Genomic DNA, 125,585 nt, shown 5'->3' on the forward strand with positions numbered 1-125,585 from the left:
GTGATTTTTTTTTAATCTCTCCCCACTAGACTACATATTCTATGAGGAGAAACTTGGTTATAATCACTGCTGTGTCTGTGACATCTTTAAAAAAAAAAGTCTGTCTATAAATATTTCCTGAAAGTGTGGAATACATGAGGAAATAGGGATATTTTTGAACATTCATTAATAAGGGAAGAACAGCCTTGCTCCTTCACCCGCTGAAAGCTCACCATCTCTCCCCTTCCTAGCAAAACCACAGATGTTTCCCCACAGTGAAGCACAGGAAATGCACCGGAGAGAGCGCAGTAAAGCCGGAGTTGCACTGGTGTGGGGATGGTCAGATGATTTGGGAAAGTGCAGAGCCCAGACTCTGTAGGAGGGTAGGCATGTTTCATTTTTATATCTCATTATGTATTGCCTTGTATTTCAGTGCCTCTCACCCTCAGAGACCTGTTCATATAGCTCAGGCTAGAGAGTCCTATCCTCTGGGAAAGAGTGGCTCATCTCTCATTCCAATCCCATGAGGCGTGCTTTGGATCTGTGGCACCATGGCAGGTAGGTCTCAGAGCTTCTAAGAGCACTGGGGCTCATTTCCATGGCAGGCTTGCTGAGCGTGTCCACAGAGACATTGAATCATGAGTCTGTGCTAGACGTTTTGATGCCAGATCATTAACCCTTTATTTGGATCATTGTAAACGGTTTAACCCCTCACCACCACCACCACCCCCCCAAAGATAAGTCTGCAATGACTCTGGGACACATGAACATGAAATAGCACAAATACTGGTTCCTTAGGCTAAGCACCTCTCAGATTTCTTAAATGTAGACTACTTAGTCTCAGTGTCCAATGGATAAATAAGATTGCTGATATCATATAATCTTGGGTTACTTATATTAAATAAATTGTTTAAGATGAGAACACAATTAAAAGAAGAATTGAACTGGGAGCCACTAACTCACACCTGTAATCCTAGCTATTCAGGAGACTCAGACTAAGATCTGAGGATCGTGGTTCAAAGCCAGCCTGAGCAAGAAAGTCTGAGACTCTTATCTCCACTAAACTACCAAAAAAAAAGCCAGAAGTGGAACTGTGGCTCAAGTGGTAGAGTGGTAGCCTTGAGCACAAAAGCCCAGAAACAGTGCCCAGTGCCCAGACCCAGACACAGGATCAATTTTTAAAAAAAGAATTGACAGGTTTGGATCAAGTCGGAGGTGGGGGAGGGGGGAAGAAATGGGGGAAATCCAACAAAGAGAATGAATGAGGATCAATATTGTCAAGGCTATTATTACCATGTATGAATATTGTTGAGGCCATTTATTAGCATATATGAATAGTGTCAAAAATCAAGCAATGAAAGGAGGGATGAGGGATCAAGGAGATGAGGTTGATTGGGTTATATTGTATCACCCATCCATGATTTTCTAATAGAAAAATTAAGATCAAAATTAAAAGGTAAGAAGAGGCAAGATAAGGAGATAGGTAATTCAAGCCAATTGTGTGATTAATTTAAAATACAGTTTCAGTATTTCACATCAAGTACATAGAAATTGCTGCCTAAGAGGTCAAATTAAGAGCATTCAAGCCAGAATATCCAACTTCTCCTCATCAAACCATTTCTCTTCCATGGAACCCAGGGAAAAACCCAAGCAGATGCACAAAAATGAATTTGGCAGGCTTGGGTATTAGTTGCCTGGAGCTGCTATAACAGATGGACTTGGTGGCTTAAAAGAACAGAAATTGGTTCTCTCACAGTTCTAGAGGTCAAAAGCCTGAAATCAAGTCTTTTAAATCAGCAAAGTTGGCTCCTTGTGCAGGGCCCAGAGACGAATCCATTGAACACCAATCCTTGTTGCTCCTTTGCTATGGGAAGATCACTCCTAAATCCCCACCCCCACCCTCTCATCTTTGCGTGACTTCCTCCGTTGTATCTCTCTCTGTCTTCTCTTTTCCTGTCTCTTACAATGGTACCATCATTAGGCTTCAGGACCTACTCAAATGGCTAGCAATCTGCCACTTGAGTCACAGCACCACTTCTGGCCATTTTCTATATATGTGGTGCTGGGGAATTGAACCCAGGGCCTCATGTATACGGGGCAAGCACTCTTGCCACTAGGCCATATCCCCAGCCCCATCTGCAAAGATTTTAATCCAAATATGATCATATTCTGAGGTTTGAGGGTTAGGACATGGATCTATTTTCCTAGAGGATGCTATTCACTCAGGACACTTCCCGCCCCCCCCCCCCCCCCGGCCCCCGAGGCGGCCCAGCCGCAGCTCACTCAGGACACTTTTAACCCAAGCTCTCAGCACATGGTTTGATTTTAAAGCACCAATGGGATGGGTGAGATTGAGTCCTTTCTAATCTTCAATGAGCCTTCTCTCAAAAGTCCAATTTTATTCGTTCTCCAAAACTCTTCTCAACTTACATCTTTCCAAACATAATCAAATAATCTCTATAGATTGCAGCCATTCCTTCCCTAGACACACTTGTTCAGACATCTCCATTTCCACAAATTCATAGCTAGTTGAGATGAACATGGGCTTTGGATTGTGGCCTTGTCATTTATAGCCATGTCACAGGCACTCACTCTCTCTGAGGTTCAGTCTCCTAATCTGTAAAGCAAGTTATATAAAATTAATGTCACTGTAAATAGAGTACCCAACTCCTCCTCATGCTTATACCCAGCAAGAGCTCTGTCAACGCTAACGAGTGCTATCTGTCTTCCTGGGTACATACTTTATCTTTGTGTGATGTAGGGTCTAATCCTGGTATAGCAGAGTGATGGGCATTATGGGAGTTTTCCTGAGGCCAGAAAAGAAACTGAACTGCCCTTCAACAAGCCACAAATGGATTTTTCACATGCTTTGAAATTCTTAGAGTAAGAAAGTGTAGGAATGTCTTTGAATCTGAATGCACCAATGAGGTTTCTCTGTTTAGGAAGGCATGCACATTCACTATTACTGATGATGGGCATTAATTCTAATTTAACACCTTCTCCGAAAAGAAATTACCTTTCAACAACAGCCTTTTCTTATACCCCTGTCTCTGTATTAGCTTCCTGACTATTCTTTAAAACGAAATAGGCCCATCTCCTTATTTTCCTTGTGACTGCTGAATTTCAACAACACGTTGCTTCTTAAAGACACTAGTACTGTTTTAAGTTGCAACATTTTGATTTGGCCAACAACAGGTGTACCCTAACCATAGCAAGCTCATACTGTCAAATTAAAAATTATCCTCTTTGAATTTCTCTGGCACATTCTGAATGCTGGTCAAAAGGATAGCTAGAAGCATAGCAGAATACCTCTAGAGTCTTCAGAGCCAGAACAATTGATGGTGATCAGTCTTGTTTGAATGATAAATATATTTCCTTTCCTCCTAATTTCATGGGAATGACAAATCTGCATATTGTTTGTAAGATAAAGTAACTTGTCACCATGAATCATAAATCATGTTGATAAGCCAATTACTCTGTTCCTTGATCTCTCTAGATAACAGAATACCACTATTTCTGGAAGTATTCTGCTACTTAACTCTTTTATTCACTCCCAAGGCCAAGATCAGGCTTAAACATTGTCAGTCCATGCAACTAATCTAGGCCACAAATAAACTTTGTTTGGAAAATATAGTATATTGGAGTTTGTTTTGTTATTTTTAGGAGTGTTTTCTGATTCAAAAGTGTCCCCACTGTTCTTGATTGTATTTTTCCCATTTATGTTATTGATTAATTCCTGAACTCACTTGTGTTTAGAGTTACTAATAACTCCTGGTGGGCACACCCATTCAGGCCCGGCTTTGTCATCCTGACTCAGAGATTCATATTTTCAGCTTACTCAGAGAGTAAATTGTCAAATTGTTTGATTCCAAAAACCACATGCTAAATTTCATTAAGTTATAGCATTTTGGTATTTCCTAAATGGTGACATTTTGGTTTTACGATGTAATAAAAACAACAGAAACAATATGCCAGGAATTTTCCTTTAGTAAAATGCTTGATTTTTCTTAATTTAGTATTTTAAATAAAAGCAAAGCCAGTCCAATAAACCCAGAACAAAGTTTAAGATGTACCTATGTGCTTGTCTATATGATACAGAAAACATCAGGAGCTATTCTAAGTCTTTCCTGCTTAGATGTAGCCAAGAAATTCCACAGGACTCACCCAACCATAGCAAACAAGCCTATTAATATTTATATTGTCCAATGCCTTGAGTTTCTCTGGTACATTTGGACTGCTAGTCACAATGATGTCCCCCAAACCTTGCAGGTTTCTATAATGTCTTCTGAGCCTTCTCAGTAAGCCTTACCAAGAAAGCCTTCCTTGGTCAAAAATGTGGAGCAAATTGGTAAATATAGATAAATAATATCTTTTTTTTTGACTGTAGGCCATCTAGGTCTTTAAAAAACTATATAATACCTCTTATTTTCCAAACTCATTTGTTTAGCAAACTGTTTTTGCATATGACATTTATTTACTAGCATTGCAAGGCACGTATTTTGAAAAATGCCAATGCAAGCTGACAGGCAAATTCTGTGATAAATACTGAAACTGGAACATCATCCCGGAGACTTGACTCAGCCACCCTAAACAATTACCAGACTTTCATGAGATCTTGATCATATCTCAGAACTGCTGAGGTCATTTTCTTCCTCTGTCAAGGAGAGAGCTTAAGACTTCTTTAAGCTCAAATGGTTTCTGATTTGTCCTCAAGATTTACAATGTTGTATTTAGGTGTGTTCACTAAATGACTAAAAGTTTCAGAAAGGGAGTTTTTATAAGACAGAATTCCACGCCTTCGGCGATCAACCTGCCTTTGCAAACATCATTAAGATTCCAAAGTAGAACAGTTATGATCTTCCCGGAGATTCACTGTTGTTTCCTTAAGTGGCGTTTCAAGTCTTTTAAGTGTTAAGATCAAGATTGGCAGACAGCCGTTTCATCTATCCGAGGGTTTTCATGGAATTATCAGCAGAAACCGTGGGCAGTTTCATCTGGCTAAGGAAACAGAAGATCTAAAGGGTTTTTCCAGTTCCTTAACCTTGACAGAAGTAGATCTGAAGTTAGGAGCCCCAGGGTTTCCAATTTGTTCATGTGGTGGGCTTTTCCTGTACTGCAGCGAAGGAGGGTAGGAAAGGAGGTCACAGACCCATCTCCTCTGCTTGCAAGTCTTTGCTTCCTAGGGTTTAATTCCAGTGAGTCATCTTCAGGATTAGTTTAAGTGGCCTAGAAACACCCCCACTGTTTTAAATGATGAATTATCTTTTGATGTTCAGGGAGAAAGTGGGAACTGTTTTTTAAAGTCACAAATACAGGCTACCAAACTCCCCAGTGGAGGATTCTGATTTTGAAATGCAAACAATAGAAAGAATATGCGTGTCTGCTTATTTTTCAACCTAGAAAATGATTGGCTTGTTTTGTTTGGGGTTTTTGTTTGCTATGAATGAGAAGAGAGTTATCTGAAAATAATACTTCCAACAAATGAAAGAAGTTGTAATAAAGTACACTCAAAATGAAAATTAATTCCCATTAAGCAACTCATTCTTAGAACAGTTCGTACATGGTAGGTTTGGCTTTTCTTCTGGATGATAATCAATACTGAAGAAATGAAAATATTCTATTATGTATTTGAAGTGTCACCGAGGAATACTACCCAAATGCCCTTCAGTAAAATGAGCAATGTTTAGTGACATTTGAAAAGCCTACTGCCAGATGAATTTAGATCTAATTTTTCTAGCAAGGTTTGATAGAAATGAAGAAAAAATCTTTTGAAAGCTGTATTAATCCAGTTCTATGAGATACAAAACATGAAAATCTGACTCAAAATTGCACTTATGCAGAAAAGGTAATGTGTTGGCTGGGAAATCTGAGATTTGCATCTGGTGTGCTATGGTGAGATTTGAGATCCAGTGCCCCTCTCCCTCTCCTCCCTCTCCCTCTCCCCCTCCCCCACGCCCCCTCTTTGGTTTCTACTGTCTCCCTGGCCTCTCTCTCCCTCCCTCTCCCTCTCCCTCCCCCTCCCCCTCCTCTCCTTTCCTCTCCTCTCCTCTCTCTCCGCGCCCCCTCCCCCACCTCTCTATCTCCTGGGTTTAACTCAGGGTCTCTGTCCATCAGTCAGCAACAAAATATCTCCTGAGTCTCATATCCCAAAGCCCACTTGGTCCTTACAGCTCCAAGAAGAGGTGTTCATGAAAGAGCTTAGGTGGGCTCTTTGTGGTGTGCCCATGGCTGAACCAATCATGATGGTGATAATAATGAGCTATGCTGTTTGGTCTATCTGGGATCATGAGCTATCCCAGGGAAATCAAGGTGCATGTCCTAAGGACATGAGGGGGCTGGGCAGTTTTCTGAAGGACAATAAGCTGGCAGGCACTCCCAACAGACAGCAGATATAGCCATTAGCTTCTCCACAAGCACATTGCTAGAGAACTGACAGCAAAGTCCAAGCTCGGAGCTTTCTTCCCTATACAATGATCTGCCGAGGACTCATAATATTTGTGGTGACCCAGACACACTTTGAAATCTCCTTGCTCCCAAACTACACCATGCTCTGAGATGTCTAATAAAAGACCTTCTAATAAAAGACTGAAATGCAGACACTCAAAAATTGATTACAGACGGGTGCCAGTGGCTCACACCTGTAATCCTAGCTAATCAAGAAGCTCAGATCTGAAGACTATGGTTCAAAGCCAGCATGGGCAGCAAAGTCTGTGAAACTCCTGGCTCCAATTAAGCAGCAAAAAGCTGGACGTGAAACCTGCTCAAGTGGTACAGTGCTAGCCTTGAGCAAAAAAAAACCCAAGAAAAAAGAAAACACCTCAGGGTCAGTACCCAAGCCCTGAGTCCAAGCCCAGTATACACACACACACAAACTAATATAAATACAAAAGACCAATGGCATGAATAAAACACCGTCTTATTACCAAAATACCCGAAAAACTTTTGCCTTTTTTTCTTCTTGTGATGGAATCTGGGGCTTTGGACATCACAGGCAAGCACTCCACCACTGGGCCACACATTCACTCCCCAAATTTACTTTTGATTATCTTTCTTCCAGACTGGAGTAGCATAAGATGTATTCAAAGAAAACTTGTCAACATACCATCCCACTCTATCAACTGGTGGAAGTATGAGGTCTCTTAGAAATGAGCGATGATGATGTAAAATCAACAACATAGTGTTTTTCTTTACATTTTGACTTGGCCTCTGTGTCATGGTTTTCACAACTTGCAGTTCCTCTGTCGAGAACATCTGTCTCCCTGAGCACACAGGTCTGGTACTTTGTCTTTTCCACTCCCTCTTCACAAGGATATCCTTGCCCTGTCTCTTGCTATACGTAGATAAATAGATCTCATATATAAGATATATATCATATCTCATGATGTATGATATCTCATATATATGTGTTATATACTGTATATATAACATATATCACACATATATGGTACCATATATATCATGTATATATCACATTTAATATTATATATCACATACTTCATATATATCATGTATTGCATGTGTATCACATTTCCTTGATCCATACATCCATTGAACAGTATCTAGGCTGTTTCCATGTTTTAGCTCTGATGAATAGTATAGTGATGAATACAGGTGTGCAAATGTTTTTACTGTATCCTGACTTACATTTTTCTGGTTAGATGCCCAAGATTCTTCAATTAACTAAACATAGCTCTACCCTGTGATCCAGTAAAACTACTCTTCTGCCAATTTGGGGGAATCTGGGTTTCTAAAGAATTCTCCACCTTCTAGGATTCAATGTGTAGTCTACGGCTTTCTTTCACTCTTACAACACCAGGCACATTGAATCTCCCACTGGACATGGATTCAAACAGCGGATGAAGACTCTGTCATTGTGTTTGGTGGAGAAAGGAGTGGTGTGTCCGTGGCATGACTGCAGGCTTGACAGAGTAGCCTCACCTCTTCGTGAGGCTTTCCTTTCCCTACCTACACCTCTCAGATAATTGGAAATGTCCTTGCACAAAAATTCCTTTCCATCTCTCTTTACCTCTCTACTCTGGCATTTTTGTGCTGTGAATAGGGTCAATGCCACTCTGTCAACTCAGCGTTTTAATCTAACTTACTTAGGCAGATGTAAACAATGCCACTAACAAATATAGGTACTGGAATGTAAACACATTCATTTAGTTCTTCTTGTTGTGTTTTTCTTCTTCTAGAAGTCACTACAGGAGGATAAATGGTGATGAAATGAATAGGAGAGTACCACCAAACAATTTACAACCAGAAAGTATTTGCTGATGCCACTGGGCCTTAGACATGACTTGTTTCTACTTGTTTGCTGAAAGTGGCATTGCCCTGTACAAGGGGATCTGCGCTCTGTGCCCCACAGGGAACTCTTGTCTGGATCATGAGCCACATTTTCTGTGGTCTCCTTCAGGGTCTCAGCTTAAAGAAACAAATATAATGGAAGTTTGGTTTTTTCTGTCCTCACCAATGACAGTGGCAAGGGAATTTCTCAGCTTATCAATACCTCTGTTCTTAGCAAAAAAAAAAAAAAAAAAAGAAAAGTTGATACAACAGTAAATTCTGTCATTTCTTCAAGGATTTCAAATGTTTTTAAGGGAGTCCAAAAGCTTTGGACATCCTGTATCATTTGCAGCAATTTTTAAAATTTTTCCTCTTTTTTATTATTAGCATTGAGTTGTTGTTTGATGTAAACTAACTGAACAACTCATGGGGGGAGAGGGAAAGGGGGAGGGGGAGGGGGGAATGAGGGAGGAGGTAACAAACAGTACAAGAAATGTATCCAATGCCTAACATATGAAACTGGAACCTCTCTGTACATCACTTTGACAATAAATAAGAAAAAAAATAAAATGTACTTCCTAGACACAAAAACAAAACAAAACAAATTTCTTTTTTGTTATTAGCAAGCATTGAGTTGTTGTAGAAGAGAGCTGACATTTAACAAATCAGTTTATGTATACAATTTACCTTGATCAATGTCACCCCATTCAACATACTCATTCATCCCTCTTTGACCCAAATCTTCCTTCACTCTTCTTTATTTTTCTGAATAATTATTTGTCAAAGTGATGTACAGAGGGGTTACAGTTTCATATGTAAGGTCGCGGGTACATTTCTTGCACTATTTGTTACCTCCTCCCTGATTCCCCCTCCCCCTTCTCCTCTCCCCCATGAGTTGTTCAGTTGGTTTACACCAAATGGTTTTGTAAGCATTGCTTTTGGAGTTGTTTGTCCTTTTATCCTTTGTCTCTTGATTTTTATATTCCCTTTCCCTTCCCTAGTTCTAATACCAGTATATACAGTATCCCCAGTACTCAGATGAGATACAGTGATAGCACGGGGACAACCACAGGAAGGGGATACAAGAGGATCATTTAAAAAAAAAAGCTACAGTTACACATAGCACGTTGAAAGTAATTACAACAGTGATATAACAGTCATTTCCATAACATGGAGTTCATTTCACTTATCACATCTTATGTGTTCATAAGGGCATAGCTATTGGGCTCTTGGGATCCTCTGCTGTGACTAGCCTAAACCTGTACTAATTATTCTCTATGAGGGAAACCATAGAGCTCATGTTTTTTTGGGTCTGGCTCACTTCACTTAGTATAATATTTTCTAAGTCCTTCCATTTCCTTACGAATGGGGAAATGTCATTCTTTCTGATAGAGGCATAAAATTCCATTGTGTATATGTACCACATTTTCCTGATCCTTTCATCTACTGAGGGGCATCTGGGTTGGTTTCATATTTTAGCAATGACAAATTGCTGCAGCCATTTTGAATAAACCATGATGCTTAATTTAATTTGTATCAGGGATTTCTCCACTGACTGACTATGTTTTCTCTGGAAAGTGGCTTTCAAAATCATGACTGCTAGAATTTAATTACATAGACACATTTTTTTTTCCAATAAGACCTTGCTCAATTTTGGCCATAGATATGCCTCAGGTCAAAACAAGCTGCTCTATAAAAAACAAAGTATAAAACCAGCTAGGAAGAGAAATTGCCAGTATGAAGCTACAGTATGGACAAACCCATTGACAAAACTTCACAATATGTTCAGTCAGTTCTAGTCACACACATGATACTCAGAAAGACTGGAACACTTGTCCAATCACAGAAAAGATTAAAGGCTCTCTGCCTTGACTTTATGGTGAAATGTTTTGTTCATTTTAGGGACCTTCTAAAGTCAAATCTATTTGGCTATTCAATCACTGTAATTAGTGGATAATTACCAGGTGCCAGGCATCGAGAGTTGACTGTGAAATCATGTTATCCCTGTTCTCATGGAGCTTGCATTCAAATGGAAAGAACAGATTGGCAAATAAATCACTGCAACTAAGGATATGTATTATGTATTAAGAGACATCCATGCATTTATGGTTAGGCTTCTCTAGAGGAACAGAACCAATAGAATATACATTTATGTTGTCAAAATGGATTTATTCAATTGGCTTACAGAATTGGATAGCCCAACAATGCCCATCTTCTTCCCAGAAAACAGCACCTGCTACTTGCCTTGCTCAAAGAATTTAGTCTCCTTCTTGAATTAAGGAGATAGATCATCCTAGCAGAAAATAATAATAAGATATATAAGAATTGGGAAAATATTCTAATAGTTTAGAATTCAATGAGAATTCCACCTGCCCTCTCTCACTATATTTATAGCTCGGAATTCAGTTCTTCATATTTTACACACTTAACAGAGGTATAACTGAAAAAATGCTTTAAAAATACAGTTGCTACTAGTCTAGCGATTTGATTACATGGAAGGTCCTGACCGCATCTTACCCTTTGGCTTTCTTCAAATCTGTCCCATTAAAACATCCTAGATTCCTTGATGTTCATCTATTTAATATTTATTGTATCTTTTGGACATAAACGGAAATTATTTCTCAAAATCTCTTGCATCTCTTCCTTAAGAGTCCCCAGTGTCAGGTTTTGCACACTAGAATATAATGTTTTATAGATGGCCCTTTCTGCCTGATTTAGTAAATAACTTGACCTTTACAGTGATCTAGAATTTGACTGCTAATACTTGTCCAAAGTCTGGTTGGCTCTTTAGCCAGCTGGTTCAACTGGAATGGTACTAATGAAGCTAGAACTATAGATTCAGTTTCCCTGGGGACTAATTAGCTTCACACAGAGAAAAAAATTCTTCTAGATTTCCCTCATAACCCCAGCCACTTATTTTGAAAGTGCACTCACTGGGGTATTCTACATCATCCTCCCTCTTTGTTCTACATAGTCTATCTTCTTCCAAGTAAAGCTATTTGAAAGAGGGGCTTAGATTAAGTTGCCAGTTCAGCTTCCTTATTTCTGGATCACATCTTATCTGTTTGAGCTCCTTAGTCCTCTCATTACCATAAAAATAAGTTTTTACTAAAACCACCAGAATCTGTTAACATCCCCAAATGAGGACCAGGACATACATACAGACATGTAAACGTATAGATTTCAAAGCATATTCTTTCATCTTTCCTTCTCATGGGGCCTCATTCAGTAATATTGTCTGGAGGCTCACTGACAAATCAATCTCACTTATCACATTAAATAATCACTTTATAACTTAAAAAAGTGTGACGCTGCCTACAAAATCATGAAATCCTGAAATGTATTGGTCCCAATGCTTACTGCATCATCCAGAAACTACTTCAAGTACAACGGAATAGGACTTTAAGGTGCGATTAAGGTTTCAACTTGGGGATGTTACCCTGCAGAGGTGTCCAAACCCCAAGATTTAATATCTCTTCTTAGTCAATTACTATTGTATGGTGCTGGGTCTCCAGTGTATATAATACACATATCCAGAAGCCAGGAGTGAAATAGTGGGGAGGGGAAAGAATGTTTGCACCTCAGGGTGACCAGCTGGTACTTCCTTGCTCAATTTTGATGGAAATGGATAAATATAGAAGCCTCCACCCAAGAAGGACTTATTAACCAGTGTCCAGAAGCCTTAGGAGTTATTACAGGTCTGAATTTATACTATTAGGTTTTCTGGGGAGGTGATCCCAAGAAGTACCTATAGGGGAAAGAGGAAATAAGCTGAAGAAAAGGAAGTCAGGACAAAGTAGTTAATGAGAAAGTTACAAGTGTGGCCAACTAGGGCCCAATACCACTAGAGACCTCCGAAAGACTGTAAAACTTGCTTTTGGACTTCCAGACTACGAAGCTGGAGGTATTTATCCCCAATATCTACCCATCCTGTTGACATTTTCACCTTGAACATGAACATCTTGGTATTTTTATTCTGCCTCACCTGCTCTTGGGGCAAGTACAATTCTCCAGCCTGAGAAGCCCATGGTCTGCAAGAGAGAGGTACAGACAAGTGAATCCACTGATGGGGTTCAGAACGCTAAGTTCCAAGGGACCACAGAATGATGGCATTTCTTTGTGTTTGTATATATTACACATATTGCTGGGGTTGCATAACACCAGAAATCTCAAAATTTTTAGCTTTACTCATGAACTTTCCTCTCCTCTGGGTATCCCTCACCATTTCATGTTTTGCAGGCATATGAGTTTGCATCATATCTCCCCAAAATACAAGTGTGTCCCCCAACCCCAGGTACGTGTACATGGAAACTTCCTTGAAGAAATGGAAGGGCCTTGCTAAGGTGGGTCCTACGTCCAATGACAAGTGTCCTTATAAGAGTAAAGCATTGAGAGACTTGAGACAGAAGCACAATCTGGCCATTAAGGCAGGGTTTGGAATGATGTAGCCCAAAGCCCAGGATCTTCTGTTTCCCTAGAGTAAATATACTTAGCACATTCTTTCACCAAGATCCAGCAAGGGATGCCAAATTCTTCAAATAAGAAGGAAGTAAACAGTTCAAGTTGAGGCTTAAGTAAACTGATGATTTTCTAAGTCTAAGTATGTTCCATGAGATATTTAGTGTGTACTTGCATGTAAAATTATTTTCATGTGAAATTTGAATGGCACAAGATGTCCTGTATTTTACCTGGCAACCCTAAATGGTGGTCCCTCTTCGCAGAACACTCTTTGATCAGGGGTCCACATGGCTCAGTCTCTCATTTCCCTGCCATTTGCTCCAGGTGTATGAGAACATACTACCACCATCAATTTCATTCCCACCCCACCACCGTTGCCAGAGTTCTTGCACTTTGACAATTGACATAGTGGATTTTTTTAAACAAGTTTGTTTTAAACTGTTGATTCCTATAGAGAATTTAAACTCTGTAGTTAACTTTCCTTTAGCATAACTCTCCTTCAAGGGTCATAGAATCACTTTATTCTTGGCTTTGATTTCCACAGTTTCAGTTACTCATGGTCAACTGCAATCCTCAAATATTAATATTTGCAGTGTTTTGCAGTGCTGGAGTTCCAAATCCAGGATCTTCCTCCAGCTTGTTGCCTTTGAGAAAAAAATATATATTTCATAGCTTTTATTAAATGATATTGTCATAATTGTTCTGTTAATGTTAGCTATTGTTAATTTCTTACTGTTTCTAACTTATAAATTGTTTGATGGAAATATATATATATAGGAAAAATGTACTTTGTGTATACATATTTATATGGTGGTGGTGGTGGTGATTGTGATGATGGTGATTGTAGTAGTTTGGTCCTATCCATTGTTTCAAGCCCACTGGAGATATAAGCATGCCTCTCTCAGTGTTAAGGGAAGGCTGTTGGACTCCTAATCCTCCTTTCCACCCATCACAATGTCTTCAACATGAAGACATCTCAAATGAAAAGAGAATTTACCTCAACACTTAGATTTCATCAGTTCAGTCTTTCTCTTCTTTTCTTCAAGCTGAGTGTCTACATAAGAGACATGATATCCCTCATTTAGAAGTCAATGCAAAAACATGCAAAGTTCTCATCCTGTTGTTGGCAGAAAAGCATTGCATTGCAAGCCCACTGCTGCTTGAAGTAGACTTGTTTGACCTTGAGTTTTTCCCTGTGTTGCTGTGTAGGCCAGTTAATCCATAATTGACAGTCTGGGGAAGGCAAAAATGAACATGAGTGATGGAGGGGATGATCTTCACGATTCCAGCTCACATGCCACTTTTCTATTTGGGCCTTGTCCAAGGATGAGGAAAGAAACTTTCCTCTGCTTTATGAGAGAGTTCACCTATCAAGGAAACTGTAGCTACTGTATAGCTTTCAGAGGAGGAACAGTGTCCCCATTTCTATTCCCTAGACACCTGCAGGATGAGGCCTTGCTTGTTAATGTCTGATAGATAGGACCCTAGTTTCTAAGAAGATGATTTCTGCTCACCTAGCCAGTTTGAGTCAGGATAGAACTGGATCAGTCTGGACATTATGAGGCTCCAGGTGTATGGCTCTCCAGTGGCCTAATAGTGAAGATTTTTGCCCCCTGCACCACCACCACGCACATCATTGTGTCCAAGCGCCCATCACTCTATGTCTAATTCCATGCTAACCAACACCTGAGTCCAAGCCCAGTATCAGGACTCTGAAGAGCATGAAAGGCATTCGTCTTCATGATTTCTCTTCCTTGCTCAGAGGTTGTTGGTTATACTGGAGAGTTCTACCCTCTTATTAGTCTCTATTTGGCTTTCAAAGCCCTTGTCCTCTCTTCTTTCTACTTGATCAGCCCCAGACCCCATCCTATAATTCTTCTTTTCGAGTCTATATTCACCTCCTGACAACATGTCTGCCCTCAAGGTCCACATTAACCTTGTAGTGACTCTATTTCACCTGGCCCTAGGACCCCACATATATTGAGAATATGCTTCCTGCATTTTAATGCTTTCTCTTGTCTGTTCTCCTCAACTAAATTGTAAGTGCCTTAAGTTCTGGAACAAGGATATTGGAAAAAACTATATCTGATGGTGACTTCTTTTTGAAGGGTTCAATGGCACAGTCAGTATTATACCTATGTGGATGGTGTGTGTTCATTTCTCTCCTATAAACAGTATGAAAAGGAGAAGTTTCTCTCTGTATAATAGTTTTCTGATAGTGTACTTATTTGGAAAAATTTGAAGATTCTGCAGTATCTTCACATCAACTCAATAAAGGTGAGTGTGTGTGTGTGTGTGTGTGTGTGTGTGTGTGTGTGTGTGTGTGTGTTCTGGAGTTTGAACTCAGGGCCTGGATGCATTCCTGGGCTTTTATGCTCAGAGCTAGCACTCTACAACTTGAGTTACAACCCCACTTCCAGCATTTTTAACTGAAGAACATAAGAATCTCATGGAGGACTTTCCTGCTCTGGGTGACTTCAAACTGTGATCCTCAGACCTCAGCCTCCTGAGTAGCTAGGATTACAGGCATAAGTCACCAGTACCAGTCTATTGCTTCTTCTGAGAACTCTAAAACAAATATGCATTTGGTGCTAATGATACATTATCTTGAATCCTTACAGAAATCTTAAGGCTAAGGAATTAAAAATAACTTAGGTCAGGACTGGCGGTATGGTTTAGACTGCCAACCAAGCATGTGCTTATCAATAAATAAGTTCAGGGCTGGAGGCTCACACCTATACTCCTACTAATCAGCAGGATGAGATCTGATGAATAAGATTCAAAGCCAGCTCAGGCAGAAAAATTCAATATATTATCATCTCCAATTGATCATCAAGAGGCTGGTAGTGTAGGTATAGCTCAAATGGTAGAGAACCAGCCTTGAGCAAAAAGCCACACAAAAGTCCCATGCCCTGAGTTCAAGCCCCAGAACTAACACACAGACAGATAGACAGGCAGAGAGACAGACAGACACACACACACACACACACACACACACACACACTTAATAATAATAATAATAATAATAATACATCTAGCCGGGTAATAAAATTGGCCCAAGTTCACATACTTAGTCAAGAATTCTATCAGGGTTTTGATATTGACTGGGTTGATTTGAACCTCCCAACTCTATCTTCCAGGAACATTCCATTCATTCTGTAGATATTCTAGATTCTAGGCACTAACACATTGAAATAGAAATGAGTGAACTAGTGTGTGGACCTAGAGAAGTTATGTATCAAATGTTCAAAAAGCTGCCAGCATTATACAAGACGTAGCTAGCCAACACACTATTTCTTTATAGTTCCATAGATAGTTGAAAATTCACTGAGTCTTCCAAAGCACCACACGTGCTCAGAATTTTGACACAATGGACTTGACGGTGCTCAGGAAGTATTAAAACATCTAAATATGATTGATTGTTCTCCTGAGGGAGAATAAAAAAATCAATGTTACACTTTTCTTCTAGTTTAGTAGAGCTTTAAAAAAAATGGTCTTCCTTGAAAAATCTAAATGTTTAATCCAAATAAGTTCTGGGACCTCACAGAGCTCCATCTTGCAGAACTGTGTTTTAAAAATGCATGTTCCAAAAGCTAAAAAGTGACTTAAAGGAAATCTCATTCTTTGCTTGCCTTTCTCCCAGAATATCAAAAGGGATAAAATTCCTGCACCCAAAGCACACATCTACAAACCCTCTCTCCTCACAAACCCTATTTCTTCTCACCCCCATTTCTTTTCTATATTCAAGTTGTAGTGAAGTGCCTTGTTTTCCCAATCGCCAGAATTCTTTCTGGCATCCAAAGCCCAGGAACACTTTCTCTCTTCTACTTACCTGTGTTTCAGCATCCTTTTCACTTCATCTTCTCCCTTGACATTACACACACATCTCAAAATAAAATTAGCAGAGTGCAATATTCCTAAGTGTGGGCTATTAATAATGGCTTCCATGTTTTTTATGCTTGTTTATATTTATATTTTTGCAACTTGACTCCATAGTTCTTAGTTAAAGGCTGAAAGTGCCAGTTCTGAGCTCCATTCTCAAGAAGCACCACCTGCTTCCTCATTCTCTTTCTCAGAATCTTGACATGGCAAAGTGAACAAGCTCATACCACCTACAGGAAGATGAGTAGAGGAAGCCTACTTGTCCCAGCTAAGAAACTGTATACTAGCCTTCAACCAACCAAGCCAACAACATGAGAGCACAAGAGAGAACAGATCAGCTCAGTCAACAGGCGGGCACTCAAATCATTTCCGACACATGAAAAACCTAGCCAAAGACAACAGAAGCACCCCATCAACCAGTCTCAGAAGCTCATTGATTTGTTACACAGGACAAGCTAACTAATACACAGATGAAAGAGGAGAGAAAATCAGAACTGGACCCAGAGAGGAATGCTCACTTAGGAATAAATTTTGTTTCCTTTGATAGAGCCTGACATTTGTCAGTGAACATTTCTGTTAGCATTACCATAATTTATTGTGTTATCATTCCCTTTTTATTTTGGACTTTTCTACCAAAATAGCTAGTCAAAATACAAAAACTGTCCAAGGACTTCTTATGACAAATACAGGAACATTTTAACTTCTACTGGACCGTAATAGTTGAACCTGTAATCTTTCTTACAATCCAAAGCTGATGTTTTTTTCTCACCACCTACATGGTTGCTGGTTAGAGTCCACTGCTTAAGAAGTTTTTCTGACAGCCTTTCCCACTGCATCAAAAAAGCATCTATCATAATCCACGAAAGGTTTATGGATAAGCAACAGCAGTGTATACATCATTGGTTCCTGACAGAGCTGTAATAAAAATTTACATATTGGCTTCAGCCTCTTAGGAAATACTCACCATCTGAGAATATTTGTTTGACATGAGACATTTTGTACATAGATTGTTTTGAAGTTAGGGTATACCAATGAGTCATTTCAAATGAAACTACTTTCATCACATCCAAATATTCTAGAGCTTGGTTTTTCAAAAAGCTAGTCTAGAACACAATGCTGAAGATAAAGCATATGTTCAAGCATTAACAAACATACACACCTTAAGATAAATTGGAATAGAAAATGATATTGTAATGTCACCATCTGGTGACTCCTCCAAATGTTACAACTACCTCCGTGCCAACAACCACCATTTTATTCATGTCTTAAGCAAGAAGAGATCATTTTTTTAAAGACAGGTAGAAATTGTGTAGTAGTCTTTGACAAGCTCATAAAGGACACAGTGTCTCAGTACCTTTGAGGACTCTTTGCTTATAACTTAGAAATCAACTGCCACAAATTGATCAAAAAAGGAACTTATTTGAAAGATAGGGGATGAATTTCATAATTCAAATAAAAGCTAAAGAACAGGAATAAAGCAACATAGAAAAAATTGATTGTTTCTCCAGGAAGCAGAATGCTAGCCAGGCTCAGAATAGGTGCTTACTTATATTAGCATTACGTGTCCTTTCTGCCTAAATAAGCTTTCAGTCATACCTAGAAATATCCCAATTTTTGTATCTTCCAAACTAGTTCCAGTTGTATGATCTGTACACTCCTTTGTTGGCACCTACACTGATGCTTTTCTCTTATAATTTATTTGATCTGGTCCTGTTAATAATAAAGGATAATAACATGCTACTACCCTTCATAGAATTGTCTTTCATATGCTTCCAGTTCTTAAACCTGTTCTCAGTTCTTCTGTGAATCTAGGAGAATGATTAAAACAACCTTTCCTACCAGTCCTCCATACTATCTTTTAACAAGCTTTTCTTTCAGAAAAGTCACCTCTCTGTTTCCAGAAGAGTCAATGGTCTGTTTGTTCTCCATTCTTGGTGGACAGTTAAAAAGAAATGATCATGCTGAACTGAATTCAGGAACTGATCTCCTTCTCTTTCATAAAGATATAGGCATGTGGATGTCCTTATACACAAAGCCCAATGGCTGAGTTTCCCTGGAGTACCTTAAGGCAGTTTAGCCTGGAGGACTGTTCATCTCTCTGCACCCCAGATTGATGGGGAAGAGACCAAAATTATAATGAGGAGGCAGGCAACGTCTGTGCAATAGCCTCAACTATAAGACCAGCCCTCAACTACAACCAATAATCATATGTACTATACCTTACATCAAAGGCTTTACATGCATGATCTCATTTAATTTTCTTGTCTTCACTTTAGAGCTATTTTTCTTAGTTATAGATGAAGAAATTAGATGGTAAAGAAATGTATTCAGGGGCTGGGAATGTGGCTTAGGGGTAGGTAGAGTGCTTGCCTAGCCTGCATGAAGCCCTGGGTTCGATTCCTCAGCACCACATAAACCGAAAAAGCTAGAAATGGTGCTGTGGCTCAAGTGGAACAGTGCTAGGGACAGTGTCCAGGGACAGTGCTCAGACCCTGAGTTCAAGCCCCAGGACTGGCAAAAAAAAAAAGGGGGGGGGAAGAAATGTATTCAGGAATGCACTTACAGAAAGCTTCAGAGCAGAAGTCAGTCCAAGTGGTCTGGCTCCAGGGCTCAGAATAAATCACTGTATTTACATGGGCTGTGATGTCCACCGCTGGCAGTGCAGGAAGTGCACTCCCGAGTGTGCTGGGGAATGGGGGGGGGGGGCAGTGTCCCAGAGAGGATCCCTGGGGAATCCAGTCAAGCTTGCAGGAACCTGGCTCTGATCTCAAATCTCAGCAGGAACCCCTATGCCCATCATAAAACCAGAGACCTGCTGTTGCCTGATGAGTCCGGGGTTTTGTGCCAATGACAGGCAAGCCAGGCAATCTGGCAGCAGCCTCCAACCCTAAGGCCATGTTTTCTATCCAGCCATGAGTCTAGATTAAAAAACAAACAAAAAACAAAAAACAAAAACGCCACAGAGGTCCTTAGCTCTCTATGTGTTCCATACGGGAGCCACAGCTCCATTCACCATCAACAGTCTTGTGTCTGATCACTGTCTACTCCAATTCCTGATGAGTTCTCCATTCCCTGATGGGCCAGAACCCAAAAGCCTCCTAAGAGTACTTCTACCCCTCTCTCCAGTGAGCTGAATCGGTCAGTAACACTGCTTCATTCCAAGTGAACCTTCCCTGGATTAAAAACGTTACTATCCAGCTGGACATGATGGTTGTGCCTGTAATCCTAGCTATTCAGGAGGCTGAGATCTGAGCATGGTGGTTGAAAGTCAGCTGAGGCAGCAGAATCCATGAGACTCTTATCCACAATTAACCACCAAAAAGCAAGAAGTGGAGCTATGGCTAGTAAAGTAGTAAAGGGCTAGCCTTGAGCAAAAAAGCTCAGGGACAGTGCCCAGGCCCTGAGTGCAAGCCCCAGGACTAGCACCAAACAAACAAACAAAAAGAAAACCCCACATTACCATTTATTGATGCTTGCTACCATGACTACTCAAGAGATTTTTACTTAAGCACCTCAGATTAAACTCTACCTCACGTAGTAATTAAGACTTCTGGCTTCTCCTTACGGCAGGCTCTCCGAAAACGGTCCCTCCCAATTCTGTCAGTTTCTGTGGTCCCAGTTCTATCTGATTCTATCTTCTTCTTCTTCTTCTTCTTTAGCGGTATGTGGGTTTGGACATTTCCTGAATACCTGAGGGCCAAGCTTGAACATATCATCACAGCACAGGAAGCATAGCAAGGAATTTTACCAACCATCCCCATGGTGAGGGGTGGGCTGGAGTGGGTGCTCAGATGGATGGGCAGCACTCCCTGCAGCAAGGTTCACTGGGATACTGAAGCCTGCCTGGCTTCACTCACGGAAGGCTGGGAGCACTAACACTCTTGGACTCTCCCTTACCCACTTCCCCCACTTCTTGGCATCTGCGATGGGTCTCCCATTACTGAGGATCCTTCTTCCTCATTTCCCCAGATATCTACTGGATTCCTGTTGGGCATCGGCTTGGCATTGAGAGGCGGTCCTGAGAGGCCGCCTCTCCTCCCGCCCTGGGGCTGCTTGGCTGGCTGTTATCCACTCCTACCCCGTCCCGGGTCTGGAACCGGAAAGGGTAGCTCTAACCAGCCCACCTCCCATCTCGCAAGCACGCGTAGGCCAAGAATGGCTCGGGGCGGAACCCGGGGGGCGGTCCTGTAGGATGTGACGTTAGCCCGTGGAGGCGGTCCTATGACGCGGCCCTTGGATGGACAGCTCAGGTCAGCCTGTCACTAGCGTCTAGCTAGCCACTCCAGATCCCGCCCCTTCCTGCCGCCATTACTGTGATAGAAACCCGTCCCCTGATTCAATCCTCGGAATCCGGAGAAGCTTTCCCGAGATCGCCTGTGTGTCCTGAGTCCTTATTGAACGTAAGAGGGCAGGGCGGGGTGGGCGTCATCGCGACTACACACATCCGAGGCTTTCACAGTAGGCCGCGCCCCAGCTTCTCCACCCGCGGGACGGGAGAGACACGCGAGGGCCAAAGGGCCCTACAGCTTTCACCACTTCAACAGAGCATCTTCCTCTCTGTTCATTGTGGTTGGAAAATACAGGTAAATGGCTACCCTGGCTTTAGTTCCTTTTTTTTTTTAATTTCTTTTAGCACAGAAACTTATTTTGTTGCTTTATATAATTTAGAACTAAAAGCAGCCTTTGATTATTATTACAGTTGATTTAATTCTTCATCTCTAATGTGGTCCCTGGGGGGATTGTCAGCTAGTTCATAAATTCTAGCACACTGGTACAGTTGGTAAAGACATCGTTTCTCATATTCTTCCTCTTCTTCTTTTTCCCCCCCTCACAATGTACCTTTCACTATTCACAATAGCTTTGAAGCTTATCAACAGATGAATCGATAAAGAAAATATGGTAATAATCATAATGAGGTTTTATTCAGCCATAATGAAAAACTAAGTCGTGTCATTTGCAATAAAATGGGTGAGAAAAGTAGAAGCCATTGTGCTTAGTAAATTAAATTGGACACAGAAAGTCCAATACGGTGTGCTTTCTGTCATATGTTGGATGGTTTTGGAGGTGTTTCAGTCCACCATGGAGGGGAAGGTTAGAATAGCTCTGATCCCAGCAGTCGGGAAGTAGATGGGAGAACTTCTATGCTTTGTATAAAAGTCTATTTTTGGTGGCTGCCTCCATTAGACCATGTCCACGTAGCAGCAACTCCCCTTCCAGGCACTTGACTGTTAGGCTGAATGCTTCACTTATTTGGAGCAATGCTATCTCCCTCCAAGCAATTCTTGCAAAGAGCAGTCTCAACCTGGCTGCTGTCCTAGTGGGGTAGCAGGACACCCCCAGCCCTAGGATGATTCCTCTAGAACCTTAAGGCTGAGGATGGGCTGGGGGGGCGGGGGTGTGAAATGGTGAATCACCCATACTTACATGGGAATATTTAAATATGCATTTTCCAAAACATCAAGCTTATGATAGCTTTGGTCAGACTCTCTCCCTCACCCACTCCTCCTCGGTGCAATTGTGAGCGTTGTCCCCTGGATTTTGTGGCCACCATCATTCCACTTAGTCATGCTAGTCCATGCTCTCGACACCACACCAGGCTAAACTCCCAGTTTAGCTCCAGCCTGTGCCCTTGACTCCCTACCGTCAGACTCACCTTACAGCCAGAATGAAAGGAAAATGCAAATTTAATTGGCATAGTCTCTCAACAGGAGTGTTCTGATCTCCTTCTACTTACCCAGTTGGCTTCTGCTGCTTCATTCCCTCCCTCTCTCTGCCCTCCGAGGATGTTATGGCAGGATATTGGGACTTTTGAAAGTTAGTTGATGAGTACCCAAGCAAGGCTAGACAGAAGTTCTAGTGCTCTACGGAACACAGGTGTGACTATAGTTTACAATAACTTCTTATATATATTATGACCACTACAAGAGAGACACTCAAATGCTCCAATTATGAAGTACTACTATGGAGTTGCAAATGCTAATAGACCTGATTTGATCAATACCAATTGTATATATGCATTGAAATATCACAAATAAGTGCAATGATTACACTTTTCTGTTACCAAAAATTTCCAAAAAAAAGTATTACAGGAGATGGAAATGCTAACTGCCCTAACTTGATCATTATAGAGTATGTACATGAATCAAATTATCACAGAGTATACAATAAATCTGAGTCATTTAAGACAATAAATTGGAAAATATAAAAGACATATAATAACAATTTTGAGCTGAGCACTAGTGGCTCACACCTATTTATCTTAGCTACTCAGGAAACTATTATCTAAGGAACAAAGAAATTCATAAGCAGATTGAAAAAACTATGATATCCTTATTTCCAATTAACCAGAAAAACCCTGGAAGTAGAGACATGGCTCTAGCGGTAAGAGGAAGATCCTGAGGCTCAAAGGTCAAGCCCCATTAAACACACACACACACGCATGCACGCACGCACACATTTTTTAAGTAGAATATACATACAGAGCTGGGGTTAAGGTAGCAAAGTAGCTTGATGATTCATGGATATTCTTTTTTACAGTGTATCATTTAATCTCCCCAAAATAAAAATAATTTCAAGGAAAGATCTAGAGGCCTTGGTATTTTCTTGACCATTGTTTGGAGCACTTTGGGCTTTTTGTCCCCTTGCTGCCATTTTTCCAGCTCTGAGACCCTAACACCTACTTACACATACACAATACTAGATCAAGCACACCAAATATAACATCTACTCAAGAGAAGTCCAAGGTAAGACTTACATCTCTGTTTCTAAAACATCCCATACATGAAGATCTCAGTGGAGTCATCTATTTGATGTTTCTCTACAGATTAAACATTTCTGTCATTGCTTTGTCATAGGGAAGGAGAGCTGTGTGAGTTAGCAGGCTAATTTCACTGGATGTTGTACCTCAGAAAAGTATATTGAAGCTTTTTTCAAATAGCGCTGGTGAACTAGGCTTTATTTTCCTAAGGCTGCTTACATTTCCATTGGTAACAGAATGAATAGAAAGGAAAATCATGTCTCATTTGTTGAATGATGTTTTTTGTTTGGAAAAGGCGCTTGGTTGTTCATTTCAGCTGCTTATTTCTTACTGTGACCTAAATTCACTAATTTCACTGGATTTCATGTTTTGGAAAAATGACATTGCAAATAACCATTACTAGGTTAATATTTTAGGTTTGGATCCTTAATTGGAAATAAAACTACAGTTTAAAAAAAATCAAGTGGATATTATTTTCAACTCATCCAAAATCCAGTGACAAGCTATCTCATTATCTTATAGCTATGACACTATGAAAGTCATCAAAGGTTATCTAAGGTCAAAGAATCATACAGAAACAGAACATTAAGAAGCAGATGGAAAGTTATCTACCTCAGAATCATCAAAACCCTATCCCATATCCTCAAACAAATGCCACGGAAAGCTGGAAGATAGAATTTGATAAAATTTGAGTGAATTCTAATAGTCTTAGCCAATAATTTTCTCCCCAAGCTTGTGTGGTAATAGGAACCATCTTGAATTTCAATGCTTGGATGGTGTTTTGCATCTGAATGCAATACTACAATGGAAGACTAAGGCTGAAAAATACCCAGAATTAACGAGGCAGGGTGTATTTGCTTGTCATTTTCTGGATGCAGCCATTTATTGTATATCTTTTTTTTTCTTTTAGGATAGAGGGGAAAAAATCCTTATTGTGGTCTCCAGGATCTATCCAATGTCATCTGAACCCTAACAGCCTCTTTAGTATTACTTCCTCCCTTGATTGCTTTTCTCTGATTGTGAGTTTGGAGCCAGTATAAGCGACATGGAGAGAATGTATCAAAAAAATTTTTAAAAACAACAAGCATAAAATATCACCTCTGTAACAGAATACACAAAAACTTTTCCCCATAAGTTAATCAAATTACGTCTTTAGGAGAGACCAGGGATAAAGGGAGACCACGTGCATCATTTCACATGTTGCCACAATGAATGCATCAAAACTTTAATGTTCCATGCCTCAGTAGAAACAAGTATACACAGGGCCCACATTGTGGTTTTGAGATACTTTCTCCAGTAGAAGGAGCCAGGGTTTCATGGTTGAGGGTGAAGTAGAGCTAACATAAGATAGTAATACACGATAATATAAGATGTTCTGGTACATCTCACAGTTCCAGAAAACAAGAAAGTCACCAAAGGCAAGAGGATGAGAGCACATCAAAGGGACGTGGGAAGAGCTTCTGGAAATTTCTAAGCAACAAAATGAACAGCATTTCATTGATATGAAATAAATGCACAAGATTGTGTATTGCTATAAATGCACAACTGAATTAAACAGAGAAGAGACAAGAAGTCCATTTAATGTAAGTAGATAGTCCCACCTCAAGACGGTGAAGCCCATCCTTCTTACCTGTGAGGTGTTAGAAATGTGTAGCCAAAATCTTGACAATAAGCCTGGAACCGGTGGCTCACACTTGTAATCCTACCTACTCAGGAGGCTGAGATCTGAGGAACACAGTTCAAAGTGAGCCCAGGCAGGAAAGTCCTTGAAACTCTTATTTCCAATAAACTACAAAGAAAAAGCCAAAAGTAGTGCTGTGGCTCAAATGGTAGAACACCAGCCTAAGAGATAGCATCCAGGCCCCAGAGTTGGCCAAAAATAATAATAATGCTAGAAATGGGGGAAATAGCAACTTCACAATGAAGAAACGTAACCACTGCCTTTATCGATGATCAAGGCCAACTTCACTGGTGATGAGTCACATTGACCTTGAGTTGCCTCCCAATGAGGTGATAAGAAAAGATAGAGACCTCAGTGGCTCACTTCCCCAAGTCCCATAAACTCAATCAAATTGTGACAAAACATTAGGACAACACACATTGAGAGGTAGTCTTCCAAACAATTGACTCCCTCCCACTGTGAAGATCATGAAGAACTGACCACAGAAGACAAAAGACATAATGACTACCTGCAATGGATAGCTTTGATGGGACTCTAAAATTGAAAGAAGACACAAAAGGGAAAACTAGAAACGTCCAAATAAAGTCTGGAGTTTAGTGAATGATAGGCTACCAAAGGTCATTTTTGACTTATGATAGATATATGATGGACTGTCCATAGTATCCTTGAAACTTTTTTGGTTAACCTAAAATTATTCCAAAATAGAAAGTTTATCTTTTTCAAATCTAGCTTAAAAGAAAGAAAGAAAGAAAAGAAAACTGTTGGGAAGCAGTGCTCTAATATTTCTTCAGGAGCAGGCAACAATACTGAAAAGCAGATTTGGCTGGCACCTGCAATCAATGGACTTGCTGCTTACCTTCACTCTGTTACAGCACTGGGTTTTGGTATAATACCATCAGCTCTTCATGAAGCACCTCAGAACATTATAACGTAAAATGAATCTGCTATGAGTTGGCATGTAACAGTGCCATCTACCTGAAAATCAACAAGAGATACTTATTATATTTAGTGCCAAGGATGATCATGTATCTCCTAAACCAGTTATCTTACACCCCTGTGGCTAGAAAGCTTACAGTTGAATATGCCACCCACCTCCATGTGTTTAAGACTTCAGGTATGTACCTGTGTACCATGCTAATTCCTTATTTCCTGTTTGCATCTCACTCAAATCTCCATGTATTGGAATGGGATGTCAGCCCACAGCACTCAGTGTGGTGCCTGGCTCACAGTGACAAGAACTCACACGTGGCTTATCCTTCTCCAGACGTTGAATGAATGTCAATCTATGCCAACTTCACAATCACTTGACAGAATAGCTAGGTTTCACAACCCATGTTATAGGTCAGGTAAGTTGGACAGAGTAGAGTTCAACAACCTGGCATTGTTACAGATAAAGACAGCAAGTCTGATTCCAACCTAGTCTGGATTCTTAACCTTCTAAGGCTAAATGTTTATAAAGTGATAGAGTAGGAGAGAGAGAATGAAGAAGGGTCCAGAAATTGTTTAATGGAAGATGGCTCTGGTTATTTGCTCCAAGTGGCAGGGTTTGAAAAATGCTAAAAGGATCCCATTGTCACTCCACTCAAAATCATCTGCAGCTGGGTGCTAGTGGCTCACTCCTGTAGTCCCAGCTACTCAGGAGGCTGAGATCTGTGAATTGGGTTTTAAAGTTTGCTTGGGCAGACAGATCCTTAAGGCTTTTATCTCCAAAAAGTCAGCAATGGGGATATAGCTCAATTGGCAGAGAGCCAGCTATGAGCAAAAAGCCAAGTGAAAGTGCAAGGCCCTGAGTTCAAACCCCAGGACCTACACCCCCTAACAACCCCCCCCCAAAAAAAATCATATGCACGCTGAATGATGCTCTTTCTTTAAAGTTCAAAACAAGAAAAAATATGCCATTAATATACACACTTTTTTTTTAAGTAAGCGAAACCAGTTTTAAGAGTAGTTTCTCACCTGAGCTGGTCAGTCTTCTAGAATAAGGCAGGCTCAGGACAGGGGACCATGGATAGGTAGAATAATGGCCCAGCAACGATGCATAGGGCTTTGCAGGAGGCTGTTTTGGAGGGTACAGGAGCCTTGCTGAGAATACTGAGGGTCGCAGAAGGGAACGCATGAAAAGGGAGCAGAGGCACTGGAAGGCTGAGGAATCTTCAGGAGTCAGAAGCCTCACCCACCTGGACACTCGCTGGGTCACTGATGGGTTCTGCCATTTATCTCAGACCAATCAAGCAAGGATGGGGAAGGTAGGAATGGGAAATCTCACTGCTGCAGCACAGTCTGTTTACTTCTCCTGCAGGTCCCCTCCTTTGTCCTCATTCTTTCAAACCATACAATCGAAATTAGATATAATAGCCTCCAAAAGACCAGCTTTATCTAAAGCACTAGTTCCCATTTCTTGCATGCAGCGTGAAGCACTTAGGAGGCAGCAGAGAGTCAGGAAATCTAAGTTAGAATAATGGTCAGAACAGCTGCTGATTGAGAGCTTTCTGGATGCTTTTTACATACTTTCGTTTCAACTTCTCAATGAGCCTGGGAGGTAATATTACAGCTCTTTCAGCAACAATAATGTAAACTTAGAGATAGTCTGGAGAATGACCTAAGATTTCCAGCAGGCAAAAGGCAGAGTTTTGATTGAGCACCAGTCTGGCTTTAAACATAGACACTTACCTAGTTAATTATTCACATTTCCTTCTGGTTGACCTAGGTGTTTGGGAACAAGTTGGCTGGTTCCTGGACCCCAGCTACTGTGTATAGTAAGAAAGTCAGATCAGTCTTCTGACCCCTCAGTGTTCATATGAGTCACAAGGCATCTTGTTAAACAGTAGTTTCTGATGTAGAAGATCTGATAGAGCCTAAGATTCTGCATCACCAACAAGCTTCTGAGTGATGTCCACATATGTGACCCAAGGACTCCATCTTTAGACGCAGGGGAAGTGTTTAAATTAGTATTCTTGAGTATCATTGGGCAGCCTTGTTAAAAAAAAAATCTAATCAGGGGCTGGGAATATGGCCTAATGGCAAGAGTGCTTGTCTCCTACACATGAAGCTCTCGGTTCGATTCCCCAGCACCACATATATGGAAAACGGCCAGAAGGGGCGCTGTGGCTCAGGTGGCAGAGTGCTAGCCTTGAGCAGGAAGAAGCCAGGGATGGTGCTCAGGCCCTGAGTCCAAGCCCCAGGACTGGCCAAAAAAAAAAAAAAAAAAAAATCAGATTCAGATGGAGGCTAAATGAGCAAGCCTGGGAATGGTTTCCCAGGTCTGCTCTTAACAAAGAATTTTAAGATGACTGTGCAAGCCATCTTTGGATTTCACTTTAAGAAACACTGGGCTGGATGATCTGTAAGAGGCCTTTTTTATTCTAGAACTTGTTGACTATATATCCAATGATAAGATGACATGGGTGCCAATTATGTTCATAATAAGCTGGGCAATAGGCCTCTTTGCCATCTAGTTGTGTATTTATAGACCCTTTAGAGTTGAAATCTTCGAAGTGTAGGCTGGAGAGGTTAAACAGGGCCTCTAGTAGCCCTTTATGGAATAATTGTCTTCCAAGTGACCATGGCTCTCGATGTTTGGTATAACTTAATAACTGGCTTCTTTTCTTTAATGAAAGCAAATGGTTCTTGGGGCATCGAAAACATGAGGGCTTTGTTATCCTTATTAAATTCAAAATGGTGTGCAAGCAGAGGTGATAAGTGGAAGCAGACAACAGAAGGTGAGACCCAGGGTCCTTTGTCATAACACAGACACGAGTAGCCAGGAAAAGTGAGAAACAGTGTTCCCCAGTGATACAGCTGCCATGAGCTCCTGCCCAGGAACCACTGGAGCTGTGAGTCATCTGTGATGTGTACAAGTTAACTTAAGATGGAGAGTATTTTTGTTCACTCAGAGGCTACCTTGGGAGTTACATTGCCTTACAGTACAATCTAAGCAAGCTTTGGTGATGCAGGGGTCTGCCCGAGTTCTTTGGAGACCAACTTACACCGCAGAAAGCTCTCTTATGCTGTCGTGATGTTAAGAACCCAGGAGAAAAAGAATCCTTTCCTTCTATGAAGAACTAGAAATTCCAGCTCATGTTATTTTTACTTTCCATTCTCAGTACTTGTCAAGAAGGCAACTATAATAAATACTATCATTCTACTACACCAGAGGATGCATTTCCGTTGCTATAACAAAATATCTTAAACTGGGTGGTTTACTATGACTAGAAATTTATTTCCAAGTCCAGGGTTCAGTGTCTGGCAGCAGCCCCTTTCCCCATTCTTAGATGATCAATTTCTCTGTATCTTCATGAGGTGAAAGATTGAGGATCTAGCTCAGCCTTCGTTTGCACAGGATCTTGCTGAGTGGCCCAGGTTGGCCTAGAACTTGAGTATTTCCTGGCCTCTTTTATAAGAGCACTATTCCATTTATGAGGTGCCCTCATGACCTAATCTACTCCCGACGCTTCCTCTCCTCATCCTATATATTGAGGATTAGGCTTCAGCACGTTAATTTTAAGAGGTGACAAGCATTCAAACCACAGTAGTGAGAATAGGGCAGCACCAGCAAGGAATCAATCTGGATCCAGGATGATCAACTGTGTGTTTCACTATGAACAACAGTAACAATTCTCTGGAGATCACAATGCCCTTCACGAAACTCTATATTTCTTTCAAAGGTATTCTATTTGTCCTTTTTTTTTTTTTTTTTTTTTTTTGCCAGTACTGGGGCTTGAACTCTGGGGCCTGAGCACTGTCCCTGGCTTCTTTTTGCTCAAGGCTAGCACTCTGCCAACTTGGTGCCACAGCGCCACTTCTGGCCTTTTCTATATATGTAGTGCTGAGGAATCGAACCTAGGCTTCATGTATACGAGGCAAACACTCTTGCCACTGGGCCATATTCCCAGCCTCTATTCATCTTCTTTTATGCATAAGGAAACTATAGCCCAGAGCAGTCCAATGGCTTCCCCAAGATCACAATGAAGTGATAGAAATAGAACAAGAGTCCAAGTCTTCTGACTCTCTGGGTGTTCTGGCTCCCCGTGTTGGGTCTTCTGGGTTTTTTCCATGACTCAGTGTTTTACGGAGCTGGAAGACCGTAATACATGAAAGAAGAAGCAATCATGCAAACTACTCAGGGGCAAACTCAGAGTGGTCTTAGTGGCTGTCCTCTTTTGGAACAGTAAATCAGTTGCATTTTTCATTCACCCAGAAAACACTTATGGCCCTTCTCTGTGCATGACACTTTGCAAAATCAAAAAAGATCGACAGAGCACATTGCCTGGAGGTTAACACCTACACAAAATGTTTATATCCAAGGCAGATATGACAGAAATAAGTAAACTGTAGTTGATAACACAGACAGATTGTCACAAGCTAAGAGGGGGGAAAGTTGTAAAGGATGAAGATGGAGGTAGACACTTAAAAAAAAGAAAAAAAAAGCATAGCATAGTACTCTCTCCCCCTCCAGTTATACCTGTGAAATGTGATCTTACCACTTTTATTATGAACTGAATCATGTCCTCCCCAAATCCCTGTGTTGGGGCCCCTGCCTTCTAATGTGAGTTGACTTTCTCTCTCAGTCCATATCAATCTCTCTGGATTATAAACTATTCTGATCTTTCTGTACTGTAAAGCCACATCTTGCCTTGGGTGAAAACCTTTAGTGCAGGCTTTGGCCTTGAGGCAATGTGCTTAGCTGGAGGAAGTAACGACACCCTGACCTCAGCTCCCAGGAGATAGGACGTAGAATGGGAGACGTGGTTCTGGTAGAGAAAGAAGAGAGAATAGATGCCGGCTGGGCATCAACTGATCTATTCTACTGTGAGAAAGTGCAGGAAAGAAGATTTGAAGAGGAAAAGATAAAGCACACGAAGAATAAGATTTGCAGAAGAGTTTAAAACATGGGCAGAGCTGGGCAGAAGTGACTCAAGCCTGTTGTCCTTGTTACAGAGGAGACAGAGACTGGAGGATAATGGTTCAAGACCAGCCTAGGCAGTTCATAACAGCTGGGCATGGTGGCATGGGCCTGTTATCCCAGCTACATGGAGAGGGCAATAGTGATGTGTGCCTGCCATCCCCAGCTGCATGGGGAAGCAGAAGTAGGAGAGTCAAAGCCCAGGTTGGCTGGGCACCAAGTGAGAATCAATGCAAACAAAGTAATGGGAGGTGTGGCTCAAGTGGGAAAGTGCTTGCTTAGCACTCATGAGACCTTGAGTTCAATCCTCAGGGGGAGAAATGCAGAAATCAAGGGTTCAATACTGTCAAAGGGTTAAAGGTGGTGTTTAAACCGTGATGAAATAAGCCTGGGGGCCATTGGCTCATGCCTATAATTCTAACCACTCAGAACACTGGAGGAATATTCTTCAATGGCAGCCCAGGAAAGAAAAATGTGTGAGATTCTTCTCTGCAATTAAACATTGACAAGTCAGAAGTAGAACTGTAGCTCAAGTGGTTGAACATAAGCATTGAGCAGAAAAAGCTGAGAGAAAATAGTCCAGGCCCTGAGTTCAAGCCTCAGTACTGGCACATCAAAAGGAATGATGAAATACTACTTGGGTATTGGAAGTTGAAAGAAAAGGATGTGGGGAGAGCATGGGAGAGAGGAAAGAGAACTGAACAGTGAGGCCAAGAAGACAGGCTAAAGAGACTCATGGAAGCAGACAGGCAGTATCCATTATGTGGTGGTAAAGTTCTAGACTGGAGGATTCAGTACCACAATGGTTCTCAGAAGCTGGGCATTTCGCCCTATTTGGTCAATTACAAAGAGAATAATAAGCATCCTAGCACTTAGTAACGTCTTTCTCTGAAGCTGTGAGTGAAAAGTCAAAAATAGGAAGCAACAAATAGATGCTCTGGTTTAATACGTTTCAGAAATTGCAGAAAGAGGAAATGCATTTATTTGAAAGCCAACTTTAAAGGGGAATTTAGAAAAGCAAAGTCTTCTATAAGCTAAACAAAAATAAACAAACAAAATAACAAGAATAAAACAACGGCACAGCAATGCCAGAAAGTTAATTATACAAGTGAACTATCGTCACCATTCTCCATTTCGTAGGCTGAAGCAATCCTACCTACAAAACAGAATTCACATCTCTAAGGTTGTGTTGTAAATCATTTAGGGGCAATATCTTTTAAATGATGATAAGGTAGGAATGAAGCTACTGTCCTCTGTTATCATAATATCTGTCCCTCTCCCAGACAAAACATCATCACCCCATTGGGAGCGAAGGGCACTTTTTATATAAACACAAGGTCACTCTGGGTGTATTGGGGAGCAGGGTTGCTGCGGTGCAAGGGGGGTTCCATTTATTCCAAGACATTCAACACTGGATATGTTCCAAGAGAGGAAATGAGACTAAATAGATCACTTGTTTTATTCTGTTTGGGTATTTCTTGCATTTCTCTCAACTGCAGCTTATGAACACAAAGCCAAACTCAGAGTCTGGCTAGAACTGGCTGGTGGCCAGGTCACTTTAACTTTTTTTTAAAGGAATAAACCATTTAAACTTGCATCTACCTACAGATTAAGGCAAGACCCAGAATTGAAGTCTAAAATTAAACACCCGAAGAGCTGGGTCAGGAGTGACTTAGACTTTTCAAACAAAACCAAAGTCGAAACAGTAAAGCAATGCCATGGTGGAAACACCTAGAAGACATTGCAAAAACAAAAAAGGGCCAAATATGTGAGAAAGACACTTCTTGCTAATGGCCAACAGCTAAGATAAAGTGCTCCTGTTCCATGGGTCAAAGTGCCTCCTGGTGTTCACACGAAGGAATGTGTAGTGTGGGTTTCTGGTCCTGTCTTCTCTGTGGGCAGCAGGAAGGCCACCAGTACCAGATACACACTCAGGAAGAAGAAGCAAGCATCGTTGGTATTCCCAGCATGTCTCCACTGCAGAAGGAGTCTTTGTGTTTCCAGTCCTTTCCTTTGGGAGATCCTCACCCAATGGCCAAGAAGAGAGAAAGGAACATTTGTGTCTGGGCTTAGTTTAGTGTATTCGTTAACCCAGCATCCTGCCTGATTTCAGAACTGACAAGTCACGTACAGTATTGCTTAAACTGTTCCTTTGGCGGTGCTGAGAACAGGGAAGTGGCCACCGGTCAGGACAACATAAACAAGTGGCAACTCCTACATGTTTCTGCACATTCTTTTATAAAGAGTCTGGGTCTTGTTTATTTCTAAATCACAAAACAAGCTTTTGTGTTTAGATGGGAGAGGCTGTTTATCTTATTGTTGTTTGTGGTTTTGATTTGGGGTTTCTTGTTGTTCTTTTTGCTTTTCTTTTCTTCCCTGGGAAACACTGGCTTCCAGCCAAGAGACTGAAATCCTTTAAAATAATGTTTGTACATTCTTCTTAAAAATCTTTTTTACTTTAGAGTAACTTTCCCAAAAAATTAGAATTGCCAGGTGCCAGTGGCTCATACTTGTAATTCTAGCTGCTCAGGACGCTGAGATTTGAGGATCACGGTTTGAAACTAGTCTAAGAAAGTTGGTAAGATTCTTACCTCTGATTAACTACCAAGATCCAGAAGTAGAACTGTGGCTCAAGTGGTAGAGAGCCTTGAGCCAAGTAGCTCAGGGACAGTACCCAGACCCTGAGTTGAAGTCCCAAGACAGGCAAACATGCCTGTGCACACACACACACACACACACACACACACACACACACTAGAATAGCAAATTAATCAAAGTGAGATATGAATCACTATCAATGTTAACATCCTGAGTGTGATTTTACATTACAACTTTGCAAAAAGTCAGCATTGACAAAACCTGAGCTGAGTACACAAGCAATCTCTTCAGCTTATTATTTCTCCTTACTGTTTCTCCCAGAAATCCAACAGCTATCTCAATTAAATATTTCAAGTTTTGTGAAGTGATTGAGATAGAAATGGATGTAGTAAATCCAACAAGCTTCCTCCCCGACCCCCACCCCTCAACGCAACCCCCCCTAAATTTTCCTGGGCTCCAGCCCCACCCTCAATGACAGACTGAGGCATAATTATCATCGGTCCATGTCTGTAGTCACTTGGCATTTGTTTGCTCCTGCTGACATACATTTATTGAGCAATTTCTGTAGGTGACGCTCAGCACAGGGAAAGCAATGAGCTTCCCAGTGCATTTCCTGTTGAATTGGCCTCTTTTCTCTGCTCTCTGAGAGCATATTCTAATGAGGGAGAGTGGAAGCAAACTAGCAACACATAGTGAAAAGAAAAACAGTCGAATTACACAGAGCATCAGCGGCTCAAGCCTGTAATCCTAGCTACTTGGTAGGCAGAGATTAGGAAGATTGGAATTGACTCAGCCCAGATGAAAAGTTCATGAACATCCGGTCTTCACCAACAACTGGGCATGCCTACTGCCCCCAGTTAGACAAGAAGCTGAGATTGTGAGGATCTCAGTTTCAGGCCAAAGGGGAGCAGGGGGCTAAAGTTTGTGAGCCCCCATTTCACTAGAAAAATTTGTGTGTGGTAGTTAGTTGATGCCTGTCATCCCAGCTACAGTGGGAATGGTAAACAGGCACACCATCTAGACTAGTCAGGGCAAAAGGCAAAACACTATCTCACAAATAACCAAACCAAAAAGAGCTGGAGGGATGGCTCAAGTGGCGGAGCCTGAACCCCTGAGTTCAAACCCCAGTACCCAAAAAAAAAAAAGTCAAAGCATGTGCGTTTTGAAAAAAGGGATGGATTAGAGATGGTCTTCAAGGAAAGCTGGCCCGCAGCTAACATTTGATTAGCAACCCAAAGCATAGGCAGGGAGGCAGCCAGTCACCCGAAGATTCTGGGAGAAAGCATTTTAGGAGACAAAGGGATACACTGCCCCGCAGATACATAGGAAAAGTAGGCAGACTTCAGAGCAGGTAAGCAGATCTTATTTCTCTTCATTATTTTTTTCTCTAGATTGCGTTTCCTCATCTGGGGGCTAATCGTCCCATAACACATGCAAGCTGACCCTCCAAGTTGCTCTGATGGGGAACAGCTTGATTCGATTTGGCGGGGGGGGGGGGGGGAGGGGGGAGCTGTGTCTCAGGGGGAACACTGGGTTTCTTCTTCACAGTTATTGGGGCCCTAGGCCTGTCAGGTACAAAGAGGTAACTCAACGTGTCACTTCAAGTCCCCACCAACGTCGTCAAGGCCGGCTTAAGGGACACGCAGGTGACGGAGCCATCGGGGAAGGGGGAGCTATGTGCTTGGGAGCTTCGCCTTTGGTGACTCAGTGGGTCCCATCGGCTGTAGGGACCCTCCAGGGCGGGCTACAGCCCCCGGATTGCGGGGACCTCATGCTGTCACGGCAGCCGGGAGCCCAGTTTTCTGGATCCCCCTACGTGTCACTCAGCCAGCCCCTCCGGCACCCGGCAAAGCCACCGGCCCGTCCGGGCTCCACCGGCATCACCTGGAGGAGCGGTCGGGGTCCCGGGGCGCCCTGGTCTTCCCCAGGGGGGCTCAGGAGACAAGTAGTCCGGGGCTCCGAGTGGGCGCTGGGGTCCCCACTCCCCCCCCCGCCTGTGCCTCTCCACCTTCATCCGGAGCCCCACGTGCAGCGCGGGTCGGGGGGTGGGGTGGGCGCTTTCGGGGTGCAGTTCCCCGGTGGGGAGCGCCCCGGGGGCGGAATCCGGGCGCCGCGCGGGCTGGGCAGGGGCGTCCTGGAGTCCCGGCGCGGGACGCGGCGGCGGGCTGGCACACAAAGGCGGCGGCGGCGGCGGCGGCGGCGGGAGGGCGGGGCGGGCCGGCGGGCGGGGCGGCGGGGGGGGGGGGGGCGGGAAGGGGCGGGGGCCGGCGCGGCGGCGGCGATAAAGCCCCCCGCGCCGTGGCCGCCCCGCTCGCGCTGTGGGCTGCACCGGCTGCGCCGCGTCTGCAGGCGCCGCCGCCGCCGCCTCCTCTCTTCCTTCCCGGCCGCCGCCGGTGCCCGCCCGCCCTCCGTCCTTCCCGAGACCCACCGGCTCCGGCCGCGTTGCCAACAGCCACCTGGGGACCCGACCGAGGGGCCGGTGAGTACGCGCGGCGCGCGGCCCGGGGCACGGGAAGGGGCTCGCTGGGCACCGAACCCCGGCAGGCTGCGCGCGCGGCTGACCTTGCGCCCGGCCCGGGGCTACAGGGCGAGCGGAGCCCGCGCGCCCCCCGTCGGGGCGGTGGGAACTTTCTCCGCTTCCCTCCGGCGGCGGAGGCCGGGGATGGGGGGGCGCGCCCGGCTCCCGCGTCCCGCCGCCCGCAGGCAGCTAGGGGCTACCAGGTGTGCCCCGAGGGCCCCCCCCCGGAGACGTCCTCCTGTCCCTGCTGCCCATCTGGGGGGGGGGGTCATGATTCAGAACCTGGGTTCCCCGGCTACTCGCGGGCTGGGCTGGACGTGCGGCCGGCTGGGGCATCCAGGTGTGCCCCGAGTGCCCCACCCCACCAACACCCCTCCCAGACGCCCTCCTGTCCCTGCCACCGATGGTGGGGGGGGGGGCGGGGCGCGTTCCAGAGCCTGGGCTCCCCGGCTACTCGCGGGCGTCCCCGCACCCCGTGCTTTCCCGTGCGCCCAGGACAGGGACCCGTGCGCCCCGGAGGGCACCGCGGGTCCCAGGGACCGCTTTGCACCCGGCTTGCTCAGCCTGGGTTAACCCCATCTATGGAGTAGGTCTGGGCTATTCTCATCCGCGGTGGCAAGGGACATTGGGAGACCGGTTAGTGACTACAGGTAAGGCGAAAGTACTCGGAATTTCCGGGCGGAATGAGGGATTTCGTTTGGCCCCCAAGCTGAGCCCGAAAGAAGGCTTGCGTTACATAAGGCGACACTCCACCTTCAGGTATTCTGGAAGATGCGAGTGGAGGGTTGGGGTGTTTTTAATGAGCAGAACAATAATTGTTGTGTCTCTCGGGAGACATCTCCAATGCAGCTGTTGCCTTGCTTTGACTACTTTTGTAGAGAACGTTCTTCTCTTTAGCATCCAACCTTAAAAACATTTTTTTAAGTGTTTGAAGGTTTGTCCTCCTCTTTTAAGCCAGAAAGCCCGTTACTTCTCTGAACCGCTCTAGAACCATTTTTCTCGGTGATTTTTTTATGTGTGAAGTGGAACCAATGTCACCCTTGTTAATTTGAATACATGAAAAGGACACATGAAAATGGAAGGTACGCTGACCAAGATCAGCACCTCTACATCAGTAATTCTGCTGCTTTTGCAAAATGTTCACACACACACACAAAATCTTCAGCACCACAGCTGGAGGTGCTAGCCTGAATGAATAATCGAAGGTGTTTGTTTTCAAGCTTCAAGTTTTGAATGTTTATTCATGTTTGACTGTACAGCTCAAATATGAGCACGGCGTAATTACTGAAGGTCATAACGATGTTACCGCTCTTTTATTCTTAAAAATGAATCCATACAGAAAATTTCTACTTCCTATGAATGTCACTTATTAGTGCAGCATGGCTGCTCTTCCCTCCCTCCTTCCCTCCCTTCTCCTTTCCCTCCCTTCCTTCCTTCCTTCCTTTTTCTTTACTCACTCTGTCTTGTGTCAGTACTTGGGGTTGAACTCAGGGCCTGGGCATTCAAGGTTGGCACTCTACTGCTTGATCCACAGCTCCATTTCAAGGCTTTTGAGTGGTTCATGAACTTTCCTGCCTGGCCTTGAATCACCATCCTCAGATCTCAGCCTTCTGAGTAGCTGGAAATACAGCCATGAGCCACTGGTTCCTGTCATTGGTGCAGTTTTGAAAGAAAAACAATTACTTGTCTCCAGAGGCTTTTACCTTTCAGTTCTACCTATGGATGACAGAACCCTAGTGGGAGATTGAAGTGGAAGAATTAGAAATGGGATATCAAGTCCCCAGCCACAGCTCTGCGCTGCTGTCCACTCTGTCCCTCTCTGTCCCTCTCCCTCAGCTCTTGGCTTTTCCTCTTTTTCTGGTCTCAAAGTCCATGGGGATCATGCAACATTAACCATCTCTAAGCTAGTGGCTCCCACCACCCTAATGACACAGCCTTCTTTTATCCACATCCAAGTCACACTGGAGTCAGAGACTCCAGTATCTTATCTCTAATCCTTGATCAGTGCCTTGTAGGCTTTGAACTGGTCCTCCATTGTATTCTTCCACACAAGAATGTCCCGTGCCTTTCCCCCTTCAGGTCCTGCAGGTAACCTAATAGCCAACTCTCCTTAGAGGTCACCAGACTTGCTTCACATTGTCCTGTGTCCCCTCCCCTGGTCATCCTCTAAGTTCCTCTAAGTTCTGCTATGTCTGAGTATTTTGCTAGGCTTTCGTGTATGGTAAATATTTCTCTTTGGAGATGTAGCATTTTTACATAAAATCTGAGATAAGAAATGAATAGATGCAGGGAGCCAATGGCTTACGCCTCTAATCCTAGCTGCTCGGGAGGGTGAGATTTCAGGATCAATGTTTGAAGCCAAGTTGGGCAGGAAAGCACATGAGACTCATCTCCAAGTAACCACCAAAAAGCAATGAGTAAAGCTGTGGCTCAAGTGATAGAGCACAAGCTTTGGGTGAAGAAATGCTCAGGAATAGCTAGCACCCAGGCTCTGAGTTCAAGGCCCACGAAGAAAAACCAAAATGAACCGGGTAGAATGAGTGAAGGAAGATTAAGTTGGATTGGGAACTCTTTGTAACAGTAACTAATGCCTCCCTCTAACCTCCCTCTAAGGAATCTTCTTCCCCTATCCTTCTTTAAGCTTTGGACCCCCTTGTGTACTCTATTTTTGTTGTTGTTGGTTGTGGAGCTTGAACTCAGGGCCTGGGCACTGTCTCTGAGCCTCTTTGTGCTCGACCACTTGAGTCACAGTGCCACTTCTGGTTTTTGAGTGGTTAGTTGGAGATAAGAATCTCACAGACTCTGGGCCAGCTTCCAACGGCGATCCTCAGATCTCAGCCCTCTGAGTAGCTAGGATTACAGGCAGGAACTAACACTGCCTAATGATACTATTTTTTTTAGGGATTATTTTTAACTTCCCAAACTGCCCTTCTTCCTGCATCCCAAGTCTTGCTTGTGGCTGCCACTCTCCCCAGGCTTCTTTACCTAGTTCTGCTTTTCTTCCCAGCTCCTGCAAGCTGGCTGCAAAGTCCTCTGTGTAGAAGAGCACACTTTGCATCCAGGACCTTTCCATCTCCAAGCCCACCTTAACCTCCCTGGGGCTGCTGAGTTTGACACTGTCAAGCCTTTCTCACACTTTTAGTTTTGTTTCTGCCTTCCTGGCATCTCTGTGGCCTTGCTGGAGGTACCAGGATCTGTCTCCACCCCTCTTCTGTTATGAATTCTTTGATGGAACCACTTGCTTGTAGCTTTTACCAGACTGACACCTGAGCTAAGACCTTCTCCCATGTTCGAATCTACTGCCTACAATGGTATTATCCAGTCCACAACTGATTTCTGTTTTTACTGCTCACTGCATAGCCATATCATTGTTAGCCAGAGATTTGTCTTGTATTTGTTTGTGGCTTTTGATTTGGATCAAATAGTGGACGCTGTGCCACTTAATGCTGGTAGATATATGTGTCAGTCCAAAGACTATATACGGAAATTGAGTTAACACTTAGAATTCAGGAGATATTGCTTGGATTTATCTCTTTTCTTAAATGTTAGAAGACCTAGAATATGAAGCTCCCGTTCACGCAGGAAGCCGGTCTAGTGCTAAGCTTCCAGGACCTGTCTGTGCTGGAGGAGACTGCTCTCTGCTTCCCAGAGGGACTTCTCTAACAGGACCTTTTTGGCCCCTGTGGCTTCTGAGCTCTGAGACAGCCATAGGCATCCAGGGATTCTAGAGCTTACCATATGGTATCCCATATCCACTTTAGTTTCTGATTTCCATATTACTGCTAGTGTGAATTGTCTCTAGAGCCTGAACCCTAAAACTGTCAGCCTCCCCGTGGTAGAAATTGCGTCAATCCCACTCCCATGTAGTAGCTGTGCCATGTTACCATTCGCTCAGATTACGGGGTGAGGTGATACCTCACCCCAGAAGGCTTTGACTGCTATGGGGTGACTACAACCGAATACTAGTGTTCCCTGTGCCCAGACCACAGCCTCTGCTGTGTAAAACCATCTCCCCGAACTCATCACCTTCACACCTTCTTTAAACGCCCAACTCGGAAGCCTGGCACCAGTGGCTCACTGGTGCCACTACTCGGTTTGAACCCAGCCTGGGCAGCAAAGTCCAGGAGACTCTTTTTCTCAGTAATCACCAAAAGGCCAGAAGTGGAGCTGTAGCTCAAGTGGTAGTGGACTACTAGCCTTGTGTAAAATAAAGCTAAAGAACAGTCCCTGGGTCCTGAGTTCAAGTCCCAGGACCAGCGTATACACACACACACACACACACATACACACACACACACACACACTACCACCACCACCACCACCAACAACAACAACAACAACCCACCCCCTCGCAGGAGGATATGGGGCAGGCTGACTTGCATCTCAAGACAGACTTCAAATATGAATGCACTGGCTACCCTTGCCTTGGCAGCCATTGCAACAATGTGGGCTGCAGCCCTGGGGTCCATTCCCAAGGTCACTCTCAATGCCTTCAACACTCTTAGCCCAGTTCCTCTCAGCCCCTGGCCAGGGAATTTTCCACAGCACTCCAGGGTCTCAACAGGCTACTGGCCTGACTGGGAATGACCTGCCAGAATCTCAGCTTTCTTCTACCTCTTTCCACCTTCACTGTCTTGTCCCCTTTTGGAAACTTTGTTTCTGGCCCACTGGATTTTTTGATAGATTCCTCATAGCATGGGTTTTACCATGCCTCCCTGCATTGCTCCTTCTCTCTCTCTCTCTCTTTGCCTGGGATTCTCTTCCTCCTTCTGTTCCCAGTGTCTGGCCGATGCCTACCTTTTCCAGCCTTAGATCCAGTTAATAATCATTACTCCCAGTCCTGTGCTGCACATGGTATATGCATGTGTGCATACCTCTGTGATGACAACTGTTGCATTTTAGCCACACCCTTTACTTGCTAGATTCCAAGCTCTGTGAAAGTGCGCTGTGTTTAATTCTGTTTGCACCAGCAATGTTGTGTAACGTGAAGGTGTTTAATGTCTGAACGGAACCAACTCTAGTGCATACTTTATGAAAGAGTAGGTCTATTTCAAAGTGAAAGGAGTTTCTGTCCCCAAGACCTCCACTTATGGTCCTTCTGAAATTGTTTTAGTATATCTTCACACTTAAAAAAAAGTACATTATTTTTATTTTTCCCTACATGTTTTTATTAGCACCCATGCATAGTCCTGAAGTGGGTTCATTTTGACATGTCTTTGATCAGACTTGGCCCAGCCAGAACTCTGCCTCCTCCTCCTCTCTCTACCTCTCAAACCAATCTCAACATTCACACTTGAAAACTTTCTGGTCAGCCGTGTCTTTTGACGTAGAGTATTACTGAGGGAAAAGTCCATGTTAACTTGGGTTATCATGCTCTGACCCTTTCTTGGCCCGGTCCTGTCCTGGAGAGGCAATGACTGAGCTGCACTCTGCCTTTAATGCTCTGTATGAGGCCAGTAAATGCATTTTAGTTTTATTACCATTACTCTTCTTGGTGACTGTGGAGTGTGACCTCTTAATGGCTTTTTAAGCTTAAAGAAAAACAAAAACAGTTTTAGCCAGGTGCCAGTGGCTCATACCTATAATCCTATCTACTCAGAAGGCTGAGATCTGAGGATCAGTTTGAAGCTAGCCAGAGCAAGAAAGCCATGAGACTCATATCTCCAAGTAATCACAGAAAAAGCCAGAAGTGGTGCTGCGGCTCAGCCTTGAGCCAAAAGAGCCCAGGGACAGCAGCACCCAGGCTCGGAGTTCAAGCATCAGGACCAGCAATGACAACACCCTTAGTTTTATCTTTTAACATGGCAATGCTTTGGCTGTCTTCAAACAAATTTGGTAGACAGCTCTGGGAAGATCAGGCGGGCTGCTGACAATCTAGACCATACAAAATTTGATTTCCTTGTCTTTTCAGAGGGTGGCACTGAAATGAATGGTTTCAAAGTATCTTACTAAAGGAGTATCATCATTTTTTGTTTCAATCTATAACTTCTTGGTTTTATTTTTTTTTACATAACATGCTCTTAGGTCTAGATGATTTTTTTCTTAAGAGCATTCTCTGCTTACATGAAGATGAAGGTTTTTGTCTGTGTCTCTTGTTTGTAAGCCTCTGAAATCCTTCAATATTAGTACTTACAAATAGCATTGTACATAAACATGAAGATGTAGTTTGTATTCCCACTTGGAGGTATTTATAACGGTGGTAAATAAATTCAATATCCTATACTTGGATCTTTGTAAATCTGTTCCCATCTTCTCTTCCTATCTCATCTTTCTTCATAAATAGATTATGTGCCTAAGCTGGAAAGTAATGTTGGGTTTTAAATATATACCCGGAGGTACTGAATGGAGACAAATGCAATAAACTTTGGGTTATTTCTTATCTATCTTTGCATTCCCAATTTATCTAAGACAACTGAGAGATTGCTACTATTTTCTTACTCTTTTGAGAAATGCCCCCTTTCTAGCGAGTAGATGGGGTTCTATGTACACAGTCAGTGAGTCTCCCCTTTATTCTGCAGTGAGGTTGCTGCATCTGGATGAAAATTCAGTCCTGAGAAGTCAGCCTCTCTGACAATTCTTTTTGTGCCTGAGGATGGCCACTGTAGCTAGGCTTAATCTCTTAACTATGCGGAAGGACATCGGTTGCAGTTTGAGAAAGGTGTCCCTCATTTTATCCCAAGGGAGAACTGGGGCTAGACAGCCAACTTCAACATCAGATTGAGAGCACGCAGGCTCTTGCTGCAAGGACCTCAGACTTACCCTCTTTTTCAGAAGATAATGTGAGAACTGGAATCCACTGTGCCTTTCTATTTTTATCAGTTCATTCTTCAGAGAAAGATACGATGGAGATTGTAATGTAAACATCATAGGAAAAAGCTGGGAAGCTTTCTGGTAGCACCTGCAGTCCGATAAATGCACTTTTGTTTTTCTACCTGCATCCCTGCTCCCCTACCCCCACCCCCAAGTGGAGATTCTGGTAACCTGGGGAATTTCTCTTGAGAGCATACCAGAAATAGTATCAATGCCTTCTCTCTCTTCCATGATATGCTAACAAATGTAGCTATTTTTTAAGGGACTACTTGCTCTAATCCTAAGCTTTCATGGACCAAACCTTGAAAATGGGGTTGGTTGTGTGAGAAAATTTAAAGTAAAATATAAAACCTGCTCAAAAATGTCCACAAGTGTTTTTTTTTCTTTGTTTTCTTTTTGTCTTCTTTGTTCATTTTTCTGTCTTTGGGAAGGTAAGAGGGGCACAGAAATGGAAGGTCAAAGGGTGAACAAATGCAGCAGTGGTACTCTTTAGACAAGATATAGAAAATGAACTATATCATTTGTGGGTGAGGGAGGGAGGAAAAACCTGGGAGAAAGCAAAGGAAAGGATGACATTGTCCAAAAAGAAATGTACTCATTGCCTTGCTTATGAAACTGTAGCCCTCTGTACATTCACATTTATAATAACTATATATACACCTATTTTTTTTAATGACAAGGTTTAGTGGGGGCTGGGCTCAGCGCTGTAGCTCTCACCTATTGTGCCTGAATTCCTGAGTTTAGTTCATAGTATCTCTTCCCTTTTACAATAAATTGATGACAACTGAAAATAAATGCTTCTTTCTTTCAGGAAAGTACTATATGACCAATGGAAGTGTTTGCTGCTTCTATTAAAATTCATTTTTTCAATGTTGAATTAGAAATCTACTTAAGAAATATGTATGTATGTATGATTTGGTCTTTGCTCAGATCATATAAACTATTAATTCCTGCACTACAGAAAACAAAATACAAGGGGAAAGCTACAGCTGGGTACTGGTGATGGCCCATGCCAGTGACCCTAGCTACTTTGGGGAGTGAGATTGAGAATCAAGGTTCAGAGCCTGCTTGGGTAGTAAGTCCAAGAGACTCAGCGAAATGCTGGAAGTGGAGACATGGTTCTACTCTCTGTGAGTGCCAAACATCCATGGAGATGACCAAGTGAGAGAAAGAAGCCATAAATTCAATCCCTGGTATCAACAACAACAAAAAGAGAGCTATTACCTTACATTACTGACCCTCGGGCGTGACAGAACACTGGCTGTGATGTTGCCCAGATCTGGAAACTGAGGGTCTGGAGGCTGTCTTCTCTCCCTCCTTGACTCCTGTCTCTGATTCTCTTTTCCTCAGAGACCATTACTGCAGGCATACCTTCTTATATTTCCTGATAAAGAGGAACTGCCAGTTCTCTCCGGCCAGTTCTAGTTGGAAAAGTCCTAGGAAGGAATTCTGATTGTCTCTGTTCATGTCATGTGCCTTTCCCTGTTACCAATGGCTGTGGTTAGAAGAATGGATGCTATGATTAGCTGAAGATGAGTCACACGTTCAACCTGTAAACCTGAGGGGAGAGAGAGTTCATTGAGAGAGAGGTGCTAGGTTGGCAAGTTATCCAGCTGTCATTAGTTTTCAGTTGACAGAGAAGAGACTCATCTTGAATCTTGAGCATAACAGCTAATGTCTTTCCCAGTCATACAGCTGGGGCAGAAGAATCTGGAAACCCTGAAGTGTCCACAAGTGACACAGCTTCTGTGTGTGGATGCCACTCTGTGTGTTTCTGTGCCAGTTCTGTAAATGTATGAACCATGAGCAGATAGCAGTGATTTCAAAGATTTATCTCTCAGCAATAAGAAATTGCTTTGGAACCCACATCTCCTTTCAATATACTGTCTTGTGTGCTGCCGGATTTCCTTCAGTAACACCCAGAACACATGAGTAGAAAGAGGTCTCTATTTTCTTGCTGCTTGAAGTAATATGGGTATGTCTTTGAGCCACCCCAGTTCGTTTCTTAGATACTTGCTTTTGTTTTTCAGAGACTGGCTTCTAAAATTAGTGCTGACCTTTGGAATTAGAAGGTAGAGTACAAAGAAGTAACTTAGATTAAACTGGATAAAACTCACCCAAAGAACAAGCAGGGTGTGATGTTTCTTAAGGTGCCTAATTGAACTCTGGGACTTAGCTTTTCTTTTTCTAAAGTTTATAGTTATCTTTCTTCCCTCATCCAGAGTATAATAATTAAGAGTGTGGACAGTTTTTGTGGCCAGAGAACTATGGTTTTGATCTAGATTCTTCAGGAAGCCATCACCAAGTCTCTAAACTCCTCCAAGGCCCAAATTCATTGTCTACAAGTCAGGCATAAAGGTACTTGCCCTTGGAGTGCTGTGAGGAGGAAATGGAGACCATCTATTGGGTGCTGCTCACAATGGTAAGAGTAGAGATGACTTACAGGACACGAGGTGGCCACAGGCATGGTACTGGGCTCTATTTGTACATAGTATAGACGAGTGTTTGGTTTCTCCATGAGACCTGTTTCTACTGTGTCATTAACCTGGTGAGTGAATGACTCACACAATGTCCAGAATGATGTGACATGACACTCTGTGGGTAGTGTTTCCTGGTGATCTGTCCTTCCTGCAGGCTCGGGCTGTTTGTCAAACTAGCTTAAGATGGCTGATTCATAAAAGACCCTCCTTTTGACTCTACCCTCACATTTGTTAAGGAAAACCAGCCCTGTTAGCAAGAATTCTACCACTCTGAGAGCTTTATTTTCCCTTGAGTTAGTATCAAACAAAGAATGAACAAATGTTCAGTAGGAAAAAGAATCATATTGGATGTATTATTTGAGTCTTTGCAGGTACAGCTTCTAGAACCTTCTCTTTTTTCTGTTTTGTGGACCTGGGGGAGAAAAGTCATTCTACTGTGTCAGATGATGTTGAGTTATCCAGAAAAAATAAACATGTGTGCTAAATGTACCTAAGACACACACATAATTATGTAACTATGACTGAATCTCCTTCTTGTGCAAAAGACTCCTGAGGATATTGGATTCACTTTAACAAAGGTTTCCAAATAGTAGAGAATGTATTTACTGCTGCAGTTGATATGATTGTTGGAAGATTTTATAGGAAGATATCCATTTGAGACTTTACCCAACTTTCAGAGTGTATGCCTATCTCTAAATTGTTGTTTTGACAATAGGATGGGAGATGTTAGAAAGATATTGTGTGCTGGCTTCTTATAAAGAATTTTCTTTTTAAAGATGTAACTTTTCTCTTTGAAATTAATTTGCTGAAAGACTCATCCTATCCACCTGTCACCTCTGTATTCATTTCTTAATAACAGGTGGTTAAAATAGCAATTTGGAGGATTGGACAAAGATGCTAAGATATTCACAATACACCTATTCTTGTGCCTCAGCATGGCAAATTATTAATCTTCCAGTGCTGATCATACTAATGTGAGTTAATTCAGCAGAGGTGAAATATGGAAACACAGCTCTTCCCATGTGTATATATGTCACTAGCCTAAAACTTCTTTCAACATTAAGTACTATTTTTGCATGAATGGAGGCAGCATTAAGCTTCTGCTCCACTGTCCACCTTGTGTTCTAGTTAGAAATGTGTCTTATCTGTCTGGTGAGGAACTTCTTAAGTCTCTCTTCCTCCTGGGCTTCTTCCACGGTACCTGGCATGGAAGAGCCAAAAAGATGCTGCAGAGGGATGATGTAGTGCATATTTGAATGACCTTGTAGAATCCTATCAACGCTCAGGCATTGACATCAGTATAGTTAATAGTGAGAAATCTGAGACTCAATTGTGTAGAGATGGCTAGTGGTAGATGGAGATTTCAGATCTGCATGGTCCCAAGGGTGAAGAGTCTTTGATTCTGAAACACTGTTTTCAATGACTAAAACTAAATATTGTGGCTGAGCCACAAGGCAAGGCCCCACAGATGACAAGTTAGGACATTGACTGGACAGAGAATGAATTGAGGAGTCAAATGAATTTAGGTTTAAACTTCAGCTCCACAGTTCATAGGTTTAAACCTCAGCTCCACAGTTCATTACTGTGTGACCTTAAGCTAAAGATTGCCTCTCAGTGCTCCATTTCCACATCAAGAGAATGCAGATGGTAAGATGTTTTCTTTGCAGAGATGGCTCATATTTATCCTGTTGCACAGGCAAGAAAATGGAAAAATGTAAAGACTTAAGTCAGTTGACAATGCACTTGACAATGCCAAAGCTATGGCAGAGCTGACGTCTCTGCTGTTGATTTAAGAGGCTTGATTTTGAATATCTACTATGGAGGAGCACAGGTGAATCAGCACAAGAGGCCAATCTTTGAAGATCTTGCCCACTTTAGGTAGAAAAGTCTTCTCTGTGATGTTTTAACAAGTAAACAACTGGGGCATGCATGCCTCAGGGGATGGCAGCCAAGTGTCTGTGGTGGGCTGAAAGGCAGCAATGAATTCTCTTGGAGTTGTTTGCTTTGTTTTACCTGTGCACCGTGGTAATACATATTCCTCTACTAGAGCAGACGGATCCCACTACTCACACCTAGCTGCTACATCCTCCACTGGAGAGCAATCAGCTGTCAGAATGAGTGATGTTAATGAGGTATTCCGAAGCTCACTCAGACAGTGGTCAGTGTGGACTGGTTTTTTGGGGTGCTGCATGGAAGCCCTTTCCCTCCCTCTGTTAGACTGAAGAAAACCAGATGCCAGTGGCTTATGCCTGTATCCTAGCTACTTGGGAAGCTGAGATCCTGAGGATTGCAGTTCAAAGCCAGTATAGGCAGCAAAATTTGTGAGACATTTTTGGGTTTTTTTTTTTTGTTTGTTGTCAGTTGTATGGCTTGACCTAAGGGCCTGGGTGCTGTCTTGGAGATCTTTTGCTCAAGTCTAGTGCTCTACCACTTTGAGCCACAGCACCACTTCTGGGTTTTGAGTGGTTGATTGGAGAGTCTCACAGGGACTTTCCTTCAAACCACAGTCCTCACATAGTAGCCTCCTGAGTAGCTAGAATAACAGGCGTGAGCCACCTGCACCTGACTAGAACTCTTCTCTCCAGTGAAACCCCCAAAAGTCAGAAGTGGAACTGTAGTTCAAGTAGTAGAATACCAGCCTTGAGCACAAAGGGTCAAGCATAGCACCAGGCCCTGAGTTCAAGGTCCAGGATTGGTGCACACATGTGCACACGCACCACCTCCACCCACACACACAACCTCCAACAGAACTGTCTGTGAGCAGGACAGGAGCGGTCATGATGCCCTGGCAAGCTGAGGGGAAGGCATGATTGATGGCACTGTTCTCTGCATCCTCCGAGCGCACCTGAGAAGCACATGGCCCAGGATGGTTCTCAGAGGAGGACTTGGAGGCTCCAGAAGGTTGAGGAACGAATGCTGGTGAGTGATGGGATTTGTGCCTGTCTCTCTGACATGAGGTCAGTGATGGCAGGCTTTGGGCAGATGTCTGGGAGAGTCAGGGGTGCCGAGCTAAAGCCCTCACATGGAAAGGTGATGGAAATGTCCTGATGATGTATGCAAGCTGAAATGAAGTGCAGCGGATACATGTGAATTCTAGATCACCCTCATAGGCAATATGGTCTTCATTTTTTTCTTTTTAATTTTACTTGGCTCTCCACAAAATCGTTGTGCCCTAAACTTCACAGAATTGATATTTCTGGATTTGTATCAGCTAAGAACTATTTGTGTGGCTCTTTATGGTTGAACATAAGCAGGCAACTCCTTCGCTGAGAAGAAATTTATTCCCTTAAGATTAAGCAAATGAGATTTTTTTTTTCACTTGATAACCTTGGAAAGTAATGAAATGTTACTCTCGCAGTTTTACCTTGATTCAGTATGCATGATTCCATGGTGCAGGAGAATATATGGGACTGCATGTCTGCCTCTCCCCAGGCCAGTGAATCTTGCCTGAGTATTGCCCAAATAATGTCATCAAAAGGTATTAGAAGGTAGAAATTTCCCTACCAAATAATGTCTTGGTTTAAAGACTCTGTGCCTGAATATCAAGTGAAAAATGTCCTTCAAATTATTCATACAAAAAAGGGGATTTATTATCTACTTAGTTTATTATAAGGCCTTTCTTGTTACAAAGGTCCCACTCAGTTTAGTCAGCAGAGTTTACACACATAGGACTAGCTAGATGAAACTTAGAAGTGACTGATTGAAAGTAGACAAGGAAGACATATCAGCCCGAAAACCCAGCATTTATCAACACATTAACACGTGGTGAAGTTGCATGATAAAATAAAAAAAGTATGTGTGTGTTATATTTTAGAAAAGAGGCAAAAATATTGACTGCATACTTCAGATTTATTCCTGAGGTGATAAGCACCACGCAGTTGCCAAAACTCCTTCTATTCTGTTAATGAAGGTATTGCTAAAGCTATTACCTGCTTATGTAACTATAACCACTTTTACAACAAAAATTTTAAAATTAAAAAAAAAGAAATCCGGGGCTGGGGATATAGCCTAGTGGCAAGAGTGCCTGCCTCGGATACACGAGGCCCTAGGTTCGATTCCCCAGCACCACATATACAGAAAACGGCCAGAAGCGGCGCTGTGGCTCAAGTGGCAGAGTGCTAGCCTTGAGTGGGAAGAAGCCAGGGACAGTGCTCAGGCCCTGAGTCTAAGGCCCACGACTGGCCAAAAAAAAAAAAAAAAAAAAAAAGAAATCCAAATCAGTCCTATGACTCAGCCACAAAGGGAGGGTGTTTGCCACACACATAACGCCCAAGTGGTCACTTGTATGTGTGTGAAGCTCAGCCTCCTAAAATATTATGCCTCTAACTTATTAGCAGGTACTTACCAAGGTCACAGTCCTGTTTGTATCCAGCTGGTGGGAAAAGAAAGGGCCACGTCTGAGAATAGCATATATCACTTCTCCTGTTTTGCTAACTGTAGTTCAGCTTTAAACTCACTCCCATCTCTAACCGAGCCTGGGGAATGTAGCCCAGCGCTAGGAATGGTGTGATGAAGAAATAAGTTGGCTTTGTAGCTTCCTACTCTCTTATTAAAGGTCATTATTTGTTTGTCCTGTACTGAATTTATTTGTTCAGTTAATAAGTTAGCAATGAACAGAATTTGGACTCACTACACATATTATTTCATTATTTTAAATCTACGGATGAAGATATTAAGGTCAAAAAAGGACAGTCGATAACTATCTCACTGCCAATAACTCGGAACTTTAAACCATATTTCTATACTTTTTTCTTACTGTGAATTACTTATACAAGGGTTTCATTTTGACATAGCCATATATGCATAGAATGTGCCTTGAGCAGACTTCCCCATCCATCACTCTCTCTCATTTCCTCTGTACCCTTTCCAAGCAATCTCAACAACCTTCATCATCCCATGCTCACAGGTGCATATGAACTATTTTGACCATATCGATCCTCCTTTATACTCAACATTCACCCTGTTCCTACCACTAGTGATTAAAGAACTTACATTCCTGTGTGAAACACCAAGAGAATAGAAAACAGATTTTTGAATCTGAATTGAGTATAAATGAAAAACATTAGGATTAAATTATTTTAGATGAATTAGTTACTTTTTAAAAAGTGATCTGCCCTAGGAATCATGAGTAGAGTTTTACTTCTGGGAGCCCTTGTCCTGAGGGACTATCACAAGCTTCCTACAGCTTGGATAGATTTCCCAACACCAGTGTTACACACAGCTTAGACAGTAATAGGAAGCTGGTTAGAAACTCTACAAGTGATGGAAGACATTAGAAGAGATGCCAAGGGAAAATCCAAACTGAATTGCTTCCTGGAAGTTGAGCATGAGCAGAAGGATGCTATTCCAGTTTGCCCTACATGTGATTCCACATCTTAGTCATAAAGTTTGTTTAGTCTGGTTGACCCAAACTTGCTGTGGGTAGTGAAGATTTCCTCACTATGAAGAGAGGAAGGTGAAATTAAGGTTATCTGAGAAATGCATACTGTCTTATCTGGCTGTGATGTGAGCAGTTTACGTACCCTCTACCTCTCTCAGTAGGAGATGACAGTCCATGCAGCTATGCACACGGTGGGAGCTTTACTTGGCTGCTACTTACCCACCGACTGTGAGTGAATATCATCTTTGTATTAAGAAATGTGAGAGTTGTTCTTTCCTTTCGAAGTGTAACTTCATGACAATAGAGAAGCTCAGTCCCCACTCCATCCATAAAGATGTTATAGGGGTGACCCAGCAGCCCCATTTTTGGGTATCTATCCAAAAGACCACAAACAAAATCACAGTAAAGCCACCAGCACAACAATGTTCATCGCAGCACAATTTGTCATAGCTAGAATCTGGAACCAACCCAAATGCCCCTCAGTAGACGAAAGGATCAGGAAAATGTGGTACATATACACAATGGAATTTTATGCCTCTATCAGAAAGAATGACATTGCCCCATTTGTAAGGAAATGGAAGGACTTGGAAAAAATTATACTAAGTGAAGTGAGCCAGACCCAAAGAAACATGGATTCTATGGTCTCCCTTATTGGGAATAATTAGTACAGGTTTAGGCAAGTCACAGCAGAGGATCACAAGAGCCCAATAGCTATACCCTTATGATCACATAAGATGATGCTAAGTGAAATGAACTCCATGTTATGGAAACAATTGTTATATCACAGTTGTAACTACTTTCAACATCCCATGTGTATCTGTAGCTTGTATTATTGATGATGTTCTTGTATCACCTTCCTGTGGTTGTCCCTACACTATCTCTGTAATCTTATCTGAGTATATTGGAAACCGTGTATACTGGTATTAGAAGTAGGAAATTGAAAGGGAATACCAAAATTGAGAGACACAGGGTAAAAAAAGACAAACAGCTACAAAAGCAATACTTGCAAAACTGTTTGGTGTAAGTGAACTGAACACCTCATGGGGGGAAAGGGAAAGGGGGTGGAGGGAAGAGGGTATGAGGGATGAGGTAACAAACAGTACAAGAAATGTATCCAATGCCTAACGTATGAAACTGTAACCTCTCTGTACATCAGTTTGATAATAAAAATTTGAGAAAAAAAAAAGATGTTATAGGGGGAAAGTGAACGTTTATTTTTCCGTCCTGCCAGTCCTTTTCTCTTGCCTTTGCTTTGGGTGTGGCGGGGAGAAGCAGCCACGTGCTATCATATCAAAGCAAGTGGGTGGCCCAGTGCATAGAACTAAAGACCTGGGGCAATTCCTTAGGACTGGCAGGAGTAGGGACCGCCCAGGCAAGTGGGCCACCTAAGGCACACAGAGCCATTTGGTATGTTGGATTATTCGTACATGTCAGAAGCCATATGTTTCTTGGCTTCACATGGCCGGCCTGCCTGTGTTGATAATTTTGTATGGCCTGTGACGATGTTCAAAATAACCAAATGACCTTTGTCAGATAGTTTCTTTACCTATGGGCTACAGAGAATTTTCCTGTCAATTGATATGAGAGGTTTAGCATAACCACAGTTAACACATACCTAAATCCCTTTGTTCCCAAACAATGAAAATGTTTTGTGTACTGACTATAGCTAATATTAGACAGTACCTCCCCCCTGGAGACAGGTGAAGGATATGGCTAATTTTTCATTCATTTGATCCTTTCTAATTCCACTTCTTGTTTTATAGAACAAGTTGAAGGTTAAAGGTTTTGTGTCTAAGGAACAAAACCATCGCCAGTGCTTTTACATGTTCACTCAAAAACTCTGTCCTTACTATGCAAGTCTTCCTTTCATTCTTTACCCATCCTTTGCCACCAATGGTCACCCCAGCAGGTCTTCCATCTTGCTTGTGAGGAGAAGTGCTGGCTGCCTTCTGTGCCCTCGCCTCCTTCCACTGACTTGCTGCCTGGCAGGACTGTGACTGCATGGGAAGGCAAATAGCCACCTCCACATTTGTGTGCAACTCTTAATAGTTCATGTTGCTTCCTGTCTTCCTCCTTGGCCTTCTGTCTCTGTCAGGCTGTCAGCTCTTGCCGTCCTCCTCTGCCTTCCCTATTGGGCTTGTCATTTCTACCATCATGCTTTCCTCTAGACCTAGAATCTTAATAGCTATTTTGTTAACTCAGAAAGCTCATGAGCTATTTGCACAACCTTTAGAGTTCAGTTAGAAATGGAACCTGGTCATAAATCTTATAACCAAGACCATTGGCTTCTGAGCACTCTTCTTTAAAATGGCACTTGGGGGCTGGGAATATGGCCTAGTGGCAAGAGTGCTTGCCTTGTATACATGAAGCCCTGGGTTCGATTCCCCAGCACCACATATACAGAAAATGACCAGAAGCGGCGCTGTGGCCCAAGTGACAGAGTGCTAGCTTTGAGCAAAAAGAAGCCAGAGACAGTGCTCAGGCCCTGAGTCCAAGCCCCAGGACTGGCAAAAAAGAAAAGAAAATGGCACTTGGACAGCTCTGTTTTTATCCACACAGGCACTGCTGTCAACCAATCCCTTTCTTTTTCGGGGGGGGGGGGGGGTGGGCGGGCAACTTATGGGCTTGAGCTCAGTACCTCTTGTTCTTACTTAGTTTTTTTCACTCAAGGCTGGTGGTCTTCCACTGGAACCATACATCCACCTTCAGCGTTTTTCTGGCTTATTGGAGATGAATGTTTCATGGACTTTTCTGCCCATACTGGCCTTGAACCATAATCCTCAGACCTCATTCTCCTGCAGTAGCTAGGACTGATTATAGGTGTGCTCACCAGTGCTCAGCATCTATCAGCCTATTTTTTTTGTTTGTTTTAGGTCAGAGACTGGGACTTGAACTCAATACCAGGCACTTTCACTTATTGTCTAGTGCTCTACCAACTGAACCATGCTGCCAACCCCAAAGCATTGGTTATTTCTTTTCTTTTCCATCACTCTGTTTTGATTGACACCCTTGACCAAGGAAGTCAGACCAAGCGAGACAAAGGATGCATGATTTTTCTCTTGTGAAAGCTAAATATAAGTTATAGATATATTTATAAATATAAGTATAGTCATACACATATGTGCACAAACATTAACTAACATATAGTATATGCAGGGAAGAATTCCAGTGGGCTAACTCCTTTGAACAACTAACTTTCAGTCTATCAAAATGAATGCCAGGAAGCTGGTATTTGAGATGTTGGGGTTATGAAATTAAGGGGAGGGAGGAGATGAATGGAGAGAGAAAAGGCAAGAAAATATAATCATAATATTTAATAAGCATATAATGAAACTTGGAAATGGAGGGGATGGGTGGGGTTGGGAGCGATGTGGGAGAATGATGAAATGGATGACAATGATCAAGATGTACTCATAAACCGGCATGTTGAATTGAACCCCTTTTGTACAACTACTTAAAAATAGATTTACAATAATAAACTAAGAAAGACTGTGGAGTTGGGTACTGATGGCTGATGCCTGTAATCCTAATGACTCAAGAGGTTGAGATCGAAAGGTCACGATTCAAAGCCAGCCCAGGCTTGAAAGTCCATGAAACTCTAATCTCCAGTCCCATAAACTACCAAAAACAGCCCAAAGTAGAGGTCTGACTCAACTGGTATAGCACCGGCCTAGAGTAAAAGAAGCTCAGGGACAGCACCCTGGCCCTGAGTTTAAGCCCCAAGACTGATACAATAAAGATAGAAAAAGAGATCTCAGCTTTCACTCCTTGGTGAAGGAGCATCTTATATGTGGTACCTTCCTGCTGCTCTTTTCTCTGGGCCTCAGAAATTTGAATCAGCCAAGTCTAGGAATGTTTGCTTTCTCAAGAAAAGCAGTCCCATTAAAGCCATTGTTTTAAAAGTCACTTGGAGCATTAAAAACCTCCAGTCACCAATTCAGAGTGTTAAAATTTAGGAATGGTTGGGTCTTCAGGCGAGCAATATTGAATTAAATGTGTTAGAGCACTTTAAGACAGCGTTTGATTGTACCTTTAAAATAGGGAATGCAAATTGAAATTCCTCTTGAGTGCTTTAAATCATGCATTATATGTGCAGTATTTTCAATTAGCCACTGAGAAAAAAAAAATGCCTTCAGCCTGGCTGTATTTTTACAGCTGGGAATTGCTCAAAGAACACTATTGACTATTTCATACATGTGAGATTTATTTAAATGACTCATGGGCCATTTGCAGTTTAACCAATAATTGAAAATATTGTTGCAGTATGGCAGGTAAAAAGTAGGAAGTGATTCTGCATTCCTGAAGAGGTACTATAAGTACAATGAGCATTACTTAGAGAGCTGGGTTAGACAGGAAGTTAGATCACTAGAGACAGCCCTTCAATTCTAGCCTGGCTTTTGTTTGTACCACCATAGAAAAGAAGAAAGGAGTAGCTCTGAGGAGGTTCCTCCAACAAGGACCCACACTGAGGTGTTACTTACTTTCTGGGTTGTCTGGTGTTTGTTGTTGTTATTGTTTTGTGCCACACACAGGTGAAAGGTCAGATTGGATATAAAGAGCCAGCACTGGCCCTCACTATTCTCTGACTACCTGTCTCCCTCCCCCATTACTTGCCCCCTTCTTCCTTCCAACCTCGCATGCAAGATGAGGCTCCCCGCCTGGTTCAGCCTGTCCCTTCACAGATGTTCATGAACTTGGCTAGGCATTTGGAATGAAATGATGCAAATGGCGGTTTGGTAATACTTTTGCAATTCAGATAAAATATGAGTTAATGAGAGACTGAGTGGGCAGAATGGGAATGGGAGCCATCCGTTTTTAACCTTTCTATTAGTGGTTCCTAGCCTAAGGGGATATTTCCACTCTTTACCAGGGACATTGGTCTATGTTGCAAGACACCTGATTATCCTAAGTGGGAAGAGGATTCCACAAGCTTCTCATGAATAAAAGCCAGAGATACTGCTGAAGGTTGTATAATACACAGCCTCCTACAACATAGGTCGTATAATACACAACGTCCTCCTTAGGATATAAAAATATCCTGCTTTAGGTATTCTTTTTTAAAAAGGAGCTCCCCAAATAACTTTGCCCCTAATCTCCTTGTAAGATAGCAACTACTCTAATTGAGTATAGTAGTACATCATCTGAAGTAAGCTGATCTTTAAAGGCTTGATTTCTTCACCAGTGCCTCTGTCATGAAGCAAGTAACCATGTGCTATGTTGGATTCGGGGGTACAGTGGTGAGCATGATAGGATAGATGGGTTTCCCAGCAGGTTCATAGACACAACAAGAAGGAAAGGTAACACATGCTTCATTTAGGGGAATTTAAACATGGCAGTCTGAAGCTGAAAAGGGTCTGTGGGATTCAGGGTCTCTGGAGAGGAAAGCTGATTCCAGGCTCCGCGGGGATGTAGGGCCCATTGGAAGGGAGCTGCACTTCCTGACGAGAGCCTGTGAAGCCGTCAGAGGCTTGGAAGCCCGTCTTGCGTGGAAGGCGTCCCCTCAGAATACTCAGGGAGCATGTAGGTAGTTATCTGGGTCTAGGAGACTCGTGTTCTCTTTTAGAGAGACTGGTAGTTCAGACAGGAGACAAAGGAGTTGAAGAGACTTACTATCCAAGACACAGCCAGGAGGTGGAATGAAAGAGCTTGTTGTGGTTTCAGTGTAGGAAGAGAGAGGGTCATTCCCAGATTCTTGGCTTAGATTCTGGGGCTGGAGGTGGTTGGTAATGCTACTTCTTGAGACATGACATTTTAGGGGTTCAACTCCAATCTAGAATGTCGTGAACACTGCTGAGGAAACTTCAATATAGCTTTCAACCTCCCTTTTCAAAACAAAGAAATCTGTGTTTTAGAATCTGCTTGCAAACTTGTAGGCCTTTTCTTCCAGGTCACCTCTTTTCCAGGGACCATCAGCATGGGCTGTGCTCAGCATTATTTTCCAGTGGTTTCTTTGGGTAGTCATCTAGTGTTTCCTGCTTCCGGTGACTTCATCCATCTAAGCGGACATACCCAATGCTGAGAGCCATCCTAGCCTTTGACCGGGGAGTCCCTCAACCACCAAAACAGGGCTGGTGTCTGGCTATGCCACACTAAAACTTTTTTTTTTGGCCAGTCCTGGGGCTTGGACTCAGGGCTTGAGCACTGTCCCTGGCTTCTTCCCGCTCAAGGCTAGCACTCTGCCACCTGAGCCACAGCGCCCCTTCTGGCCGTTTTCCATATATGTGGTGCTGGGGAATCGAACCAGGAGCTTCATGTGTAGGAGGCAAGCACTCTTGCCACTAGGCCATATTCCCAGCCCCACACTAAAATTTTTTATTTAAAGGTTGCTTTAGTCTCATCTCTTCTTGCCCTATTTTAGTTTCAGGCTGGTAGAGGGGAAGAAAAAACATTTCTTATCATGAGCTTGGCAGCCTTGGAAAAGAAAAACACAAAGAGCATTGCCAGAGTCCGATGCCCATTTCCCAAACTAACCAGGGACCATCAGTCATTTCCTGCCCCTGTCACAGGGCTGTTGGTGGGAGGCTGCACTGAGCCGGGCTGCAGCACTGGGGAGGACCAGGCCCCTTGAGTCTCCTAACCTGACCCTTAGGTCCCTCCTGCAGTAAAGAAATAGAGGAAATGGCCTGCAGTTGGAAAAAGACCAGAAGTAACTTCCTTTTGAGTTTTATTTATCAGCATTTCTGACTATTTTGTAGTTCAAGTAAGTATGTGTGTGCATGTGTGCACGTGTGCGCATGTGCACATGTACATGTGTACCTGCTAGTACAGAGGCTTGTCCTTTAGGGTGTTTGGTTTTTTTTTTTGCTTTAGGCTGATGCTTTACCACTTGAGCCACAGCTCCATTTGCAGCTTTCTTGGTGGTTAATTGGAGATAGGAATCTCACAGACTTATGTTCGCAGGCTGGCTTGGAACTGTGATCCTCAGATCTCAGCCTCCTGAGTAACATTCCAGACATGACCCACTAGCACTAACTAGCCACTAACTAAAATGTAGACCTTTGGAAGCTCAGAGCATCTCAGCCCTTTATGGTGATGATAATGGCCAAAGTAATGGCCAATAATGGCTGAAGCCAGCATTACATCTGTTGATGGATGGAAGAACTGAGGCATAGTGAAGTAGTGTACTTGTTAAAAAAAAAAAAAAAAGAGCCACAATTGCTTGTGTCAATTTGAGCTTGGATGGTTTTTCTCAGGGACCTTTCGAAGCCGAGGGCAGTGTCATAGATGCTTTTTTTCCTTCTTAAAGACTAAGCTCTGATGCTCTTATAAACCAAATAATCATGGGGCTGTACGATTTTGTAAAAACGTAATATTAGGTAACTTTTAAAAGAATAACTGCTGTTTTACTGTGCTTATAGTACTGGACAAGAACATAAATAATGAAAACATTTGCCTCAAAGTACCATGACATTTGTTTGCTTCCATTTTAATATAGTTTTGACTTTCAGATCATTATGGTCATGCATCTGTAAAATAATAATAATGCAGGATACATTCATATGCCTTTCACCTATGCAAGTAAACCAGAACATTGGCTTCTCTCCACCGCATTCAGATTTCACCAGTGTCACATGCATTCATTTATGTGTATGGGTTTATAGTTTTATCACTTGTGTGGATTTCTGTGACCACCACCACAGTTAAGAGGCAGAAAACTATTCACCTGAGGACTTCTTTGTGCCACCCTGTCTTGGAGTCAGACCCTTAACTCAGACCCTTAACTCTCTCCTGTTCTCTCCATCTGTGGCAAATACTGACCCATTCTCTGTCTTTGTGACTTTGCATTTCAGGGATGCTATATAAAAAGAATCATAGAGTATGTAAGTCTTTGGATAGCTTTCTCACTGAGCATAATTCCCTCTCAAGACCCACTGGAATTGTGCAGTCCATCCATGGTTTATTCCTTTTCATTGCCCGAGTAGTAGCTTGTGGCATAGACATACCACAGTTGGTTAAATATTCACCTATTGAAGAACTGGGTTGTTTCCCATTGGGGGCTTTTCATAAATAAAATAGTGATACACAGGTCTTTGTGTGAATGTGAGTTTTTATTTCTGTGCAGTAAATGTTCAAGATAGCTAGTGTGTGTAGTTTAAGTACACGCATTGTTTTGTAAGAAATTGATAAAATGTTTTCCAGAATAGTTGTGCCATTTTACATTCTCACCAACAGCAGTTACTCTGCATCCTCTTTGGTAAATTGGTCATTTTCATTTTAATGGTTCTGTCTTATTGTAGTTTTAATTTGCATTTCTCTGTTTCCTGGTTTTTTGTTTTGTTTGCCATCTGTGTGACCACTTGATTACAATGTCTCTCCCTATATTTTCCCCCATCTCTAATTGGATTGCTTATTTTTACAATGGGCTTAAGAGCCCTTTATGTATTCTAGATACTAGTTCTTGAGCAGATATGTGGTTTGCAAATATTTTCCCTTAATCTCTTCATCATCTTTATATGATCTTTTGCTGGGCACAAGTTGTTAATCTTGATGAGGTCCAATTTAGTGGCTTTTCAGTTTATCAAAATTTTTTTTTCTTTTATTGGCCTACATACTTTAATTCTAAAAAAGACTAGGCTTGTGGTACCTGCGTCTCATGGTGTGCGGTGGCTGAAGTGAGAGAAAGAAGGCAAGGGCTCAGGTAGACTTTGAAGTCTGAGAGCTTCCTCTGACTTCTGTCTAGTTTGTGCTCTGATGTGAGTTACAAGGAGCTAACTGTCGGGGTTCGGGCTCCCCAAAGTCAACCGAATCTTGCAAAGGCTGTACGATGCTGGCAGCATGAAAAGAACAATATTCCTAGAGCCATCCACTGGTGCTCTCACACAGCAGGAATTTTCCTGAAGACCCTCCTCCCGGAACCCTGCCCTCTGCGTTCTCCGCCTCTTTGTGCAGTGACATGCGGCTCATCCCTAAAGCTCTCCATGAGTCCATCAGAAGGGGAAGGTTCCCTTGCTGGGCAGTCCACTTGCCATCCTAGCAAGGGAAATCTGAATGCAGATATCGATTTGGTAATGGTGGCATTTGAGTCTGTTTCCCCTTCTGGACTCCACTCTTCGGTGTTGTTGATACTCCAGACCACACAATTCTGGGTGTCACAGCCTGGTAAGATTTTGAGCTATGTCTCTAGTTTCTCCTATGAGATGCTCAAACATGTCTCTCCCCACCCAGCCTAATGAAGTTGTGAAAACTCTAAAGTATAAACTACCCAGCTGTTTTCAAACATGGCCATGGGCACTTCCCAGGCTGAGAAGCACAAATCCAGACTAAGGGGCAGGAGTAGGGAAATGCTGGTTACCTTGACCCGATCTGTAGCAACTGTGCCTCATTACATGCTAATAATGCTTTTTGTTTGTCTGTTTTGGGTTTTATTTTGTTTTGTTTTTGCCAGTCTTGGGGCTTGAACTCAGGGTCTGAGCATTGTCCCTGGCTTCTTTTTGCTCAAGGGTAGCACTCTCCTACTTGAATCATAGCACCATTTCTGGCTTTTTCTGTGTATGTGGTGCTGAGGAATCAAACCCAGGGCTTCATGCGTGCTAGGCAAGCACTTGTCCCCTAAGCCACATTCCCAGCCCCCTAATAATGTCTTTTTTTTTACATCTAGAACCTGGTCACCAGGTCCCTGTTCTCGTTCTACCACATCAGTGCTGTATTGGTATTTGGGGACTAGATGAGTGGATGTCTGTCCTGACTCTCAAATTCCCCCTTTCCTGGGCACCCTTGGAAATAACCACCCTGACTTCAAAGGAGCCCAGTGGCTTTCACTGGGAATAAAAGGCCCAGAGGTCTGAGCCTCTCTTCTTACTGTTGAATGTGGGTTTCCTTGCCCTGCTCTCCAGCTGACTGAAATAGGAACATGGACTGTTGAGTTCCTGCTTGATTAAAGCCCACATCCTCAGTAAAAGCTGCCAAACCCCAGCCAGCAGAGTGCAGGAAAAGCATCTCCGTTCTTTGTAGGGCCCAGAGCATCCCTACTGATTGGCTCTCTCTCCAGAAAGAGGGCATCCTAGCAGATGGAAACACTTCCCTCAGGTGGCCTGGGGTCATTTGCCACAGGGTGACCCTAATTCCTAATTCAGCTCTTCCTCTGTGAGTCTCCTTTCATCTTAATGCTGACCATACGGGTTCCCCTGCATGAGAGATGTCCGGGAAGTTGGGGCCCAGGCTCTGTTTTGCTTAGGGAAGCAGGAACGGGATATAACTGGTTCACCAAGTTCCTATAAGTACAGTGGTTGGGAGAATAACTGAGAGTGTGTGTGTGAAGGTTTTAGGGGTTTTTATTTTTTCCCTCTGTACCTGGCAGTTCTGCTTCCCAAACCTGAATGATACAGCTGCTTTGGTTTAGCAGAAATGCACAGTCTGTGGGGAGAGAGCAGGCAGTGGGTGGGCAGGAGGGCAGGCAGCTGACAGGTGGTGGTGCCAATGCTGTAGGCCTGGCTCCTTGCTGCTGCTTCCTGGGGAGGGTTTCAGGTGCAGGGGTTGGGGGAGGGTTGGACACCTGCCCACTGATTCAGCCCCGTGCTAACACCTTCTTCTTGCTGGCGAAGGAAGCTCAGCATAAGGCAGTGCTTGCCTCCCCAACTCTAGCCACAGAATTTCCCCACCACCTGTAGGCACCTTTGGAATGATCGATTGGTTATGGTTCACCATCAGGCCTAAGCTTTAACTTCTAGTCACAGCCCTCCCTTCTAGGAGTGCCAGTGTAATGGTCAGGATTTCTTCCTCTCCCACACAGAGAACCTTGATGGAATCTGATGACTACACAGCTGTTGCTTTATCCAGAGGTAATCTAGGATTTCATGCTGAGCCGCATTGTCACCGTGTGACTCCGGGAGGGGTTGCTCTTTCTGTGTGTTAGAGCCAGGGTGCCCATCCTCACGTGTGGACCGTGGGATATGAGGACTACTTGTGAGATGTGTACGCCCATGGGTGGCAGCATCCCTGACTGCCACACACCAGAAGCAGCCGGCACCTCCCACTGCAGTGTGACAGCAAAGCTATCTCTAGCCATTTACCACATGCCCTTGGGTTGATGTGACTCCATCCCCTGAGGAGAACCAGTGCACCTCAACTCACACATCCCTTCCTTTCAGGCACTTTGTAAAAGCCGTGGTCACTTGTTTGTGCCAAGTGTTTGGCAATTTCAGCCCAGGTAGAAGAATATACCATTTGTTTGCCTTTTCCATCATGAGGAGCAATGCAACATATCAGCCACGAGTGGGGTTCTCCACTTCCATTGTCTTCAGCAGACCTGTCCCATCAGAGCAGGTTGTTTAGTTTTTTGGTTCTCCGTTTCCATCATCTGGAACGTAGAAATACTGGTGCCTGCTTCTTAAGTTGAAAATTAAACTACACATGATAAATTAGGTCTCTAGGCATTCACAGAGGGTGACACTAAAGGAGGATATTCCTTGGAGGGGATCACATAGGTACAATAACTATGTGTGTGCATCATCTGACCATATAAAATAATACTTATTGAAATGAACTCCAGAAGATGGAAATAGGAGTGATTTTTTTTCTTTGCTGTTTTTGTTTTCACTTTCTTTTGTCCTGTTTGCTTGTTTATCTGTCTTTGGGAGGGGAAAGGGGGGCACAGGAATGGTGGGACAAAGAGTGAACAAATGCGGCAGTGATACTGACTAGACATTGTGTTGAAAATGAACTAGACAACTTGTGGGGAGGGACTGGAGGAAAAAACGGAGACAGTGAGGGAAGGGGAGGATATTATCCAGAAAGAAATGTACTCTTTATCTGACTTGTAACCCCTCTCTCGCCTTTACAATCATAATAAAAATAAATTAAACTACATATTGAGGATAAAGGTCCAGGTGTAGCATCCTTTAGTCCATTTTGGGCTGCTGTAACAAAATACTGGAGACCAAGTAGCTTATAAACAGCTTTTAAAGAGCTGGGAGGTCAGCAGAAGTCATGGCTGGCAAGGGCTTGCCTTCTGGTGTGTAAATGGCACCACTGACTGTTTCCTGACATGGCAGAGTGACAGGCTCGCCTCCTGGAGTCTCTAAGGGAATTAACCTCATGCATGAGGCTCCTCCCTCGGGAGCCTGTCATCCCCAAAGACCCAACTTCTAATGATGTCATTGGGGTTAGGTTTGACAAGGGACTTGAGGGAAGACACAGGTATTCAGGCCATCCCAGTAGGTATACAGTAAAGCATGGCTATTATTCCTGAGTACTGAGGGGTGTATTTTCTAAGTTTTAAGTAAATTAGAATTGGGAAAGAAAAGGCTTTTTACAACAGTCATTGATGCTGCTTCAAATAGTGATGGAATAGTAATTTTTCATTGAATTACTATTTTAAAAGAATTATAAAAGCCATAATTGCTGTGATTAGGTACTCACCATTGATTGAAAGACACATAGATCATGTCACTGGTCAAAACAGAGCCACCATTTGCCCAACTCACCAAACATGAAATGGTCTGTGGGTTGGAATGGATTGCAACACCCATCGGAGTGTACCTTGTATTACTTATAGACTCCTGTCCCAGGAAATATCATTTGTGTTAGTTTCCATGATCCTCTAACTTACACTTTGGTTTCTTCCTTTCCTTTCCTTTCCTTTCCTTTCCTTTCCTTTCCTTTCCTTTTCTTTTCTTTTCTTTTCTTTTCTTTTCTTTCTTTCCTTCCTTCCTTTCTCTCCCTTCCTTCCTTCCTTCCTTCCTTCCTTCCTTCCTTCCTTCCTTCCTTTCTTTCTTTTTGCCAGTCCTGGGCTTGAACTCAGGGTCTGAGCACTGTCCCTGAGCTTCTTTTTGCTCAAGGCCAGCACTCTACTACTTGAGCCACAGCACCACTTCTGGCTTTTTCTGTTTATGTGGTGCTGAGGCATCGAGCCCAGGGCTTCATGCGTGCTAGGCAAGCACTCTACCTCCACATTCCTAGCCCCTTAGCCTCTGTTTTGTCTACTCTCTACTATACCATTTACCTCTCAGCTGGTAGAGTTGAGTTCCTGCTATTTGTCTTTTTATAAACAGAAAGGGGTGTTATTTTAGATCTGTTCCATTTAGAAATTTTGAAAAGTGCAGAACCATATACAGAAAAATAAGTTATCACCATTAGAAACAGGTATATAGATAATATCTTGATATCTGTTCTTTTAATATTTTTTCTGTTCCTATGTATAAATTTTTACAAAGTCAACTATATCATAAACAGTTTTCTTTATATAACTAAGTTATGTGCAGCACTAGGGATGCTAAGTCAGGAAAATAGAGAGTTCCAGGCCAGCCTGGGCTATGTAGCCAGATCTTTTCTCAAAAAAAAGAAAATCTAGAACATATTACTACACTTTTACATTCGTTTCAGTGGTACCTATAAGAGCTTAGTGACACTATGTTAAGTGGATCTCATTAACTATTCCTTATTGTTGGGTGACATGAGCCATGTTCTCCCAGAGCAGCAAGATTAAATAGTAAGAATGAATCACTAGGAAGCACATGCAGGCAAAAACCTGTTAGGGAATGGGAGACCTCCAAATAGTTACATCAAGACTAGGAATCAGGGCTGGGAATATGGCCTAGTGGTAAGAGTGCTCAACTCGTATACAAGAAGTCCTTGGTTCGATTCCCCAGCACCACATATATAGAAAACAGCCAGGAGTGGCGCTGTGGCTCATGGCAGAGTGCTAGCCTTGAGCAAAAAGAAGCTCAGGGACAGTGCCCAGTCCCTGAGTTCAAGCCCCAGGACTCCCCACCCCACCCCCCAAAAAAAGACTAGGAATCAATGGCCCTTGGTCTCCTGGGAAGGAATGGTGTATGTAAACAACAACAGAGTGCTACTTGGAGCCCATTAAGAAAAGTAGGTGTCATTTCCCACTGACAGTTGTCCAAAAGTGACAGGTGCAAACCATTAACAACAAAGCACGCAGGAGCTAGAGGTTAAACACAAGAGCTGGCAAGAGGCTGCCACCGTGTCCCCTCCACTGGAGAGTGAGATTGCAACTAAAATTGCCACTGTGCTTACTTACTGCAAAGAATACTGCAGTGATTTTTATTCCCACAGCCTTTTTTGTGGGGGGAAGCTAGAATTTTTTTAAATCATACATTGATGGATAGAAGGGGTATTGTTGTGTGATAAGTAGGTGTTATTGGTTTGTTTTTATTGTGTATGCCAAAGATTGTCTTTCAGAAAGGTCATTTGTTTTCATCAGCTTGCATTTCCAACACTTGCTATACATTTTCTACCAGCAACTATCTAGAGAGCATAGTTTTCTCATCTATGATTCAAGGGTCCATAGGAAAACATCAGTGGTAGGGACCTGTAAAGGACCACCAAAGTCATGTTCTTGCTCCAGCTTTGACGACAGACTGAATTAGATAACACCTCAAAATAGGATTTTTAAAATATGTATCTAAGTTCTACTATATATAAAAAAGATTTTTCAGGGGCTGGGAATGTGGCCTAGTGGTAGAGTGCTTGCTTAGCATGCATGAAGCCCTGGGTTCGATTCCTCAGCACCACATAAACAGAAAAAGCTGGAAGTGGCACTGTGGCTCAAGTCGTAGAGTGCTAGCCTTGAGCAAAAAGAAGCCAAGGACAATGCTCAGGCACTGAGTTCAAGCCCCAGGACTGGCAAAAACAATTAAATAAAATAAAAAGAATTTTCAGCTAGGTGCTAGTGGTTCACACCTATAATTGTAGCTACTCAGGACACTGAAATCTGAGGATCATGGTTTGAAGCCACCCTAGGCAGGAAAGTCTGTGAGACTCTTATCTCCAATTAACCACCAGAAAACTGAAGTGGTGCTGTGGCTTAAAGTGGTAGAGCACTATCCTTGAGTAAAAGAGCTCAGAGATAGCACCCAAGTTCAAGCTCCACAACCTACAAAAAAAAGAAAAAATAAAAAGGGAATTTTCATTTCATTACAGTGTTTATGAATCTGTGATCACCATTATATATTTCCAAAATTAGTAATGCTAACATTGGTCATACAATACTGAGAATAATCTACATATAAAATACATGGGGTTTTTTTTTGCTTTTAATCCACTGATTAATATCTCTTAATTTTTTGAGGCATCTCTTGGTTGTTAAATTAGAAAATCACACATTTAAAGCATTATAGATTTAACTATGCACATCAGCTGGCTGAAAAACATATCTTCAAGCTAACTGTTAATCATTTTGGGGGGACCATACACCTCCACTACACTGTCATCAGCGATTCATTCTCTCATAGAGCCAGAAACACACCAACATCATCTTATTCTTGATCTGTGTCTTAAGTAGTCTAAGGAAACTATAAAGATACACACAGAGCTTTATGAACGTAGAAATGGGTTTGACCCATTTTTAGCCTAGTCTTTGAGACTCTCTTAATATTTTGTTGAAATAAAAATCCGACCATTTTAGGCCTTGAGCATTAAGGACGATAAGGAAAGGGAACCAACGTTTATTGAGCAATCGTTACGATTCAGACACCTCGGTAGTTACGATCTGTCTTGTCTCTGCTTAATTAATTCCATGGCCACCCTGAAGATAAGACTTCAAAAGTGTAAAAGGAGAAGGAACTGAGGGCAGAACTCAAATGGTAGAGTGCTTGCCTAGTATAGCATACACAAGGCCCAAGGTTCAAGCCCCAGGACAATAGACAAAAGAAAAGAGGAAGTAAGGTTGATAAAGCTGTGAGATGCTTCAGATCCCTTGGTCAGATTGAAGAACTGAGCTTTGAACCTTGGGCAAATTTTCTCTGAAACACAGAGGTGAATAGATAAATGTTCCCTAATCTTCCATTTTAAAAGCTAGATGGATGACTAAAAATTCCTAATTATGTCCCCTTCTGCCTGATGGAATAATACCTAAATGAAAAGCATTTGGATATCAGTTTAGATATATTTTCCAATGAAATATGCTTCATTTTAGACATTGTTGCCATACATTTTAATGGATGAAATTTAATGGATGAAATTGCTTTTGGCATAATTAAATAATGCCATAGATTGAGCAGACACATCTATTTTGAAGTCAGATAAAATTCTTAAAAGCTCTGAGGACTTTAAATGTGTCCCTAGTCTCCTGAACTAGCACATTTTAAAGCCACCAAACTGTCATGCCTTTGGCATTTCCCGTTTGTTCTCCCCTAAGTTGTAATGATATTGACAAAACTTTACACTTCCCAGTCCTATCAAGACACACTAAGTTTGCTTGTTCAGCCCACTTGGTTATCTTCAGAAAATGTGGCAGTATTTAGAAAATGAAGACAGAACTTAGAAGACATATTTCAGTAGAGTTTATACAGATTTCAGTGCAAACTAGAGATCAGAGTTTTCTTTTTGTCTTCATAGGACCATACATGAAACTTAACTCCGGTTACCCATGCATTTACAATTTCTGTCACTTCAGTAACAACTTTACATCTTCATAGCTCAACTCTTTTTAGGGGGTACTGGGTGGTCATGGTTCTTGAACTCTGGGTCTTCTCACTGTCCCCTGAGCTCTCCCACTTGAGCCACAGTGCCATTTCCAGTTTTCTGGTGGTTAACTGGAGATAAGAGTCTCACGGACTTTCCTGCCTGGGCTAGCTTTGAGCTGCAATCCTCAGATCTCAGCCTCCTGAGTAACTAGGATGAGCCATTGGTGCCTGGCTTTGGCCCAGCTCTTGAAAGGTCTCTAGAATGCCTCTGACCTAGTTTACCCTTAGAGGACCTTAACCTGTTGGCAGAATTTTGGTGAGAAATATTTGGCTTACCATTGGGTAGTATGATCCTACTTCAGACCATTTAGAAGTCTCCATTTGGAAGCCTAAAACCTTTCCTGTATATCTATTTCTTTGTGAGGCCCTATTAAGAGATATCATCAGGGGGCTGAGAATATGGCCTAGTGGCAAGAGTGCTTGCCTCCTACACATGAAGCTCTCGGTTCGATTCCCCAGCACCACATATATGGAAAACGGCCAGAAGGGGCGCTGTGGCTCAGGTGGAAGAGTGCTAGCCTTGAGCGGGAAGAAGCCAGGGATGGTGCTCAGGCCCTGAGTCCAAGGCCCATGACTGGCCAAAAAAAAAGAGAGATCATCAGTGTAACACAGCCTGATATACATGATTTTTTTCTACCTACTGCAACCACTCTAGGAGAAATAGCTGGCAGGCATATTAATAAGTGACCTTTGATTCCAATAACCAGGATTATATAAACGAGAGGACCACAGGGATATCAGCACTTTGCCAGTGCCTGAGAAAATGTCTGTTTTCATTGAGAGGAATCAGAGCAGAGAAACTTTGGGACTCGCCTTGTTATGCTGTGCCTTCGTTGTCCATTCCAGGTGCCTGCCCACAACAGTGGTCACAAAGGATGGGCATATTCAGGAGGATGGCTGATTTCACATGTCAGTGATAATTTTGATGATCCTAGCCCAGCTATTAATGCCAGCTCTCTCTGTCTCTCTGTCTCTGTCTCTATCTCTGTCTCTCTCTCTTTCTCTCTCTCTGTCTTCCCCCGACACACACACACACACACACACACACACATCTTGACATCACCCAGTAGGCCTTCATGGTCTATACAATCATGAGAGTCAAGCCAATTTATGAGTATGCCCTCTGTCTTTCAAAAGTCTGAATTTAAGTATATGGCTATAGAACATAGCCAGATGAAATTTGTTTGTTTGGGGTTTTTTTGGTACCACTGATACCCACTTGATGCCCACAGTTTATTTAGGCTTTATTAGGTGAAGGTGCTCAAATTGTTGTCTCAAACTAATATTTCCCACTTAAAGGAGCCAGAGCTCTCTAATGAGAAACGACTCTACCCAGGGTGAGAAGTAGCGGGCAAAATAGTAGAAATCTTGTCAAACCAGAAAACATAAAAGCCTGGAAGACTGTAAGATCATCTGGAAAGATGCAAGAATCAACCAGAGGCTTGTTTTGGGTTTTGATTCTTTTTTTAATCTTTTGCTGGTCCTGAGGCTTGAACTTAGGGGCTAGGAACTGTCCCTGAGCTTTTGGGCTCGAGGCTAGTGCTCTGCCATTTAAACCACAGTTTCAGGTGGATCAAGCTCCTTATGAGTTCATAATGTCACAAAGCAAAACCCTCTGGTGAATTAAAAATTTGGACAACCAACCCATTATGAATGAAAAACTATGTAACATGAAATGAATCCAGCATTTATCCTGCCTTTGCTTACACAAATGAAACCTGGGGTAACCAGAAAATTGGTCATGGAAATTTTCTTTCTTTAGAAATAAAATGAATGAAGAAAGAATGCTAGAATTATAATAACACCTACTATTTGGGAACCTTATGAAAAACCATGGTTGGGCGTGGAGCAAGAGAGAGAAACAGAGGCAGAGACAGAGAGTGTACCACTGTCTCTTTATTTCAGCACAGTATACCATACCCCCATAAATTGTTTTTGCCAGCAAAGAACGCTGACTTGAATCTTATCAGCCAATAGAGTATAGGTCAGCAAACTTTGTCTGTTAAAGACCAGATGGTAAACACTTGCTTTTGTCTTTATTGCAGTTAGGCACCCTGTCAACACTTGGCTAGGGTGTTAATGAAGAAATAGGCAAAGCAAAAAAAATGTGGTCAGATCCAGCCGTCAGGCCATGGTTCGCATACTCCCCTGTTTTGAGTCTTCCCAACGACTACCTGATAGCAAATACAGGAGACAGCGGGACTGGTTAAATAGTTGACCAGAGTGTGAACTCGAGTGGTGGAACCACTACAGGACCAATCACATAGTTCCTTCAAGGAAAAGATTCCTAGGCGACAGTTAAACATAAAGCAAGTAGGGGACTGTTTAAATTCTTTCTTTTAAAAGGCTTATCAACCAGTTGTAATACATGCAGTTTATTTAGATCCTGATTCAAAGAAGATAGAAGTCATCTGGAGCTGCGAGTATACCTCAGGGTGACTCAGGTAGAGAACTTGCCTAGCATGTGCAAGGCCCTGGGTTTGATCCAGTCACTGACAAAAACAAACAAACAAGAACACAATCAGGACAATTTGAACGCCGACTGGATGGTTAGCATATTAAGTAATTACTGATTTTGCCTTGGGATAGTGATATTGCAGATGCCTGTTTTAAATCCTTAGGTTTAGGTTATATGTTTATGGGTGTTTTTTTAAAAAAAGGACACTGAATCCCATTATATGATAACTAAAATTTTGCTTTAAAAATAATCTTTTGCTTTCACAAAAAAATGAAAGAAGCCATGACTTGATTATAGTTTTAGCTAGGTGTTGAACCCTTTGGGTTTATTATATATTTGCATGGATTTAAAATCTTCTGGGGTATAAAGTTCAAAACAGTTCTTCAAACATTTTTTTTTTTTTTTTGGCCAGTCCTGGGGCTTGGACTCAGGGCCTGAGCACTGTCCCTGGCTTCTTCTTGCTCAAGGCTAGCACTCTGCCTCTTGAGCGACAGCGCCACTTCTGGCCATTTTCTGTATATGTGGTGCTGGGGAATCGAACCCAGGGCCTCATGTATATGAGGTAAGCACTCTTGCCACTAGGCCATATCCCCAGCCCGTCTTCAAACATTTTAAAAGTGATTGGCCTGGAGGCTAGAGTACTTGCCTGGTGTTAGACACTCCTGCCCCACCCCCACCCCCTAGCCCAGGTAAGAATAATTGCCTGGCAAAATATTGGAGTCAGAGTGAGTATTTTTTTCCCACCAAACTCTTTACCTACAACTTGAACAGAGCAGGTATTACTTACCTCCTGTGCTATAGGTCAGGTATATTTTATATAAAGAATTTGTTACCTCCCAAGTACGCTCCCTCTCTGTGAGGCTCTCCTGGTCCCCATTGTCTGCTGGGTTATCAGTGGTTCAGGTCTGGTAATCAGGGCTTATGCACTCAGGCTGGTGTTGGATGTCAGCTGCTGGGCCGTGGCAACAGGACAGAGTGAGTAGCAGCATGTATCCAGCCCCTAGAACAGTGACTATGCAGCAGCAGCAGAAGAGAGCGAGAGAGAAACAGACAGAAAGACACACAGAGAGAGTGTGCAGTGATAACAGACCTTCTATCTTCTTTTTTATTTTTTTTTCCCCGAGAATAATCCTAAATACAGAGGGACATTTCTTGACTTTTAGTTGCCTAAAATAGTTTTAGAACACTCAATATTCCAAAGCAAACCCTAGGCAGCGGGTTGGTTAATCCCAGAGGTTCTGCCTCTGACTTAGCCCCAACCAGCAGTAAAGCACTAAATTAGACCCTCTGGGCACCAGTACTCCAATCCCCATGGTGCTACTTTCTATGAGCTCCTTGTCTAGTTGAGCAGACAGAAAATATTCGTGGAGAATGACTCAAATGAGAGGTGCAGAGCAATGCTTTCAGAATTCAAAGAAGAGGGTGAGTAACCCATCTGGGTCAATCAGGACAAGCTGAACCCTGGCTGCGGAAGAAGTTGCAGGAAGCACTGGTGTACCCTGGCGAATGATGAGACCGGAGCAAAGAAAACACCAAGGCAAAGCAGACCCCTTTATGAGTGATGTTAGCAAATTAGCAGAGTACTGGTTCTCTAGAATCCTTTCATACCACGAGGGTATTCTGAACAAGGAGGTGAAGGTAGACTGCAAGCTGTAAAGGCATGGCAGTGAAGTGCATTAGGGGATGCAAGTATCACCTGTGAACAAGTGATGCTGACACCGTTGGGCCTGGGGGTGTATTCTAGTGATGGCAGCCATCAGTAAGTGGTGCTTCTGTATGTTAGACATATGTTCTGAATCTGGCACTTGGAAAAACGACCCTCCTGTTGGTTTCTGCACTAAATCCTGCTGCACTCAAACAGTTCCCAGTTCAGAAAGGGTTTTCGGGCTGGAAAAGAAAGAGACTTGGAGTAAGAGAAACTGGAATTATGTGGGGAAAGAGAATTCCAACATTTGAAAGACTAGCTTTAGGGCTGGGAATATGGCCTAGTGGCAAGAGTGCTTGCCTCCTACACATGAAGCTCTCAGTTCCATTCCCCAGCACCACATATATGGAAAATGGCCAGAAGGGGCGCTGTGGCTCAGGTGGCAGAGTGCTAGCCTTGAGTGGGAAGAAGCCAGGGATGGTGCTCAGGCCCTGAGTCCAAGGCCCATGACTGGCCAAAAAAAAAAAAAAAAAGACTACCTTTATTAGTACTCGTGTGTGTGTGTGTGTGTGTGTGTGTGTGTGTGTGTGTGTGTGTGTTCTGGTGCTAGGGCTTGAACTCAGGGCCTCTTGCTCTCACTTGACTTATTTCACTCAAGGCTGGTACTCTACTATTAGAAACCCACCTCCACTTCCAGATTTTTTCTGGTTAATTGGAGATGGAAATCTCATGAACTTTTTTTTTTTTTTAACCTGGACTGCCTTCAAACCACAATTCTCAGATCTCAGCTTCCCAGGTAGCTAGAATGACAGGTGTGAACCACTGCTGCTGGCTAATACTCATTTTTGTTTACTATTATGAAAACATTATACAGAAGAGGATTTATGATCTTCTGTATCAATGCTGCCCAACACATTTGGGCAACACTTATTCTTTTATATGAAAGTGTGACATGTAATTTCTCTTAAAAAAAAAAAGGAAAAGAAACAGAAAGCTACTGTGTTCTTTCTGTTGAAGGAATTTGCCTGCTCAAAGATGGAGTGTTTAGGGGCTTGAAAACTGCTGTTGTTTTTTGTGAAAGTCTTTTTGGACATGAGAAAGCTTCACTATTAGGATGTACATAAGCTGCAAGTAATTTCTGGATCAACATCTGCTCTCCTGGGTACCGACCACACTGTACAGAAAAGTAAAAGCTTATTCTTGGGTGTGTGAACAAGCCAGGCAAGTTAAGAGGAGTGAGCATTTGGCCAAGCAGAAGTTATGCCCAGGACATCAGTCAAGACTAGCTCTGGTTCCAGGATCTGCATAGCCTGACTCAGCCCCAGTGCACTGTTAGGAAACTGCATAGACATCTCTCAAAAACCTCCTGAGTCCAAGAAACCAAGAAAAACAAGCGGCAACTTGCCCTGCCATCATAATGAAACAGTTCTTGTAGCAGAGATTCCTAACCAAACAAAATTCTGCTAAACAAGATAGCTATTTATTTGGGAAACTGTTCTTGCTAACTGAAAGACAATGGAGCCACTGTCACTGGTCCTTTCTTCCTGTTTTATGATACTATATAATATGTGCAGCATAAGAGAATATATATGATATATGGTATCTCAACTAGTCAGCATCCTGCGACTAGTTGCAGGAACAATTTGGATGTCCTTTATGCCTTATGCATATGCAAATTTAACCATTTATTTAAATGTTCTCCGACCCAGGATATTCCTTTGGAGAGCCTTAGCCACCTAAAAGTAGATGCCAAAATAAACTTGAAATGCCGAAGTCAATCATGGGGACGGAGAAAGCTGGCACTAGTCCCCAGCCATTTTTCATGAAGATTCCACAAATTTGCGATCACTTTGTGGTACATTAAATTCTAAAGAGGAAATGTATTGCTTGAAGGAGAGAGAGAGAGAGAGAGAGAGAGAGAGAGAGAGAGAGAGAGAGAGAGAGAGAGAGAGAGGAAGAAAGAATCCAGCTCTCAGATGGACAGAGTAAAAGTGCCACCGTCAGGATTTGAGAGCTTGCCTAGGCCCCTGGGACTCGGAGAAACTCAGGAAGCTGTCATGATATGCCAGTTGGAGGTACCAAAGTCAAAAAATGGGTCACGCTGGCCATGGTAAAGGCCCACGTGGGAGCGTATGTAGGTCACTTACATGTCATGAATTTAGAGTTTACACAATTGTTTTACAACTGAGCTCTGGAGAAACACTGGATGTTCTAAGGGGTTTTTTTGTTGGCTTGTTTTTGTTTTTCAAAAGTTCTTCTTTGGCAACATGTAAGAAAATTGCCACATCCTCTTGATCTATGGCCTTAGTGGCTCACTGCACTGAGAGGAGCCAGGCAGAGAACTGTATGTGTGCCATCGTCCTTGCCCAACCCAGTGCTGGCAGTTTCCTTGGAGAATGTTTGGAGCTGGCAGTGAGGCTCACAACTGAACACAATCATTTTCTTAGCCATATCAATAAACAGAATTTTGATGCAATAAGAAAAATGATAAAAGTAGAAAGCATTGCTTATAAACTGTGGGATTTAGGAAGGGTTGTTTTGTTTATGCCAGTCCTGGGACTTGAACTCAGAGCCTGGGTACTGTCTCTTAGCTTTTATGCTCAAGGCTGTCACTCCAGCCACTGAGCCACACCTCCACCTCTGGCTTTTTGCTAGTTAATTGGATATTCTAAGGGCCTCATGGTCTTTCCTGACTGATGGCGTGAGCCACAGCACCCAGCTAAACTGTGGGGTTTAATCCCACAAGTGTTTATTGAACACCTGCCATGACTTAGCGTGGGAAGTTCAGGAAGTGAGCAAAGGAAAGCAGAGAGACAGTTTTCCCAGCACTGCCCTACATTGTTTTTCTCTCACTGGATCACCTGTCTCTTAAAACATTTCCCTCTGTTTTTGCTCGCTGGAAATCCTCCTGCCCTCCCACACAGACAGACACTGTCATGGGGAACAAATTGGCTCCACAGGAGACGGGTGCCTAGCAAGAGCCCAGGCCTCTAAGGCAAGGACCAAATTAGCAGCATCACAACTCTGCCTTTGTTTATGCCAGCTGCTACTGTTAAATTCTTACTTAATGGAAGTATTTGTTTTTCCATAAATACATGTAAATTGCCTACCTCTTATTTGTCAGAGCCAAAGAGAGCCCTGTAAGTGGTAATCAAGGAATGGAGCTTATTTAAAGCAAATCACTGTAATTGAAAATTCTGAGTACATGCGGTACCATCCTCGTGATTTATGAATTTGCCAATTGTTCTGCCCCCATTGTAGATTTTAAAGTTGCTACTGAAATTTATTTTAATTAACCGTTCTGTAGTTTCAAAGGTAATATGCTTATGGTAAAAGAAGCAAATCCATGTGGTTAGATACTTGTAATAAACCCAAAGGACTTGCTCCTTGTTTACTACTCTCCAGTGGTACCCAGTGCTGCTGGCTCACACCTGTAACCCTAGTAACTCAGGAGGCTGGGATCTGAGGATCAAGATTCAAAGCCAACTGGGGCAAGAAAGTCTGTGAGACTCTTATCTCTAGCTAACCACTGCCAACAGATAAGCAAGCAACAACAAACGTGCCAAAAGTAGAACTGTGACTTAAGAGGTAGAATACCGAGCTTCAACTAACAAGCTAAGGGACTGCACCCAAGTCCTGAGTTCAAGCTCCAGTACTGGCCCAAAAGGGAATAAATAGCCAAGAGTGGGTTTTGGTTATTCTTAGAACGAGGTCGCTTTCCATCCATGCACACTGGCCTCTACCGCAGCAGGCCTTCCTCCACGCTGTCCCTCCACCTGGCGTACCTTCCTGCACCGTACCTGGCTGGCCCTTTCGCACCATCCAATCTGGTTGCCTGCCCTCCTGCTACAAAAACAGCTCCCAAACAACTCTCTCCAGCGTCGTTCTCCTTCTTCCCCTCTGTTCGCTCGCTTCAGTCACAGCTTTCCTACCTGTTCCTGCTTGCTGATTGATTTTCTGTCTCTCCCTCTAGAATAGGATCTCCACAAGGACAGGAGTCTTGCCCATCTCGTTTACAGTTAGTTGATCCTTGGCCCTCAGAGAGCTGAGCATGGTGGGTCACGGCTTTAATCCCAACACTCGGGAGACCAAAGCAGGAAGATTGCAACTTCAAGGCCAGTCTAGTTTACATAGATTGGGAGACTGGGAGAGAGAGAGAGACAGACAGACAGACAGACAGACAGACAGAGAGAGAGAGACAGAACAGAGACAGACAGAGAGAGAGACAGAACAGAGACAGACAGAGAGACAGAGACAGAGAATCAAAAACAAATGAAAGACTTGGCATATGAGAAACCCTTGGTAAATAAATTGCAGTTGAAATGAATGAATGAAGGGAGTTATGAGAATTAGTGATTTTAGTATAATGCTGACATAGTAAAGTCTCAACAAGCCTATAATCCTAGCTACTCAGAAGGCTGAGATCTGAGGAATGTAGCTCAAAGCCATCGTGGGCAGGAATTATCTCCAACCCGAAGTAGAACTGTGGCTAAAGTGGTAGAGTGTTAGCTTTGAGATCAGAGACAGTGCACAGACTCTGAGTTCAAGTCCCAGAACCAACATCCCCCCACCAAAAGAAAAAAGACCCAACAAATGAAGGTGTGTTTTTCTCACAGCATCCCTTCTGCCCAAGCTCTGTGTACTGAATGTTGATTCACTCTGCTTTTCACTCTGTTCATTAGCATAGCACTCAATTACATGAGGATAGTAAATCATACTTAATTATCTTGCTTTGGAGTTCATTTAAGAATAGTATTAGCCATGCACCAGTGGTAACCCTAGCTATTCAGGAGGCTTGAGATAAAAGTATCCCAATTCAAAGCCAGCCCAGGCAGACAAATCCATGAGACTCTTCTCTCCAACTATCCATCAAAAGCATGGAAATAGAGCTGTGGCTCAAGTGGCTAGAAAGCCAACTGGGAATGGAAGACCTAGAGTTCAAGACGCAGCAATGGCACAAATACATATATATATTCTATGAATAATATAAGCATTTTAATCTGTTTATTTTTTCAGGCAGTCTTTGCTGGAAGGAACCATGAATTGGCACTTTGCCTTTCTCCTCTTGACCACAGTGACTTTGCCTTCTGTGTGCTCCCAGTTCAACCCTCTGTCCCTGGAGGAACTTGGCTCCGACACAGGCATCCAGGTTTTCAATCAGATCATCAAATCGCGACCTCATGACAATATCGTTGTCTCCCCCCATGGGATCTCATCCATCCTGGGAATGCTACAGCTGGGGGCGGATGGAAGAACGAAGAAGCAACTCACCACAGCCATGAGATACAGCGTGAATGGTGTGTATGTTCCCGGCACCCACTGCTAGGGGGCGCCCTGCTCTGGGAGGGGCATTGCAGTCTTGTCTTAGAGTTTCAGGAGGCAGTAGGCCTTAGAGTCAGTCTGGACTGAATGCAGGGAAACAGACTTGGGTCTTAGTTCTTGGCTGTTGGACTTCATGTCAGTTCCCGGTTCTCTCCTGCTGCTAATTTCTCCCCTCTAAAGAGAAAATTCCTTGTCGCACCTGCCTCCAGGGTGGAGATGGCAGAATTGCAATGTATTGAGCGTGTCCTGGGAAAACCCGTCAGCAGGGAAGGTGGAAGGGTAGCCAGCGGGAGCAATGCGAGGGAGGGCAGTGCCAGGACCCTCGTGAGGGAGCTGTCCTTCATGGCACCTGTGGCAGGTGTCACATACCACTACATGGGTGATAGAGTTTCATAAATCTGCAGGTGTGAAAAATGAGGGCAATCAGAAAGAGTTCTGAGGACTCTACTAAGGGAAGTTTCCTGATACAGTGATTACCAATGGAAAAAACTCGGGGCCAGGCACAGAAGACATTTCTTTTTTATATTGTAATGATAAAGGTAATGTACAAAGGGGTTACAGTCACATAAGCCAGGGAAAGAAAACATTCCTTTTTGAACAATGTCACCTCTTCCCTTGCTGACAGGGGACATTTCTAACTATTGCTTTGAAACCTCATATAAGTCAAAAATCAAAAGTGAAAAACTGAGTTCCAGCTCCTGGGTGTGGTAAGATACACCTGTAATCCCAGCAGTCAGGGGACTAACAGTTTAAGACCACCCTGGGCTGCATAGCAAGTCCCTTTCTAAATAAATAAGTTGGCCCCGTGGTGTAATGGTTAGCACTCTGGACTTTGAATCCAGTGATCTGAGTTCAAATCTTGGTAAGACATTTCAAGTTTGGGGAGAGATTTGAGAGAATGATGAAAGGGGTGACATTTATTAAGATGACTTATACTGAAAAAAATTGACATGTTGTATTGAAACCCCTTTGTAAATCTACTTAAAGATAATAATTGGAATCAGCCCATATATCCCTCGATAAAAAAAAATGGATTAAGAAAATGGAATTTTACTCATCTATTAGAAAGAGTGGCAATGTGCCATTTGTAAGGAAATGGAAAGACTTGCAAAGAACCATATTAAGTAAAGTAAGCCAGTCCCAGGAAAACAAAGATTGCATGGTTTCTCTCATTAGTGGTAGATAGAATGTGCCTCTGAGTCTATAAGGAAACACACTGGGAGGTAAGCAAGCAGTTCCAAATGAATTATAATAGACACTTTGGAGAGCTTAACTAGTTCAATTTTTTTAATAAAGACCAAGTAAAAGCCCAACAAAATAAGCATCAAGAAATGCGTATTTGCAAGGGGGAGTGAGACCAAGAGGAAAAAGGTAGACAGTGGAAGGAGGAAGAGAGGGAGCATGTGGTCAAGAATTCATTGTTATGTACCACAAAGTTGAGAAATGTAAGAGAAGAAGTGAGTCCAACGGGGTTGAGAACATTGAAGGGGTTGATCAAGATGCATCGTATTCATGACTGCGTTAAGTGACACCTCCCTTGTACAACCACTTAAAGAGGACAACTTAAAAATCCAAAAAAAAAAACTTTTTTAATGAAGGGGAATGAGAATTTTAGTTTTATTAAAAGAAAAACCTGTTCATGATTCCCTATTCACCATAAGTGCTTGTGCCTCTCAGCGTCATTTCCCTTCGCTGAGGTGATCTTACCTGTGCACATGCGGGTGTGGGGATTGCTTCTAAGACCTTTGCACCAGTATTCATGGTGACCTCCAACAAACAAGACCCCAGTTCACATTTCCAGTGGGAAGTGCTGAAGGAGTTGTCCTACCCTTGGGTCTTCCAGCCTTTCTAGCCACAAAGTTCTAGGACTCATGACTGCCCTGGCCCCTGTCGCTGTAAGGAGAAGGCTGGAGAGGAAGGACATACTGGTGTTCATGGGCCCAGCCTCCCTTTGCTGTCTTAGCTCAACCTCCGCCAGGGCTTCGAGGCAGCGTATGCTAAGCTGCACGTTGTTGTGGATATGCCGGCACCCTTTGTATGAACAGCAGCTTGTCCACCTGTTGGAAACCCAGAAAGACTTAAATTCCTGAACATTCTGTTCTCCCCCACCCCACCTCCCAACACTATGGAGATGCTCTTTGTGATATATAACTTCTCCGTGAAGCGCTGCCAAAATGTGTGCCCTTTCCCAGGGCAGTCAGGCCTGTCAGCCAACTACCAGGCCAAAATAGCAACTAGGTTTTCACTCTTGATTTAGCAGTTTGTTTCTAGCCACCCTGGGTTTTCAATCAGTGATTGAAGCTCTCGTAATAGTGTGCTGTAGGCCGACCAAACCCACCCCTTCCTTCTGTTTCCCCTGAAGAATTTCTAGCCATGATCTATAGAAGGGACTGACAATAGAAGTCATTATCAGGGCTTAGCCTCTGCCTACCGATACTCAGTAAGGAAGGAGAAAGGTCTGTTGGGGTGGTGGTGGGGTGTAGGAGGTACCAGGGCTTGGAGAGGAAGCAGAGTGTAGGTTTAAAGGGCCCAGTGTCTATAGTTAGACTTGAAAATGTCTTTCAGCCTCTGAAGGCTGCTGTCCCCTTACTTGTAAAGTAGTTCTGTCCCACAGGGCAGCTGAGGGGTCATGAGAGGTCTAAGAAGTGCTCTTTTGTGTTAGGAAGCCCGCCTGGCCTTGAGCTTCCGTAAGGATCTAAGGAAGATGCCTGTGACTGGGCAGCTCTCAGCACACCTCCAAGGTGACCCTTGAGGATGTTTCAGGACAGTGGAATTTGGGAAGCATCTTTGCAAGTGATTAGGAAGGATGTGTAATTCAGTTCTCAGTAGAAGCACATTTCATCATTACCACGTATTCTTCCTTCTTTCCCGCTCCCAAATGAAATGGAGCATGTGTCAATGGTTCATGTAAAATAAAGTCTATATTGCCATAAATTAATTTCTTTACTCTTGAAGCTCACTATCAAGTAAAAAATCATACTGCTCTGCTTGGTGGCCCATGGCAATTTTTAATAGTCTTTCTAAGGTCTATTTTATTCTTTTCTTCTCCCCAAATAGCAAATAAAATAAAAGGGAGAAATCATGTTAAGTCCTTGACAGCAAAGGAAATGATGCTGAAGATCGTTAGGAGAGAGGATGAAAGGGGAAGTTTTTTTTTTTATTCTCCCACTCCCAATGGAGGGATATCCGATATCCACACTGACCAGAGGCCCAGATGGCTTCCAGGGGAAGAGTCTACAACCTCATAGGTGTTGAAAACACCCTAAGTAGGCCTGTTTTGATACAGAAGCACAAGTCATTGGGCAAGGGTGGGGTTTGAACTCAAAACCTTGTGCTTGCTAGGTATACACTCTACCACTTGAGCCACACAGCCCTTTTTGCTTTTAGTTTATCTCACTGTGGCTTGAGATTGTAATCTTCCTGTATCAACCACCCTCATAGCTAAGATTAATGATGTGAACCACCAGCACAACTGATTTTTAAGATATTTCTTTCTTTATTTTATTCCCACCTCTTCTAAAGAAAGCAGAAGACATAGTTTCTTGGTAATCAGATTTATCCCACTTATGCTGTTCTTATTTTCTAGAAGAAAGGAGCTGGGGAGGGGTGTTTCTTTATTTGCTTTACACTGGTATTTGACTTGTACTCAGTGCTGCCCCTTAGCTCTTTGACTTGAAGCTAGCACTCCACCATTTGAGCAGCCATTCCGTTTGCGTTCGTTGTTGTTGTATCGGTAGTTAGTTGGAGGATAATTTGTTAATTGAGGTCTCACAGACCTTCCTGCCTGGGCTGACTTTGAACCATGATCCACAGATTTAAGCCTCCTGAGTAGCTAGGATTGTAGACATGAGCCAGAAAGCATGGCAAAGAAAAAACTTTTTAAAGCCCAATTTACTTGAATTCTACTTTAAGTATTGCTGCTTATTGACTTCTTCATTAGGAGTAGGTAAAGTGTTAAAGAAAATCAACAAGGCCATCATCTCCAAGAAGAATAAAGACATAGTGACTGTGGCCAACGCTGTGTTTGTCAAGAATGGCTTTAAAATGGAAGCACCATTCGTGACGAGGAACAAAGATGTATTTCAGTGTGAAGTCCGGAATGTGAACTTTGAGGACCCAACCTCCGCTTGCGACTCCATCAACCTGTGGGTTAAAAATGAAACCAGAGGTGAGTGGCCACAGTATTTTAGTTTGTGAAAGGGAGAATGAGGCTCCAAGATTCCCATGGGTATCTTCAAGACAAGTGGTCCCTCCACTGAGAACCACAGGGGCCCCTTTCTTTCTCCACAGATTCCAGGACTAACTCCATCTGTCTTCCATTCCTTCCTTCCTTCCTTCCTTCCTTCCTTCCTTCCTTCCTTCCTCCTTTCCTTCTTTCCTTCCTTCCTTCTTCTTTCTCTCTTTCTTCCTCTTTTTCTTTTCATGTGAGTGTGTATTTATGTGCGTGCATGCGCGCGCTGAAACCAGGGCATGAACTTAGGACCTTGCTGTCAGTTGATCTATAGCTCCACCTCTGGCTTTTTGCTGGTTGATTGGAGACTAGGGTCTCACAGGCTTTTTGCCCTGGCTGGCTTCCGACAGAGAGTTTAGCCCCCTAAGTAGCTAGGGTTACAGGAATGAGGCCCCAAAGCCCAGCTTGTCTTTTCTTTTCTTGCTGCCATCACTCACATAGCAGAATGCAGCCCCTTCACCCATCTTTCCCTGCCCTGTGTGCTCACAGCCCTTCCCACAGGGTGTTGTCTGGAAGGTTTTCTTGCTCCTTTCTACCTGCATTTGCATCTTTTGCCCTCTTGGTCTGAAACAGCATGCTCACCCTTTGCAATGATTTCTCTGTAGAGACACCTCCAGTCCCCTGTAGCTGCCCATTTGCTGGTGAGGTTCCCACCATGCATAATGACTGCTTGTTTCCCAGTCTCCTCTCCTCCCAGAGTCAGAGCTTTAAGCCTGCTGATTTGTAAACTAGAGGTCTCTGCGGGGCAGTCAGGAGGAGGCCTGGGCCTTGAAGACAGAGGAATGCTGAGGCTAGCCAGGCACTTGGGAGATCCTTTCAATAGGAGACTCTCAGCAGGGAGAAGAAAGCAGAGAGAAGCCCATCCTTGCCAGGCATGTTTCTCCGTGCATAATCCCTGGTGCTCTTGTTCCAGGATTGCTCAGGTGCATGTTTAAACTCCAGTGAGGGCCTGGCAGCCTCTCCACTCCTCACCCCCACCAGGAAGGGTTTTGTGCCCTCTAGTGCCCCTCTGACCTGGAACCTCTCTGCAGCTTCTGCTGCTTCTCCATGGCCCCTGTGTGTGGCCATATGGGCTGTTCTCAGTCACCTTGTCTCTGGCACACATAGCCACACATGCATCCAGCAGCCTGGAATATTCCCCTCCTGCTCTTCTGCTTCTCTGCGTGAGCACCTGCTTATGTCTAAGCCACCATTTGAATGGCGCAGGGTCTCAGTTTGAAGCTCTTGTTTTACTACTTACTGGTATGCTGTGTAGCCCTAGTGAAGTTACTTGACCTCCGTGTGTCTCACACAGCTAGCTCCTCATCTATAAAATGTCAGCATCATAGTTATAACAACATAGGAAGACTGCTTTGAGGCTATGAGTAGCATATATGAAACACTGAGCAGAGAGAGAGCCTGGCACTTGAGTAAATGTTCAAGAAGGGAATGATTTTGGTAGCTCTTGACTCAAGTAGTGCTTCCGTAAGGAACCCATCCATCCACCTGAGACCTCACCAAGCAGAATGGATCCCTCTTATGTTTACCCCACAGGCTTGAGTACTTTCACTTCAAAGTGTTTGCTAATTACAGCTATGTATTTTGCCAAGTTGTTTATGTCAGCCTCCACCTTTCTCTAATCCATACTTACTGGAGAGTAGGGTTCATTTTTGTGTTTTTGCTGAAGAGTATATCTGGTGCATGGTAGATATCCAAGGATGGATGGATAGGTGCATGGATACATGCATGCATGCATGTGCATATATGAGTTAGTGAGTGGATGGGTGGGGTGGGTGGATGGATGGATGGACAGATGTGTGGGTAGGTGGATGGATGGATGTGTGGGTAGGTGGATGGATGGATGTGTAGGTTAGTGGAAGGAAGGATGTGTGGATGGGTAGATGAGATGGATGTGTGGGTGAGTACATGCATGGAGCATGGATGAATGGTGGATGGATGAATGAGTGAATGAATGGATGGGTGGATATATAGGTAGGTAGAAAGATAGATAGATAGATAGATAGATAGATAGATAGATAGATAGATAGATAGATAGATAGATAGATAGATAGATGAATAGGTAGGTGGGTGAGTAGATGGATGGATGAGTAGAAAATATATTCAATGGCTGGTGGTAGATCCTCTGTGTGCCTCCTTACCTCCAAACTATGCATTTCTTATCTTTTCCTTCTTTGCTTTTTCTTTCTTTGTTTCTTCTTGTTTTCTTACTATATATCTCAGAAAGGGGATATTATTGAGCGCTGACTGCATGTTGGACACGATGCTATAAGTAAGAAAAAATACTCAAGTGCAGTTCACAGCTCAATTGTGGAAGACATATTAAAGTTGCCTAAAGTAAAGGTCTAAAGTGTCATGATGGTGCTCAGTCTTTGCCTCTTAGAAGATCAGAAAGAGAGTTGGAGGAGGTGTATAGGTCGAGGGAGCCATAGGCTGTGTCTAAGTGATGTAGGAGGTGGGCTGGCTGACATTCCCAACAAAGGCAGGAAATAGCACTCACCATTGGGAAGCAACTTTATGCTGTTGGAGGAACATGGTGTGTAGACACAAGCTGGGCTGCAGTGGCCGGTCTCATACTGAATTCAACTATGGATGGCCATGGATGGCATACAGTTTCTTCCCAGGTCCTCATCTAGGTGGCATTTGTGCCCTCTTGTGGAAATAAGGAGCAGTATGCACCCAGGGTCAGGGCAACAGCCACTTCTAGTGTCATTCATCATCATCTAAAAGGATTTTACTTTCCACTACATTGGACACTTTGGCTTTTTCAGAAGCTACTAATAGTCCTCTGGACATTTAAAGTTTATAACTTACATTTATGTAAGTTATAAAACACACACACACACACCATGTATATAGCATGATAGCATGTACATACAAAGTCAAATTTTCTTCAAAGACAATGCAAAAGGAACCTAATTTTTTTCGTGTGTGTGTTTCTAAAATGGTCAACAATTTATTACTTTATAACAAGTAAATCAGAGTAATTTTTAAATACAGAAACTTTAACCATCGTTTTCTCTTGAGAAGTATCTTAGGCGCATCCTGAAACAAGCCGAGTTGTAGTTGTCCCTGATATTAATGAGTCAGGCCTTCCCCAACATCTTGTGAAGAAAGCATTTTCCTCCAGAGTTCATTCTTCTTGGCTGACTGTATCTTCTTATCTGTGTACAATTGGGAGCTCACTCAATGTCTGAGCCATAAATGGAGACACCAGTGTTCAGTTTCAGCTTGTGTGTAAGTAGTCATGAGGCTTTTGATAACCAGGGATTCCAAACTAATCACAGCATTTCTGCCATCTTAGAAAAAATGAAGCACTCGCCCTTCGTAACATTGCCCAGGCCACAGGGCTTATTTTTGGCTGGGATTAACTCAACCCAGTCGTAAAACACAAAGCAAAGAAAACCTGCTTATCTTTTGAAGAAGGAATAAACCAGTGCTCATGTATGTCAGTGGTCAGCAAAGCCACATAAAATAATGATTAATTATGTATAGCTTATTTGGATAAGTGCAAGTTTTCTAAAACACAGGGCTCTATAGTACCAGTTGTAATTTCTTAACCTGAACTTTAGGAACCCCTTACCAAGGGAGCGGATCTCTATAGTCTTTTCCAATTCTCTGATTTTAACCCAGTTTCAAGTTGACTTGAAAAAATGAAATGTGATGGAGAAGAATTAGAAATTAGGGATCTTTGAAAGTGGTCTTTTTGTTTTGTGTTGTATTGTGCCAGCACTGGGGCTGGAATTCAGGGCCTCACGCCTCTTGCTTAGCTTTCTTGCTCAAGGCTAATGATGTACTACTTGGGCCACACCTCCAGCTTTTCTTTGGCTGCTTAACTGGAGAGGTTTCCAATCTCAGCTGCTTGAGTACCTAAACAGGTAAGAAGCCACACCAGAGCCCAGTCAGAAAGGCTTTGTTTTTTGGTAAATCCTATAAAAATCCAGCGGGGTTTTTTGTTTGTTTGTTTGATCAACAGCTGCCATAAGCCCTCATGGGTGCCCGTAGTCCTGAGGTAATGAATGTCCTTGTGCTCTTGGGCTTCACAGGCATGATTGACAACCTGCTGTCTCCAGACCTTCTCGATGGCGTGCTCACCAGGCTGGTCCTCGTCAACGCTGTGTATTTTAAGGGTCTGTGGAAATCCAGGTTTCAACCTGAGAATACAAAGAAGCGGACATTCATGGCCTCTGACGGGAAGTCCTATCAAGTGCCGATGCTGGCCCAGCTCTCTGTGTTCCGGAGTGGTAAGTCCATGCTGAGCAGGGCTGGTTCTAGAATGTGCTGGTAGCAGAAAGGCTCAGGAGTGCTTTGACTTAATAACACCCTTTTCAACCAGGCGTGGTGGCTCAAGGCTATAATTCCAGCTGCTCAGGAGGCAGAGGTAGCAGGATCACTAGTTCCAGGCCAGCCCTGCCAAACTACCTTAACAAAAAAGAAAAACCAGGTGGCTTATACCTGTGATCGTAGCTACTCAAGAAACTGAGATCAGAAAATCGAGGATCAAAGCCAGCCTGAGCAGACAAATGCTGAAATTGAAGATTTCAGTTTAAAGCTAGCCCACATAGGAAAGTCCATGAAATTCTTACCTCCAATTAACCATCAAAAGAAGCCAGAAGTGGAGCTATGGTTCAAGTGGCCCTGAGTTCAAGCCCAGGACTGGTACAAAATGGTAGGTGCTATTATAGTGCTTGCCTGGCAAATTCAAGGCCCTAGATTTAATCCCCAGTGTGACAAAAAAGATAAGAAGGGAAGAAGGAAGGGAGGGAGGAAGGAAGGAAGGAAACAAAGAAAGAGAAAGAGAGAAAGGAAGGAAAGGAGAAAGAGGAAGAGAGGAGAGGAAAGCAAAAAGTAGAATGAATGATGAAAGCCAGGTGTGGCTTGGACTTCCTCAGTGTCCTGCCCCACCAATCCACTCCAGGGCATCTATTCTCTGAATCTAATCATTCTCTGGCAAATAGAACCCAGGTACAGACACACAACAGGCAACCCTCAGTTCCATAGCTTCTGTGTTTTCAGGTTCAGCCAACCTCAGATGGAAAATACAAAAAAGAAATCTACATATATTGGATATGTATAGATCTTTTCTCTTGCCATTTTCCCTGTGCAATGCAAGGTAGCAGTTCTTCCCATGGCATTTTTATTATATGAAATATTAAAAATAACATTGTTTGAAATGTTCAGGGAGTGTTCTATAGATTACATACAAACATCACACTTCTTATAAGGGCCTTTTGGATGAGTGTGAGCTGACTCCTTCTGTTCCCAGAACCAGACCTGGTAGATCCTCAGGGATGAACAGATCAAGTATGGTAATCAAAAGCAGATTAACCTGGGTGCAAAGATGCTACAATGTACTCTTGATGTCAGAAATTAACTTATGAGACAGCAGATGTTGAACAGTCTTGCATGCATAAAATACGTTCCATGCATACAGAGTGTTCAATAAAATGTCCACAGTGGTAGGATTTCAAACACCAAATTGTTTTTTCCTTATTTGGGATGGAAATTTTGGTTAATGAATATGTATCACTTTTATAATCAGGGGAGAATGTCACCAATCCCCAACATCATTCCCCAACTAAGAGGAGTCTGGTGGTGGGTGTTTAAATCTCATTTCATTGAAGCCCTCTTGATCCACTTTAAATGAAGTTCTTTGTTTCCTCCGTAACGTAGGCTTCATGTCTCCAGTCTATACCTGGCTGTGTGGGCCCCACAGTCTCCCTCTGTAAGTTCAGCTCACTTCAGCTCTGAATAGCTGCCTGCCTGCTGAAATTAAGTCATTGCTCCAGAGGGAGCTAATCAAGTCACTTTGCGTAGCAATCAGCAGCCAGGCTTCTGAAGAGAAAAAAATAATTGCCCAAATTTTCAGTTGATAAATGTTCCTTCAAAGATTATCTACACTGACACCTCGTGGAAAGTTAATCCCGAGTAGCTGAGCATAGTAAGTGTCTCCTTCACTTTCTGTAAAGTCATTTCTACTTTCTAATCACTACCTTGTTGAATCACTACTACTCCAGCCTGTGCTGGCCTAGGGAAGATCACAGTGCTAGCCCCGCCTCCAGCACCTATCTGAGTAGAATGGTTTTACTTGAGGTTGATGTTTTGTATATAATCAACACTCTATTAAAAGTACAGAAGTGAGGGAAGGTTGTTGGTTCTATGTTTGTCATTACTGTTGAAAAACGATGACAAACCAGTAGTTGAGGATTTTTTAATATGCAAGGGTTCTTTAGACATTCCTATGGAAGATTCGAATGTTTGCTTTTATAGGAACAGGACGTGCTTTTGCTTGAGTACTTGAAGCGCATAGCTTTTCTATTCAGAAATAATTTGTCTAAGAATCTGTGTGTGTGTGTGTGTGTGTTGCCTAAATGCATTCTTTTTTTTTTTTTTTTTTTTTTTTTTGCCAGTCCTGGGCCTTGGACTCAGGGCCTGAGCACTGTCCCTGGCTTCTTCCCGCTCAAGGCTAGCACTCTGCCACTTGAACCACAGCGCCGCTTCTGGCCGTTTTCTGTATATGTGGTGCTGGGGAATCGAACCTAGGGCCTCGTGTATCCGAGGCAGGCACTCTTGCCACTAGGCTATATCCCCAGCCCGCCTAAATGCATTCTTATAGCCAAAGAATAGACAGACTGGACAGAGCCTGAGTGTGTTCCAGATCCTGCCTCTGCCTTCCCTGACCCTTGCCTGACGATTGAAATGGAAACATGGTTCCTGAGTGACATAATGAAGTCCGTTTGCATCTCAGTCATCAGCCAAGCTTCCAGGGAAAAATTTTTTAAAAGCCAGAATGTTCAGACCCTTTCACCTGTCTGGATCTCCACTTCTCACCTATCTGAACCCCTACAAGGCTGCCTCAGTGGCCCCCTTACCCTCTGTCTTCCAGTGGAGGTGGCTATTGGGGAGCCAGCAAGTGGATGAGAAGGGAGAGGAAAGGGAGGTTGGGGGAAATGACCAAGCACTCTATTTCTCTGGGTCATGCCCTAGAGGTGCCTGCTGTTTGTGACCCCGAACCACTTCTCTGGTGTTTCAGAACTAATACCTTTGATAAACTCTGTTCAGCTGATCCCCTTTGATGATGGCGTGTCTGTTTCTTGGACACCTTAGCTAGTGTGTATACTGGATTCAAAATACAATGTGGTGTGAGCGTCTCCCCTTGCTCTGCTTGGAGTCCCTCGCGAGAGAACCCGGACATCAGCTTGCTGTCATCCTTCCTGTCCTCCTTCCGGTGCCTGTCACTGGATTTTTTTTTTCACTGAGTGCCATGGAACTGGGCCCTGGGGCAGGGTATGGGTGTCATGTGTTCCTGGTGGCCAAGTGGTCTGCCACTGAAACGACTTTAAGACCTGACTCTGCTGGGGCCTTGTGCAGGTCCCGCAGGCTACGGTGGCCCCAGCACGAGCCTGATTTCCTAACTGCAGACGGCTGGGTCTGTCAGCTGTTTCTGTCTACCACCTCACACCCCCACCAGCCTCACCAGGCAGGGCTCAGAGACAGCTGTGCCCAGACTCGCACGTCCTGCCGCACCTGCGTGCCCGCTGTCCTGGCCCTCAGCCAAGTCTCGCTGTGCTAAAACATCACGTGTTCAGTCTGTCCCCTTTACTTCTCCCAAGATGTCATCAGGATGTGAAAAGACTCTCTTGGTAAGGTCAAGATGACAGGATGGAAAGGAAAGAGGAAGGAGAAAAGGCTCAAATACACCCCATAACAGCATAAGTACCTCAAAGACAGAACGTTTTCTACTTTTAAAAAAATAGCCAGGCACCAGTGGCTCACACCTGTAATCCTAGCTACTCAGGAGGCTGAAATCTTAGGATCATGGTTCAAAGCCAGCCTCAGCAGAGTAGTCGGCCCTGTGAGACTCTTATATCCAAATAACCACTCAACAACCAAAAGTGGCACTTTTGGCTCAAAATGATAGAGAGCTACTAGTCTTGAGCAGAAGAGCTCAGAGACAGTACCCAGGCCCTGAGTTCAAGCTCCACAACTCACAAAATAAAGAAATGAAGAAGAAGAAGAAGAAGAAGAAGAAGAAGAAGAAGCTAGGCACTGGTGGCACACATCTATAATCCTAGATGCACAGAAGGTTGCAATTTAAAGTCAGCCCTGTGAGACAAGTTTGTGAAACTCTTATCTCCAGTTAACTAGAAAGAAGCCAGAAGTGAATGGAGATATGGCTTAAGCAGTAGAGCACCAGTCTTGAGCAAAAAAGCCAAATGAAAATGTGAGGTCATAAGTTCAACCTCCAGTACTGGCACCAAAAAATAAGAGAAAAGAAAAAATAGAAACTATTTTGTGCTCACAGCAAAATCAAATAATGTTATACAAAATAGGAAAAAATGTTCCCTTATAGTTGCACTGCCTAGGACAAAAGTCTCTATTAAGGGTAAATCATCTGAGACCTAGCTGAAGGTATGCAAAATACGTTTGGAGCTCTTTTGCACATATTAGATTGGACTGTAAGTTTGATTCCATAATTTTCTTTATTCATTAAATACTATCATGGAAAACTTTTTTTTACTTCATTAGGATTTACTAGATCCAGTTTTCAGCTATATGGTATTCCATAGTATACACTTCTCATACTATCCTATGATGGCCTTTCACCTATTCCTATAATAAACACCACAGCAGTGAGGATTTCATTTATATGCCTTTATAAAAACCTATGTTGGTATACTCTTAATCAGTTAGCCACCAGAAAACTGGAAGTGCTGTTGTGGCTCAAAATGGTAGAGTGCTAGCCTTGAGCAGAAGAGCTCGAGGACAGTGATTGATCAAAAAACAACAGCAACAAAAACCAAGAAGAGTTAGACTTAAGGACATTGCCAAAGTCATTGACCAAAGAGCAGGTATCCCTAACCTTCATCCTTATCCTCTGTGGAAGGATACTGCAAGAGTCATAGTGTGGTACCCAGGTGGAAAGAGAGGTATGGCTCCTCAAGCCCCCAGTCACAGCTAAGCATGGCTATGAATGGGTGCAGCCTGGTTGGCCATGGCCACCAGCTGCTGGGGTCAGATGCTGACACAGAGCCAGACGGGATCCGTCACCATGCAGGTGTGAGTCGTGAGTATGGATTGGTTCGTGGCTCTTGGTTTTACTGCTCAGTAATGGCATCTTCAGCCGAGAATGGGTTAATAACCAAGTGAAGATTTGTGTTACCTCCCCACCTCCCACAGATCCGGCGCATGCTCTGTCCTGTTCACTGCCTGGGTTTGCCTACAGAGCCGTGTACATTTCTAAAGCGCTCTATGCCTCCAGATTTTTTATAGTGTGCCCTAGAGTGATCATTTATTAATGACTTCCTCAATTTTGCAGTTTCTAAAAATTAGCTCTGCCAGAGGAGGGACCTAATGCTTTCTTCAAGGATTAAAGGGCTCATTTTGGAAGGTGTTTTCTTTTTTTTCTCCCTTTCTAACTCATTGATTTGTCAGTTTCTACTGAGGCCCTTTTATTTTGCAGGCTGAAAGAGTGAAGGTGAAGACGTCTAACTTTTGATTTCTTGAGTAGTCCCAGAATAGGAGCCATTCCAAGCTGAGTGGCGGCACGGGGTTCTTGAACCACACTGGCGGCCACGGCAGAATGGCCACAACTAGCCAACCCTCTTCTTTTCTTTTTTTTTCTGTGTATGTGGTGCTGAGGAATCAAACCCAGGGCATCGTGCATGCAAGGCAAGCACCCTACCACTAAGCCATATTCCCAGTCCAATCCTCCTCTTGAGAGAAAAACTGGTATCCTCCTGCAGTAATCAATATTCTTCATAGAATTCAGCCTTGCACTTGCTAGGCAACCATTCTACCACTTGAACTATAACCCCAGCCCTGTTTGCTTTAGTTTTTATTTCAGTTAGGGTCTCTTGCTTTTGCCAAGGCTATCTTATTACACTGTGAACCTCCTACCACAACTTTCTACATATCTAAGATTACAAGCCACCACCCTTGGCTACTATCAGGTATTCTGAGAGTTTCACTATTTTACCTTATGGCATAGCTGAAAGTATGTATTGCTTAACAAAGTTTAAACTCTCTCCTGTGCTGTCTTCTCACTTCTTCTCTCCTTCTGTTCCTCCCTACTCTTCAGATCTCAACCTCCTGAATAGCTATGATTATAGGTGTGAGCCACGGTGCCTGACCCAATTCATTTCTTTTTTTTTTTTTTTTTTTGCCAGACCTGGGCCTTGGACTCAGGGCCTGAGCACTGTCCCTGGCTTCTTCCCGCTCAAGGCTAGCACTCTGCCACTTGAGCCACAGCGCCGCTTCTGGCCGTTTTCTGTATATGTGGTGCTGGGGAATCGAACCTAGGGCCTCGTGTATCCGAGGCAGGCACTCTTGCCACTAGGCTATATCCCCAGCCCCAGACCCAATTCATTTCTAAAGAATAGTAAATTGTTTTAAGTCTAAGGCAGGTGAAATTCACTCTTTTGCTTGTATAAAGGTCAGCTTCTTGCATCACTGTATGCTGAGTACCTAATGATCTGGTTAAATTGTACTTTGCTGCATTGAAGTGAGTTTAGTGAGGCCCAGAGGCACTCTGTCCTGATGAGAAAGAAGTCTGCACCAAAGAGGGGAGAAACCAATGTCCTTGACTTTGTCCTCCTGAGGACTTGCTTTCCTGAAAATCATCAAGTGCTTGTGCCCCTTTTAGAATTCTCCAGGCTTGCCCTGAATGCGCCTCTTATTTCCCTAGGGTCCACACGCACCCCCAGTGACTTATGGTACACCTTTATTGAACTGCCCTACCACGGGGAGAGCATCAGCATGCTGATCGCGCTGCCCAGGGACAGCTCCACCCCACTGTCCGCCATCATCCCTCACATCAGCACCAAGACCATCGACAGCTGGATGAGCACCATGGTCCCCAAACGGGTACAGGTGATGCTGCCCAAGTAAGTGCCTCTTCCTTCCGATAAGACCATCGAGAGCGAGTGTGTTCGCTACCGGAAGTGTGAGTGGAGAATATGGCCCATCACGAGGCCTCTTGTATATTGTAGAAAGGGCATGGTAGGAACACCAGGCTGTGTTTTCTGATAGCTTTCTCTCGATCCCTGGACTTTCAGGATGGTGGGCTAATGGTAAGAAGCCTTGGTTTCTGAACCTCCGTACAAGTTCTTCATGACCTTGTGAAAACTGAACACACCTGATTCTGCTCAAAAACGCTGAGAAACACATATGCCATCCCATAGCGTAGACCAAAATAAACCAAGTTTTGAGAGAGATCTCTATGTTTTCATCAGGAGTTTCATTTTAGTTGTTTTAAGTTACTGCTGTAAGTTGCTAAAGTCCAAGGCCTAAAAGGTAAGGAGGCAGATAAATATCTTATGATATTCCACCCAGGATGAAATCGCATTTGTTTTTTTGCCAGTGCAAGATTTGAATTTAGGGCCTCAGCTTTTCTGCAGGTACTCTCCCACTTGAGCCACACCTCCATCCCTGCTTTTTGCTGGGTATTTTGGAGAGACAGATATCTCGTGGACTTTTCTGCCCAAGCTGGCCTAGAACCACAATTTTCTGGCTTCTGTATATCTAGGAGTGTTCAGTTCAAAGTTCTTACATTAGTATTTATGGCCATTTTTCTGTTATAGCCTAGAAGTAAACTATTGGTGGAATTTGAGCTGTTTTGACTGGAGGCCAAGGGAAAAGGAGTCTCAAACTCAGTGTGAATCCTAATTTCCATCAGGTCAGAGAACACTTTGCCAACTCCATGGAGGAGACAATGAATATTGTTCACTGACTGTGAACTTGACCTTTCTTCCATTGCCCAAAGCATTCAACTATGCATACTTAGATGGTAGTTGAGCATTCCAATAGCCTTTGATGATCTTGTCACTGAGTTAAGTAATCAGAGGACTACACTTACAGCAAGTATTGTAACTCCAACCAAGACCTTTCTTTTGGAAAATAAGCCTCCAAGTGGCAATGCTTCATCTAATGAATCAGATGGTGACATCAGAGCTTGGTGGGCAAAGAATGATCTAATTACCGTTTTAGCCCACCTGGGGTGAGAATCTGCTTACCTTCCCTGCTGTTCTTTCATAGGGTCAGAGCAAATCAAATGAAGTATCTTCTCGTGTAGATTTAACAACTGACATGTACAGTGGATGGCTCCAAGGGCAGGTTGGCCACAAATACTCACGAGACACATACCCACATGTAATCCTGGGTCACCTGTTCCTAAAGCTCAGTCCTATTTTAACAGTGAGATACAGTCAGGAACGAATATGAATTATTAGGAATATATCTCCTCTCTTCCGACTAATATGAAGGTGGTTGACTTCAGCCAAGGTGGTGCCTCTTGAGGTGGATATGGAGAATAACTACAAATATTCTAGAGGACCAGAAATTTGTTAACCCTGTGAACTTTCACATCACTGTAAGAGAAGGAGTTCATGTGGATCTCCAAAAGTGTTCACACGGGGGATCTCTTGCTCACGAAGGTGAGAACACCCATACTTACCCTAAGTAGGTAGAGGGGTTGTTGTCTACTTACCTGGTATTTAAATCTTAAGATTTCAAGTCAGGACACAATTCAGATTGGTGTTCAGATCTTACTTTGAAAAGATGCCCAGATGATATCATTTTTGTCTCGTTTCTAGCCTGTGATTTTTTTCCTCCCTCCGTTTTCTTCTTTCATGTAGGTTCACAGCTGAGGCACAGACAGATCTGAAGGAACCACTGAAAGTTCTTGGCATTACTGAGATGTTTGAGTCATCAAAGGCAAATTTTTCAAAAATAACAAGTACGTCCAATTTAAAACTTACTCATCAACTTGAAGAAAATGTTCGAGTTTCTAATTTGTTCAAAGAGAAAAAAAGATCAGAATTAGCAATGTGTTACTGTAAAACTGCCCAAGCTTTAATTTAATGTATCACCAAATTATACTATTGACCTTCTTCCTTCAATACAATTTTATATTTCCAATGCAAGCTTTTATGTTGGGTTTGAAAAAGAAAAGTCAAGATTTTTTTATTTTTTATTTTTTGGTGCCAATACTACAGCGTAAACTCAGGGTATCATGCTCTTTCTTAGCTTTGTGATTAAAGTGAGCCACACCTACACTTGCAGCTTCTTGCTGGATAATTGGAGATAGGAATTTCTTGAGTTTGTCTGCCCAGGCTGGCTTTGAACTGGGATCCACAGATCTCAGCCTCTTTAGTGGCTAGGATTATAGGTATGAAACACTGGTGCCTAGTTACAATTACTAAGCTGTCAAACACTTGCTTACTTCCATCAAACAACGGTAAGCAAGTATTATATCCGAAACATATATTTTGCTATTTTACACCCACTCATCTGAAATAACATGAATTTGAGTGAGTCTGATCAGAACGTCCCTTTGCCAAAGCAACTGAGACATCTCTGAGGTCATGTCCCTTCAATTGTCAGCCTATGCTACTCTTGCTGGAGTTGTTTGAATATAGTCTGTTCTTTTCCTTTGAAATTTAGAAGAGTAACCTCCTTCCACAGAGAAGTCACAGCTTGATCATGATATATACCCTAGTTTGCATTGTTTCACTTCTTGACTGGAAGGAAATTGCTTCATTAACAACTCCTGTAGCATCTAGTGAGCACCTGAGCACCTCCTCAGAGACAAACACACCCTTCTGACAGAATTGCAGCCTTATTCTGATACCTGCTTGTTTCTCACTTTCGGGTCCTCTGATATCCCCAGTCTAGCAGTGAGAGCCTTAACCTGGAAGCCTGCTAGAAATGCTGAGTCCAAACCAGATGTACTGAATCAGAACCTTCATTTTCATACAGGCCTATCAAGTTTGAGAGACACTGATGTCACCTGCCCTTTCTCCTTCTGGGTCATCCACTATACTCTAACTACCAAGTAGGAAGTGTTCATAGGAAGGCCCCACACTCTCCCAAGCTGTGCTCTTTAACCTTCCAAGTGACTTGGACCCGGGAAATGTGCATTTCAGTCACAACTGGTCCTTGTCAAGCTGGGCATTGGTGCAGACAGTTCACAGCCAGATGACACAAACCATGTTCCCTCTGCTTCCTGACCTGTGTCTAATGCTGACTGCCATTGGCATCCTCCGGAAATGTCCCACCCCATGGCCAAGTGAGTCCCGTAGAAGGTTCCAACAACCCAGCCATGCCCAGATGTCTAACACATATCACACTCAGTGCCTTCCTATCTCCGGCATGCCCAGGGGTGGGTGAGTGGCTAGTGTTGAGAAAAGCCAGAGCCTACTCTGCCACTAAGTAGGTGTGTGATTTGGGAGCAGATTCCTTCACACCCTTGGCCTTGCTTGCCCCATCTGAAAATGCTATCTTAAATCTTTTCTGGTCCTAATAATCAGTAGGTGAAAAATAATGTATTGGCCATGTGCTGGTGGGCTCACGCATGCCTGTAATCCTAGCCACTCAACAGGCTAAGATCTGAGGATCACAGTTTGAAATGACCCCCTCAGGAAGGTCCATGGGACTCAATCTCCAATTGACCACCAGAATACCGGAAGTGAGGCTGTGGCTCAGAGTGTTAGAGTGTTATGTTAACCTTGAAGAAGAAAGCTCAGGGAGGGCTGCCAGGTCCAGAGATCAAGCCCTATGACCAATAATAGTAATAATAACAATAATAATATATTTTGTCTTGCTTCTTCTGGGAAGGTGGGCATACTTTTCAGAACTCTGATCTTTTCATTTCTAAAATAAAATTCATAGAGATCAGAGTTGAATGGATATGAGGCACTCCACCGTGGAGGTTGGGGCCTGCCTGATGAAAGTAAGCATTCCAGTTCACTTAGCAGAGATTGAAAGGCGCCGTAAGTGACAGCCACCTACAGCTCTCAATCTGCAGGAGTGTCAGAGGTTACTTCTCTGATACTTTTGAAGAACTGGAATTTTCCATGACTTTGGAATTGCTTCACATGGACGGTGTGCATAGGAAACAAATGCTGATTTTTTTTTTTCTGTGAGCAGGGTCAGAAAACCTTCATGTTTCTCACATCTTGCAAAAAGCAAAAATTGAAGTCAGTGAAGATGGGACAAAAGCTTCAGCAGCAACAAGTAAGTGCTAGGTCCCCTGTGGCCAGGTGCTTCTGGTCAGGAAATGGATGGATTCCAGTTCATGCTCCAGTTCATCTGTCATCTTCACAAACTTCTGCAGCGCGCTGATTCCAGCTGGGTGCAGAGAGATCCACCCTTGGGAGACAGCAGTGGGGACAGATCTAATGTTTCATTGAAAAAGAAAAAGTTCATTCCTAGAATTGATGGCAGGATACAGCAAAGCTTTGTAAAAAAAACCCCAGAGGCTGCATTTCAGCTTTGGGGGCCATATTGTCTCCATCACAAGTCTTCCGTTATGGTGTAAAGGCATTCATAGGCAATACAAGTGAATGGGTGCAGCTGTTTTCAGGTAGAACATTATTTACAGACACACAATTTGCCTTATAGACTTGGCCTGAGGTCAGTAGTTTGCTGTCCCCCTCACCTCAGGGAGATAACTCATATTCTGTCTTCTTCTTGGCAGAAAAAAAAGACCCATCAGATCAAAAGTTAAAATAATAGCACATAGCACATCCTTACTATAAAAGAAATAAAGGGGGAAATTGGCCACATAGGTCTCTCTAGTACCGAGTGAAGAATCAGCAAGCATCTGTTGAATTGCAGCAAGAATGCAGAGCAGCCTTCCTTGATCATTAGAACATCCACATCTGCTTTCTCCCCCATGGCTTAAACAATGCATGAGAAAACAGAATAACCTTAACTCATTCTCCCTTCAGTTAGCCATATGAGACGAGGCTAGAAATCTGTGAGCTCATAAAAGAATAATCTAGCTACATTTGCAGCTGGGTTGAATACTTGTGTTTATTAAAAGGTATCATTTAGAGTCATAGTGAATGCCTTCTTTCCTCTTGAGCACATGCTTGGTCTTTTTTATTCTTTTAATACAGCATTTAAGCTGGGAATAGTGGTGCATACTGTAATCCCAACACTCTAGAGGCTAAAGCAGGAGAATTCTTACTCTGAGGCTTGTCTGGGCTAAGTCTAGGTCCCAGGCTAGTTTAAGATACAGAGCCAAACTCTCTATCAAAAACCAAGGACCAGCCGGGTTCCAGTGGCTCATGTCTGTAACGCTAGCGACTCAGGAGGCTGAGATTTGAGGATCACTGTCTGAAGCCAGCCCAGCAGAAAAGTCCCCATGAGACTCTTATCTCCAATTAATGACTCAGAAAATGAAAGTGGTGCCATGGCTCAACTGGTAGAGCACTAATCTTGAGCACAAAGAGACTCAGATATAGTGCCCAGGCCCCGAGTTCAAGCCTCAAAACGGACAAAAAAAAAAAAAAAACTAGGCCCAACACTGAGATTGATGGATTATGTATCGATTGATTGGTCAATGAACTCACAGACTGATGAAGAGTCAGTGGATGGTCAGATAGATGGATAGGAAGGTTGGATGGATGGATTGATGGATAGGAAACAACGACCTAGAATAAGAAATCAGGGTATTACAGATGCTCTTTGTTTCTTCTAGGTAATTCTAGGTAACATCTAAGTTTTGCCCAAATCCTTAGCCAGTTTTTCTAGCTGATATAACTATCGTGGCCAGCTAGGCAGTCTTTGAGACCCTGTGCAACATGAAAATCCAGAAGCCCTGATTTAGAATGGATGGAGAATCTCAAGACTCGAGTAGGGCACTAAGCCAACTACAGAGCCAACCCTGTGTTACCACTCAGGCCCTGGGTTCCAGTTGCAGAGAGCTTCAACGATAGGCCAGAGAAGAGGCACCGATGGCAATTGTGAGCTGGGCTTTAATAAGCAGAAAGGATTTTCATATGTTCAAGAGAACCAGGGGGCTTCATCAGCACAGAAGATGGTTTGATAAGAATAGCTAATGATGCCATAGCTCACATCTGTAATCCTAGCTACTCAGAAAGGCTGAAGAAGAGGATCAGAGTTCACAGCCGCGAAATTCATCTACAGTTAACCACCAGAAAATTAGGGAGTAGAGCTGTGGCTCGAGTGGTAGAGCACTAGCCCTTGAGTGCAAAAGCTCAAGGACAACACCCAGGACCTGAGTTCAAGCCCTAGGACCAGCACACACACACACACACACACACACACACACACACACACACACACACACACACGAAAAATAGCTAATGATAACAGCAAATATTCATTGACTGTTCATTCAGTGCCACTAAAATAGCTGTAATATGTTTTATGCCAATTAGTTCTTGTGAAAAGTCTATATATAAAACAAGAACCAAAATTTTAAGTCTATATAGAGCACAATACATTTAGAAGAGAAGATTGTGCTTTTATAGACTAAATGAGATAGTAGCTGAAGGGCTTGGCCCAGGGTAGATATTCTTTCAATGACGACCAGTGAGGCCCTTGAGCCCAGCCAGCCTGTATGACAGGGACTTGTCTTCAGAAACCAGAATGTGTCCATCAAGCTAACTCCTTGCTGGTCCGGTGTTGGGTGCATAACCATGACCCTTTTCTTCCCATAGCCGCCATTCTAATTGCACGGTCATCGCCTCCCTGGTTTATTGTAGACCGACCTTTCCTATTTTTCATCCGACATAATCCTACAGGTAAGTGGTTCTCTTCCATGTCCACTTATTGTTAGAATTCAGAAAGGTTGCTTCCCTTCTTGGGTCTGGCCCTTAACCTGACTTGCTCTTAACCAAACACCTGTCCCGCCCGCCCCCCACCAGCCAACAATGACAAACACTTTGAATAGACCCTGAACAATGTTACTCTGAGAGATCGTTGAGTCTTGGATTCAAAATTTGGCTCTGATCTTTAGCTTACTCTGCTAAATAAAGGTAGCAGTAGTTCATAGCTTTAAGTATAGCACTCGTGGTTCACGCCTATAATCCTTGCTTCTCAAGAGACTGAGATCTGATGATCGTCTGTGAGACTCTTATCTCCAATTAACCACCGAAAAGCCAGAGTGGAGCTCAAGTGATGGGGCACCAGTCTTGAGCAAAAAAGCTAAATGAGAACCCAAAGTCCTGGGGCTGGGAATATGGCTTAGTGGCAAGAGTGCTTGCCTCGTATACATGAAACCCTGGGTTCGATTCCTCAGCACCACATACATAGAAAACGGCCAGAAGTGGCACTGTGGCTCAAGTGGCAGAGTGCTAGCCTTGAGCAAAAAGAGGCCAGGGATAGTGCTCAGGCCCTGAGTTCAAGGTCCAGGACTGGCAAAAAAAAAAAAGGAATCTCTAACACAAAGTCCTGAGCTCAAGCCCCAGTACTGGCAAGAGAAAGAAACAAAAGAAAAAAGATTATCTTTGTGGAGAGGTCTACTTACTATACAAATTTCCCTATTATTTTGAATAGAAGGTATCTTCTTTTCCTTGTACGTCATTACTTTTTTTTATATCTTAATGAGTATTCTGTGGAGCTGAAGAGTCCAACACGGGGACTTCTAGACGTGTATGGCTGTGTGACCTTATCTTGAAATTAGTCAAAATGAGTCCATTTAAAATTTCAACCGATTAAGCACTGGTGGCTCATGCCTTGTAATCCCAGCTACTCAGGAGGCTGAGATCTGAGGATTATCATTTGAAGGCAAACCAGGCAGGAAATCCATGAGACTCTTAGCTCCAATAAACACTAAGAAGCAGGAAGTGGAGTTGTGGTTCAAAAGGTACAACACTAGCCTTGAGTGTGAAAAGGCTCAGGGACAGGCTATGAGTTCAAGCCCAAGTATCCGCACACACACAGTTCAACTTTTCATCCCACTAGCCGCGTTTCCAGCAGCAGCTGGAAACAGCTGTGTGATTAACAGCTACCCCATTGGCCAGCAAGCACGTGGGCCCTGCTGACCTTGCAGGAAGATCTGTTGAATAACCTAAGTAAGCCATGAGAGGATCATGGTGCCTCCCCTTCCCCTAAGTGGAAAACCTTTCATCTTATTTAAAGGCTTGTGCATTTCCAGTCATGCGTTCTTGCTTTCCATCCTGCAGGTGCTATCTTATTCATGGGGCAGATAAACAAACCCTGAAGAATCTATGGAAGAAACCATGCAAAGCAGACTTTGCGATGAAGAAAAAGACTCCTCTTCCACATCTTTCATAGTTCTGTTAAATATTTTTGTACATTGCTTTCTTTTTTTTTTGTCAGAACTAGTCCTTAGCAACAGACTGGATAATACAGTGTTTCTGTTCTGGAAGGTTCTAGAGAGAAGATAGGGCAGTATGGCTGGAACTCTGTACTGAAGAAAGAATAGAAGGGCTTCAAAGATGTCTAAAAGATTCTTTAAAAACTACTGAACAGTCACCTAGGTAAACAACCCTGAGTATCTGCTGTCTGTCCAGTTCAAGACTTTTTGTTTTGTTGTTTGTTTTATATATGTGGCTTTTCAGGAGAAATATAATCAGTAGGACAAGAAAAAGAGCCATTTTGGATGGTAGTTTTTTTTAATGGTTTTATGGAACAAATATTATTTGCCTTTTTAATTCTTTCCCCCCACCTCCATCCCAAGTCTTGATAGCAAGCATTATGAGTTTGAGGGTGGAAATAATAGCAAAACTTCTAGTCTCTGTGTGTTTTTGTTGTTGCTGCTGTTCTTGTTTTATATAATGCATGTATTCATGACAAGAAAAATCTGAAAACTAATGTCTTGCTAGACAAAGTTTGCTCTTGTGCAGTGTGGCTGTCACTACTGGTCTGTACTCTTTGGATTGGCATTTTTGTATTTTGTACAAAGTAAAAATAAAGTGTTATAAGTAGTAAAAAAAAATAAAGAAATAAAACTGTTTAAAAAAAAAGCAAAATTTATTTCTCTGATATTTGAAAATAGAACAAAATCAGTAGTCTGTTTCAAGTATCCCAGCCCCAAGCCTAGCCCTTGGTGGCTCATGCCTTTAATCCTAGCTACTCGGGAGGCTGAGATCTGAGGATCCAGCCCATGCAGAAAAAGATCCACGAGACTCTTACGTATACTTATCTACCACAAAAAGCCAGAAGTGGGAGCTGTGTCTCCTAGAGGTAAAGCACTGGTCTTGAGTGAAAAAGCCAAGTTAAGATGGGCAGCCTAGAGTTCAAGCCCCCATACTGGTACCTAAATAAATAAATAAATCAATAAACAGTCTCTTTTAGGAAGCCTTTGCATTGAGGCAGACAACAGGAAATTCAAAGCCCCTGGAGTTTTTCTGTCTTTTCCTCCAAACCTGACAACCTAACACTATTCTTGGCTTTAATTCTTGTCAGTATATAGATCTTTCCAAAGAAGGCCTCTGTAATCCTGGGTCTAAGCTGAGCTACAGTGCTTTCGGCAATGGTTGAGTAGCCTCAGCAAAGATGGGGATTTTCTACGAGTTCAGGAAGAACATTAGCATTAGTGTGATTTGGAAATCTGTAGCAACGGTGACTCATTTTTAGTGACGAGCTGGAGTGTGTGGATTTTAAAGTGATCACTTTTGTTTCATGCTGGTGGGTGAGGATTAGTTTCTAAATTGAAGTCAAACATTGCAAGTGTTTTTGCTACTGGGTCTTGAACTCTGGGCCTGCAGATCTCTCTTGGCTTATGGCTGGTGTTCTACAACTTGAGCCACACCTCTACTTCTGGCTTTTTGCTTGTTAGTTGGAGATAAATGTCTTTCAGATTTGTCAGCCTGGGATGAATTTGATGTATGGTTCTCGGCGCTTCCTGAAGAGCTAGGATTACAGGAGTGAGCCACCTGTACCAATCAATTTTTTAATGTGTCAACATAAATGAATTGTACCAAGGGAGTTAGTTCATTGTGATAGCTATAGCATACTGATTGCACTTTGATCAAATTCACCCCATTTATATTACTCTTTCTCACTTTGGTGTCCTCAAACATCATATTTATGTTACCATTTGCCTGGGGTTTTGGAGGACTCTTAATTTTTTGCCGTACTGGAGTTTGAACTCAAGGCCTCACAATTGCTATGTAAGCACACTACCATTTGAGCCACTTTTCCAGCCCTTTTTGTGTTGGTTATTTTTGTAATAAGGTCTTACTTTATGCCAGAACTAGCCAGCCCTGAAATACTCCTATTTTGTCTTCCCTTTTTTCACTGGGATGACAGGCATGAACTACCAGGCCCAGTCACTGTGCTTCCCTGTAGCTTGTCAAACAGCCAGGCATTAGTTGAGATGGAGCCTGGAGGATTTTCTGTCTAGGTTGGCTTCTCATCATAATCCTCTGATCTCTGCCTCCTGAGGACAAGTTTGAGCTACCCCACTTGGCTTCCTGGATGTTTTAATTTATTAAAGTCCTATAATGGTTTTGGTTGTCTTCATGCATATATTCTATTTGCCACCCTTTAAGTCTACATGAAAAAAAACCACATCCTACACTCGCATGAGTTTGCTATTCATACTTATAACCATAATTCTGATGTGTAAAGTGGGTTCAGCTTTACTGTGTGCATCCTTCAGCAAAGCCAGGAGAGAAAGGAGAAAGGGAAGAACCAATTTTTCTTATTTAGGAATAACACAAAAAAAATTCAAATGCTTTCTTTCAGTCACACATATTCTAGAAAATGTATGCATCAGTATTAATGCTTCCTTGGTTGTCCAGTCTTCTCTGATTCAGTTACATTATGTTGCATTGCTCATTGCTCAGATAGTAATTGTGTGGGCAGTAAATTGAGAATGATATATTCTTATTTGTCCTTTGATTTATTATTTAAGTATTCTATTGGTCAAGGTTCTTCCAAGAAACAGAAGCCATTGTATGGGTATAGAGGGGACCCACCTCGTGATTCTGATGATGGAGGGGTCTTTCACTACATCATTGACGAATGAGAAGCTGGTGACTCAGCCCCAGCTTCATCCTCAGGTCTAAGAACCCCAGGCACTGTGTGACTCCCAGTCAGATGCTGGAGACCCAAGAACCTGGGCTGATTATGTCCCTGCTCCAGAAAGGAGAAGGAACTTGCCTTTCCTCCACGTCTGTGTCTTCTTCATACCCTTCACTAACTGAATGGAGCCTGCCCACACTGAGTCAAGGCCAGTCATCTTTAGTCCATAGATTCAAATACCAGTGCATTCTGGGAACACTTTCAGAAGCATCCCTCCAAATCAGGGTTTACCAGCCGAAGGGACAGCCATCCCTTATTCCAGCCAGGTTGACAACTAAAACTAATCATCACAAGTGTATACCAGCTAGTAAGTGAGGAGCATATACATTCCATTAGTAATGCAATCTCAGGGGTGGGGAATCAATCAGCACCAAGTATTTTCTCTGTCGCAGAGTAGATGTGACTCTTAAGAAGGGGTGAAAGTGCATGCAAATGGACCAAGAAACTGTACACCATTCCACTGCTTATATACAATGGAATTTTATTCATCTATCAAGAAGAATATGATGTCATGTACAGAAATGGAAGGAAAACAGTCAAATGATGTCATTCAGACAAGAGGGTATATGTTTTTCCTCGTGGAGAAGTTAGATCTAAATTACAAACCTATGTGAAAACATATACAGGGTCATTTGCATATACATATAAACATTAATTCAAGTATGTATATGCAGGGGAGGATTCTAAGGGTGTAACACTTTTGAACAACTAATTTATGTGTGCTAATGGGTGGGATGAGGTCAAGGGGAAAAAGGGCAGAAGAATGGAGAGAGGACGGATGGGCAAATACCATCATAATATTTAATGTAAATATGTGAAAATGGAGCCCAGTAGTTTAAGGAAATGGATGAAGTTGGGAGAGATGGAGGTGAATTGATAAATGAAGTGACACTGCTCAAGGTGCATTGTACTCACAAACTGACGTAGAATTGAAACTCCTTTGTACTACCACTTAAAGATTTTTTTTTAAATGCCAGACACCGGTGGCTTATGTTTGTAATTCTAGCTATTCAGGAGGCTGGGATCAGAGGATCACAGTTTAAAGCCAAATCAGGCAGGAAGTCTGTGAGACTCTTATCTCCAATAAACCACCAAAAAGCCAGAATTAAAGCCTGTGGTTCAAGTGGTAGAATGCTGTAGCCTTAAGCAAAAAGCTCAGGAACAGTGCCTAGGCCATGAGTTCAAGCCTCAGGATGGATACACATACAACAAGAAAGTGTGCAAGTGATCGCTGCAAGAGCTACAGGTCCCTGAGTTCCTGACTCCAGAAAGAACCAGAAACCTCTGGATGTTCTTAGTCAGAGCTGCCCTGGTGTGTTGTTCTGACTGTAGCAAGCAGGGGTTGCTCCTCAATATACCCTGGTCATGTTTGGCTGAGCATATTAAATTTTCAAGTCTCTGATTTTGTTTCGTGAGTGTATCTGTAATGATTAGTAAAATGTAAAGCTTCAATGGCATGCAGAACTTGGAGAATTATAATATCAAGGTTCCCAGACTGTATACTCTCTTTACCCTTGATTCTCTCAATGGTTATTCATCTTTACCCTTCTTCCACTCTGCTCCCAGATGGCTTTTGGAATGAGTTTACAGTCTCCAGATTAAGGGTGAAATTTTTCCATTAAAATATGTATATAAGAATGTATATATGGGTGTATGACTCAATGTCTATATTTTGGTGTACTTATTTATGTCAATGAATCTGCATCCCTATCTCCAAAATACGATTTCTGACAACCTTCTCTGAGGGAGCCTGCAATATGTTTACCATATGGAGATTACCAGGACAGGCCTGAGGCAGGGCCCTTTTGCTCTGCAGACATATTTGAGCCAACAGTTGACCATAGATTAAATGCCACACTGTGTCTGAGAATGAGACAGGCTTCTGTTTCCCTGAAGTACCAAGATGGTAAACCTATGAAAAATGGAGCCAACTACCAAGCAGGGAAGTCATTGTTTTGGCACTGGTATTCTGCTTAAGGCTTGATGGATACGAGAGCTGGCCACCAACTCGAGTACATTTAAGGCTCTGGGTGTCATTTACCTTTTCAATCTTTTTGATTAGGGAGATTATGACAGGTGACCTGGGAAAAATATCAAAAATCAGGAGAACTTTAGAGAAATATGCAGGGAGTGCCTTTTAATAATGGTAGTTGTTGTTTTACTGTAAATGATCGTAAGGTTGTGGAGTAGGAACAGCAATTCACTGAGTCCATACTCTTATCTCCAGTTATCCAGCAAAAAGCCAGAAGGAGAAGTGGGATCAAGTGGTAGAGAACCAGTCTTGAGTGCACCCAGGCCCTGATTTCAAGCCCCAGTACCAGCACACACACACAAAATAACGATGCTTGTCACACCAAGTACATGACTGGTTACTGTTTGCAAATTAAGTCACTGAATATTAAGTAACAAAATGAAAAGATCTTTTCTAAGTTTCTTAGTGCTTTAAGATCCCCTATCTGAAGTTTATAATCTATGTAAACTAAGGTAAAAGAAGTACAACCTGGTTTTGTGTCCGTCCTTCCTAGACAAGAAAACTTTCACCAAGGCCTAGGAGCAAACTGTCGGGGGCTCCATGAACATTACTATTAAGGTGGTGAATCTGGCTATGGACAGCTGACCTTTCACTTTATTTTTTACAGCTCCTGGGTTTAATCCTAAAGCCTTATGTTTGCTAGACTTCCTTGCCCAGCTGGTCCTTTACCACCTGAGCCATGCCTCCTGCCCAGCTTTTTTCTGGTTCATTGGAGATGGAATCTCAAACACTTTTCTGCCTGGGCTGGGTTCAAACTTCAGTCCTACAGATCTGTCTCCTCAGTAGCTAGACCTTCAGATATGAGACCCTGGCACCCAGCCCTCTTTCACTAATTTTATCTCATTGACTCATTTTTAGATGCTTCCTGGCTTTAACTGACCCACTATTGGTGTGAATACGCGAATGTCAGCTTATGTAGAGGGTACATCAGCAAAGAAAAAAAAAAACTGGTGGACTTTTTTCTAACTTTATTCTTCTCTAGCTCTCAATCATCTCATGACTCATCTGTTCCTCTGAAAGAGGACCAGAATAGAATAATCTCATGGGTTCATCCTGCAATTTTAATGTACAACAGATCTAGAAAAGGATGTCTTATGAAGGAATAATCAAGTAATTCAGTTCTTCTGCAATGCAAGGGAGACTAAGAATGTATCAAATTTGCTCAATTTTTTTTCTCCCAGAAATAAAAAGTTTCTTACGCCATTAGTGTTAATGATGTTAGCAAACACTGTCAGGTAAATAACAAGTGACTGTCGGCAGGTAGCACAGAAAGTGCTAAACATGTTTCTTTTTAGGAGTAAGCGTGCTTGGGATTGTGGATTCTGATTGCATGAATTTTCTCCTGGAAAAAATATCTTTCTTGGCTTGCAATTATCAGATTAAATCAAGCAATCGCTCTTCAGTAGTCCATGGAGAGTAGCTTGGATTTCAAGTGCTCTGATACCTAAAGTCAAGAGATACCATTATGACTCATAAAGAACAGCAGTTGCGAGAGCTGGAGAGATGAACAAACACGGATGAAAGGAAGAAACCAAAATGTGCATAAGAAGGCAGGTCTCCGGCAGTGAGCTGCTGCAGGAAAGGCTATGAGGGTCTTCCAGTGGAACAACATCTGTCCACATCTGTTTTTAGTAAAGGTTTTTATCTTTGGTATCCTTACTGTTTTTCCTCTTCCCTGTAAAGATCTTGGCAGTAGAGGTGAATTGTCCAGATATCAAATTCTTAGGGCTTTTTGAAGCCCTGAGTGGGAGGTGGGTGAGTGTCTTCATGTCTACTTATAAAATAGCAGCACTGCACAGGGCCTGGAAGTGTCCTGACTTGTAATCCTGTGCCACATACACAACAACCTTGTCTGTGTTCCCCACAAAGGTGTGGCACACCCCAAACTGTGTTGTAGGATTATGGCACCATCTTGTGGTAAAAAATCAGTGCTGCATTGGAAACAGAAAAGCAATTTATTCCATTTTTATTCAGAATTACGTCTAGTCCCGTCTGATAGCCATATACGACACGAGAATTGTATTCTCCATTTCCATATTCACATAATAAAATACACTGAGAATAAAAAGAACATTGCTCATGTAACTGAGTCTGTAAATGTTCAGTGTTACCTTCTTGTCCAAGGGACCTTTTTGAGGCATTTCATTTGGGGGTTTGGGAAGGAGGAAGGTAAAGTAGAAAAGGGGATCCGAATTTCAAATAAGATGGTTAATTAATGTTCCCTTCTGGTGGCAAGCCAAGTTTAAGTACCAGTGTTTTTGTATCTTACCAAGTTCCTGTGGTTTTAGGACTGTCTTCACAACATGAATTAGACATCGGTCAAAAAGACAGAACACCAAATCGCCACACCCCCGTCCCTCACATATTCCTTTCACCCACATATCAAATTTAGTCAGTTTATTCTTATAAGAGACATTAAAGTCATCCCGAAATTGTTCCAAGTTTCCATCTGTGTGAGAGGGAATTGCAAAAAAAAAGTATGTTAATTTTTCTACATTCCTGACATCCCATGTTAGTGAGTGCTTTCAATTACATACACAACCCAAGATGGAAATGTGGAGAAATCACATTCTCCCTTAAGGAATATGGAACCTCTTGCAACGTAGCTTTTCACAATAAATGTCTTTGTCAACCTAGAAGCACTCAGGGTTTAGAAGCTTAAAAATATAAGGTTTTCTTTCTCCAAACAAGATCAGTTTGGAGAGACTGAGCATTAATTGAGCATTGAAGGAGAATTTCCCAAATAGAAGTGGAAGACCAACTCACAAATAGGTTGGTTGGTTGGTTGGTGGCACTAATAGGGTTTGAACTTGTATTGAAGCATTTGGCAGGTGCTCTGCAAATTGAGCCACACTCCAAAACGTTCTTGCTTTGTTTTTTTTCCTCCAGTTTTTACTTGGACTGGGATCTTCCAATCTACAGCCTCCCACACAAGCTGAGATTACACGTGTAGCTACCACATCCAGTGCAAATCAACTTCCTACCTCTTGGAGCTTGCTAGATGTAGTATAAAAGAAATGAAGGGAAGGGATAGATGGAAGAGGGGAGGGATACCCATACCTTACTTGGAAATGGGCAGAGATATTTCAGAGATTGAAGGGCCACCTCTGCCCCTTCATTTCATGGTTCTCTCTAGTTGTCACTATGGCCTTTACCAACTGGCAGAACAGTTTTCACACGCAGATGAGATTATTATGAAGTTAACCATTCTGGATAGAAACACTTGGTGCCACCCCATCTGCATGAGAACTTCTGACCACCCTCAAAGACAAGTCAGACTGAAGGGGTAAGAAACTCAGCCAGGTCACCTAGACGGTACTCCCAGAGCTCTGGAAAGTAGGTCGAGTCCCCTCCCACCTTGCAGGCAAAGTGCTCTAGGCATGAGAAATTTGGGGGTACATTTTCTACAGTACTTGTGGGGGGAAGAGACATTAAATTTGCAACTGAATTCTCTGAAGACTTTTTTAAGTCTACCTATATAAAAACTAACATAGTATTCTAGGTAGAGCTGACACTTTGAGTATGCTAGATAGTTGTGCTTTTCATTGTAGACTCTACTACACTGATGAGATGCTTATCACATTAACTTTCTGTGGCTGACAAATTCAAGTTGTACTTTGACTACTGCGTTTTTGTCCTTCACCTCTGTGTTCAGGTTATTGGAGGAGTTAACACAAACAGACTGGGCACTGGTGGCTCATGCCTGTAATCCTAGCTATTCTAGAGGCTGAGATCTAAGGACCATGGTTTGATTCAAAGCCAACCTGGGCAAAAGTCTATGAGACTTTCTTTTTTAGAAATTTTTTTAATTAACTTATTAGTGGTAGTCCTTGGATTTGAACTCAAGGCCTCTCATTTGCTAGGCAGATAGTCTACCACTTGAGCCACTCTGCCAGCCCTATTCTGTGAGACACTTATCTCCAATTAATCACCAAAAAGCCAGAAGTGGAGCTGTGGCTCAAGTGGTAGTGTCAGCCTTGAACAAAAAAGCTCAGGGACAATGAATGCCCAGGCCTTGACTTCTAGCACCAGGACTGGCACCAACACACACACACATCAAAACACACACAAAAAATGTTAAGTGAACTTACATTTTATTAAACCTAACTCAACCAATTACACTTCTTCAAATGTTCCCCTCCAGAAGCCACTCCGTCTTCTCCCGTGATAGTTACACATCCTGTCACACAGGACAAGTCCCATTTTTCAGCCCATCTCAATTGTAGCTCTGGTTTGTCAGTGGACTGAGCTATGTCTGGACGATGGGCATGACCATGGAACTAGCTGAATCCAACAGTTTGGAAGAGATTTCTTGACATTAGCATAAATCTATATTTAAACTACACTATTCCCCCATCTTAGCCTCAAAAATATTTTGTCCTAGGCATGAGGTAAGTTTAAGAGGCCAGAGCTGTGGAGCCCGGGGGTGAACACAAGCCTTTAACCAGGAGCAGGGGCCCAGCTTTTGCATGGAAGTTGTGCTATTTATTCACTTGTTGCTTCACACCCATTTCCTGCGCTCTCCATTGGGATCCAGCTGACATTCACGGGTGGCCTTAGTTCTCCCTTCTTGGATTTGATAGTGATTTGGGCCAGCAAGAATCTCAGGAAGAGCAGCGTGAGTAACAGAATGAGATCAGGGCTTTTGTCTGCCCAGCTCTGTCACTGAGAGTGCCTGTCCCTACCCAAGGCAGTAACTCCTGCCAGGTGGCCTCTGCCTTGCTTTTCAGGCTGAAGACCCAAATGTGCCATTCCTACAGCATGAGCCTGTGCACCCGAGTTCCCTCGGAAGTCCTTTGTAAAAGCGCATCCAGTGTGAGCCTTCTCTTCCCTCCCAGCACGCTGCCTCAGGGTGGGGAAAGCTCTAGCCTTCTCCCAGGGGCTCCCCTTCCTGCATCTACCTCCAGTCCTCCAAGCTTAGAAAGAAAATGGAAAGGACAACCATGTGGCAGGAAAGGGTTTTAAAGGTCCTTCATCTCCCTGTGAAAAATATTTCATAGCAAAACGCGTTTGGTTTTAACAATTTTTTCCTCCTCTATTCCCAACCCCAACCTTTACCTGCTCTCAACCCTGCTTTCCTGGCTAACCCCTAGGGGTATGAATACAAGCAGCCTGAACTTTGAAAAATTCTTAGTTGAAATAGTAACCCCCTGTGTACACCATCTTTATAATAATAAAAAAAATCTGGTTATATAATTGCAAAAAGAAATGTCTTAGTTACCAACAAGTAAATAAAAGGAAATTTGTGGTGGTTAGATTAGCCAACACAAAGGACAAAGAGCCAGAAGACTCTAAAATCTGCCCTCTACCAGAATCAAATGTGTTGTAATACTTACAATAGTGCTTGACAGATAGCAGCTGTTATTGTAATTATGGATTAAATAGATTGATACCTTATTTTCTGATTAGCAAAAACATTTTAAACGACTACAGCTTCATTTTCATAGACAAGAACTTTTTTTTTTGCTGCATAAAACTTATTTGCCATGCTGAGCGTAATAGTGCAGCCCTGTAATCTCAGCTACAAAGAAGGATCTGTGATCTAAGACTGGCCTGGGGCAAAAGCAAGACTCAGTCTGAAAAATAACAAATGCTAAGAAGGGAGAGAAAGCTGCAGTGTGGCATAAGTGGTAGAGCATCTGCCTAACAAATGTAAACCCTTGAGTTCAAACCCCTGAACTATGCCTTCTCCTGCTCTCCCCATACACAAACCAAAGAAACAAGTGTCTAAGAACAGACTAGAGAAATCATATAAAAATAATTATCTGTACCTTGCATTTCTAGAAATGTTGTAACATTACTATCTCAGTGAAACGCTCTACTGAAGAAGCACAAGTCCACCAATCTCCTGCCACGTAAACACAAACTGCAATGTAACACAGAAAGAATAACTCTTTTATTGGTATTATAGCAAATTTCATGTGGCATATATTTATAACTGAAAACCAGAGGGCAAAAAAATATATATACACCTAACTGTACAAACCATGTAAAATGATAAACTGAGGACTAGAAGAAAACTTCTCGGGAGAACTGTAAAAACAAAAAACAAAACCCAACCCAGAATGAACTTTGAAAAAAAAAGATTAAAAACAAAACAAAGCACAGTCCCGTGATCACATGAACACAGAGTTAACACTAAGAAAACAGCACTGACATTAGGAACGCAGCCAAGAGCTGATGTTTGTCTGGGAGCACGCCGGCACGGCTGCTCTGCTCTGCTCTGCTCTGCTCTGCTCACACAGTGGTCAGGGCGCCACGTCCGGCTGCCTCTGCTCTCCAGTTCTCTTTGGGCTTGGAGTAGTCCCAGGGCCTTCTGTTCTCTGTGAAGCCATAGAGTTTTCTAAGTGCCACACGAGCAGCTTCTTCTTCCGCCACGAGCACTGTCTCCCCGGGCCCTTCTGCAAGCAACTTCTTGTCACTAGAAAGACAGCAAAGAGATCGTGAGTGATACTGCGCTTTACGAGACAGCACACGGAGTACAGAAAGCCTGGCCCTAACCTGACCTCCACAACAATCCCATCAGAAGCACAATGCATGAGAGATCTTTGGAATTAAACTCATTTTGTTGCCAGTTCATCTTACACGGAAGCTGACAAACATTCACATTTCCACAGACATATAAACAACTTACTGGGCCAGTATTTTTGAGTAAATTCACAAGCATAGAAATATTAATGTTTGGTTTTGTAACTACTCATGGAGAAGTGGAGTATATAGGTTCTCTGAAAACCTAAAACTGCCAACAATTTTAGGTAGATTTTTTTTTTTTTCATTTTGAGTGTGCAGTAGAGAGATTCTACTGAAATACTACCTCTGGAGTCTGTCACCAACCTTCGCTATGAAGGAGGTAGCAGTTTGATGTTTTAAATGAAGAGGTTTGTATCTTCAAAATTGGCACTCTAATTTATTCCCCAAAGCAGCGAGGAGACAGTGAGCCAACACTCAAACAGGCTCACTGTTACCTTACACACAGATAAAACCAATTCCTCTGTTGCATTGATATCTTATTATTATCATTGCGAGCTGTCTTAAAAATGCAAAAATGTCCCTCCAAGGAGGCAAATGTGCACATTAAGTAGCTATAATCCTGCTTTGCTACTTCTCCACTACATTTAACTAGTTTTAGAAACTTCCTGACCTAAAACTTCCCATATACAATTCAAAGAAGCGACTCCCAGGAGCTTTCATGCTCAGCGGCTCCATCGGTCACGTGAATTCAATATACGCATTCCTGAAGGCTAAAAGGACCAGAACCAAACTCAGGAAAAGAAATGAAGCCACATGAGTAGAACTCCATACAGAGGAATTTCCTAAGGAACAAGTGCTGTGACGGTTAAGTGTGTTTGGGTAATTTTGCCAGAACACTCAGCTTGGTTGGTAGGCCGGTGTTCTACCGCGTGAGGCACATCTCCAGCTAAGCCTTTCAATAGTTAACTAGATATGGACTTTTCTGCCCAGACTGGATAAACCAGGACCCTTCAGATCTTAGCTTTCTGAGTAGCTAGGACTACAGGCATGAGCCAACTAACGATTATATTCAATGAAACAAAGGTTCCTCAAATGTTAAATTTTATAAAAAACAACAACAAAACTATACATATACAGGAATGGAGGCAATCACCTACAAGTGAATTTCAAGTCTAGAAGACTTATCAACTTTAGTCCAATGGTCGTTTTTCAATCATTATGTAAAAATATAGAAAAAAAGCTATTAAATGGCAATCACTATTAACAACATGACATATGGCAAAGCGCTGGTTGTTGCTGGTTTCTTCTTTTAATGGAACTGGGAATGAACTTTTGCACTTGCTAGTCAGCCACTCTATCACTTGAGTCATGTCCTCAGCCCAAAATACTTCATAATTTTTTTTCTTGGTGGTACTGGGATTTGAACTCGGGGCCTCACACTTCCTAAGCAATCACTCTACCATTTAAACCTTGCCACCAGCCCATTTTGCCTCCCTTATTTTTCAAAGGAGGTCTCATATTTCTGCTAGCACTGGCCTGGGCTAAGATTGTCCTTACTTCTACCTCTCAGTTATCTGGCATTGCCAGTGGTTATCATGCTCAGCTATTCAGTTGGGAGTCTCCCTTAATATTTGTGCAGGCTGTTCTCAAACCATGATCTTTCCCATCTCCATTTGAGTAGTTAGCATTACAGCACCAGTGTACCACTGGTGCTCAGCCTTATATTACTATTTTTTAAAAAAATGCTCTAGAATTTCTGAAGAGCTCCTTTTAAAAAGTCATCAATGGTATCTGTAGTCAATTCCAGCTTGTGCATGTAACCTTTCCCCAACTAGACACCAAACTCACTTGCAATTTTTTATTAGTTCAAAAATATAGGCAATCTACCAATAATTGTCTCAGGAACTGTTCTAGGCATGAAACATAAAGAGGTAAAATGAATATTTTTATTCACAAATTTGTGTTTATAATCTTAAGAAATATCAAATCAAAGAGCATAAAGGGCATAAAATGATTACAGATTCTTGAAATTCTGTCAATATTTCTCTTTTTTTTCTTCTACTAGTAGTGTATGAGCTGCTTGAAGGCTTACCAATCAGATAAGCAAAAAAGAACACCTCTGGATAGATGAAAAGCTCAAGTGGTAAAGCATCTGCCTAGCAAGCACAAGACCCTGAGTTTAAACCTCAATACAACTGGAAAAACAAAAAGACAAAGTCTCTGTTTTTGCTTTGCACTTCACTCAAGACTGAAAGTGAACCTTCTCCAGCACTCTCTACTTTCTCCATTATGATGTTTTCCATTGCTTTTATACCTCTAAGTCCTTGGTGACACAAACAAAAGTATTTACCAAGACCTCAATCTAGTTATCTTATTCAGTGTTTGTTTTTGCTGCAAATGGGACCCAGGACCCCCTGAGCTAGAGTTCCAGCCCCACACCTCAATCTGAAGCAGCTCAAGTTCTTCCCAACAAAACTTAAAAGCTCTCTACAAGAGTTCGTCTGCACATTCTGATGGACAATTAAACCCTTTCATCTCTAGTTTGAGGCTCAGCTGAACCTGCCCAGAGTAGATTAAGGTTAAGTTAAAACTTTTTTCCTGGGCTGGGGATATGGCCTAGTGGCAAGAGTGCCTGCCTCGGATACACAAGGCCCTAGGTTTGATTCCCCAGCACCACATATACAGAAAACCGCCAGAAGCAGTGCTGTGGCTCAAGCGGCAGAGTGCTAGCCTTGAGCGAGAAGAAGCCAGGGACAGTGCTCAGGCCCTGAGTCCAAGGCCCAGGACTGGCAAAAAAAAAAAAAAAAACAACACTTTTTTCCTTACACAGAAAAAATGAGTCAATGAAAGTTACTGCTAATGGCAAAACAAATGACTTGCCTTCTATGAGTGGCAGAAAGGAAAGAAGCAGAAAATAGATTATGGAGAAGCAAATTTTTTAAAAAAATCTTTTACTACTAATAACTAGGGTCTTCGTCAAGAACCATGAAGTTTATTTTTACAGCTTCCAATCAAAGTTCTGAAATAAAGATGGAGTTTTTACTAACCAGAATAAGCCAACAAAATACAAGGGCAATGCTGTGGTGGTTCCTGACTGCCGAGTGAGTCTAGATTCCGGAGCAGACACATTTCTCTTCCTCAGCTCTTCCACCAGCATTCCCATGGGATTTACCACCTGCCACATCTCGAAGAGCTCCTTTCCGGTCATCTGAGTTATTAGGAAGTCCTGCATACAAAATAACAATCTGTACAATCAAATAAATACAAAGAACCTTAAAGTCAGAACTCAAAAAGTACTTTCTTCGCTTTGGTGCGGGTCCTGGGGCTTGAAATCGGAGCCCAGGTCACTAAGATTTATTATTATTTTTTGCTTGTGGCTAGGGCTCTACCAGTTGGGACATGGCTCCACTTCAGCTTTTCTGGTGCTTCAAACTATGATCCTCAATCTGAACTCCTGAGTGCTAAGATTACAGGTGTGAGCTACTGATACCAGGCTTAAAGTACATTTTTCTTTCCACAGAAAAACATGATAGAAAATTTAAGACAAATATAAACATCACTAGCCTGAAAATTTGTCTACCTCCTGCATCAGTCCCTGAGTGCCAGGACTACAGGTATGCACCACCATGCCCAACTTGAAGCTGTTGTTTTATTTAGTGGAACTAAGAATACATACTTCCAATATATATTTATATCCGTCATCCACCCTGTTACAGGAGTACTGCTTGTGAGCCTAGACCGTGGCAGTGTCCTCTGACCTCACTTCTGACTTTCACCAAGCATCTACTAGCTACCACACAGGTATTATCCTTGACCCTAAGCATGCACAGCTGAAGATGACATGACTTGTGGTCCTCTAGCAGTCCCAACCAAGAATTATTGTTCACTTCTGATCATGGCCTCAATAAAAGAAAAGTGGTATAACTAAGGCTGTATCCTTTTTTAAAAAAGCTTCAACTTTTTGGTCCATTTTTGTTAGGAGAAAAAAAAATTCACTGTCAAGATGATATGTTAAATGCATCAGAAATGTTTTCTTCTGTCCACGCGTGTCCAGGCAGATGCAATTAACTTTCACCTACCCTGAGGAAAAGTGCAGTCCTCTCAGGTCCACTGCTCTGGAGCAGGGCTCCAATCACCGCAAAGAAAGTCCGCTGCAATACGAGTGAAGGGACTGGAAAATCTGCACTCAGGGTTAACTGCTCCACGGCCAGGTTCCTTGCCACATGACACACGACTTCCTCCCCAGTAAGAAAGTCAACTACACTCTTGATGCCTTCAGCAGGCAAGTCTGGGAACTCATTTTCGAGAAATTGTGTGAGGCAGGTTTGTGAAAATGACATGCCTCGTTCATACAGTTCTTGGTTATCTTTAAGATTCAGAAGCACAGCTTCTTTCTCAAGCCCAAGTTTCTGCCGTTTTGCCTCTTCACTTTTAATATAGCAGCTGTTCACGAATGCAGTTTTGAGGAGATCTAAGGAAAAGGTTTCCTGTAAGCGGTGTCCGAAAGCTTGGATTTCAGCATGGTAATCCCAGTTGGGTTTCTCTGAACTGAAGATGTAAACAGGAAGAGATGGTAAAGAGAACGTTATCTATTATCATGTAAAAATTTTTCAGTTTTGTCATTTTATTAAGTTACATATAGGAAATGAGAAAAGGTTTCTTTCTAGTGTCAGGCACTAATGATCTAAATACAAAACCTTAACTCAGATGAATGCCCACAATCCTCATACATTCTAAATTACAGTAGGATTTAAGTTTCCCTTGACCCAACCTCTGTCTTACAGTGACGGTTCAACATCCACTAACAGATTAGGTCTGGTATTCAGATTCCTTATTTCTGATCTACCATGGAATGATGACTTCCACCTAGATGTGAACATCAATTATAATCTCACAGATTCAGGCCAGAAATACTAAGCAGTAAGCACACAGGGTTTATTTTACATTTCACTGACTTAAATTTTGTAATTATCTACTTACACTGGCAATTAAATAATCTAGTGCAAGTATTATGAATATGTAAAAAGCCCCCGACATGGGCTGGGAAGAGAGTGGTAGCACATCTGCCTAATTTATAGTAGTCCCTGGTTTGGATCCCCAACAAAAATTAACTTTAATTCTAAGAATAAACTGAAGCATATTTTCCCCCATGAAAGCTGATAAACCCCAAATAAAACCCTTTTACGTAGAAAAAAAGGCAGCACAACTCCGGGTTGAAAGTCATCAAATCTATGTATTATATACACCTACATAATGAATAATCAGTAGGGGTTCCTCTTAAAACATTAAGCTTTCTAATAATCAAGAAAACATGAGTTGTTGTTTTTTTTTTGTCTATTAGGAAAAGGACATAGTCTGCAGTAGAAGAGCATTCCAACTGGAAAGCTCTTAGGAGTCTAAATTGGATCCATATTTTCTGGAAGGCAGTATGAAAACAGTTTTCAAAACTTCACATTACTAACAAATCCCCCCCCCAAAGAAATACATCCAAGAATATTCACTGTTTCATTGGCTGTAAGCATTAAATAATGCAAAACTCAACGGTCTGTAAATAAAACCATTTTTTGAAAAAGTGATGCCAGGAACGGTGGCTCACACCTGTAATCCCAGCTACTCAGAAAGCTGAGATCTGAGGATCGCAGTTTGAAGAAAACCTGGGAAGGAAAGTGCTTGAGACTCTTATCTTCCGTTTACCACTAAAAATCCCGAAGTGGAGGTGTGGCTTGAGCGCTAGCTAGCCTTGAGCAAGGACAGGGCCCAGGCCCTGAATCCAAGCCCCAGTACCAGCACCAAGTGAGATGCATCTATTTATATTTTCTAACAAAAGTGGGAAAATAAAGCAAGTCGCAAGCCTCATGTTGGGTTATCTCGTTTCTTCTGTTCAAACTGCAGCAAGACGAATGAGGGGAGAAGCCTAAAGCTAAGCGTTCTTCTTTTTCTTTTACTTAGCCAGTGGACCAGCAAGTTGTATCAAGTACTTAACTACGCCCCCCCCACCCCCCGTTCTGCAGGGCTGTGCCCCCTTATCGCTGCCCAAGGAAAACTCGGGCATTACAAGACGCGGCCCACAAACCCTCAGCTCACGAAAGGTCACCCTCGGGCCAACCCCTGTTCTCCATTTTCCTCTAGAAAGATTCTGCAGAGTCGGAGCTGCGCGGCCCGCGTCGCGCTCTTCCCCGGAGGCGCGGCCCAGGTCGCGAAACGAAGCCCCCGGCCCTCCCAGCGCAACCCGGAACCCGGACCTCCCGGACCCCACGGCGGGGTGGGGGGGCTCCTACCGGCGCACCGGTGGCGGCGGACAGCGCAGCAGGCGCCGCCGCTCCAACTCCTTCTGGAAGCGGAGGGCGATGCGGAAGTCTTTCACTCCACGGACGGGCTGGACGAATGTAGGGGCGGCCGGAGCCACGAGGCAGCGAGACCCCTGCCCGAGAAGCCTCACCAGCGAGGACGCCATAGCAGGAAGGACGCGCTGAATGGCGGAAGGAAACCAGCCGGACGGGTGTCACAGGAACACAGGGCCCCTTCCGGTGGGCGGGGACGGAAAGAGGCCGGGGGGTGGGGCTGCGCCTAGGGGGCGGGGCAGCTGCTGCTGGTCCTGATGCGCATGCGCTTGTGCCCGTTGGTGGTTACCTTCTGTAATCGGGACCTGGAGGGGAACCTGGAGTACAGAAGTTTTTAGAAGTTACTGACTCCGACGCGGGTGGCTCACTTCTGTAATCCTAGCTACTCAGGAGGCAGAGATATGGTGATATCAGCTGCAAGCCAGCCCAGGCAGGGACGTTGGGAGGCTCTTATCTCTCCAATTAACCACCAAAATGCCACAAGTTGAGGCCAGGGTCAAGTGGTAGGGCACCAGCCTGAGTGAAAAAACCCAGGACTGGTACAACAGACGAGTACAGTCTGTGGCTCTGTGCTTTCTTCTCATTAAAGTATGACAGAAATGTTTTTCAGTGTAAAGACAGCATGAAGAAATAAGAAAATATTACTATTAATATTACTACTTAGTCTTAAAAAGTCCAGAACATCCAGGCACTAGTAAGTAAATATCTACTGAGTTTTACTTTTACCTGGCACCGTCTAGAGCCTTACTTTCTCAGACCCTAGATCCAGAAAGGTGTTGCCTTAACCAGCCTAGAAATTTATATTTTAAAGTGATTCGACAATATGTTTAAAAAAAAAAACCAACTGGAGAAAAAGACGGGGAAAAAAAGGAATGAGAACCTTGGAAGTGGAACTGAGTAACTGTGTTCTTCTTCATCTCTATCTTGTTTAGAAATGTCATTATATGGCTTTAGAAGATACTGAAAAGCAGATTTTGCTGAAAAGCACTGACTCCTTACCTGAGGGGCTGAGGTAACTTAAAATAGGATATAGGCCTGTTTTTTAGTTATTAGCTGGAGATAGTCTCACAGGGACTTTTCTGCCTGGGGTTGGCTTTGAATTGTGTGATCTTCAGACCTCAGCCTCCTGATTAGCTAGGATTACAGGCATGAGCCACTGGTGCCTGGTCAGAAAACTGGATTTTTTTAAAGGGCACAATGAATGTTTATTTCTGCAATATTTCATTTGAAGAAGTAGCCTAAAACTTGCTAAAGCTCAATCATTTTAACTTAAAATCAGGTATTTCTGTAATGATAGTATTTCTCATTGTTACAACAATGAGAATGAATACTACATGCCAATAAGAATTGCAGGGTCTCAAGCAATTTATTTCTCTAATGTACTTCATGGAGCACCGGAATTAACCTCTTAGCTTTCAGTTACAACGATAGAAAATGAGGAAATATTTACTCTGGCTTATAGCTTGAGAAGTTTCAATCCATGGTCAGACTCTTGGTTTTAGACGCGTGATGCTGATACTGCTTACAGCATGGCCAACAGGGTCGCAGAGCATGGCTGGCACAAGGAAGACAGTGAATGGCCTAGGATCCCACAATCCTTTTTGAGGACATGACCCCAGTGATGTCCCTTAAGATCTACCATCTCTGAATAGTGCCACAGGCTAGGAACTAAGCCTTAATATGTGGGCATATTAAATATAATAAATTCACTTTCAAAATTTCATTCAGTACAATGAAAGTAAAAACACTATATGGTTCCAGGACCACCCAAAAAATGTTAAGGGAAGACAAAGGCCAATGTGGTTGTTTTCTCCTTAAGTACCCTACTTTCCTTCAACCTGCCATTAGCCCTAATTTGATCAGAGCTAATATCAACAATCTGTCAGGGTTTTAGACAGTCAACATCAGATGAAGAGTAGGCAGTGTCACATTTAAGAAGAGGAGATGAGTGCATGAGATTTCATGTTAGCCCTTTGTATTTTGACCCCAGGGATGTCAATTGCATAGACCTTAAGCAATTGTGTGGGTAGTTGGCACACATTAATTGGAAACACAATGACAGTGAGGTCAATAAGAGGTTCTGCCTGGACCATCAGTGGCTAAACCTTTTTCTACCACAAGTATCTGTAAAACCATTGACAGAGCATGCAAAATTATGAAATACAGCTAGTCAGACCACAAGCAGCAGATGAGAATCATGCAAAAGAGTGCATGTCTGTGATATCATGGACCAAATGAGTTTGAGAGTGTTCCCTGGCACATGGACAGTACAGTGATTCAGACATATTTGATGTTCCTGGCAACCATCTAAAGAACAGATGCAGAATAGTGGTCAGTAACCCAACTCATAAGGAATATTGCAGGAGAAACAATCGTCATCACATGAAGCTGGATATAGTTAAAACTGTTAAACAACTTAAAAACTGAGATAACTGTGAACTATTGATAGAGTTTTCAAGTCTTCCTAGCCTCTTTAGAATGTCTGACGGGTGATATAATAGCCAAGAAAGAAAACTTTATGAAAATGAAAAATTTGCAAAAAGTCTTGGCAAGCCAGGTAAGCCTAGACAATGAATGAAATCTTGTTATGAAGTATCTATGAGAACAAGACTTGTGAAAATGTATCATATAAGCAATGTAAAAATGAAAATGTGATTGGATATAGGTCTTTTCTGTGCTATGTAGAAATATTGGTCAAGATGTAAAATTGGCTTGATGCACTTCATTCCAGAAAACACTTCCTCAAAAAATATGTATCAATGAGGGGCTGGGGATATAGCCTAGTGGCAAGAGTGCCTGCCTCGGTATACCCGAGGCCCTAGGTTCGATTCCCCAGCACCACATATACAGAAAACGGCCAGAAGCGGCGCTGTGGCTCAAGTGGCAGAGTGCTAGCCTTGAGCGGGAAGAAGCCAGGGACAGTGCTCAGGCCCTGAGTCCAAGGCCCAGGACTGGCCAAAAAAAAAATATATATATATATTTATATATATATGTATCAATGTGAATACAATTCTGATATAAATAATTATGGGTGCCAGAATTTCTCTGTGTAGTAGGGAGGAGTATGGCTCCCACCTGTTGGGATTTACATTTTTTATAGTGCCCATCTAATTTGTATTAAGTTTGGGTTATGTCAACAAGGGACTGCAGCAGATGTTATATTACTTCTCAGGTTCAGTCAAGTTCTCTGTAGTGTCCATTTTGGGCTTGTATTTCTTGGAGCATATTCCCATAGGAAAGCCAGCTGCTGTGTTCTGACGATGCAGAACAAACCATGTGGAAAGGCTTAGGTAGTGAGTAACTAAGGCCACCTGCCATCAACCATGTGAAAGAGCCATGCGGAAAGTGGATTCTCCAGCCCGGCCTGGCCAGCACCTTAACTGCAACCTCACCAGGCACACTGAGGCAGCATAACCAGCTACTCTGTTCCTAAATTCCTGCTCTTTGGGGACCATGTGGGGTAAGAAGTGTTGATTTTTAAAGCCACTGAGTTGGAAGTGTTTTGTCACAAAGCATGGGGTTAAACCAATCTGCAAGAAAGGGTAGTATATACTACTAATAGTGGGTATTCCTGAGACATACGAAAGGCTTCAGAGTGCTGGGTCTAGATTGGTGCAGCACATGGAAGAGATAGAGATGCAAAGCCACTAACTAAGCCAGAACTATTATATCATTGTAGGGGTGAGATGAAAAGCTTCATGTGCTCTATAAAGGTGTACAGGAATGAGCTGGAAATAGCTACTCAGGTGGCTGAGATCTGCAAATCATCATTCCAAGCCAGCCTGGGCAGGAAAATCTTTGACTCTTATCTCCAGTTAATCAATAAGAACCAGAAGTGGAGCTGTAGCTCAGGTGGTAGACTGTTAAGCCTTGAGCTAAAAGAAGACTGGTATGTCCACACAGAGAGAAATTATAGTGATACTTACTATTATCATTATCATTATTACAACAAAACTATAAAATACTCCCTCAAAGAATCTATTATAAGACATAGGTATTTAGAGAAAAAAAAGGTAGTAGCAAATGTGTAGAAATCAGATCCAAGTATGACACCCACCCTACATCATTATTATTGTCACTTGAGATAAAATATCATTAAAGACTAACTAGCTTACCAAAGAGTTCCTGCTAATCAACAACTAGGCTCTCGGATTCTAAAAACTGTATTCTTTGCACTGGTGGGAGTTAAAATCAGAGAGCTGGCAGTTAATAGTAAAGCACTGTTAATAGACTCTGCCTTTCTAACTCAATGGGCAGCTCAGAAATCCATTTTCTTTGTGTTTCTAGAGTCTGTGAGTTCCAAGAGACTTTGTTAATGATCTTCTACTACAACAACCTTGCCTATCAGGTTTTGCCCTACAATTCCATGGGGAGTTCCAGTTGCCTTATTGAACAAATCTTCATGCAACACAATTGGTCACTATCTCACTCTTAGAACATCTTTTTCCTTGGGCTTTAGAACCACTCACAGTCTATGTTTCTCCTAATTCATGGAGCCTCTTCCTCAGCCTCCTTTCTGGTTCTACTTTTCTTTTTAGACCTCTAAATATTGATATTTCTATGGGTTCTGTTCTGGCACTCTCTCTTTTTTAAAAATTAATCTACATTCTCCCTCCTAGACTTAATATATTTTCATGCCTGTAAGAACAACATATAAATTTTAAAAATCATTTTTGTATTTAAACACTAATAGTTACAATATATAAGTGGGAACAAAATTCAGAACTCAATTTGTGTATGGAAATTGTTTTCAAGATAATGTTACAGCCAAGGTATTTTATGTTAGCTTTGAAAGAAATCACACCGAAGTACCCACAGTTTCAGTGATCTAAACCAGCTTTTTTTTTTTTTAACCTCTTCATGGACAGTCCAGTGCAGCACCACAAAGTGAGTAGCTTGGACCATGTACATAGTGACTCATTCTATGCGATGTCTTATTTTCTCTCCTTGTAGAACAACTTGAGAATAAAAGACTTTCTTAAAGATTCGAACAGAGAAACATCAAAAATGTAGCGCTCAGCTAGGCATTGATGGCTCACACCTGTAACCCTAACTACTCAGGACACTGAGATTCCGAAGACTTCTGTTCAAAACCAGCCTAGGCAGAATAGTTTGACTATCTTCACCTTCAATGAACCAGCAAAATGCCAGGCTGGAGACATGGCTCAAGTAGTACAGGGCCAGCTGAGGAAGCACACTGAACAAGCATAAGGCTCTGGTTGAAAAAACCAAAAAGAACATTTTGGACAAATAACAACTTATGAATTGGAATGATAAGTGGTTTGGGGCTCCCTATTGAAGAAGTGTAAAGAACAAGCATATATAGGATAAGTGTAGAGTGATTACAAAGAAAACATTTGATGGGTTATAATTGAAAAATGGCCTTATTTGATCTATCCAATGGAAAGCTTCTATTTCTTTCTTTCTTTCTTTTTTTTTTTTGCCAGTCATGGGCCTTGGACTCAGGGCCTGAGCACTGTCCCTGGCTTCTTTTAGCTCAAGGCTAGCACTCTGTCAGTTGAGGTGCAGTGCCACTTCTGGCCATTTTCTGTATATGTGGTGCTGGGGAATCGAAGGGAGGGCTTCATGTATAAGAGGCAAGCACTCTTGCCACTAGATTTTAAGCAGGGTGCTAGTGGCTCATGCCTATAATCCTAACAATTCAGAAGGCTGAGATGTTAGTATTGCAGTTTGAAGCCAGCCTGGGCAGGAAAGTTCTTATCTCCAATTAACCACCAAAAAGCTGGAAATGGAGGTGTTGTTTTGGTGGTACAGCACTAGCCTTGAGTGAAAAAGCTAAGGAGAGTGTGAGGCCCTGAGTTCAAACTCCAATCACAACACACACACACACACACACACACACACACACACACGTACACCAGAAGAAATATTTGTTGTTCATTTACCCCTCTAGTCATTATATTGCACAAGTCTTACAAGAACTGTGACTCAGTCACTTTGTCAATATATGGTACACAGTGGGTATACAATATATGTCTGTTGGATAGATAAGGAAATCTATGTGTTTGTTATTAAACCTCAGCATGAGAAAGTTTGAGAGCAGTATTGCCCAATACAGAGACCATGTGAACCATATCTGTGGTTTAAATTTATTAGTCACATCAAAATAAGAAGAAACAGGTCAGATCATGTTACCCTTTTTTTTTTTTTTGGTGCCTTTTCCAGGGGCTTGAATTCAGGGCCAAGGCCTGGGTACTGTCCCTGAGCTTTTTTGCTCAAGAGTCAGGATCTAACATTCAAACCAGATCTCCACTTTTGACTTTTACTGGTATGTGGGAGGTAGTTTATTGAAGATAGGAGGATGTTTGGTCTTTGGGTTTGTACAGCAGTCATGTATAAGATATGACTGACATGTTTAGACATGATGAGAGTCGTCTATGTGTGATGCTGTGAACAGGAAACCACCAGTAAGCATCACAAAAGCCACTTAAAGCAGAGGGCACCAGGCCAGCTCCCAGAGCTAGCTTATTAAAAGTTTAGTTTCTCATAACTATGCAACGTTAAGCAACTGGATAACTTTTCTGGTGGTGTTTTCCTCATCTCTGAAACAGGAATATAAGAGAACCTGTTGTACAGCAAATCTCAGTTGTGAATTCAGTCTTGAAAAAACAGAAGCCACATTTTGAGAAGGTGAACTAGGAGTCTTTATTAGAATTGGGAGTATTTGTTAGAAAGCCATCTGCAGCCCCAAACAGAGCTTACAGAAAGATTTTAAAGACAAAAACCATATGCTTGGGGTAGAGCTCCAAATCCAACAGAAACAGAAACTATTACAGCAGTAGCTCAGGTATCAGCTTAAACTTTCCATATAGGGAATATGCCCCCAAACTTGCCACAGAGATGATAAGAGGCAAGCAAGTCAGATCATTTAGGGGAAATTGAAGGCCAGCAAAGCTTTCCTAAGGTTATGACATCTGCATTTCTATGAAGCAGAGCTTGAGCTCACCGCAAGCTAGGTATCTGCAATTCAACCAATGGCCTCTCTCACCTGGAGGCTTTTCCCTGCTGAGTGGAGTACTTCCTCCACCCAGCGAGGCACCAAGATATCCATGAGAACAAGGTGACATTACTGAAACTCAGTCTCCTCACTTCAAACCCACCTATCCCTTCAAACCCACCTCTCCCTCTCTTAAGGCTAAGAGTATTGAGATAATGTATGTAAAGAAATAATGATTAGTTGTGTGCGGTTGCTCTTACCTATAAGGCAAACTACCGGGAAAGCAGAGATCAAGGGGATAACCACTGAAGTCCATCCTGGCTAAAAAGGTCACATGACCTCACCTCAATCAGAACTAGGTAGGGTAGCATGTGTCATCCCAGCTTCGCAGGAAGCATAAATAGGAGGATTACAGCCTAGCCTAGACAGGCTTGGCTATGAATATTGAAAAAAAATAAAATGAAAAAGTCTTGGGGCATGGCTCAAGTAGTAGAGCACCTGACTAGCAAGCACTAGATCCAGAGTTCAGACACCAGTGCCTTAAAACAAAACAAAACAAAAACACCAAGATATTTCCTGGTAACAATCACCACTCAAAGAAGGTCATCTACTGCAGTCAGAAGATTCAACAATGTACTGTTTTTTTTTTTCTTTTCTTTTCCCACAGTTTAACATTCCCGAAACTGGGGGGGGGGGGGGGGGGAAGGATGCAGTGTAGTGTTACTTAGGAAGACTTGGGCTTGAGGGGCCTGTAAAGCAACCAGCCCAGAAAACCACCTAGGACAGCAAGCTCATAGAACAAGGAAAGCAATTATTGCCAGCAAAGGGACTGACAAGGCCATTTCTCACGGGGAGGAAAAGCACTTGTCTTTGTCTGAGGCGACTACTTGAAACCTAGAGGGGGGTAAAGGTGGGAAAAGTTGGGTGTGGATGTGTGGGGCAGAGAACATCATCAGGGCAGGCTAGGACTGCTCAAGTAGTGGATAGAGGGGCCTGCTTCTCTCCGCCATATGGCTGCAGCTGGCCAAAGGAAATTACCTTTTATGGTGGTAACTGACCCCACGGAGGAGTGTCATCCCAAGGTAAAGGGGGAGATGGATGATGATTTACTGCGGGCCTGATGTTGCCCTTCTGGGGGAGAGAGAGAGGTGCCTTGCCAGGTCAT

The 125,585-nt window shown here is 42.8% G+C and overlaps 2 protein-coding genes across 2 annotated transcripts; one reads left to right on the forward strand and one right to left on the reverse strand.

Annotated features, from left to right (window-relative positions):
• Positions 1-35,922: 35,922 nt before the first annotated feature.
• Positions 35,923-100,546, forward strand: Serpine2 (serpin family E member 2). The gene is made up of 9 exons (XM_048344659.1): positions 35,923-36,022; positions 76,278-76,558; positions 80,524-80,751; positions 84,858-85,055; positions 91,499-91,697; positions 93,447-93,547; positions 95,740-95,826; positions 98,283-98,366; positions 99,750-100,546. The coding sequence occupies exons 2-9, from the start codon at positions 76,300-76,302 to the stop codon at positions 99,785-99,787; spliced, it is 1,194 nt and encodes a 397-aa protein (XP_048200616.1). The 5' UTR covers positions 35,923-36,022; positions 76,278-76,299; the 3' UTR covers positions 99,788-100,546.
• A 9,985-nt stretch (positions 100,547-110,531) lies between these two features.
• Mrpl44 (mitochondrial ribosomal protein L44) lies at positions 110,532-117,608 on the reverse strand. The gene is made up of 4 exons (XM_048344660.1): positions 117,400-117,608; positions 115,201-115,669; positions 114,169-114,347; positions 110,532-111,071 (listed from the first exon to the last, which is right to left on the reverse strand). The coding sequence occupies exons 1-4, from the start codon at positions 117,573-117,575 to the stop codon at positions 110,888-110,890; spliced, it is 1,008 nt and encodes a 335-aa protein (XP_048200617.1). The 5' UTR covers positions 117,576-117,608; the 3' UTR covers positions 110,532-110,887.
• Between the last annotated feature and the right edge of the window lie 7,977 nt (positions 117,609-125,585).

This window comes from Perognathus longimembris, chromosome 4 (assembly GCF_023159225.1).
Source record: "Perognathus longimembris pacificus isolate PPM17 chromosome 4, ASM2315922v1, whole genome shotgun sequence".
In the NCBI taxonomy this organism is placed as follows: domain Eukaryota; kingdom Metazoa; phylum Chordata; class Mammalia; order Rodentia; family Heteromyidae; genus Perognathus; species Perognathus longimembris.

What these genes read in the sequence shown, in the direction of transcription:
- Serpine2 (XM_048344659.1), top strand. Translation starts at nt 76,300, where the DNA reads ATGAATTGGCACTTTGCCTTTCTCCTCTTGACCACAGTGACTTTGCCT. An exon ending in GTACAGGTGATGCTGCCCAA is followed by an intron (nt 91,698 to 93,446) that starts GTAAGTGCCTCT and finishes TCTTTCATGTAG; the next exon opens with GTTCACAGCTGAGGCACAGA. An exon ending in CATCCGACATAATCCTACAG is followed by an intron (nt 98,367 to 99,749) that starts GTAAGTGGTTCT and finishes TCCATCCTGCAG; the next exon opens with GTGCTATCTTATTCATGGGG.
- Mrpl44 (XM_048344660.1), bottom strand. Translation starts at nt 117,575, where the DNA reads ATGGCGTCCTCGCTGGTGAGGCTTCTCGGGCAGGGGTCTCGCTGCCTC. An exon ending in CCGCCGCCACCGGTGCGCCG is followed by an intron (nt 115,670 to 117,399) that starts GTAGGAGCCCCC and finishes TTACATCTTCAG; the next exon opens with TTCAGAGAAACCCAACTGGG. An exon ending in TATTTTGTTGGCTTATTCTG is followed by an intron (nt 111,072 to 114,168) that starts GTTAGTAAAAAC and finishes CTGTCTTTCTAG; the next exon opens with TGACAAGAAGTTGCTTGCAG.